Below are 144179 nucleotides of genomic sequence, written 5' to 3'. Positions count from 1 at the left end.
GTGAGCCTCATCATCCTGAATAGACATGTTATCCAATTCTACTCTCTCTTTCTCTGTTATTCTCTGTTATTTTCTTATCTTGACATCAGAGTCAAATTTATCATGGCAACTGAGTATATGTTTGGCATCGATGCTGCAAATACAATACCGTTTTATCATTTGTGGGTTGGAAGCACTGCTTTCTGAGAAAATGGTTTATTTTTTATTTTTTTTGGTTTAGAATATTGCTGCCAGGTAGGACATTTTCTGGAGCAACAGCAATACCTTTTGTTTGGTACCAGTGCTCCATATATATTTGTTTTCAGCACTGGTACCCATTATAGGAAGTCTATGTCACTGCCACATCATGTCTATGTTAGCAGCAACAAGCTCCAACCTGAGAAAATGTCGAATTTGACATCGCTTCAAACCACGTCTTCTTGATTTTCAAGGCATGACTTAGAGCATTGTTTTTTTATGAAAAAACAGTTGCAAACATATTGATGTTTCCTAGAGCACCATTTTTTCCAACATGACACTGATGTGTCACCGTTTTGTGGAGCAACGACATCGATAATAAACAGATGCGGATTCGACCTCAACTTCTCAGGCCTCCAACACTTCAGGAACTTCAAATTCAATCACCTCTTCGAGTGTTCCTCCTCACTTATCAAACATGTCCTATTTTCTTTCCATTAAACTAACAAGTGAGAATTACTTCTCTAGAGAGCACAACTCTTACCTGTTCTGTACACAAATCGCCTGATGGGTATTGTAGATGGTTCAGTTTGCTGCACCTTCCAATTAAATTCCAGACTCTGTTAATCCTAGCCAAAAGATTGCCAATCCTACATATAGTGAGGATCAATTGGCCTTGAGTTGGCTTTTCGCATCACAGACAGAAGGTGTGGAATGCTCTCTCTAAATATTTTGCTAATTATTACAAAGCCTGAAGAAAGGAAGCTTAAATAGTTCTAAATATGTTAGGAAAGCTAGGAGCATAGTTGACAATCTTTCTGCATCTCCTGAAACAATTTCAAACAGTGATTTAGTCCTTTACATCCTATCTGATCTAGGACCAGCACATCCTATCTGATCTAGGACCAGCGTATGACTCGACTGTAACAACCATTACAAACCAGTCTGACATAGAAGACCTTGATATTGATGATGTTGGTCTGATGCTAAACCATGAATCGTGGTTGGAACAAAATACTATTACCACCGATATCTCTTCACCCGCATTAAATATGGTGAACTTTAAAAATAAGCCCTCCAACTCACAACAACAGTCTAAAAATTTCTTTCCTAATAACAGTCTAAAATTTTTTTCGTAGATTAATTTTCCTAATTTTTTAATTATTACTAGTGGAATGGCATGTGTGATGCACGGGGTATTTGATATTGACGATGATATATGATTATACTTTTATATCTCAGGCATAGATGAAAATTTACATACTGTTCAAGTCCTAAGACAATTGTATAATACATAAAAAAGACTATCCTCACAAAATGCCAAAGGTTTAAATTTTATAATATGCATAAAATGTTAGTTGCAAATGCATCAAATTGAAACATTAATGAACCAAATCAATGATAAAACCACACTCAACAACATTATATATAAATACAGTTCATCCCAATGAAACACAAAATTTATGGAGAATAGGAGATGCCGCTCTTAACCGATCTCCTGTTTTGTAATAACCTAAAAACCTATGAAAATAATTACTATTAATGGTTAGAAGTAAACAAAGCTATTATGTTAATTTACACAAGTAACCATTGAATAGCAGAACTCATTATCTAAGATGACTATTAAATAACTTACATTTAAGCATAAAAAAACATTTTCTTCTTACTTTTTAACTAAGAGAAGATAAAGAAATTAATTGGAAGCAAAATTTATCAGCCAACCACTAAAGTAACATGTATGCAAACACCTTCTAGGCATTTGAGCACCTCCACACATTTTTCCAAGAATAAAACAATCGAACAATTCACAATGTGTCATAGTGTTGCATACGACTAAGGAGTGAGGACATGAGTTGTAGGCCTTACCTAACAACTGCACACATGATAACATACAGTCCTAGTGGCCAAATGCCCTTATAAGACCTAGGACTAATTGACAAACATGTCTAGGGCCCATGGAATGAATTTTCTATATTTTTATTTTTTTTTGTAAATTTTTGTTATTTTTCATCAATTTTATGATTTTCTACATTTTTTTTGTATTTTTTTTGCATATTTTTTGCTTTTTTTTAATTTATATTATTTTTTTTCATTTTTTGTGTTTTTATAATTATTTTGTAATTTTTATTTTTTCTTTAATTTATGTTATTTTCTACATTTTATATCTTTATTTATATATTATGTATTTTTATAGTTATATTTTTCTAGAATTTATATATTATGTGAAAAATTAATGATTTGGGTTGAACCCAAAATGGGTCATTAGTGGATTGATGGGTCAGGTGGGTTGGGTTGAAGCTTAACCCAAACCTAAGTACCTAACCCACCCAATTTCTTTTTAGAAAAGACAATTTGTTTTTTGCCAACAACTATCATGCACCCTTATATAAAATTGGAATGTCAAAACAACAAAAAAACTAAGGGGTAGAATTAGTATGAAAAATCAGGATCTTTTGACCACATTAATTGGATCATTCTCATTTTTATATATGGTAGTAGATATAAATTTTTATTTTATTCTACAATTTTTGTTCATTTTTCTATAATTTATGGTTTTTCTTTCTTTTCTGTAATTTATTTTTTCTTCAATTTTTATGATTTTTTATATTTTTTTTGTAAATTTTCTCTCCGTTTCTCTGTTTTTTGTAATTTTATTATTTTCTTCATTTTATGTGTTTTTTAATAATGATTTTGCAGTGACATATATACAATGGAAAAAAATATAAAGTTGAGGGATAAACTTAGAAAGTAAAATCAGGGTGTTTTGACCAAACCAATTGCAACATTCTATATTTTTTGTAAATTTTCTATGTATTCCTTTGTTTTTTTGTAATTTATATTGTTTTCTTCATTTTATGTTCTTCATAATTATTTTGCAATGACAATATATACAGGGGAAAATAGAAAGTTGAGGGTAAAGTTGGAAAGTAAAATTATGGTGTTTTGACCAAACCAATTGCAACATTCTCATTTTTTAGTATGGTATAGAAATTTTTATGATTTTCTATTTTTGTGTATTTCTTTATTTTTTTTATAATCATATTGTTTTCTTCATTTTGAGGAGAAAGGTGCGTAGGATAAGAGAGACGCCATTTCCACTTCCTCCTTCCTACTGTAAAATAGGGAATGGATAAGATATACACTATGCAAAGAGGAGTTTAAATGAGAGAATTGGGGTTTTAGAATTTATGTCTTCGCTTCATGTGTGAATGATGACATTTGGCCTTTTGCCTCTTGCCGTTCTACTCATCAATGGTGGGGCTGTTATTTGGATATCTAATGGCTAGCATCAGGATATAAGTTGATCCTGATTCATTTATAATCGGATTTGAATCGAACATTCATATGATTTATATAGAAGAGTCTGAATCTCCTACCAACAAAATGCATTCCAAACCCCTATGACACTACCAAGTACAACCCCTACGGTATTACGTTGGTAGGTGTCAAGTTACCATATTTGGCCCGATGATCACTGAGAAAAGAACACCCTAAAACAAATCAATATAATGATAAGAGCATTTCCTGATCCAATACAACTTATTACGTCAACAGAGATAATTGAAAAAAAAGGGTAAAAAAAAACTTCATTTAATCATCTAATTGATTGTTTCATGATGAAAAGAGAGAGGTTCAAGAAACCCATTCCTCCCTTCAAATCAAATTCATGGTTTGGGAAAAGCATCCGATACTTGACACGTGTTGGCTCTAATCAATAAAGAGGTTCGTCGGGTAGGTGCTTTGGGAAAAGATTAGATAAGGCGAGGAGTAGGTTCCACAATAGTCTTATTATTATTCTATTTGCTTTATCCAATTACAAGTGTTTACTCTTAATTAAATAAAATTGAAAAAAAAGAAACATAACAAAGGGTAAAAATGGAAAGTGAAAATCAAGCTTTAAAATAAAAAATATGGTAAAGGGTAAAAATGGAAAGTGAAAATTAGGTTTTTTGACGAAACATTGTCACCATCCTCACTTTTATAAATGGTACAGAGATTATCCAATTACAAGTGTTAACCATTAATTAAATAAAATTGAAAAAATAAAAAAACATAATAATATAAAAGGTAAAAACAAAAAGTGAAAATCAAGTTTTAAAATAAAAAACATGATAAAGGGTAAAAATGAAAAGTAAAAGTCTGGCTTTTTGACGAAACATTATCACCATCCTCATTTTTATAAATGGTCCAGATTTATTTAAAAAATAATTATGGATTATTAGTTAAAGAGTTTCCCTAAATTATTCAATGATTGTTATAGAAAATAGTAAGTTACACTACTTAGTAATATCTTCTATCAATAAATAATTATTGTAAAAATTTAATGAAAATTTATTAAATTACAATGATTAATGTAAATTACGCTAAACATTGAAAATTTAAACATTTATTAATTACTAAAAATTATTAAATAATGGATTGTTTATTAATTTTTGGTTAATTGATTTATTTAATAATAGATTATTATTTAAGAGAGTAAATTATTACTTGCTAAATAATTATTGAATTACTATTAGTAAATTAGTTATCACTGAAATACTAAACATGTGCCGAACTTACTTTCATTTGAAGTTAGTGAAGTGAAGTTAATTAAAAACTAATTATTGATTCCAGCTCGTGCATTGCATGAGCCCCTCTTTTTTGCAAATATTGGATCGGATCTTGGATGGAAGCGTCCATTTGACAAGTCTTTTTGGGAAGATCTTCTCATAGCTCTGACAGTCAATAGATGCATTGAGATTTTTGACATAAGATCTTGGCAGCCCGAAGACCGTTTGGCAGATGCGCATCTTTTCGTGCGTTATTTCGGGTCTTTTCGTGCAAGGTTAAAACGCGGAAGACGTGGGAAGCTTCATTTGGAGCTTCCCGAAATCAGCCCAAAATGGGCTTCCCGTATCTTTTCGGTGCCCCGTCTTTTGGAGGCGACATCTTCCAAGTACTAAACGAGAATAGACCGATTTTTGGTCTTCCTAGCTTGTAAGCCGAAAGACTCTGCGGAAAGACATGCTAAACGGGGCCTAAATCACCTTCTTGACCCGGTTTAACTGTTAGAATGTGTAAAACCCGACCTAAAAACCCTTTCTTCTTCACCCGCATATTGCTACAATGGTCGCTTGATGCAACGACCATAGTAGCGCAAACAAGGGCCAATTTGTATTGGTTTTCCACATCGTCAGCCTGTTTTCATGCCGGAATAATGCCGGCAGATATTATTCACGCCGGAATACAATGGTTTTTCACTCGGTAGATGGTAAGATGCTCCCCTGTTTCGGTTGGATTTTCGAGCCGGGATGACGCTAGAAGCCTAGAAGAATACAAACAACATACTGTGAATGTCCAGCCGAGCTCCGGGTCTCTAAAACTCTACAATGTGCTTCGACTCACTGAGGTACTGGCTATTTTGGTAGGGGAAGAAGAAACCTTTTGGCATAAAGTGTTCTGAGAGCTTCACCCTTGTTCTGGGAATGTCCAGCTAAAATTCTTCGGTTTCTGAGTCCTCATGAATCGGGTCTCTGAATCTCTACACTAACTGGAGGACGAAGAAAATTTTGATGTAAAGATGGTTGGGGAGTTACAGAGAAAAGTTTGAAGGGGAAAGAGATGTATGAGTTGAATTGGGAATACTAAAGAGACGTCAGATTCTTTTGGAAGGGAAAGAGTCGAGAAGTTTGAAGTTCTTAGTTGGCCCGGTTTTCCTAACATGCAACTAGGGGTGCTCACGGTTCGGTCGTGGGGCTTTTTCTTGGACCGAACTGGTACAATCGATTAACCAGTTGATCGGTTCGGTTAACCATTGGTTTGGTTTATTGGTTTTTTAATTTTTATAATATATATAAATATATAATAATAAATTATAAATATGTAAAATATTATATTTTAATTAATAAATAATATATCATATATCATAAATATTTATTTATATATAATGCATATTTATTAATTTATAATATATAATATACATAAATATATATATAAAATATATAGAAATATATTTATACCAGTCGATTCGGTTAACCGCCAGTTTTCTATATTGGTTAACCAAAACCGAACCGGTACCTTCGGTTTTTTAAAAACACCGAATCGATCAGTTCAATTAACCGAATTTTCAGTTCAGTTATGGTCGGTTTTTTCAATTGATTTGGTTTTTCGGTTTTTTTTTCTCACCCCTACCTACAACAACTCCGAAATGGGAAGTGGGTGGGTGTGATGAGGTGGCTTAATGAAGGAGCAAGGAAAGCTAAAATAAAGAGAGGCGGAGAGTTGTGGGTTGGGGTAAGGGAGAAAGCTCATGCCATGGCATGTTTCTACCTTAGTACCCTGTACTTTGTGTTTAGTGATACTTTAGTTCCCGAACTTTAAAATGCGACTATTCAATACCGAACTTTCAAAGCGTGTCAATCCAATATCTACCGCTAACCAGTTGTTAACCAGTCATTAAATGCCTTTGAAAAAAACACAAATGCCCTTCAAGTGTCATCTAATTTTCATTATCAAAATCCTTACCTCTTTTATTCAAGAAAGTTGGGGTCCATAATGCCCATTGAGACATGCCCTCAACTTTCTTAAATAAAAAAAACAAGGATTTGGGATTGTTAATTTTTTTGTTAATATTTAAATGATTGACAAAGAAAATTAGATGACACTCGAAGGGCATTTGTATCTTTCTTAAATGCCACTAAATAATTGGTTAATAACAAATTAATGATAAATACTAAATTGACACGTTTTAAAATTTGAGTACTTAATGACACTAGCCCCAAATTAGAGTATTAATCGGGAGTTTTCTATATATATATATATATATAGTGTAAATTTCTTAAACTACCCTTATGATTTAGCTAATTGACTAAGTGTACCATTATCCTTCATTAAGACTATTTTATCCTTCATTCCCTTACCGTTAGTATCTGATGAAAAAGACTATTTTATCTTTCATTCTTTTTCAAAATTTTAAGAAAAAAGACACTAATTCATCAAAACCCTAACCTTTCAAACCTAGAAGCTCCATTAAATTAGCTATCTTCCACCGTCATAAACAGCTTGAGAGACGAGACCCATTAAACCAATGCTGCCTCCCCCATAAACCAAGTCGGTGCTCCTTTTCAAAAAGAAATAAAAATGGGAAAGAGGAACCCATCAATTTGAGTATATTTCTTAAGGCCAACACAACAATAATTCTGTAGAAAACAGAGTAAATAATTCTAGTTGTTTCTCCCCAATATCTTTTCCTCTTTCTAATTTTCTGATGTAGTTACTGAATTTATCAACCGGGATTCCTTATCTGACAACAATTGTTTCACTTTATAGAAAGAGTGAGAGAGTTTTGATGAACAGTGCGGGATCCCCTGTACACAGAAATCTGTGTATACAGATCTCACCAATTGTTTCGCCAATTTCTTGTTGAACTTTATACAGAAATCTGTGTAGCGGGATCCACAATTCATCTCTCATTGTTGACACCACAGTGCAATGGATGAACAGGTTATTGCAAATAAAAAACAAGGAAAAAGAATAACAAAGTTCAACGAGAAAAATAGAAAATAGAAAAACAGAAATGTAAAATTCATACACCAAAAGAAATCTGTGTAGTGGGATCCACAGTTCATCTCTCACTGTTGGTACCATTGTTGACACCTTGTGGCCCTGTATATGTTGACGAAACCCATCTTCCAGCGATCATCTTCGACATCTTCTGTAGGTTCCCAGTCGTCAATTCGGGGCTTGTGCTAGCTTTCCTAGTTCTAGCAAGCTCTCTTTGACTCTCTCTCTCTCTCTTTCTCTGGGATTTTTCTTGAGCTCCTAGAGAGCTTTAATTCTTGAAAGATGAACAGAGCCACAAGGTGATAGAACAGCTACTGTAAAAACTCGAGTTGGAAGGGAAATTTTTTCTTTCTGTATGTCTCTCTATCAGCCGATTACAAGATTTATATATAGAGGTAGAGTTAAGTTAGCTCCCTCTTGCGATTAGGATACAAATTCCTAAACGAATAAGGAAAATCAAACAAAGAACAACAAGAACAACTATACAGCAGATAGGACTCATACAACAAGAGATAAGACTACGCTACTAAGAAGGCGCGGACTTAATACCCCCCCTCAAGTTGGAGCATGTAAACGGGAAATGCCCAACTTGGCAAGAAGATGTTCGAATTGTTGCCTGCCCAGGGCCTTCGTAAACATATCAACAAGTTGCTCGGAAGTCCTGACATAGGAAGGTTGTATATTCCCAGTCTGAATTTCATTGCGGACAAAGTGACAGTCTACTTCAATGTGTTTAGTCCTCTCATGGAAGACTAGATTCGCAGCGATATGCAAGGCTACTTGACTATCACAGTGTAATCACATAGGATCAGGATAACCAACTCCTAACGAATGCAGCAACCTTTTTAACCATTTCAATTTGCATGCAGTTGTTGCCATAGACCTGTATTCCGCCTCAGCCGATGATCTGGACACTGTAAGCTGCTTCTTTATCTTCCACGAGATAGGTGTTTGTCCCAAAAATACAAAGTATCCAGTGAGAGAGCGTCGTGTCAGCGGACACCCGACCCAGTCAGAATCACAGTAAGCATACAATTGAAGATCACTGTCGGCCGGAAGGAAAATTCCCTGTCCCGGGTTACCTTTCAAATATCGCACCACACGTAAAGCCACCTCCTAGTGTTCTTCACGGGGGTTCTGCATAAATTGAGCAAGCACATGTACACAGTAGGACAATTCAGGACGGGTAATGGTTAAGTAAATTAAACGACCCACAAGCCTCCTGTAGCTCTCTGGTTTTACCATCAAAGGACCATCTGCCAGAGCTAGTTTATGATTTTGTTCCAGGGGAAGTCCAACTGGCTTAGATCCTAGCAATCAAGTTTCTGATATGATATCCAAAGCATACTTTTGCTGACAAAGGACAATACCTTTCTGGCTTCTGGCGACCTCCACTCCTAAAAAATATTTCAAAGCTCCCAAGTCTTTTATGTGGAAGCATTGGCTCAGATACTTCTTGAATCTCCATATAGCATTGCCATTATTTCCAGAGATGACAAGATCGTCCATGTACACCAAGATATTCAATTGTTCCTGCTTCCGTCGTAGTGTAAACAAGGAGTAATCAGATTGTGACTGGGTAAAGCCATACTGTTTCAAGGTCGTTGTTAGTTTAGCAAACCAGCAACGAGGGGCCTGCTTCAAACCATAAAGCGACTTGCGCAGCTTGCACACCTTCCCAGGTAATCTCGAAGCAAATCCAGGGGCATCTTCATATACACTTCTTCTTGCAGATCTCCGTGAAGGAATGTGTTCTGCACATCCATCTGATGTAGTTCCTAGTTTTTAGCCGCAGCCATTGCAAGGAATGTACGGACTGTAACCATCTTTGCCACAGGCGCAAATGTTTCATTGTAGTCTATCCCTTCAACCTGTTTGTTTCCGAATATCACCAAACGCGCCTTGTACCGCTCTATTGTGCCATCTAAGTGGTACTTTATCTTGTAGACCCATTTACTTCCGAGCGCCTTTTTCCCTGGCGACAAGTCCACCACTATCCAGGTTCTGTTGTTTTCTAAGGCTTCAATTTCCTTTTTCATTGCCTCTCTCCAATGAGAGTCCTTGATAGTTTCTGAATAGCTCTAGGGCTCATGATTAGTTGTGATAGCTGCTAAGAAAGAGCGGTGTCGCAAAGAGAATTTATCACAATTCACATAATGTGTTATAGGATAGGGAGTACCTGAGGAGTGAGATTGGCGAGATGAACTGGCAAAAGGGCTCAAACTGTGGTCGGAACACCATGTGGTGTGTATGACGTAATCCTTGAGACGGGTGGAAGGATGCTTCACTCTATGACCTCGTCAAAGTTGCTCATTCTCTGCATTCGTTTCTTCCATAGAACCCCCCCTTACTCCATGCTCCCCTTCATTATTTTCACACCTGTCGCCTTGTCCTGTCTCTCTTATGACCTCACAAGTACCATTACCCCTTCCTCTTTCATTATCTTCTTCGCCACACTCTTTAGTTTCCTCCTAGTTATAAGCAAGAGTACTGTCATCGGGTTTGTGTTCGACTTGTTTTTCTTCAATAGCATAAGGAAACTCAGTTTCTGAAAACACCACATCCCTAGAAACAAAGTATTCATTATTTTCTAAGTCATAAACTCTCCACCCCTTCTTGCCAAAGGGGTATCCCACAAAGACACAACGTCTGGCTCTACTGGCAAACTTGTCCCTGGTACGATTCAGGCTTCGTGCATAACACAAACACCCAAATGTGCGTATATGTCTGTAGCTTGGTTTCTACCCATATAGCATCTCATACGGTGATTTACCCAAAAGGAGAGTGGAGGGGGTCCTGTTGATCAGATAACCAGCTGTCATAACACATTCTCCCCAAAACTCAATAGGGAGGTTGGCCTGAAATCTAAGAGCTCTGGCAACATTTAGTATATGTCTATGCTTTCTCTCGACACGTCCATTCTGCTGTGATGTTTCAACACATGAGGTCTGATGTATTATACCTTGCTCAGAGAAATATTCCTTCAAGTAAGTAAACTCAGTACCATTGTCGCTTCTAACTATCTTCACCAATTTTCCATATTGCCGTTTAATTATAGTAAGGAAGTTTCGCAGTGTTTTGCCCACTTCACTTTTGTCATTAAGTAAGAATATCCAAACGTCTCTTGAGAAGTCATCAACAACGATCAAAAAATACGTGGCACCACAAGACGCCCGTACCGAGTACGGACCCCATAAATCACAATGAATCAAATCGAAAGTTCCTTTAGCATTGTTTTCACTAGAATCAAACGTACCTCTTGTCTGTTTGGCTTTTGAACAAACTCCACATATCCTATTTTTACTATCACATCTAAAGTTCAAATCAGGAAGAAGTTTAATTACTTTCTCAGAGGGATGACCCATTCTCTTGTGCCATAACTCGTATGAAGCTTCAACCTTTGCTTTGTGAACCTTACTTAAGCACGCACCTTTGAAGCAGTAAAGCCCTCTGCGTAGTTCACCCGCACCAATCACCATCCTCGAAGTGCGTTCCTGTATAACACAAAACTTATTAGTGAATTGGATATTACAATTTGACTCTTTTAATAATTACGACATATATCAGGTTACAATTCAAACGAGGAACATAAAGCACATTAGTAAGCTTCATGTGATCATTCAAAATGACGATCCCTTTCTTTATTGCCATGACATGCTTTCCATCGGGCAATCCAACCTGACAACCGGTCACGGTCTCGGTATCACGCAGGTGGTTCAGGTTTCCTATCATATGGTGCGAAGCTCCTGTATCAATTATCCAATTCATACCTGTCAACTTCTCGTTTGTGCTGGGTTTGCAAGAATTCAACAGATTAAGAAAAGTGGACCACTATTCATTAGTCAATCCACCGAAAGCAGTGCGATCTCCCTCTGTCGCGTGGGTCAGTTCAGAAGTTTGCCCTACCGCTTGTGCTGCATTTGCTCTCTGTCCGCCTCCACGTCCACGACCAGATTTACCTTGTGTTCCTCGGCCTCGAGCTTTCCCACTCCTAGTGGATCTTGGTCGGTCTCCCCACCAGTCCGGGTAGCCGATAAGTTGAAAGCAACTCTCAGCCTCATGTCCTGTGCGTCCGCAGTTTGTGCACGCTCCAGATTTTTCTTTTGTATTGTGTCCCGTTCTTTTTGTGCCACCTTGAGCTTGCACAGCAAAGCTCATCGCCTCTTTTCTTTCTTCTTTGTCGCGGGTCATGGTTCTCAGCCGCTCCTCTTGTATCACCATGGCATAGGCTTTGTTCAAGTTTGGCAGCGGATCGGTGCCCAGAATATTAGAACGCACTGTTCCATATACTAAGTCATCCAAGCCCATCAGAAACTGATGGACTCTTTCTTCTTCTCGTCTCTTCTCCAGTTTTGCAGCGATGTTGCAGTTGCAGCCCGCACAGACGCATGTCGGGATTTGCTCATAGTTAGCAAGTTCTTTGCAAATTTGCTTCAGTTTGCCATAATATGTCACGATTGGGAGACCTGCCTATTTGCTTGTCGCAAGATATGCCTTGAGTTGCTGTATCCTTGGCCCATTGCCCACTGAGAACCGTTCTTTGATGTCATCCCACAGGTCCTTCACAGTCTCCATGTACGTGATTGTAGAGCGTAGGCTTGGTTCTATCGTGTTGAGGATCCATGAAACCAGCATCGAGTTTACAGTCCACCAGTCTTCTAGCTCCGGTGAATCATCCGCGGGCTGAGATATAGTTCCATCAAGAAATCCGATTTTCTTCTTGGCTCGGAGCGCCATTCGCATTGCTCGAGCCCATTCCTCGTAGTTATCTCCTTTCAATTGGACTTGGGTAATTATATTACCCGGATTGTCGTTGGCTGCCAGGTAGTACGGTGAGACCACCTTTTTGCTTCCGCCCTCACCTTCATTCTGCTTCTCTCTTCCTTCTGCCATGATTGATCGGCCAAAGCAAGATGTCTCTGTTTCTTTCTTGATTTCAGCGAAGATCAGATACTGGCTTTGACTGGCTGTTGCAAACAGAGCTCTACAGAATCCTCAGAGATCCGCTTCACGAGCAATGATCCGAAGTAATCAACTGTCGCAACCACCAGCTTTGATAATCGGAAGCCAATAGAGTTCTGCAAACTCTTCAGTGATTTGTTCTACGAACAGAGGTCAGAGAGGGTCGAATGAGCAATGATCGGAAAAATATTGCAGCCACCAGCTTTGACGATCGAGAATATAGTTCTGCAAACTCTTCGGCGATCTGTTCCACGAACAGAGGTCAGAGAAGATCGAGCATTGCAGTCTCAGAAGGCGGTGCGAAAGTCGGACATTCTTCGCTCTGATACCATGTAAAAACTCGAGTTGGAAGGGAAATCTTTTCTTTCTGTATGTCTCTCCATCAGCCGATTACAAGATTTATATATAGAGGTAGAGTTAAGTTAGCTCCCTCTTGCGATTAGGATACAAACTCCTAAATGAATAAGGAAAATCAAACCAAGAACAACAAGAACAACTATACAGCAGATAGGACTCATACAACAAGAGATAAGACTACGCTACTAAGAAGGTGCAGGCTTAATAGCTACGTTGGTGGTGGCCATTGATAGAATGCTGTTGATGCTATTTATTCTCCTCCATTCCTGTTTCAATCTCGGAGGCAGAGCCTCAGGGCATTTTGATTTTGAGAGAAAACTAGAGCTGAGAGTAGAGAAATTATGCTTATAGATCAGCAAGTAGTTGCCTAAACATCCATATCTAGCTTTTGATGCCGGGTCTCGGAGATGTTAGGGGACAATGAGATATTCCGTCAGAGCCGGTGCAAGTATTGGAAGTTATAATAAGGGTAAGCTGAATATTTTTGAAAGTTATAACAGTCACATGATACACATTTGAATGGTTTATCACGAAACATTAACAGTAAAGAAAGTATTAGTCAATTATCAAAAATAGTAAAGATAACATTTGTCAATTTTTAACAAGTAAGGGTACACTTAGTCAATTAACTAAACCATAAGAGTAGTTTAAAAAATTTACCCTATATTATATAATATAGATTAATATTCTATATTATATAATGTATACATACATGACATATAATACAAAATATTATATATTTTTAATAATTTTGCCCTCAACAAGGCTTCACCGGCCTGGACAATGAGTCAATGACCATTTGCGCTTCTTTGTTAAATAAGCTTACTTCTTACCTACAGCCCAACCACCCAATAGATGCCACACTCAAAGTAGAGAAACCTAAAAGGAGCTGTGGAAACTAAAAATAGACCTTAAAATTAAACATTTCATTTGGAGATGTTTATGGAATGCAATAGCTATCAAAGTAAACCTAGCAAATAGAAATTTGATCCAATCCACTTCTTGCCCTATTTGTGCAAAAGAACCAGAATCAATTATGCATGCCTTGTTCAAATGTGACCATGCCAAGATCCTTTGGTTCAGCCCTCTCCTCAGGGCGGATGCCTTCACCGAGGAGAAGCCTCCCAACTTCAGAACCCCTCCAAGAGCCAGGCCTCATCCCCAGGCAGGAGGGAAAGACTGACCACCCCCGCCTCGCAGCTCGCCGGCGGATCGGGAACCTCCTTGCCAGTCAAGTCAGCACCTCGGCACTCCAAGTTTGAGCTCCCGCTCACAGAGAACCGATTCGGTGTCCTAGCAACAAACTACCAACCGTCCGGGCCCGTCGAGCTTGGCAACACCGAGGCCAACAACGCCAATACTAGGCCCTCTAAGCAGCAACGAAGACGCCGACGAAGTCGCCGAAATACCACCCGCATCCTGCCCGAGCTCCGAGGTAAAGAAGAGACAAGCTCGGACGAGGTAAAAGCCGCCCCTATTCTCTCAGTCCCTTCCCTCCTCTCATCAGAACTCCTTTCAGTCCCCATGCCCAGAGATTTCAAACTCCCCTCTCTAGACAAGTATGATGGGTCCTTCGACCCCAACGACCACGTCGATGCCTTCCAGTCCCAAATGTACCTGGCAAGGGCTAGTGAATCCTGCATGTGCGTGGCCTTCACTACCACCTTCAGGGGGGTGGCCCGCACCTGGTACAAGAACCTGACCCCCGGGTCAATAAGAAGCTAGACCCAGTTCGTGCAGGTCTTCACCGCGCACTTTGTTACCAGCAAACGGTGCCCCCGAACCGAGGAGAGCATCTTCGGAGTAGTCCAGAGAGAAGGAGAGTCCATCCGGGGCTACATCAAGCGGTTCAATGACGCATGCTTGCAGATACTACGCTTGGACCCCGCGGTGCAGCTCGCGACAGCCAAGAGTGTTGTGACACATAAGAAGTTCAAGTGGCACATGGTAGTTAACCAGCCCGCGACCGTGGCTGAATTCCTCAAGCTCGCGGATAAATTCATGAGAACAGAGGAGGAGATCAACCAAAGGACTGAAAGCGAGATCGAGAAAAAGAAGAGGGAAGGCGAGCCCTCTAACCCAGATGACAGAAGGAAAGACCCTGCTCGGGAGACGAAGCCAAATCAGTCGTTCCGAGCTCCCTTAGCAGCTCGGGCGGACTACACACCCTTGAACACGAAGCGGGCTGAGATCTTAATGACGATCAAAGACGCCCCGTATGTGAAGTGGCCACCTCGTCTGAAGGGGGCACCTCAGGCTCCCCAGGAGGCTCCGTCCTCAGTACCTCGGGCTCTGCCACCCGGGAAGGATCGGCACGAACTCGCTTAGCAGCTCGCTTCTTCCGCTTCATGCCAACAAACAAGTTTGCACTTCGCGTCTTGTCTGCCTCCATAACACCTACAAAAAGGAGTTTGGCGTTAGAAGACGGGAATAAAAGCAGAAACAAAAGTATCTTTATCTGAGCAAGAAACCAACCCAAACTCAGATCGGTCTGAATGAGTTTATCCTTCGTTAGATAGGCTTCACATTTGAGCCCTTGCCGGGCCCAGTCTTGGAGGCCCTTCACCGTGTCTTCATCCAATACGACACCGGGGTCAGGAGCGGCCAAACCCCACTCAATAGGAAACGGCCACCCCGCAGCACTTCGAACCACGAAGTAGTCCCGCTTCCATGCCGGGACCTTGTTTGGAAGGTCGTGTAAAAGCTTGAAGCTCGGGCGAGGTGACAAGTAGTACGCCCTCCTACGCCTGGGCAGGGGACCCGCCTGTTTTTTGAGCATGAGGATAGCTGAAAAGACTTCCAGGTCTAAAGGAAGGCAGTGCTCGCAGCACAGGGAGATAGTCCCAACAAGGTTACGAACAGAGTTCGGGTGGAGCTGACCTATAGTAACGCCGAAGTGGTTCATGACTTCGACGATAAGAGGATGAAAGGGAAGGCGCAGCCCGGCAACAAGCTGCTCCTGGAATATAACGATCTCATCTGGACCGTGTTCCCAAGGAAAGTCGCCCGGAGGTACGAAGTAAGTATACTCCCCAGGTAGGTTGTACTGGACAATAAGGGACCAAAGCCTTTCAGGCGTCACAGTGGAAGGTCCGAACTTATCTGGCACCCGACCTCGGCGGGAGGTGGATGCCAAACTACCCGATGTGACTCAGTATACAGGCTCGAACTCGAGCTCTACCTCGGGCCCAGCCTCAGACTCACTAAGGCTGTCGGGGACAGCAGCTCGGTTCGTAGAACCAGCATCGGACCCCCCCAGGAGACTACATAAACTACCCGAACTAGACATCGAAACAAAGGGCTGAGGACTCACCAGGAAAAGCTATCGGACTGCGAACGAGTGACGCAAGCTGACAGGCTTGGACGCGAGCTCAAGGAACAAACACTGAAGGATAACAGAGAAAAGTGACTGGGGTCCCCCCACTATTTAAAGCTATTGGACCCGCGCATCAATGGCCAAGATCGAAACCATCCAACGGCTCCCCGCAAAGTCAGCTGCGCACTCCCCGAAGAAAAGACACTCTGGCGCGCACGTTCAAAAATTTGAAATTGTTTGGCACACACATTTAAAAGTTCGAAAATTTGAAATCATTTGCACGCGTGAGCTACACGCAGACCGAGACTAACCCCTGGTCAAACCAAGCCAACCCCGGTTGAGCTAGGAACACAAGCGGGTCAGACCAGAGAAGTCCCAGACCGAGGCCAGAGTGTCCCGAGGCAAATCCACCTATCATCCCGTGAACTCCCCACGCCGGGTCAAGACCCCGAGCCTAGGGAGTGGGGCGCAATTGATGGAGGAAGATTTGACCCGACCCCTTGGCCATACGACACGTGGAAGCGACCAAGAGTGACCTGGCAGAAACGCTAGCTCGACACGACAGTGGGCCCCACAACCCGAGCTCCGAGGAAAAGTCAGCTCCCCCAAAGGGGAACTTACAACTCGAACTCCGAGCTGAAGAGCCCCGAGCTCCCCAAGGAGGAACCCGAGCTCCCCTTTCAAGGTCCTGAGCCTTACAAGCACAAAAGGCAAAGACCCAAACTGCCCACCCAAGGGCAGTTCGGGCCATACTCTGTCCGAACTCAAGACCACCTCACACACCACTTCGGCACCAAGTCGCCTGACTAAACCGTACTTGACGCCCAAAAAGCCTGTACACGGAGGCGGCGCACCTGACTGATTAGGGGTCCGACACATGACAGCCGCCCCCCAACGGCCACCTGCCACCGCCATCTCAGACGTGGCAGGGACGGTCTCGACAAGGAACAATGGAGGTTATGACACCGAACTAGCAACTGCCAACTGGCGGTGGAGGTTATGACACCCGAACTGGCAACTGGCAGTGGAGGTTATGACACTCGAAATGACCCCCGATCTGGTAGAAGAAGTGACCCGATCTAGTAGAGGTAATGATACACGAACTGACAGGGGTTCGGAAGTAAGCATACAAGGTGACTATAAAGGCTCCCATCTCAGGGGAAAGGAGGTATGTGATTTTTTGTGCTTTCTAGTCTTGGAATCCATTATTTCCTCTTGCCTCCTCGATAACACTAACTTGAGCTTCGGAGTATTCCAACCGAGTTCCTCCCCATAAGTCTCCAATTCCTTTTTGTTTCAGGCAACTCCAGCTCTATATAGGAGGCGAGATAACCGGCGACCAGGAGATGAGAGGAGAGAGAGTATGTGTGTGTCGCCAAATACGATGGAAGTCGTTTTCATGGAGGCAGCGATGAAGTTTCAGGAGAGAGAGTACGAACGTAAATAAATCTATGTATATAAAATCTCTTCACCGTCAGATATGCTTAAAATTGGACGCAGTATTAAGTGGGCCCTATTGGTTGGGTTGGTTTCTACATGTGGAAAGCTTTCCAGCGTCTTTATCGTTGCCACTATTGAAATTTCCCGTTTCATCCATAGTCCACCGCACAGAGCTTGTGCAAAGTACTCTCTAGTCTCTGCAACAGATAACGAGATCAGTTCTAGCTCGCCACCTTTCGAGTTTCGACAGCCATATTAACGAGGAAAAAAATGTAGATTTTTCTTCTCTAGTTTTCTTCTCACACAAACAGAACTTTGGATCGAAAGAGATCAGAAAATATTCTGAACTTTCTTCTGAACAAGCACTCTCTAATTCTTCTTCTTATTCTCTGGAAGAAGGGTTCATGAAGCCATGAAAGGCTTCAACATCCCGGAATTCCTGAGAGCTTCGTTTTTCACGAAGGTCTCAGCTCTCGTTCTCATTTCCTTTGCTCTGTTTTACCTCGGAAGGCACTACTCAGATGGGTACCAACAGCTCATCTTCTTCATCTCCCGCCAGCAAAACCCAGTTATTGCTCAAACCCCATCTGTGGCTCTTTCTCCCCACGCCAACAAAACGTTCAGTCTTGCTTCTATCACACCCAATCAAACTTTAGAGACGACGAATCCCCCTCTGCCACCACCACTGCTACTGACATTGACATTGCCGCCGCCACCACCGCCGGCTGTGGTGGATAAAACGGGGATTTTGGATGAGATTGGAAGATGTCGGAGGAATTTGAGGTAGGTGAATTTGATTCGAAGTTGATTAAGAGTTTGGGCAATTTGAGTCGACAGGATGGGAGGGGGGATGACGGAAATGGTGGCGGCAGCGGAGGAGGTAAGGCTAAGCTTAGGATTGAGAGATTTGAGCTGTGTCTGGAGAGTATGACGGAGTATATCCTTGTTTAGATAACGTAGAGGAGATTCAGAAGTTGAATTTGACAGAGAAAGGGGAGAAGTATGAACGACATTGTCTGCGCGGGACGAAGTGATTTGCTCCTGGAAACATGTCAAGGAAAAAACCGGATCTGATGCTGAGGAAAAATACAGAGACGCAGTGAACAAAGCGAGGGAAAAATATTGCAGAGGCAGAGAACATCAACGGTGGTAATCCTCGATCTCCCTTTCTCTCCCCTTATCTCCGCTACTGTTTGTGTATCGTGAGGTCGAGGAAAATGAATAGTATTTTTCTCATTACAAGGGTAATATGAGGATTAAAAAATATTGTAACGGCGGATTTTAACTGAGGTCTTTATAATTTACCTAAAAAAAGACCAATGATTTTTAAAATCGGATCGGATTAGATGATCGGACCAGAAAAATCGAAAATCAGTCATCCGTTTTTCTCTAAAATCGGATTTTCTCCTATAACCGTTGATTTTTATCAGCGAACCGTTGAACCGGACGATTAATCGTTCGAACAGTCGGACCGTTCGACTTGATAACCAATCCTGACCGATTCGGTTTTAAAAACCATGAAATGACCATTTGCGCACTGGACCCGGAGAGTGCCGAATTGTGGCCGCTGACGGCTCTGTGGTCGTTGAACGCGACGACACCGTAGGTAATAATAATGCCAAAAAGTGAAAAATCGGGTAGGTGGTAATAAATCGGCAAGCCCCCAGCCCACGCCTCACCATCGTTCCATTCCAAAAAGGTAACGTTGCATATTCCAAATCGCTTTCTACACTCTCTCACTCTATTGTATTTGCTTTACTTCACTTACAATGGATTTCCATTTACTTCTTCCTCTTCCTTTTCTCGTATTTTAGTTTTGCTCCGACCCAAGAAAAAGAAAAAAAAACCGAACTTTCTTGATTCTTTGTACTGTAAACCAAACTATAAGAAATTGGATTCCAAAATGGTCATTTAATATAGATTGAACTGTTTACCAGCAATTGAAAATCAAAATTGAACTGGGTCCTTACAATTGTGTTTAGTTCTGGCATTTACATTTTGTTGCACCAATGTGCTTTGTTTTTCTGGCGAGTTTGTAGGGTCCATTCATCTTCTTGTTTCTGGGTTATGCCTAGATTTGATATTTTGGTTGTTTAAATTCTGGGTTTTCCTTTTTTTCTGGCCAGATTAACCGATTAATGGCGGTTTCGGCCTTCAAATCAATGTCTAAGAGAGGAAGCTTGGGAACTCCTTCCACCAACTTAGCTTCTGCGGCAGAAAGTAATTCAGAGAACTTGGGTAAGAAAGTTCTGCATCGAAGGTCCAGAAGTGTGAGCGCGTTCTCGAGAAACTCTCTCGAAACACCCTCTTCGTCACAGTTGCCATCCACGGACAAAGAGGAGTTTTTGAATAAAAGAGATAATCCCCTATTCTGGAGCAGCACATCACCACCTAGAGGTTCAACTGAAACGGAAAATGTTATTGGGATCGCCAAATTCGATTCAAGTGCATCCAGATTGGGTAGACCGGCTTCGAATGTTTCAGATACTAGAAGAGGGAGATCGGTTTCGAGGAACTCCGGTTATGTGAATACGTCGTCCGGTAACCGAAAGGAAGTAGGTCGAAGTTTGTCGAGGGTAGACACGGGAAGACGCCGACGGTCAGCGTCAAGGGGTCGTTATGGGAACTCTGAGGTTTGACCTTCCTTGTTCCATTGAAATTCCTGATCTACAAATAGTTGTTTCTATATATCTTTCGTTATTAGTTTTCATCTTGGCTTAGTTCTGGTCTCGGAGTTCTGGTTCATGACTATATTAAATTGTTGTTAGTTGTATTTACAGAGTGAAGTGGAACAAGATTATAATTTATCATCAAGTATAAAAACAAGAAACAACGGGAATTTGGGTCGTAGCATCGAGAAGAAAGATAATTTAATCACAAATGCTTCTGAATTGTCTGATCAAACAAAGAATATGCAAACATGGTCTAGCCAGCATCCACTTTTGGAGCCTTCTGATGGTTTGATTGTAAGTTTGTTGGAGATCTTGATTCCTTCTTGCTTAGGAAATTATAGAAGAACTTGTGCTATTCAGTGATCCTCATTTTTTTATTCTTACTGATAAAAAAAAACGACTCTCGTTTTTTGTTTTGTTTTTGCTTGTTTCTGTCTTTTACACAGATTCCAAATTGGGAAGATGGAATTTCTACACGTTCATATTCAGAAGCTGAGGAGAAAACAATCAAGGCTGTTTTTGAACAGATGAAGGTAGATACTTTGTTTCTTTGCCCTTGGTTCAGATATAATCACTCAAATAGCAATACATGGCTTAGTGAAACTCCAATCCTGAATTGTAAGATAGTTTTGTCTACTAATTTTTCTTTTCATGGTTTTTGTTTTCACAGAATAATCATATATCCTGATAATTCTCTTATTTTTTATTTGGTTATATTTTAACTTTGTTTTAGTTTCTCAGTCTCTCCAGAGCCCTGCCAGTGATGCTGGTACAAGCGGTATATATGAGACTGTTCGATCAGAAGTGAGACGTGCTATTTCTGAGGTTCAAAATGACCTAGAAAATGTAAGTTTGCATGCTTGAAAGATGTATTACTTTCCTTGACATTTTTATCTTAGTTTGAGAGATGTTTATTTGTTTATGAAAAACTCCAAGCTGCCAAGTTTGTGGGTTGTGTAGCTGTTGAAAACGTACTACATAACAGAGATACACTTTCTGACAAAAAGTAAGAACTGTTGAATTTGTAAATGCCATTTTTATTAGTAAACAAGCAGTTAGAAAAGGAACTTCCCTGTTTCTGAAAGAAACTAAAATTTTAACCTTCAAGCTACAAGGTGTACCATGAAAGTTGCTGGAAAATTCTGACAAAAAAATCATGGAAAATGGATAGAACACCAACAGAATTCATATCATGTCAGCATCAGAAGGTTTTAGTAAATCCATTTTTGTTTGATGAAGGAAAAACTTTACAACATTGATAAATATTGCCTGACTTCTTTTTTTTTTTGATAATTGAAGTATGATTTTATTAGCAAGATATGAGAACTATTACAAGCATCCCAAGGAGAGGCATGAGGTGCGGCCTCTCCTTACAAGAGAAGATTACATTTTAAACACTAGAAAGCAGATTATAAAGCAGCCCAGTACAGATTTTCCCTGTTAACCCTTGTTTGACAAGACAATCAGCCAAAGCATTCGCTGACTGAATTGGGATCTGCTCCTCACATAGCGCGCCTTACACCGACTTCACAGCCACATCCCACCCTGTAATTGGAACATCTCCCCATGAATAATAAATTCAAGGATGGGAGATGTTCCCGATGTGCGGCCAGGACATACTGTGAGGTCGGTGTGAGGTGTGCAGTGTGAGGAGCAGGTCCGGACTCTCGCTGACTTACCCACCCAATGACAGCTAATATTCATGTTTCTTGTTAACCACTTGGCTTTCTTTCTTTCTTTTTTTTTTTTTCCTTTTTTTGATAATTGAAAAGACCACTTAGCTTTCTTTAAGAGATCCCTATAGCACCAAACCACTGAGTCCGAATCTGCCAGCTACCCCACAACAACTTTAGAGTCTCCTTCAATTATTAGATTTTCCAGACCCAACTGATTTGCAATTTGAATACCTACTAATAGTTCATCCTAATAGTCTCCTAAACCCACTGGATCAGAGAATAAGGCTAAAATGTTGCAATCTTATCTCTCACTACTCCTATTCTAGAAGGTCTTGTGTTACCCTGACTACTTCCATTAAAATTCAACTTTACACTTCCGTCAGGAGGAGGAACCCACTCTGCATAGACCCTATCCATTCTGGAAGTGCCAACTGCCATAGCTGATCAACTCCTCCAGAGCTTATCAAAGGAAAAGGATTGGAAGGAATCCATAGCTCTCAACCAATATATTGTTCTTGTCAAGATGCAATCCTTGACAATTAATAGACTTATTTCTTTTTCTTGAAAAATTCTTGCATTCCTTTCTTCCCAAATTGTCCAGAGGGCAGCTGCTCTAATACATTTCCATATGCTCCTCCCTCTTTTAGTGGGCCACACAAAAAAGGATGGATTGAACAGTTGATTTACATTTGTAGGTGAGTTCCACCTACACCCAAACAAAGCAAAAATCCAATTCCAAATAGTTGCAACAAAGGAGCAGAATATTAGTAAGCGCAAACAATCTTCACCATTAGCTTTGCAAAGAAAACTCCAGTTAGGAGACAAACACATAAAAAACCTTTTCTTCTACAAACGGTCTAAGGTATTAATTTTTCCAAAAAAAAAAAAAAACTAGCAAAACACCACAATTTTAGAGGGAACATGCCTAGTCCAAACCTCCTTAACCGAAAAAAACCCTTTGACCAGAAAAAGAACAAAAGGTCTTAAAGAAAGAAGCATAGGAGAAGGAACCTTTTGGATGGGGGATCCAAATCCGACTATCCAGTTGAGGGGTCCAAACAGACATTACCAAGAAGAAGTAAAAGGTCCGAGACATACTCAAGTTCATTGTCCCTTAAACCTCTTCAAAACCCAAAATTCCAATTTAAAGACAGAGGGAGGACAGGAGAGTGGAGCAAGTTAGAAACAACCTTCTTCTTAAACAAGGAATGGAGTAAAGAGAGGGAAAGAGGTCCTTGAGAGGTGAATTACCCATCCAAATATCTTCCCAAAAGAAAACAGAATTACTAGAGCGAACATCATACTTGACAAAATTCAGAAAAAGAGGAAGAATGCCACGAATTGCTTTCCAAGGTGTAGACAAAGTAGCCCGGTGTGATACTCTAGCATCCCAACCATTTTCCAAAGACCCATGCATACTAGCTATCACCTCATGCGCAAGTCTCTCTCTCTCCAACGGCCATTTCTGTAGCCACTTCCCGAATAGAGATACATTCTTAAGGACTAAATTGTCTATTCCCAGTCCACCTTCTTTCTTGCTCCTGCACACTAATTCCCACCTTATTAAATGGTCCTTTTTCTCTTCCCCTAGTTCCCAAAGAAAGTCCCCCATCAGTCTCTCTGGCTTCTTGGCCTCCCTAGCAGGAATTCTAAACTCTGAGAGGTAATAAATCAAAAAATTAACAAAGTTACTCTACCCCCCTAGAGAGATAATTCTTTTTTCAAGTCACCAGCCGCTTTTCAAACTTTTCCAAATTTTTTTTTGATAGATCAAACTTTTCCATTTTTTCTTTTGATAGAAAAAACTTTTCAAAAATTGGAGTCAAAAAACAGATCTCCTAGGCCTATGTAGGACATAGGCCCGGAAGTAGGACAATCTAAACACTTTGCACAGATTCAATATTAATACCCATAACACAACTTTTATCCAAGTTTTATCTTCAAATTGGATAACTCTCAGTGTTTTATCAAGCCTTTTAGGTTGCTCACCTTACTCAAATCACCCCTTCATAGAAAATTATAATGTCATTAGCAAACTGGAGATGGGTTATCAGAACTATATTCCTGCCTATCCTCAAATCCTTCATCACATCTTCCCTATCAGCTTTTGTGATTGATCTACTAAAAATATCAGCTACAAGGGTGAACATAAAGGGCGATAAAGGGTCTCCTTGCCTTAGACCTCTATAAACTAGAAAGAAATCCTTGACCACACTATTGACCAACACTGAAAAATGATAGGAACTAACACAACCCTTCACCCAATTACACTACCTTTCTCCAAAACCACAACTCCTTAGTACCTCTACTAGGAAGTTCTAATCCACCAAGTCATAAGCCTTTTCTAGGTCCAACTTACAGAAAAAACCCTGTTGGCCAGACCTCCTATTTCCTCCACTCATTCATTGGCTAATAAAAACTGATCAGTTATTTGTCTCCCTTGCACAAAGGCTCCTTGGGCTTGACTAATAAAAGAGGGCATAACTTCTCTTTTCCTCAAAGAAACACCTTAGCTGAAATTTTGTAGATACTAGTCACTAAAAAAAAAAAAAAAAACTAATAGGCCTGAAATCTTTAGGGTGTTTCACATTTACCTTCTTAGGGATTAATGCTATGAAGGTGTCATTGACTCTAGGGCTGACTATGTGCTAACCTTCAATCTCCTTAAATACCTTAAATAAATCTTCTTTCACCACATCCCAATAATCCTGATAAAACTGCTTGTCTAATCTCTTCTTGGTTTACTGTTCTCTTTCCTGCTGGTTGACACATGAAATATGGGGTTTTAACTTCCTTCTTCTTAGACTTTGGCCCCACATTCTGAACTCTGTTGACAATCATACTCCCAATACCTATTGAATGCAACCATGTAAGACCATGGGGAACAACATTGAAATTGCCTACATTGGATATGAACTGCCACCCTAATGGAAATAGAGTGAATATCCTTCTTCTCATAATGAGTTTGGTGTCAGAAGATTCTGTACTTTCTTCCTCCACAGATACTTCATAGAATGATAGTAAAGAAGAATCTCAATTAAATGTCACAAAGCATGGGAAGCAGGGCTGACAAGAAGAGATGCTTCATCATCTCTTTGAAAATATACCAGTGCTACATACCATGTCTTTCTTCTTTGTCATATGGGATTCAAGGAAAGGATATAATTAAGTCCTAGGATGATCTTTTGTTCATGAGGATTTGTCTCTAAAGGATAGAGAGAATAGTCAACCTGAGTACATTGTTATGGAACTTGATAGTTACTCCTTGAGTGGATGGTCAATTGATTCTTAAAGAAACAAGTTTCATACTTTAGCGAGATATTGTAGGACCTTATATACAGATTTAGATTCCCTTTAATTGTGACTCCTCTAGATATGAGCTTCTCAAAAACCTGCAAAATTTACAAACAGGAATGATGAAAATGCTGATAGAATCTTTCAAGAGAACAAGAAATAAGAATGGAAAAAGAAGCTTCTGAGGCTCATACATGATTCCGGTTTCATGAAAGATTCTTTTGATGAGTAATTGAAAATGCTTTTTGAAGATACCAAGTGAAAGTGACTGAAATCTTCTGGCACTAAAATTGTATCCACCAAGTTGAGTAAAAAAAATATTATTTAAAATCTACTAATACTGATATGAATCAAGAATATATGCAAATTACAAGGCAAGTTATTTCTAATTTTAATTTTTTATTATTAGTAACTAAAACTTATTTTTCCTTTCTCCAGTTTCAAATATGTTGGCATTTCCAAGGAAATTTGTTGTTATAGGGTAATATGAAACAAATTATACACTTTTGCATATGATATTATTTAAGGAGATGCATAATGCATTATATCAATCCAGTTATAAACTTCAATTTATTTTCTGGTAACACATATATACTTTTTTATTACTTATTTTCTGTTTTTCTTCCATGCTTCTTATAAACCAGGCTATCAGGAGGAAGAATCCTTCCATTATTGGAACAACCAATATTGCTGATATACCTCCAGAGTTGGTCAATCCTGATGCAGTTGAATTAGTTTCAGACATCAGAAGGGAATATGCTAGAAAGCTTGAGGAGGTAACTTTGCATTACCTCCAACTTTTAGCAGCAGACTGAAATAGAATGGTATAAGGATTTGTGTAGTGATGACTGTAGTCCAACTCTAGTGTTAAGAAATACTTGAATGATAATTGAGCTTATTATTAGGCAAAATTTCAGAGCATTGTTTACACTTTACATATTGTCTTGTGTAAAGAGGATCAAACTCCAAGTGATGTTACATGAATTCAGGTACAGATATGGGAAATATGCCTGTTTCAGGAGTCATTATCTCTCTGACCCCAAATTCTGTGATACAGGGCCACAACTGACCTGTGAACTTTGGCCAAAATCATCATATTATATGGAAAAAATTTCCAATCATGTAAGTGTTGAGAGAACTGTTTTTATGTTAAGTCTTGGGAGGCAGGGTAATCTAGTAATTACCAAAAGATAATAAGGGCACTCCAGTCCCAAAATTATCATAAACAGGGGCATTATTCAACTTCCACTTACTTTATATATATATATATATAGAGAGAGAGAGAGAGAGAGAGAGATTAGACTCTAATCATCTCTTCTAAGAGAGGTTTGGCTGTTTTCTCTTAGCCCTAATCTCTCTTTCTCTTCTCTCCCTCGTCTCTCTCTTCTTTTTTTTTTTATCAATCTCTTCTCTCTCTTCTTCCTGGTCTATACTAATACAGCTCTGTTACATGGTATCAGAGCAGGGAGATTGGGGTATCTCGTTCTTTCTACTCCATCTTATTCCCTTTGAACTGCTCTAGAAGTTACTTTTGTGGCCAACTAAACCCTAGTTCTCCTGATCGACCTAGGGTTTTCTCACTTTCTGTTTACTAAGTGATCTGTGATGGGTCTAACCATCACAGTTGGTGGTGCAAGTGATGTGTGAGATGAAAACCCTCTAGTGGGATCATTTCAAGAGGGAGCTGTGATGAATCTGTGTGAAGACATCGATTCAGCAGTGATTAAATGAGCAAAACAGGTGAGGTACTGAAGTGACTTGTGATAGTAGATATTGCGAATGAAGGAGTGAAGTGATCAACCCAGCAAAGTGATAGATACAGGTGTAAGGGTGTGCGTAAACTTCTTAATATTCAGTTTGTGAATCTGTGATTTTCTAGAATTATTTCAGAATTGAATTGTTATTGATTTCATAATTTTCGAGTTGAGTGAAGGCCCTCATTAGGTTTTTCACATCTGTTATTGTGAAAGATACGGATTCAAAACAATCTATAGTTGTTACACCAGACTTTATTTCTGTTCAAATGACCAATATTAAGCTGAATCCTGAATGGGAGTGGTAATAACTATGCAATTTGGGCTAAATCTGTAGAAGTACGCCTTACGGCTAGAAAGAAGCTGAAGTTTATAGCTGAAAAGAAACCTGCGGCTAACAGTGACAACTATTCTGATTGGATTCAAGAAAATGCCCAAATAGAAAACTTGGTTATGGAATTCAATGGAACCTAAAATTAGTAGTCCACTGATATTTTATATACAACTAAACAGATATGGGATCAAGCAAAAAGAATGTATTCAGGTAGCAATAATGTGACCTGGATTTATCAGTTATTTTAGTCATTCTTTAATCTTCAACAAGGTGACAAGTCTCTTGAATAGTACTATTCAGATATGGTGGGCCTTTGTGAGGAGTTGAATATGTACCAACCACTCTCTAGTGACATTGCTGTTCTAGAAAAGCAAAGGACGGAACTTTGTGTCACTAAGTTTTTATCTGGGATTAAAGCTGAATATGAATCAGTTGATCTCATAACTTGAGTAGTCCAGAGTTACCAGATTTGGAGGATGTGTTTTCTTGTCTTCAAAGAGCCAAACTGTCTGAGAGCACATCTATGATTGATTGTGCAGCATTTACTGTTACTGGAAGTGGAGGTAGAGGAAGAAGAGGTACTTTTATGGGTGACGAAGTGGTAGCCAAGGACAGCATAGACAGCATGGGGGTAGAGGTGATCTTGGTTCTAGAGGTGGTTGTGGACATGGTAGAACCACATCAACCAGATTCTATACACATTGTGGGTTAGAGGGCCATACTATTGGATATTGTAGAGATTTATATTGTAGGCTGTTGAAGAACAAAGGGAGTTATGCTAATCAAGTGTCCTACCATGGTGAAGAGTCCATTACTGCTCAAGTGTCGGCTCCAAACAATCGACCGGAAAGTGAAACTATAGCCATTTCCAAGGAAGATTACAATCCTTTGATAGCTTCTACTGTACCATCTCATGCTTCCACTGCTACTCTTGCTCAGACATCAGGTATTGGTTCCACCTGCTTCCTCTCCCCCTCATCTCCATGGGTCATTAACTCTGGAGCAACTGATCACATGACAGGTACTTCAACTAACTTCCCCCAATTTAACCCTTTACCTTCATCCTCTCGGTTTGTTACTCTTACTAAAGGTGCTACATCCCAGGTATCTGGGGTTGGCACAGTTAACCCAACACCACAACTTCTCATTTCTTCTGTTTTACATGTTCCTCAATTTTTGTTTAACCTTATGTTTGTGAGTAAACTTACTAAATCACTAAGAGGTAGATTGGTGGAGGAGTTGAGTCTAGTGGATTATACTATCTTCAAGGTAATTTGGGAAGTGCAACATTTCAGTCCTCATCTACTGGTGATTCTTTATTTTAGCTACATTGCCAACTGAGTCATCCTTCAGTGCAAAGTTTACGTGTCTTGTTTTTGTCTCTTTTGTCTGATGCCACCATTGATTGTGATGCATGTCAGCTCAACAAACATCATCGCGTTCCGTTTCCTCCTCGGAGCATTGGTCGTGTGTCCAAACCATTCCAGTTAGTTCATTCTGATATTTGGGATTCGTGTCCAATAGTGACATATTTGAGGTTCGAGTATTTTGTCACTTTAGTAGATGACTTTTCGAGAGTAGCTTGGTTGTATTTGTTGAAAGGCAAACCAAAGTTATTTTCTGTATTCAAGTCATTTTTTATGGAAATAAAAATCCAATTTGGCTTCAATGTTTGTGTTTTGCAATATGATAATGCAAAATAATGTCTTCTCCTTTTTCCAGTTTTCTTGATGAACATGGTATCTGACATCAAACTACATGTGTTTCCGCACCTCAATAGTATGGTGTGGCTGAACATAAAAATCATCATTTATTGGAAATCGCATGAGCATTACTAATTCAGATGAATGTTCCTAAAATCTATTGGAGTGATTCTATTCTCACAGTTTGTTATCTTATCAATCGGATGTCATCCTCTGTATTGTAGAATCAGATTCCTTACTCTTTTTTCTTTCCTAACCTCTATTTCCTCTTCCTCTTCGTGTCTTGGATGTGTTTGCTTTGCTCATCTTGTTGGTCATTAGATGGACAGACTTGAACCTTGGGCTGTTAAATGTGTTTTCTTGGGTTACTCTAGAACACAAAAGGGATACAAATGCTACAGTCCTTTGCTTCGTCGTCATATCATAAGTGCAAATGTCACATTCCATGAGTATATTCCCTACTTTTCTTCTCCTAATGATTCATTCATGTATTCACTCATGATGATCCTCCTCTTCCTGTTCATATTCCTTCATATATTCAAGCTCCTATTCTTGTCCCTCTTCCTCCCAAACCACCTCTTTAGCAGGTTTATCTTAAAAGGAGAGCAACAACTCAGCCTTTACCACCATTTGCCTTGCCGTCTACTGATCCTGATGCTGTAATGCCAACACCTTTGCCTTCAGATATTGATTTACCTATTTCTCTCTAGAAGGGTAAGGTCTCTTGTACTGCACATCCTATTACTACCTTTGTTTCCTATCGATCTCTATCACCTATAACTCGTACATTTGTCACATCTCTTTCCATAATATCTATTCCTAAGTTTGTACAAGAGGCCTTATCTGATCTTGGGTGGAGGACAACTATGGAAGAAGAGATGTTAGCTTTACGTTAGAATGGTACTTGGGAATTGGTTCCAATTCCAGATGGTAAGAAAACTATTGGTTGTAGGTGGTCTATACTGTGAAGTTTTAGCCTGATGGGATAGTTGAGAGGCTTAAGGCTCGTCGCCAAGGTTTTCACTCAAACCTATGGCATTGATTTTGATTAGGGGTGGATCCGTGGAAACAAATTGAGCTTTTCACGAGCTATTCGAGCTCAACTCATGAAAAGATCGACCTGGCTCAGTTTAAATTGAGCTTCGAGCCGAGCTTGAGCCTGATATATAGGCTCATTTACTAATTGAGTCGAGCTTGAGCCTAGTAAAGCTTGGCTCATATATATATATATATATATGAGCTAATATTTTTATTTTTTATATGTATGATAACAAATAATTTTTCTATATTTATTTTTTATTTTTCATAAGAATCTTGGCTCATAGTCAAGCCGAATTTGAACTCAAGTTTCTAGCTTGAATCGAGCTCGAGCCTAACATTGTTTTGGCTGGCAAAATAGCTTGGTATTCGGCTTGGCTCGGCTCGAATCCATCCCTAATTTTGATGAAACCTTTCCAAGATTACATCTGTGCAAACAATTATATCCTTGGCTGCTATTCATCATTGGCCATTATATCAACTTGATGTTAAAAATGCTTTCCTTCCTGGTGAACTTGTTGAAGAAGTGTATATGGAGCAACCACTTGGGTTTGTTGTTCAAGGGGAGTGTTAGGAATGGTTTGTAAGCTAAAGAAGGCACTATATGGGTTGAAATAATCTCCTTGAGCTTGGTTTGGTAAGTTTAGTGATGCAGTTATTGAATTTGATTTGCATAGATGTCAGACTGGTTATTTGGTGTTTAGTAACACTTCAGATGCATATTGTACTATTCTTGTGGTCTATGTGGATGATATTGTAATAACAGGGAGTGACTCACAAGGGATTAGCAAGTTGAAGATGTTCCTGCAAGAGAGGTTTCACACTAAGGATCTGGGCAAACTTCGGTATTTCCTTGGGATAGAGGTTATGAGAACAACCATACAGATTTTATTGTCACGATGTAAGTATACTCTAGATTTGCTTGAGGAGACAGGTATGTTGGGATGCAAACCAGCTACTACAATGGATCCCAACTCTAAAGTATTCTCAGATCAAGGGGAATTTGTTGATGATCCTAGTCAATATAGAAGGCTAGTTGGGAAACTGAACTATTTGACCATCACATGCATCACACGCCAGATATCTCTTTTGCTGTTGGAGCTGTCAGTCAGTTTATGAGTTCTCCTCATATCCTTCATCTTGAGGCAGTTTTCAGAATTCTACGGTACCTTATGGCATCACTGGACATGGGAGTAATCTACAGAAATCATAGACATTTGAGTATATCAGGTTTTACAGATGCAGATTGGGCTGGATCACCTATGGACAGGAGATATACCACAGGATATTGTACCTTCTTAGGTGGAAATTTAATTTCTTGGAAAAGTAAGAAACAAAGTGTGGTAGCAAAGTCTAATGCTGACGCTAAATATCAAGTTGAGTCGGGCAACAGAGGAGTTAGTGTGGCTCAAGAATCTTCTTCAAGAAGTAGTAGGGATTCCTGTAAAACTTCCCATGCACTTGCATTGTGATAATCAGACAACCATTCATATTGCCTCTAATCCGGTATTTCATGAGAGGACAAAGCACATTGAAGTAGATTATCATTTTGTAAGGGAAAAGGTTCAAAATGGTGATATTGATACCATTTGTGAAGACAGGAGATGAACTAGCAATTTTGTGAACTAAAGCTTTACACTCTAATCTTCTCTTCTAAGAGAGGTTCAGCTCTTTTCTCTTAGGCCTAATCTCTCTTTATCTTCTCTCCCTCGTCTCTCTCTTCTTCCTGGTCTGAATACAGTTCTGTTACAGTAAGCAAACTATATCTGATGTTTTAGATGCAATTCCATTTACAGGTGCAAGTTGGGCTTGGTTAAGTTCAACACCAACCCAATCCAAGTTGTTGAACCCCCAACATGGCCTTTTCAGATTGGGTAGGGATTGGGTTGGGTTTGGAATGATCTGATTTCTTTACTTATTTTGCTAAAATGTTCTTTTTCTTTGAGTTAAGATTAGTGGATTAAGGTTTACAATTTTAGCATTATTTTATGTACAAAGATAAAGTTATGTTGTTTTAGGAGTATTATACTTGTATCAGACCAGAAAAGTTTTACCTTCAAATTAAAAAAATTGTTGATGAATGCTTTTCTTTTTTTTTGATGAATGAGAATGATGCTTTTTATTGAATATCCAAACTTGACATGAGATACATATTTTATAAATGAGTATTTTAGTCTATGGTCCTTTTTTTAATTCTTAATTAGTATTATCCATGAGTGGATATTGTTTTCCAACTTGCAGTCACAGGAACGGGCTAGGAAACTTCGTGAAGACCTGGCTGTTGAGGAACATCGTGGGCAAGAACTCAGTAGAATTCTTAAAGAAATACTTCCAGATCCTAAGGTGCCAAACATTCATAAATCACGACCAAGGAGAAGAGTAAGCTCTGATATTCTTGTATACTGAACCAGTTATCTTTTCCAGACAAGCCTTGTAAGATACTTCCCAGTAGGCTTTGGGAAAGCATATGATCCATCTGACCATCCAACCAACCCTTTTTCCCAATGTTTCAAATATCATGTTGATTAAATGTGAGTATCATCTGCTAAGTAGCATTATTTTGGGTGGTGAAAACATTTGGCCAAAGTGAAGTATATTTATCTGATAGCTTCACATTTGGTCATCACATTCTTGAATAAATTGAAAGCTATTGGGTTTATCTTATATTATATGTGCATCTTCAGAGACCAGGAATATCTGACTTGGCTATCATGATTTCTCTTGGCTCCCAGTATGAGTTTGACATGCTTCCCTTCAATCATGAATTACTCACAGAATAGCATCGAGCGTCGAAAGATTTCAAAGCGTCTCACTGAAGAAGCCATGAATTATTTTGATGAGTGTGTATCAATATCAACATTTGATAGTTCTGATTTCTCGTCACCAGAAGACCCACCGCCTGTTGTCACTTCTTCAGTTAGTGATGGTAGATTTTTTGCATGTGGAAGTCCAAGTGCCTCAACCACCTATTGTTCCAATGTTCATCTCAATCACAAGAAGGTACCTATCGCTTAAGTAACTGGTGTTTATTATTCTGTCCTAAACAATCTCAGAAAATGGTGAACTATTTGATTATTTATATGATCCTCTGTTTTTCGTTCTATTCAAGTTTGAGTTATTTAAATTAGAACTATTATAAATATGCATTTGTTTGTAACAGCAAACAGGTAAAAGAAAAATGGGGATGTGTCCCTTGAGGGTCTTCCTGTAAACAATTCTTCTGTTATTTGTAGAAACATGATGTCAAAGCATTTATCTTCCACCAAAATCGTTCAACAACTTTTTCCCCAATATCTGTTTAGTTTTAAGGTCTCATTGTCAGCAATTCTCCTGTTAATTTTTGAATCATAATGCCAGAGAACTTATCTACCACCCATAATAGATATACTCCCCCCCCCCCCCCCCCATTAAAGAAATTCAATTTGTAAACATGAGAGTTATGGGAAATAGAATAAGTTATTAGCTTTCAATCTATATGATATACAGTCTGTATAGATACAGGTAAGTTGGCAGAAATTTTCATACAGTTTGAAACTTCAGGCAAGCTTGTTGGATATTTCATTCCATATTTCAAAACCATGACCCCAAATTAAAGAGGACAACTCTATTGTTCTTCTATTAATCTTGAAATATATGCTTGCAGGAATCAGCAAATCAAGTTGAATGTACCCCCAGTCATGAGGTATCTGTTTTAACAGCTGGCAGCAGTTCTGAGGAGCCAAAAAATGATCAAGGGAGTTTAGCAGGTATCAGAGAACAAATGGGAACTTTTCGGTTCTCATTTGCTCATGAACCAACAGAAACTCTTGGTCTTCACCATGACATAAGAAATTATGTTAAGAGGTTTGAGAAAGAAATCCACAAAGATACTGGGGAATGTCAAATTGCAAGATCAAGCAGCTATGATGCAGATGACTATAAGTTGCAGGTTTCAGCTGAGAGCTTGTTGTTTGATAAAGTGATTTTTAAGAACAGAATAGAGTCTGGAAGTCTGCTTCTCTGCTTTGGTGGTATAGCAATTTAAATCTACGTGTTTACTTCTACTCATGTAAATCTAAAGGTTGTGGGAAATTTGCTACATGCATGTGAACTTGTTGAGTTGTAAGATTGGGTGGCTTGCGTGTATGTCTGTTATTCCCTTCTATTAAGTAAAAGGAATTAAATTTAAGAGGGGTTTTGTATGCTAATTGGTATACCATACAGCTATCTAAATTTAATTCAAGCTGAAGATAAACTACAAAAATATTAGACTGATTTGAAATGTCTTTTATTCATTTGAAATTTTGTATTCTTGAATTTGAGGGGTGTTCGACATGTATGATTTTGTTTTTGCAGCATCAGCAAAAATACATTAATTTTGCTGATGAAGCGGATTTTTATGTTCGAAAAAATGAAACCAATCATGTTGCTGAATATCCCTTAGGATTGGGGTGTAAATGTGAATTGACATAAACTTCCACTGTCGGTTTGCATTTACACACATTTGTTTCTCATGTAAAAGTGGACTAGTGTAAAATTTCACGCCCAGTTCACTTTTTCAGCTGTTTGTTTGGGATGTAAAGTTTACATTGAAAATCAATGTAAACAACTTTTTTGTTTGACCTTTTCATCTTAAATTGATATAAATGATACATCGATTTTATCGACGTACATATATATTGATTCTCACTTCAAAAATGTCTAATACCCCAGAAAACTTTTAACTGATGAGCTTTTACACAATGGATTTTCCTTAGACTGACTTTTACATGGTGGATTTTTCCACCGCATTCCAAATACAGCCTAGGCCAAATCTACCAAAAAAAGCCATATCTATAGGTGTTAGAGAAACCTAGGTAAAACATGGCAAATCCTATAGTTATAGCAGTTAATACCAAGCTAGATGATTTGATTCATGTTGGAGGGAGATTCGGTTTTAAGGAGAGTGACCAAATAGCATGATTCATCCCTCATTTTCTATGCAATTCTCAGTTCCCAACAACTTTTCTGCAACATTGCTACGAATTGGTTTCGGAAAGCGAACACCGATAAATTCCATTTTACCTTTTTTATTACTATTTTCCAACAATTCATAGCTATAAAGAAGAGAATGATGGATCCCATAACCAAATTTACTATCTAACATCTAGAGTCACTTCTATAAGGCAAAAATTTGCTACAATGGATTAAAAATTTTGCATTCTAAATGCAAGGCCTATGTCACCAGCTATGTAACAACATTTCAGGTTGAAACTACCCTAAATATTCCCACTCATAAGGGTCTAGTTGAAGTGTCTATGACCAAAAAATAAAGATTGAAGAGAAAAACAAGATAACAAGATGAGGAGTTATACTGTGTAAAGCAGTGAAAATCTCATTCAAGCCTTTGAAGGAATTGCCTGAAGATGTGTTATGATTGCTCAAGGAACAATTTTGACCAGAATATAATGATGCCACTTAGGAAGTTCAAAGTATTGGAATTGCAAAGAGCATCTGAGAGGTAATTTTAAGAGTTGTATTATGATACACTTTGGATGGTCATAGATACAGTGGAAAAATTAAGATTTGCATGGATATTCTAGGAAAACCTCAAATAAATCCTAATAAAATATTAATAACACCAAATATGAAATTTAAATGACTAAGCTATATACACATAAGAAATCTATACTTTAATAGTTTTGAAGTGTGAACTATGGGGATACACTTGGTAAATGTTGAAAAATGATGGAAAGTATATCTCAATTCTAAATAAATCAAAATATAATTTTTTGATGGATAAAAAATAAAAATAAATTCTGTCAATATTTATAGTACATAAATTTAGATGATTAACTTTTTAATATTTATTGACATATATCCACTAAGAAGAGAAATTGTAGAAGTTATGGATCAAAATACAAGTAACTAGAGTATGAGGTAGTGGTAGATTTGTTGTGTACCAATCTATAGCCTAGGGTTCAAATCTTCTTATAGTTTTATACCCAAAACAACATAGGTTAGAATAATTAGGATAATTTAATGGCATATGAAAGTTTGAATTCGAAAAATTTCCTAGTTAATGAGAAAGCAATTTTAGGAGTTAAATATGGAAATTAATGAGAGAAAATGTGAGTATAGAGAATGCATTAAAGATTGTAATTCAGCTTGATAGATTGTCTGCACAGCTGATATTCTTTAGGCTCAGTATAGAGAATGCATTGAATTTGAAAAGTTTCCTTAAGCATAGGAGTTAATGAAAGAATAATTTTAGGAGTTAAATATAGAAATTAATGAGAAAAATGTGAAGATAGAGAATGCACTAAAAAAATTGTAATTCAGCTTGATACACTATTTACTCAGCTGATGCATTGCTCTTTGACTCTGTTTCCGAATGAGTGCAAATACAAATATGTTCAATGCAAATGCAAATATAAAGATTAGAAATACAAATTTGGACCATAAACATGGTTTTGCACTGAACATATTTGTATTTGCACTTTTCCTAAACAGAGCCTTATAGCAGAAAAAATAAAAGAATAAAAAAATAAAAAAGAAGCTGATACATTGTTTATATAGGTGAATGGAGTTTTGGCCATTCCACCTGTATCGTGTGCCAGTAACCTGAAAAATAGATACATTTTAGCTGATATATATCGATACTTTGATACTAGTTGGTATCTCTAAGACCTAGTTTATTCGTTTTTCAAGAACCTACTTTCTTGGATAAGTGTATTTACCCATGTTGTTTTTTGTTTAATTTATCCGGGTAAATGTATTTTGCGGGGGCATTCTTTACCATTTTATTTTATTTTTTCATTTACCCTTTATTTGGGAAGCTCAACTTACCGGTATGAGAAGGGTATCACTTATCCCGGAAAAATTAATATTGTCATGGACCCACATGTTTATGAAATAAGAGCATGGATTTATCTTGAAAAACAAGAAAAGTAATTGGTAAACGTTTTTTTTTTTTATGTTGTTTGACAGCTAGGTGCTATTAAATACCATTAGGCACCAAATAAGTTGAACAGTAAATAAACACATTGGTGTTGGGGAAAACATTAAAATGAAACTTTTTTCAACAATTGGTTCTCACACAAATTGAGATAAATATTTATTTAATAAACATTTTACAATGAACTAGTGCCGTTTTTCAAATAAACGGCAACAAAACCAAACACCATCTTAATTAGCCCAACTAAATAAGAATATGGTTTGATAAAGCCAAAATGCTTATGTGGCACTCGTAGTGGTGAAATGGCTCCATAGCACCATGATATTTAATACCCCCTAGTGCTTTTGAGATGATCATTTTACATCCTTTACAAAACAATATTGTAGGATTGACCTTCCAAAATTGCATCTTCTAGTGGTTTGGTTAATTTGTCCCTACCTTGAAGTCTTACCAGGAAAAAGCCATGGACACATACACACAAATCCTTTAACTTTTGGCATTTTTTTATATGAGAACAATTTTTTTTCCCTTTTTTTTTCCATAGGGTTTTACACAACGGGGTAGCCTTCCCCCTAGAGGTGTAAATTGGGTCGTGTCGCCTGTGACCCGACACGACCCGACATGAACTTGGACCGGCCCGATATGACGGTCTGTGGGCCATGTCAGGCCCGATATGATCATGCGGGTTGTGCTGGGCCTGAGGTTTTAGGTCCATGGGCCGACATGGCACGACTAAGCGAGTCGTGCCCTAGCACAACCCATATATATTATTTATATATATTTTATATATATTTATATTATATATATTTTTTATATATTTATATAATATTATATAGTATATAGTATATAGTATATTAATAAAATACATAATTTTTTAAATTTTATTATACTAATTTATTTAATTATTGTATATATAAGCAATTGTATACACAAAATTCATATAAAATTAAAATTTTAAGTTTTTTGTCAATTTTTTTTAAATAAATAGCTTTGGCCCAATGCACGGTCTGACCTGGCCCAAGGCTTGGCCCACGAACCAAGGCCGTGGGCCATGCCGGCCCCCAAATTTTTCATTAGGGAGGGTGGCACGACCCGTAACGGCCCATGGGCTAGCACAATACGGCCTGCACTTTGCACAAGCCGCCTGCAGGCCATGCCATGCTGACCCGACACGACCCACTTTACACCTCTACTTCCCTCAGCCAATGCCCCCAACCTTGGTGTAAGCGGGATTTGATCCCAAGCCTCTACTACAACCAGTAGGAGTAATGGCGTAATTAGGAATTTATTTTCTAGTGGGATCATATATAACTTAGAAAATGCCACCACTTAGAAAGGGAAAACACAATTCACGGCGTTGTCTTTAATTGCTATGTAATTACCAAAATACCCTTTATTCTTTCATTCCTTTCGCATTTCAAAAGGTTGAAAAATACTATTTATTTGTTTTTTTTTTAGCATTTTTAACCACCCAATTCATAATTCAATCAGTCTAAAAGTCAATTAATCTATTAGTCCAAATTGACCCGTCTTATATTTTTTAAACTTACTAGGGTTAATATGGAAAAAATAGGCTGAAATAATACATATTTAATGCTTTTTATGAACTTATGGACCCCACTGAAATACATGTAGCTCTGCCATAAACAAAAGACTAACCAACCAATCAATTTGGCACCTTGCGAGAACTTATGGGCTCCAACCTAATTGGATGAATGTGTTAGGCAAAATGTTCTCATTGCCCATTATTCCACTTAGGCCCGGGTTATTTTTGGGTAAGTTATTTATACGGCTAAGTGTATTTATTCATATTCTTTTATTTTTTAGGTAAATAAAATAATAACCATTTTAGTCAAAAAAAATTATTATCAAAAGGGGCATTTTTGTCCCATCCAAATGTTGGCAATTTTTCCTAAGATGGAAAAGTTAATTTATCCACTTAGGAGATGGGGGTAAATGATACCTAGGAAAATAAACTTTCCTTATCCCCACATAAATCTAATAAAAGAACATAGGTTTCTTGGTCAATAGGATTCACAATTCCATTGACCAACTTTCCCCCCTCTCAAAATCCCAAAAACTAACGCCCCCTTAAGAGTATTGTGGGACAAACACTGTACATTCATGTGAACGTTAACAAACGTGGTGTTACTCATGTATTTGTTTTACCTTTCATCTCATGAGGCTCTCCTTACCCTGCATCTTTATATGTATCAGAGACTAGGGGTGAGCAAAAAAAACCAAAAAATTGAACCAACCAAAACCGAATTGAAAAATCGGTTAATTGAACCGGTTGGTTCGGTGTTTTTAAAAAACTGAAGGTACCGGTTTGGTTTTGGTTAACCAATATAAATAACTGGCGGTTAACCGAATCGACCGGTATACATATATTTTTCTATATTTTATATATATTTATGTTTATTATATATATTTATATATATTATAAATTAATAAATATGCATTATATATAAATATATATTTATAATTTTTATTATATTATATATATATTTATAATATATATTGTAAAAATTAAAAAACCAAAAAATCAACAAACTGAACTGACGGTTAATCGAACCGGTCAACTGGTTAACCGACTGACTTCGATTCCATTTCGATTACTAGTTTTCCAAAAACTGATAGTACTGATTCTATTCAAAAAAACACCCCATGGTTCGGTTAACTGAACCGTGAGCACCCCTATCAGAGATCGAGGTTAAATCAGTCCGACTTGGTTCAAATGCTAGAGATGAGAAAACTGATCACTGCTCACCAACTATAAGAGAACAATTCCCCAATCACCAGAACAAGAGAACTCATCCCTGGTCACTGGAAAACGCCGACCACATGAGAACAATTCCTCGGCCACTAGAGAGCGTTGGCAACGGGATTTTAAAGCAGTGATAATTTCTTTGTTCTTTTTAAATCCATACGTGATAATTGGGGTGCTCATAAGAAAATGAAAAATTGAATTGAACCAAAAAACTGAACCGATTGATTCGATATTTTTGAAAAATCGAAGGACCAATTTAGTTTTAGGTTAGCTTAGAAAAAATCAGTGATTAATTGAACCGACTGGTATATATATTTATATGTATATATTATACATATTTAATATATGTGGCATATTATCTATATATTATATATAAATATATGTATTATATATAAAAATATATACATATATTATATTTATATTATTTATTTATAAATATATTATATATTTATTTATAATATATGTTATAAATATAAAAAACCGAAAAGTTGAAGAAACAAACCAATCAACCGGTTAATTGATGGTATCAGTCGGTTTCTGTCAGACAGATAAAAACCAGTAGAACCGGTTGGATTTCCTGAAGCTGAACCATGAACACCCCTACGTGATAACGATTACAAGAGATCTAATATTTATTTACCAGAGAGCGTTGGAGATGTTTTGGGGGTCGAACAGAAAATCCTGGATCCCCTAATAACAACACTTGAATACTAGTTGTAAAAGAGAAGAAAGAAGTAGTGTTTGGTTTTCAGATTGTTCTAGAAATCAACCCAATTAAGTAACAATGCTCATATAGTTTTCAATTAGAAACATGTTAATTTTTTACATACATCCAAAGTTTTATTAAAATGAAAGCTCTAATTCAATCACTAAGCTACCATATTTTAGAAAATAAGAGAGAAATTGGGGCTGGGTGAAGCATTTCATCGAGCACGTAGGTGAGAAATAACCATGCCATGCTTAATTGGGTCCATTTGGTATAGATTAAACTCCTTATCATCATTCATCTATAGACTATAATTAACATAATATATTCACACATGACACAAATTTATTTAAAAAATAAAAAATAAATAAAAACACACACAAAAAAAAAAGACTTTGCCTTTTGATAAAGTCATGTTTCTAAAAAATATATGGGTGTTTGTCAATATATGATTTTGTTTTCCAAAATCAAACACAACTAGTTGATTCGGCTGGTTGAACCATTTGAACTGTCACCAGTTAGGATTCTGGGTTCAGTTCTGTTTAAATCCGTCAGTTAGTCAAAAACCGTTGATTTGGTCAAAATCATTTGCCCCAGTTGGTTCAACCGTCCACCCAGTCACTGGGTCGCAGGTTGCACACTCAGTGCATGCAAGCTTTCGTAGGTCATAACTGTGCATTCTGATATTTGATTGGGGTGATTTTTTTTTTATTATTTTGGGTAACTTTTCGAAATCTATATATTCCTAGGCGCCTAACGAAAAAAATCCCTTTTTTTGGCATCAAATCACAATTTTTAATATTTTTTTATAAATAAAAAAATTGAAAAACATAAATTAAATATAAAATAATACATATAATATACATAAAACATAATTATATATTACTTATTGATAATATACATATGGTAATTCTTTTTGTTTTAAAAAAATCAAATTATATAAACAACTGTGAATAGCAATCCAAAACGGTTGATAGAACATTTTTGCATCAAGCCAACCAACATTAAAGAACAGCATTAATACACAAGGAAAATGTGTAATACAAATCAGACTATCTGCAGAGGTGGACAAGGAGTGTAGATAGTAGCCATTCATAGGAGGATTGCAATGCAAAGCTTTTGTCACTATACAAATTAAGATCTGTTTGTCAGTTGACAACTTGTCACTTGTATCAATCAAGCAAGACTAGTTCTTAAACAACAGAAAAAAGAAAACCGGATTTGTATTGGTCCATTTATGCCAAACTAGGCACCTAGGCTCTAGCAATCCAGATTCCAGACCCGTGATGGGTATTTTAACTGTTAGTGAATGCTCCACCATGTAATGTTATGTCAACCAAACTCTTTATCATTTGATGGCTGGGTCCCATCAAACGTCTCTCTCCATTTAAACCCTGTAATACAAGAAAGCTGAAGGAACATCAGATGCCTTGGATGGGTCAAGACACCTGGCGCCAATCCGATGGCTAATTTCATCCCTTTTTGACGGTTATGATTACTTGGTCAGGTTGAATTCCATGGTAAAACTTGCATGCTTGCCACGTGGCTAAACCATTAACTGTTTCTCTCTTTTTTCAATTTATTCTCTCCATCTGCACTGCATTCCCTACCTCAGTTTAATTGTGGATTACAAAGAACTAACTATACATGTTAATTAACTTATCTGTAATTATTACATTTTATAAGTTAAATATTGGTATTATATACTATAGAAAGATATAGAAATTGAGAATTTATCAAAAGAATTATAGAAATTAGAAATTGATGGAGAGAGAAAGAGAGATGGGTAGAGAGAGAAAAGTTTAAGATTTCCAAACAAGGGAGGCCAGTAGAGAAGAGGGACTGAGAACCCCATCGCAAGCATGTCCAAAGCCTCTAAACCATAAGCGACCAAGTGTTGCTCTGTTAATGAACTCAGGGTTAATAATTAACTCTTTCAAGCCTCAACCCAGGGTTAAGCACTCCTTAATCGTCAATATAAAGTTTAACTCTCTTCTCTCTCTCTTTCCTCTCTTTTTTTCTGGTTTTTGGTAAACCACAAGTTAGGCTACCAAAAAGAGCAAAGATACCAAAAACAGATAACCTCCCCCTCTTTATTTAACACCCCACACAGAGAGAACCTTATTTCAGTTAAAAAGCAACAGAACCCAAATGAAGAGGTCACCTTCTTCTTCGTGCTCATCCTCAGCTTCATCAACCCAGCCTCCTCCTGCTCCTCCTATCGAGCGAGCTAAAAGCAAGACCAGACACCTTCGGAAGAATGCACAGAAACCTCAGTATTCTAACTGCTCAGGCAGGAGAAGCTCCATTTACAGAGGAGTCACCAGGTACACTAATAATTCCCACAAAAATGGCTTCTTTTTCATTATCTCCGATTGATTTCTGGCTTCTTTTCATCTGGGTTTCCGCTAAATGTCTCTGCATGTTATTTGTTTCTCAATGTTCATCAGACACAGATGGACTGGGAGGTATGAAGCTCATCTCTGGGACAAGAACTCCTGGAATCCGATTCAAAACAAGAAAGGAAGACAAGGTGAGAGAGAAAGCAGACCGCGATCTTCTTTAATAATTGTTTTCTCTTTCTGTCTTCTTTTTTCTTTTTAATCTTTGATCTCTGATGACATTATTTTTATTTCTGTGATCTCTGCAATTCCAACGCTCTGCTTCCGTTTTTGTCGCTGCGTAGTTTATTTGGGTAAGTTTATTCCTACAGCCTGAGCTCTCTCTTCCTTTTCCTCAGTCCTCAGTCCTCAGTCCTCACTGAGAGGGCTTTCTTTTCTAACATGTACCCCATTGGCGCATGTTAGCATGCTCCTCCATTTCTCCCTCTCTGTTTTGAAATGCATGGTGGTTGAACCAATGCAGGAGCTTACGATGATGAAGAAGCTGCTGCTCATACCTACGATCTCGCTGCGCTTAAGTATTGGGGACCTGATACAATCTTGAATTTTCCGGTATTTCTCCATTCTTTTATAGAATCATCTCTTTAAATTATCTAATTTTCCAATTTTTATGTCTGTTTTACCTTAATTTTTTCTGGGTTTAATGCAGTTGAAGACATACGCAGAAGAGCTTGAAGCAATGCAGAGTGTCTCAAAGGAAGAATATTTAGCTAGCCTGAGGCGAAGAAGTAGTGGCTTTGCCAGAGGAGTTTCTAAATATAGAGGTGTTGCTAGGTAAAATCTTCGAATAGTAGTTTAAAATAATAAGATTTCTGGATTTTCCGGCTACCGGTTTCTGACACATCGCCGTGTTCACAGGCACCATCATAACGGACGGTGGGAAGCAAGGATCGGCCGCGTTTTCGGGAACAAATATCTCTACTTGGGAACTTACAGTAATCTCTCTCTCTCTCTCTCGGGGAGTTGGGGGTGATGTCTGCGTTGAGTGTGCCAGAACGGGCCGGGATATGCGTTACTTTTCCGGCGGAGATCATGTTTGTCGTGTAGTGGGATCTGGGATGGTTCACGGCTTCACGTGAGGCATGTGACTGGGGCACTGTGGGGTGCACGTGCACATGCAAACGTGCTCCGAACCATGGTTACCAATTACATGCAACCGTGGCGGAGAACGTTCTGGATCCAGTGGAGGCACATGCTCGTATGAGTTGGATATAAGGATAACCAAAAATTGATCGGACGGCCGAGATTGTTGTAGGGTGAGGGTCCGTCAATCTGTGGGCCTACATTTCGACGCTGGGTCCCTGACTCCCTGTTCTAGTGGTCAACAAAATTAAGAAACTACAAACTAGTATTACGATTTCTCAGTGTCAGAACCTCTACGGGGAACTGGATACTCAGCCAATAGCTGTGGTGTATTGCGATAGGCCTAGTACTACGAGTACAACTGTAGACGATTCAAACTTGAGTTACTAGGGCTGCCATGGCCCCACGCTCGCTTGCTCGGGCCTGGGGAATGGGGAATTTCCGACCATTATTATGTTTCTGTCAGACGGGGCACATCACATAGGCAGTACAAGGTGTGGGCCCCTACGAGGAAGATTCCAATCTACCAGCATTCCTTGCCTCACTCATCCTACTAACCAAAATCAGATTTGAAGGGGAAATTTTTTCTCTCGTGTCGTTTTTCTCTCTGTTTCAGACTCTCAGGATGATCTTGACTGTACAATCAGTGAGCCCCACCGAGGGTCCCACTACCTGACAAAGTACAAGCTTGGATTAGATAATTTCAACATTTCCATTTGTATAATACTTTCTCTTCCCTGAAAGCCTGAACCAGCCCAGATGGAGATGGGTGGCTTTTCAACGCTGGCCATACAAAAAACAATGGTTATCCAACTGTGTTGGCTCTGGACTTCTGGTGGATCTTCTTAGTGGGCCCCACGGATCTGAACACTGTGGGCTGTAATCTTCACCAGGTTGGCCCAATTTAAAACGGACCAGCCCCCGAGCTGTCCATACTTGGACTATTTACTTCACGGACGCACAACACACCACTCTCATCAACTTCCAGCTGGAAATTCATTCAGTGTAGCTCGTAATCTCTTTGACCTTTGACCATAGAAACTATGGCTGTGTTTGGTTTGAAAAAAAAGGGAAATTTGGGCCAAAGTCTAGTCATGTGCGCGACTGTGCGTCTGTGTGCTTGGAGGCCCATAAAATTGGGCCAAATAAGATGGGTCAATTGCGTCCGGTTCATCCTACCCATCCGGTTCGGTTTCAAAGAATGTGGACGCAAAGCTCCGTTTGTGTAAAAGCAGAAGAGTGCAAATGGGCTGAATTGAATCCTAGAAGGAAAGTGCTGTAAACTTTGTATCAGTTTTTTAGGTGTAAAGTTTGCACTGTCAATTGAAGCAACTTAATGAACTGCAAAATTCGTATCCGGTTCAGATTGGCATAGCAAACAAACGGTGCCTAACGGTATGCTTTGTTGTAAAATAGGTACGGAAGAGGAAGCAGCGGCAGCATACGACATTGCAGCCATAGAGTACAGAGGGTTGAACGCGGTGACCAACTTTGATCTCAGCCACTACATAAGATACCCGCAACAAATGCAGCAACAGCAGCAGCAGCAAGAAGTGATCACGTACTTTACTGAGCCACAAGAGGGAGCCTCACCTCAGATCCCCAAGCCGGAGTGGACCATCTCGGCCGGTCATCAACATCATCAGCCCACGACGGTGGACCCCGTGGAAGAAAACGAGTGGAGCCTATGCATAGATTCGGGTCTGAACCCATTGCCAGTTCCCGAAATTGCCCTCGAAAAGCCGAGCGAATTACCGGATTTGTTCACAGGCTGTGGGTTTGAGGACAACATAGACCTTCTATTTGAGGGTGGTTCGAAGGAGAACGGGATGACTTTGGATGGCATTTTGGAGAATAGGGAAGGAATGGAGGGCGAATGGACGTCGGGAGTGGAAGAGGAAGGAGAGGGAGAGGGGTGTGGATTGTCTTGCTCAGCAACCTCGGTTGCTTACTCATATCCTATTAAAATTTATTCATGATATGGGGAGTCTGTGGAGTGTGGGTGGTGGTTGGGGAGAGGGATTGGGATCTGTGCTTGTGATTGTGTCTGTTAATGTGAGGATTGTGATTTGTTAATGAGCATGAAAATGCTCAATGGGATCTTAGGGTTTTCTTCTGATTGTGTTCAATTTTTAAAGGAGATGATGGTGGAATTCTAGGTCAATTTACATTAAAATATACAGAGTCGGGTTTAATTTTTTATGCTGACAGTCAGATTTAATTTGTATTGCTTTGTGTTTGAATCTGTGTGTAAGAGAGAGAGAGAGAGAGTTTGGGCCCTGTTTTGACAACACTGGTTTCTGTTTGTTTGGAATGCATATCTAAACCAAATACAAAGTTTGCAGCCAGTCCAGTTTTGCATACATTTGATTGTAATTGTCATTTGCTTGTATTCTTATACAAAATGTATACTTTTTGTCTGATTTGCACTCATTGATAGCATCTCAAAAACTAATGCAAAATTTGTACTACTTTCTTCCTGGCTTCTATCTCAATTTTCTCTCATATAAAATGGGAATTACATCATCGTGCTTCTTCCTGGCTTCTCTCAATTTTCATAGGTGCAGATCACATGATTTTACTTCTTACAAACAAAAAAAAAAAAGACAAAGTAATTAAATCCTATAATTTACACTCAGCCTATGCATTCTCATGAATTTAAGCTAATGCAAATGTCATTTACACTACAAATAAACAGAGCCTAATGGAAAAGTTGTATTAAGATTGGTCCATTTAGAGTTGGGTCTATGGGTGCTTAAAAAATTAAAAAAAAAAGGAGGATCAATGTACAATTAAGGGGTGTTTAACAATGTGAATGTTGCTTATTTTCACTTGTTTTCAAAATTTTCACATAGCAAAAGCAAAAACAAAAACATGTTCTCTAACCTTGTTTTTTGTTTTGAGAAGGGAAAACAAAGAGGTTGATCAAGTTTCATGTATTTGGTTCGAATTCAACTACTTGCAAGCTACTTGAGCAGCTTGACTCGAGCCGATTATAAATAAATTATTATTAAAATTTATAAATAAATTAATATTAAGTATAATAAAAATACTAAGCATAATATATTAAAAATCATAGATAAATTAATAATATATATGCATGTGTGTATTAACATCAAAAAACCAATGTTTATTTATATTACAAGTACAAATATATTAAAAAATAGTATTTTATTATAAGCTTGTTTAGGCTTATGAGCCACTTGAATCGGGTATTGCAAAGCTTGAACTCAACTTGACCAACTACTCGACTCAACTCAAACTCAGCTACTTCAACCCGAATAGCTCGTGAATGGCTCGGCTCACTTACACCCCTTACTCAAACCAATGAAGTTACACATAGGTTATTTAGACTATATTGCATGCATGGATCTGATAAGTGGAATTCTTCTTTTCACCAACACCACCCTCAAGTTAAGCATGGGAAGACCATGTTCACCTTGAACTAGAGATCTTTAGAGTGGCTAGCAGAGAATCCTTTTGCATGATATTTTCAAGTTGATCATGTATGAAGTGAACATCAAATTCAATATAATATGCTTGCATGCAGTAGTGGAAGATGGGGTTCATAAACAAGTGAATGGCCTCTATATTATGGTTCCAGATGAAGTTCTTTCAACAAGGAGTGTAGCCATAAGAGATCAGAAGCAGCAATATCAAATTGCAATACTTCACTTTCCAAATTCAATTCTTGATCTAGACACCATATAAGACCACAAGGCTATGTTTGGTTTGAAGGAAAAAGGTAGGGAAAGAAAGGAAAAGGTAGGAAAAATTCTACAAACCTTGTATAGACTTTACTACCTTTCCCTACTTTTTCTTTCAAACCAAACATGGCTTAAGAGATTGTATGTTTGAGATAGCCGAGGATCTACTTATGCTGTGTTTGGTTTGAAGGAAAAAAATACCTTTCCCTTTCCCTTTTTCTTTCCCTTCCTTTTCCTTCAAACCAAACATAGCCTTAATGAACGAACAATATGAGGATATCAGTCGTTACATGAATTGATAGGCTTTATTAAGAGAGAATGCAATCCTGGGCATAGTGATGTCCATCTTCATTTTTAAAAGGATGAATGCTGGTAGCAATGGAACTGCATAGTAGCTTTGCATCCTCTAATTTGGCACGTTTAAGCAGATCACCAATATATTTTTGTTGAAGTAGATGAAGCCCGAGGGAAGATATTGATGCTTCAATGCCAGGAAAATATGATAATGGACTTAGGTATATGCATTGCAAAGTGATGGCCCAATAAAGCAATGAGTGTTTCACATTTATCATTTGTTTTTGGGCCCCTAATAATAATAAGATTATCAACATAGACATAACTAAGAAAATAAGTGGGCGGAGTGTCTAATAAATAAGGATGAATCAACTACATAGTTGGTAAACCCTCGTTGTAGTAATAATGGTCCTAATTTATAGAACCAAGCTCATGGAAATGAAAGGTTGATTTGGCTCGGTCTAAACTGAGCTTCGAGTCAAGTTCAAGCCTAATAAAACTCAGTTTGTGAGGTTTGCAAGTTGAAAGCGATAGAGCTTATATATATATATAATTCTTAAATATTTTTGTTTAAATAAAAGTAATTTCTTATATGTATGATTTTTATTTTTTATAGGAAGCTTGGGTCGCATTCGAACACAAGCTGAACTGAGCTCGAAAATATAAACTTTAGAACTGAGTTGAATTTGAGCTCAAATCTCTAATTCGAACTTGAGTTCGAGCTTAATAAAATTTTGGCGAACCGAACTCAAATAGCTAGATATTCAGTTTGACTTGAGCTCGAATCCACCCCTTATTTAAGCCCATAGAAGGACTTCTTTTAAATGGAAAATATGAGGGGGGTTATTTTTGTCTATTAACCCGAGTGGATGGGTCATAAAAATTGCTTAAACAAGTTCCCTAAGTAAGAAGGCATTTTGAATATTGCCAAAGTAGCCAATTTGTAGAAATAGCTATACTAATAAAGATAAACCGTATAGTGCTTGGTTTGACTACTAGACTAAGTCTCAAAGTAGTCCCTCTCATTGATTGACCTTTTGCAACCAATTAATCTATCGACCCATCCAGGCTACGTTTAAAGATAGACCCACTTGCAATCAATGATATTAGATCTAGGTTTGGGAAGAGTAAAACCCATGTATTGTTGCGAGCATTGTTATAATTCATCTTTTTTTTAACCTCAAAATTTACTCCCGATAGGGTGGTCATAATAAAATTTATTAATTTAGAAATAAAAATTTATTGCAAGCTTTTGTCTGCAAATCATCAATGACTATTTGGTTCATTAGTAGACAATCTCACCCTTTTTGATTTAATGACTCGCAAGCATGTTTGGTATCATCAAAACACATTTGGATCTCAACCAACAACTTTGATCAGTGGGGTGCATCAAATATTGATGATAGTGACAAAATTTGTATGGAAAGAGTCCTTGTAGTAGTGGGTTTGGCATTGTTGTGATAGTGGTTTTAGAAGAGAGGCGAGTTGTCTTCTTCTTTGGCTCTTAGGGCAAACAAAAGAGAAGGATTCTAGAACTTGGGGGGCAATTTAATTGCTAGGGGTGCTACCCCTTAGCGGGCGATCAGCTAACCAACCTCATAAGTTAAAGATTCACCGTTTGTCAGAGCTCCTCAAATTCTCGACAGAGTTAAGTGTTGATCGCAAGTATGTCCATCTTACCTGAAAATGATGCGGAAAAGTATGGACAGATCTAATGTAGGTTTCTGAATTCCCCTGTAAATCTATAAACATTCAAAAGGTCAAAAGCCCATACTCTATGTAGTATGCACCCATATCCATCTATAAATTGACATCAATTACGAACTGACACCTACCCCAACTGTACTTTGGGTTTATGAATTCTGACCCATGACATGCCCCGAATCAAGTTGAGAAAAGACATGAAAGCAAATTTTCACAGTGATGTATGGTGGACAAGGGCTTAGGCCGCTAGGTTGTTTCTCATATATCTCATTGTATCTTCTGAAAGAAGTTATCATCTTGTATCTTGAGCAGCAATAAAAGAGAGAGTATGAGAGTATGTGAGCAACAAGTGAAAGAGGGAGCTTTTAGGTGTATTGGGAGCTAGGGTTCTTTAATGTGCTTTGTTTTGTGTTTTTTCTTGTTTGCTTTCTTACTTGCGATCGTTTATAGTTCCTAACTTTGTTCATTCAATGACATTGGTGATCATTGGATTGTCTTCCATTTTTCTTTATTCTTGCATCTAAATGATTTGGTGAGGCAATTTAAGTGGCTAGTTAGTAGCAAGTAGATCTGTTCATGGGCCGGGTATCCCGGCAGGCTGGCCTGGCCTGGCCTGTTATAAGTCAGACTTGTACATAATTTTAGGCCCTGGACTCGGGTCGGGCCTAAAGCACTGGGCCCAACTTTTTTCCTGTTGGGCTCCGGCTTTTTAAAAAAAGCCCAGCCCAAGCCCAAGCCCACCATGATACTATATATATTAAATAATAAAAATATATTTTATTTAATAAAAAATATATACACAATGTTTTTCTTTGTTGTTCTTCTATTTTTTTCCAAGTAATAGTAAGATGCTTATTATTTTTGAGTTTTGAAGGTTTTTAATATAAACAAAACACTTTTTTATTTAATAAAAGAAAAAATCTGTTTTCAAATTTCTGATCAGGCTCAAATTTGGACTCAAGACCTAGGTCCGATGATGGGACCAAACTTGAACTCAGGCCTGAGTATATTCTATAGATACATATACAAAGCCTGGCCCATAAACATGTTTAATAGCAAGTGGTCAGTTGGCGTTAGATTGCTTTTATTGCGAGGTTAAAGGAATATTAGTCTTGGCTGCCCCACACAATTAGGATTGGTTTGTGGTGACAAGTGTTAGTCGATAGGAAGGTTTGGGGAAGTAATATTTAAGGGCAACTGATTGGAAAAAGGAACCCAATTTTCCTACTCACTTTCTCTACCCACATCCGACCTACGCTACACTGCAACCCCACATCTCACAATACAGGATGGCGATGTGTGGCTGCAATTCACGGTGGGTAGAGAATAGTGGGCAGAAAATCCCGTTGGAAAAAGAGGCAAGCTTTTTACCATCAAACTAGTCACGTTGATGATGTACTATATGAGACAACTGTTCACATTCCAGCTGGTCTATGCTAATGATGTTTCTAATCACAAGCTTCAACTTAGTTGCAAAAACTCAGCCCATTATATTTCATCTTGGCTTTACCTTCCCCTTGTATGATTTGAGTCCATTACATTATTTGTTGGGCATTGAAGCCCAGTGTTGTGCATCTTGGGCCCATCTCTCCCAAGTCCCAACCCACGTATCTTCAAAACCTAATGATCAACAATGATTCAACATCAAGATGCTCGAGGCTAAGAATTGTGCCACAGTAAGGGCTGCCTCGTCTTGTTTCTCTACCACAACTGGTCTCATACTCTCACTCGCTCAGTTGCCACTGAGGGTCCATTTGTTTTTTGGATTTTGAGAGGGGGAAATTCTATTGACCAAGATACTTATATTCTTTCTTTAGATTTATGTAGGGTTTATGGAAAAATTATTTTCTCTAAGTATTACTTATGCAGGTATGTGATATCCATCTCTCGGATGGGTAAATAACTTTCCCACCTAGGAGAGGGGAGGGAAGTTTCCAACACTTGATGGAGCAAAATTGTCCCTTTTAATAATGGATTTTTATGACTAAATGGTCATTGTCTTATTTACCATGGAAATATTAAAAAAAAAAAAACATGATAAATGTTTCCTAAGGAATATTTACCCAGATAAGTACATTTACCTGGATAAATAACTTCCCAAAAAGCCAAAGGGGCCTGAATATTAGTGGTACAAGTAATTATCTATCTCTATTAACAAGTTTCCCAATATATGATACCCCTCTTTGATCATTGTACCCGTTTTTGTAAAACAAATTTTTCACTATCTGAAGTCCACTAGCACTCATGGCATTCAACTTCAAAACATGCAGCTCATTCGAACTTTCGCTGCCTTCTCAGATGAATAGACACTATTCTGCCTATTTTATGTTATAAATATTCTCATTTCCTGGAGCTCATCTAAACAATACTGTGTCAAACTCTGGCATGGAGTTCAAATATAGAAGCCTCACCACAACAACTTTACACTGTTTCGAGCTCGGGCTTACAGTTGGGTCATTTAAATTTTGACAAAACCTGAACCCGAACCCGTCCCATGAACGGGTCTAGGAATCATGCCACCTAGCCCTCCTATGTTCTACTACTATGACAATCTCAAGGCCACCTTCCTTATAACTAATCTCGATGCTCATATTAAACACATTGAGCTAGATTACCCATTTTGTTAGATACTATTCTGCTAACATATTTCTTCAAGTTCTATTACCATGATCACAAGATCAAACTGATCATCAACATATACAATACCTCTTCTAGATCCGCACTTTACTTCGGGACTAGACAAACTTATGGTATCTTCAACCCTTTGTTGGTTGAAAATGGGGTTAAGTTGGTGTTAGAGATAAACACAAACATGACCAACCCACATTACCATAAATAATTTATACCACCTTATATTCAAATTTCAAATCCCTATAACAATATCATTATCATGTACAGTTCAAAATTATATATACAATACACAAAAACAACGAGAGAGAGATTAATTACTGCACAAACGACTCTCTGAGTTGTTTTATCAATGTTTCTGAAAGCTGCAAGCTTATATTGTCTATAAAACAGGTTGCATGATTCGATGGCTCAAGTTTCCGTTTGATGGGTTTTCATCAAAACAATAGTTTTTACCTTTCTAGACCAATACTAGCAACTTATCGTAGACCTGAATGGTTGGACCATTTGACCCATAATCCAGAGGCAATGGTGGGTTAATTTTCACCAAAACCTAATAGATTGTAAAAATCTGTTAACTTGGTAAAAAACCATGCATCAACCCAACCCAAACAACAAAAGTAATGAACCATTCGAACCATTCATGGGTCACACTCACCAATTACTCTCTTAGTTGGGTTAAGATGCATCAAAGTGCTTTGTTATAATTGAGCAAATAATGATGAATAAAAAATGGTGATCAATTGGAATTTATAACATGTTTGGATGCAAAAAATGACACGTTTCAAATGCAACGTGGCAAGATAAGAATCACACAATCAGTTGTCACATTATGAATCAGAAATAATTCATGTGTAAGCACAATTGGTAAAGCAATGTGTCAGCTTATGCAGGGATTGTTACAAGTTGGGGTAAGGCTTGGATGATGAACAACTGGTTTTTCTCTGAGTCATGCATGGATTTTAATGAATTCAATGCCTATAATAAAAGCCAAACTCTTCATTTAGGTACAGTTTTGCAGATGAGATGCAGGATTGGAAGATTAATTATCTATAATAAACTCCAACTTCTATGGTGATTTTGATGAACTATACTATAAACAAATAAGAACAGTGGGTGTATATATCTTCCTACCCCAAAACAGCTATATAGTCTACCCATTCAAAGAAATACAGAAGTGAGACCTCACTAGTTATGAAAGCCATACATAAATAAACAAAGCCCACTACTTTCTGTTAACTAAAACCCTTCTATATAGGTTTTGGGGTTTAGACTGGTAGGAGTCATATAACAAGGCTCCAAGTCCAAGTTGCAGAAATCCATGTTCCATTGCCCATCTTTGAAAGTTTGAATATTGGAAAAACAAGCAGCTGTTGAAGAGGATGATTTTGTTTTTCTTGTTTTGGGAGTTGGGTATTACAGAGCTGAAGTAGTATTCAGCATTTCAACTGTATTCAAATTCAAAGATTCTTATTTTTTAAGTTGAAAGTTCAACTGTGGCAAGCAGAGATGAATGGTGGATATAACCATTAAGCTTGAATCAATTAGATCTTCTTCATGGAAACATATTTTATGGTGTAATGAATACACACAAGGTTACAAGTGATGAATTTAGTAGGGATATATTTTGCAGTTGTTTTTGTTTTCACAAACAAAAATTTGACGAACACTGCCTTGGTAATCACCTTGAATTTGAATCTAATTAGTGTGTATTAATTTAGAGTGTCATGGACCATCTCCCTTTCCTCCGTTCTCCATCCCTGACATCTCGAAGGATGGGCACATGAAACTGTCAATACTGTAGCTGGTCAAATGGTATCCTTAATTAGGCCAATTGGACGGTTGAAGTATTGAATCTGGGGTTTCCGAGGACTAGTCTTCTTGAAAAAAGTAAATCGAGATAGACCCAAGATTCTTCCACGAGGAAAAGCTCATGTGGCAGCCCAAACGAGATCCATTTGATCGTACATCCTTTCTTTCCATGCTAACTAAGGTCCATTTGGATAAGCTTAGTATTTGTGCTTTTAAGTCCCAAAAGCACAAAGTCATAATTTTGTGCTTTGTGTTTTTGGGCTAAGGGTGTTTTAGCTATAGATGATTATGTTCTCAAAAAGCAACTCTTACTAAACACTAAAGTCATTTTTTGGTTTAATTTGTTTTCCACGGTCCACACTAATAGTCGGTTAATGGCTACTCTTTGTAGATCCAACTGGGTTTAAACATTAGTCCATTATCATGGTTTTAAATTTAGCAAACAAATTCACACTAGAATAGAACAAATAGAAACATAGTTAGGATCCGTTTGGTTTGTGGTTGGAATCGGAATTGGAATGGTCTATTCCTTTCACCTGTTTGGTCTAGAAAGGAACCGAAATAGATTAGAACGGGTTATCATTCCCAAGAAAGGGGGAGGGAATGGCCATTCTCTCAAATGGGGGATGCTATTCCACCAGGCATAGGGAACGGATTCTGCTTTCACCCAACCAATGGTTGGAATGGGAATGAATCGTTCTAATTCCGATTTCAGACCCCTATTTTCGCAAACCAAATGGATTCTTAGTTGTGTTTGGAACAAAAAGAAGCTTTCTCTTTGCCCATTACAGAAAATTTGGTACCTTGATCACTCTTACAGAAAAAAAGAAATGCAATTGTCCATAGCTGATGAGTGATTGATGCAGTGGAAAGTTAGCTTACCCAGCTAATTTCAGCTGGATTAGCTATACTTAGGCCAAGTTTAGAGGTACCAATTAAGAAAGCAAGGAGGGACAAATAAATAGACAAACACTGCCTTACTAATCACCTTGAATTTGAAATTCAGTGTATTAATTTGGAATATAATAGACCATCTCCCTTTCGCCCTTCTCCACCCCTAAAATCTCGAAGGATGGTCAAATGGTATCCATCCTTAGGCCAATTGGACAGTTGAACTAAGGGGTTTCCAAGGACTGGTTTTCTTGAAAATGTAAATCTAGATGACCCAAGATTCTTCCACGATGAAGCTCATGTGGCAGCCCAAACAGGATCCAGTTTGAGATCATACATCCTCTCTCTTTTCATGCTAATTAAGGTTGCATTTGGATAAATTTCAGCATTTCCGTTTTTAAATCCTTTCTAAGTATAAAGTCCCAATTTTAGGCTTTGTGTTTTAGGGTTTAAAGGTGTTTTGGCCTTTAAGTATTATGTTTTCGAAAGCAATTCTTACCAAAATCATTTTTTCGCTTAATTTTGTTTTCCACAGTCTAAAGCTAAAAAGCAAAAGCTTATTCAAACAGAGCATAACTGCATAAATTTCTTTCTCTCTCTCTCTCTTTTTAAATACATGATAAGCTTCAGACAATAAAACACTCCAAGTAGCAAAAGAAAGCTCTTTTCTTAAAATAAATTTAAGTTTTCAAGAAATGGGGTTTCATTCAAGGTCAAAATTAAGTCAGGCCATGACTTTTCTTTCTAGATGCATTAATATTTTCTCCTGATTTTTTTCTCAACATTTTTGTCATAGTGAACCAGTGGAGAGGGCAGAAGCCAACCGGGTTCAAACATTGACTATATGTTATTATTATGGTTTTAAATTTAGAAAATAATTTCACATTATAGATATTTACATGAGAAAAAAAAAGGGAAAAATAGAAGGAAAAAATGGAAATTAAACATATATACTTAGCTGTTTTTAGAACAAAGAGAAATCATTGCCGTTTTCCAAAAGACAAAATTCAGTACCTTAATCACTACTACAGAAAAAAGAAATGTATTTCCCCATAAGCTGATGAGTGATTGGTGCAGTGGAAAGCTAGCTTACACAGCTAAATTCAGCTGGATTAGCTATACTTAGAGGTACTAATAGCAGATTTAAGAAAGCAAAGGAAGGACAAATCAATAAGCTTGGGGTTCAGTGTCACGTGCCCAGTCACATGAGAATTAAATTTTTAATATTTTCAGAGTCAGATGGAAATGTATTAGTCAAATCAGCATCACATGATCAGCGGCTTCCAAGCTCCAACCCCCATTAAACAAAACCAAATATGAATCCCTATTATTCTTCCTATTTCCTCCATTAATAAATTAAACCCCCGACTGATGAAGGCTGTTCATACAACAACAAGATACATGATCACGCATGTGACTTACTTGCAATGGAGTCAGAGACCACCTTCCGATGAGCCCATCTCATGAATTCTTTATCTGGTCCATTGATCGTAATGAATCGGTCAATGGTTTTTTTTTTTTTATTCATTCTAATACAGAGGTTTTGACTGACAGTCAAGTCTGCTTACGTAGTAAACAATTCGGTTAATCCAACGGTTCAAACAAAGCTCTAGAGTCTAGGATACCTTAAAAAATTAAATAGGGCAACTAAGCAGTAACTACGTATAACGACAGACTTCACATTCCCTTAAAAGGAGGTCTGTTAGAGACCAACTTTCAATCTACTCCACCTTTTAACTGCTTCGATTTCATTTTCTTTTCTTCTGGCCGCCATGAAGATCAGTTCCAGAGCTTTGGCTGCTCTCTTAACTTTGGTTCTCTTCCACCTTCTCATGTGCTCTGTGTTATCTCTCCACCATGAAAGCAAGAGTCCAAGAGAAAGAATCCAATCGAGGAGATTGCTGTTGTCTGCAGCTTCAGTCTCTGTAAATCTAAAAAAGCTGAATGGAAAGAACAAAGAGCCCAAGAAAGCTGTGGAAACAAGCTTAAGAAGAGCACCACCCAGCGTTTCGAATCCAATCCAGAACAAGTAAGATCGTGGCAATCTTTGTTTATCTTAAACAATTATCTTCTCTTGCTTTTGATCTCAAACAAGGAGCTGAAACAAGGGAAAGAGATCTTACCAAGAAAGAGCAGTACATTCTCTTTCTTTATTTTTGTAGCTTCTATCTTTTTCCTTTCTCCCTCTGATATAGTTGGATCAGGTTAGATCTTGGAGTTATAGGTTTTTCTTTCTCACTTCCTATCCCCACTCTCTCCTTTTAATCCTTTTCTTTTACAAGCTCTAGTTTTCGTAGCATATCAGTAGAGGAAATCCGAAAGAGGTGTGTACTTACAGAGTTCTGTACAAATTACTTTCTTCTGAAAAATGGGGCAATTCTCATTCTTTTAATAACTTTTTTGGTAGTGAAATTCTTGTTAATTAATCAAAAATAGCATTCCTATATTGCATCACAAAAAACTTTGAAAAGCTTTCTTCTCCTATTTCTTTCGACTTTATTATTATTATTATTATTAAAGACAAGGATGATAATGAGAAAAGGCTCCCCACAAGTCTACAACCAAATCAAATAGTGGCGAGCTTTCCCTACACAACCCAACTACCATGTATTCTCCCACTATGATGGATGATGTGGACAATCTCTGCGGGTCCACATCAGCCTTGTGCCCCACCCCTCTTAGGCTATATTTGGTTTGATCAACAGAAATTAAAATAGAGGGGAAGCTCTAAAGAAATTTGGGCATTTGTTTCTGAAGAAAGAAATGGACTGTCGAAAATTTAATTTCAACCTAAAGCACATCTGGGGTCAAACTAACCCTATGAGCACAAACCATTTTGCCCATGCATGATTGATTCTTTGATTGTTAATTCATTCCCTGTTATCTCTCTAGATCCAATTGCTACATGCCAACACTTCAGCCATGAAGAATGGCATCAGTAAAGTAATTACAGTCTATACTTGTCTCTCATTTATGTCCTGGCTTGCAGTGGCTTTACACTTGACATGTTTCAGGGAAGATTCATGCTACAAACCTTGTAATAAGTTATTTTACCCAAAGAAAAAAGAAAGAAAATAACAGAGAAAAGTTGTGAATTTGAATTTTTTTTACAGAATAGGACCCTTTTTCGGTAGAACAGAATAGGACCCTTTGGTCAAATGGTTATTATGGTCCTAAAGATTGATTATACGGCTTGGTTTGATATGTGGCATTGATCCAGTACTAAGGGTAATACAGTCAGGTTTGATGCCTTCCTACTGTCTTAAGCTTTTGATGTGTTGGTCAAATACTTAACTTGGTTCCTAGTTAAAAGCTACCATTTTGATTAGAAGTACTGAGGGTATGTAGTACTCCATGAATGTAAGGATAATAAGAAGATGGTACGTCAAAGATTCCTGACCTTCTCCATATGCTGCATAACATAAATATAGCCAAAAAAATCTTCCAGGTGGCAAATTAGTTTTGAATTTGAAAGGAGTTTCTAATATCTCTCCACTTCACAAAATCCTCTTTAGGGGGTGTTTTGTAGTGTGGCTGAAAATTTGGGTGGTATATTCTCAGCCACACCACAGGGATGGTTAGTTGATAACACACCACGCCATAGCAGATTATGAGGGTGTTTGGTTCTATTTACGTTTATTCAGTAAATATTTATTGGTGGTGTCACATAGTCACTATCTCAGCATGTTTTCTCTTTTGCTCTTCTACATGCATCGAAAATGTAAAAAGTGAATTTTGGTTTTTGTGCATGCCAGCCGTTTTTTAAAACTTCCACAAACGGCCAGGCGTATATTCACTGTTACGAAGATGTGGCGCGTAGTTGTCATAAGCGATTGCAATTATTGCATTTCTCAGTTTTACCAGCTAATAAACTACAAACCTTTATTCAATAAACATAAACGGAATCAAACACATACTATACCTTCTCTACTATGATCAAAATTTGGTAGCCTGAATCACACCACACCCACATAGGCATTCTGTAGGGTGTGGTGCAGTTCAGTGCACACCCTGTATTTTGATTCTATTTATCCCATATATGCAATGTGAGGTAATTCATGTCGTCAATCAAAAGTAATATTTTATTTTTGGCATTTTTAAGAAAAATGCAAGTTAATAATACGAATTCATTTAACAAGTGATCAATTATTAACCATGACTACTACGAAATAATAAAAACATAGAATATGAATTAAAATTTATATTATTAAAAAATAAAAATAATATAAAAATATAAAACACATATATAAGAGAACTATTGCTAATGATAAATAATTACTAAAAAAATAATCTAGAAATATGTAAATACGTAAAAAGTGAATTTTAAAAAGATAAATATTATTAATTACATACAACGGCATTGGAGATCATCCGTTACAATGGTAAAAAAAAACTTAGGGCTTCTCATATGTGTGTGATGTATCAGAAAGGAGGACGGGACTATAATCTCTATAGTGTGATCTGAACCATGAGTTATAAGCATGGGTGATATTAAGGAGTCTGCATCTCTTGTTCACACAAACTCTGCCTATGTTTATCGCAGCCACACATAAGAATATCCCATCCTCTGTATAGTATTATACAAGGAGAGATGTTTCCAATTCACAGGGGGGTCGTGTATTGTAGGTAGACGTGGACAAAATTCTCATAGGCAGGAGACCCAGAGTCGATATTAAGACCATGGTGTGGTCAAAACCACGAGATATTGGGTTCTAAACCACATCAGGCCACAACCAAATGCATCAAAGGTGGTGTGGTGTGGTGTGGTGTGGTTTGGAACCCAATATCTCTCATGGGTCGACAACACTACCGAATGCCACCTTAATCTATATAGCACTTTGGATTTACTACAAACTAGACAATGTAACCCCAGAGAATGAACACGCTATTGAAGGATACTGCTGGATCTTGTGTATATAAAAAAAGGATGACTAATGTATTCACTATTGATTCAGTGATGTAGCTCAGTGTATATGTCGTTGTTTGTAACAGATCTCACCAATTCAGATATACTCCCTACACAGTACACCCACACGCATATCTCAGCGTGCATTGGGTGTCACGGGGAGATCTTCCCAATGTACGTGTGTGTTGTGGGGTGCACTCTATGGGAAACTCATGAAAGGGTCATTTTTGACAAATCCGTTAGACAATGAACAAAATAATAAAAACATTCTTATATTACACTACTCTAGTTTGAAAGGCCACTTTTGGCCTGAAAGTTTGAAAAAGGTGACTTTAATAAAGTTAATTAAATAAATTGTTTCAAGATCTATGATGGTATAAAGTTAATTAAGTAAATTAAATAAATTACTTATTATGATAATTAAGTAAATTAACCTATTATGTAAATTAGGCAATTGAGTATGCAAATTAAATTAATTAAAGAAACTAAGTTAATTAAGTAAAACCTAAACAACTAAATTAAGCCAATTAAGCAAGATTTTAAAACCGACCTAAAAATGAATCCACTTTGGCCATTGGTTTTTGGGTCAATGGTTAGATCTTCTTATCTAAATAGATGGGCCTATAGCAATTTAAAATTAAAAGATGAAAAAACTGCCAAAAAACTGTTGTTCAAGTAAAACGGGTTAACGACTTGACACCCCGGTTAGTGAGTCACTGACCAATTCAACAGTTTTTTGCCAAAGAATAGTTTGGGGTAGAAAATAGAACTTGTCTACTAACAGATTTTCAGGCCAGACAGTCTGACCATCCAGGCCAATGATAGATTTGAAAACCAAAAAGTGGTTTGAGTCATTTAACTATTCACATCAAGAATTTACTAACCAATTCAATGCTTTTTTTTTTTTTTTGAAAATTCCAGGGCAAGTATAAAATAGAACTGGACAGCTGACTAGTTCTTGGATCGAATGGTTAAACCACCTGGATCAAAGATGATTTTAAAACCATGCAATTAGTTGAATTGATTAAGTAAATTAATCAAAGTAAATAGTGCAATTAGAAAAATTAAGCTAATTTGGCCATGTTTGGGAATGCTTAAACATAAGTGCTTATTTGGGCCATTAAACACTTATTGGTATTTAGGAAATAATCCCGAAATAAGTGCTTGTTTTAAAAATAAGGGCTTATTTTTAAGCCCAAATTTCCAGCTTTTTTAAGTACTTATATAGTAAGCACTTATTCAACTTTTTCTTCCAAAATTATCCCTAGTTGAATTTTAAAATACCACTTATAAAATTATCCCTAGTTGAATTTTGTAAAAAGTACTTTTATGAAAACACTTTTATGAAAGCCATTTATAAAAGCAATTTTATAAAAGTAGTTTTATGAAAGTGCTTTTAAGAAAGAACATTTATTAAAGAATTTTTATGAAAGTACTTTTATAAAAGCACTTTTACAAAAGTACTTTTATGAAAGCATTTTTACAAAAGTACTTTTACAAAAGCCCTTTTACAAAAGCACTTTTATGAAAGAACTTTATAAAAGTTTTATAAAAGTACTTTTGTAAAAGTGCTTTCGTAAAAGTAATTTTGTTTCATAAAAGTACTTTTACAAAAGTGCTTTTGTAAAAATATTTTCATAGAAGTACTTTCTTAAAAGTGCTTTCGTAAAAGTGTTTTCATAAAAGTACTTTTATAAAAATACTTTCATGAAAGTACTTTCTTAAAAGTGCTCTCAAAGGGTATATTTTGAAAATTTGAAAGAAAATGAATGACAAAATAGTCACAAATGCTTATTAAGTGCTTATTAAAGAAAAAGACTACCAAACACCTAATATGAAATAAAAAAAGTTGGGTGCCAAACGCAAATAAGTGCTTATTTGAATAAACACTTGCTTTTAAACACTCCCTTAAACTAATAAGTAAAAGTCAACTAAGTGAACTAACTAATTGATTAAGTAATTAAAGTAATTAAGTGAATTAGTTTAATTAAGCAAATTGAGTTACTAAGTTAATTGCGTTAATTTAGTAAATTAACTTATTGTTATCTTACTATTAGTTGAGCTAATTAAGTTAGTGTTTAAATAACAATTTACTCTTAATTGTTGTTAAGATTACTGTTAAATTAATTATTGACAATTTAATAACTCTAATTTTATAAATTTCTTTACTTCAAGATTAATAAAATTTATTTTTTAAATAATAGATTTTTTTTACTCCAAAGTGGTTTTTTCAAACTTTAGGGTCAAAAGTGTCATATTCAAACTTGAGAGTCCTTATAAGCATGTTTTTATTTATTCATTGTCTAATGGATTCATCAACAGCATTTCTAATGTCGCCTGTTTTTTTCCTTAAAGTGGCCTTTCCATTATAGATTGAGGGCAAAAATGGTCATTTTAATTCTTTAAGGTCGAAAGTGGATTTTTTTGCAAAGCCCAAGGCTTGTTCGAGCCAAAAATCCTATTAAAAACTAATGCATAAAAGCTAATATTAATTGTGAGAACGACAAGTATAAGATAGGACCTATGTCTGACATGGATGGTAAGATTGATACAATTAATAAACCTCTTCTTCTTCTTCTTTTATTATTATTATTATTATTATTATTATTATTATTATTATTATTATTATTATTATTATTATTATTATTATTATTGATGTAGTGCAATCCGGTCACTCCTAGCTGGCACTCACGTGGCTCCTGGAAGATACCTGAAATGAAGAAGAAGAAGAATCCCCGGGGGCTTGCCCGGCGGGAACACTCCGATGCTTAAGTTGGTACTATGTAGGAGAAGCAAGGAGAAGACGAAGGCTAAGAGTGTAAATAGCGCGCTATCACTATACTCGAGAGATTAGAAGTCTCAAGAAGAAGCTTTTCTTCTGCCCTAAGGGCTTTTTAATGGGGCGTTCATGCCAGGTCGGGCATAACTGCCACTGGGCTCCTGCCACAGCCGTTACCTACTCCTCGCCTGGGTGAGTGACACGTCTCCAAGGTGGCAGGCACGCCTCCGCTTGCTGAGAGACGTGGACGCAGATTGTCGAAAGGACAGGGACTGCACCGAAAATAAGGGACATGGCGCAGTCTGATTGGCACGACCTGTCAGATAGAAGCTTCTTGAGGAGTGCTCATGCGGCTCATTCGCGAGCTACTTTGTAGCGAGCTCAAAACACTTCAGGATCCTTGGGATGACTTGTCTGCTTGGGAGCTTGGGCAAGCTAGTTCCCCTAGCTCGCGAGCTAAAGTTGCCTCGGAGTATCCCTTCAAAGGTTGCTCGGGGAACCCGAAACTCACGTTGTGGCGAGCTCCTCCTTCTGTGAGCTACAATGTAGAGAGCTGCTTTATGGGCCCGTCACTTGGTTGCACTAGGCTGCAATGCTGAGCTGTCGCTCGTGCTGAGTCAGTGTCCATGTGTCACCATCTCATAGGTCAGGTCAAACTGTCCTCCATCAATTATTATTATTATTATTATTATTATTATTATTATTATTATTATTATTATTATTATTATTATTATTATAAATCTACTTCGATTATATTGGAATGTAAATTCCACATCAACCATGTTTGTTTGATCAATGGTGATAATCCAAACTTCCAAGGTTGTGCTAGGGGTGGTAGAGGAAAGCCATGGCCCCTCCTATGCCTTAAAAATCCCCACAATACTCATTTAAATCTCACCTATATTTTAGCCTCTCTCATCCATGTTTTCTAGTTTTTGGCACCCCTCAAGAAAAAAATCCTAGCTCTGCCCCTAAGGCTATATTTGGTTTGAAGGATAATGTAGGGAAAGGAAGGGGGAAGGTAGGGAAACCTTTACAACCCTTGTATTAGTTTCCCTGTCTTTCCCTTCCTTTTCCTTCAAACCAAACATGGCATAAAAGTTGTCATGTGGAAAATTCACACGATCTTTATAATCGGAGAGAAGTAGAAACGACCTTGGAATTTTTCATGTGGCAACTTATTTTGGGTCACCAAACGATGGGTAATTTTTAGATCTGAAAATCATTATTCCATGCGTTCAAGATAAACTGTTTCTATGCACATATTTTAAATCAAAGTCTGTTCAATTTGATAGAAAATAAGAAACAAGAAACAGAAAATTGAGGAAAAATTATTAACAAAATTTGCAAAATATCTTAACAACTTTGTGTTTGTTTCTTATTTTCTGTCAAACCAAACACTACCTAAAATTTTGATGCAGCCCAAACATTACTCATGCAAGACTCCTCCAATACTGAATGAGGTACAGAACATATTTTTACTAACGTCTGTTTCATTTCTTGCCAAAAGCAGAATTTAGTACCGATTAAAGCAAAAAGGAAAGAACAGTATGAAAGAAATGAAGTATGTCGTTTGGTTCAATCTAACAAAAATAAAAGAAAAGAAAATAGTATTCTCAAAATTCTTCTTCCCACACTCCATTTATAGAAAATATTTGAGACCAAAACACCTTGCCACATGTACAAATTAAACTTACTTCTATAAGTTTTATATAAAAAAAAAATCAAAATTCCAATAAACTAATATATTTTTTGAAATCAATTACCAGATGGTCCATCTGAGTTTGAACGTGTGCCTAACCCAGTGGATCTCCTCTGTTTTTTTTTTTTTTTTTTTTCAACAACAGATTAAAAACTTTTTTTTCCTTAATGCTGTGTTTGGTTTTCATTCGAACCAGAATTCTTGCCCTATTTTTTTGTATTAAGTAAAGTTTAAAAATAAAAAAGAAAACAGAAGCATGTGCTACCAGGAAGCAAAGTTGTACACAATATATGTTTTAAATAATTACAAGATTGACGGGTGCCTTAATTTTTAAGCTGGAGGCAGTACTTCAATGAACCTTGATGACAATGAGACCATGTGGGTGGGCCACAGGCACTTAACAAGAAGTACAGACATGCTTTCACATTGGTCTCTCCTGGAGATTTCAAAGTTAAAAATCAATCCTGATTTAAACAACTTATATGCTTCTTATCTTAAAAATTACTATATATATATATATAACATATGATCCCATGAGCCAAAAGCTTGCTTTACAGGCATCTGCTTCCTGCAACTCACTGTTACCCCCTTTATTTCCATATTTTTACTTTAAATTGTTAAAGATGATATAAATTAAATATAAATAATAGAATTATATACTATTTATTTATAAAATAAATATATAGTGTGTTAACGCGAAACGGTCTAACCCATTCGGCCAAGATAATCGTACCAGTAACTTGTGACACAGAGGGAAAAGTGGGTCGGCCTCCGGGTTGATTTTTAAAACATTGCTATTAGGTGCATAATTTAGATGGGTTGGGTTGAGTCTAAGTTGAAATTTGGGCAAGGATTACTGTTCAGTTATCTGAATCTGATTAGACTTGAACCTTGGGCAATTTGACACAATGCCATTGTATGTATGCATGCATGTATATAATAAGAGAATTCTTTATTCTGTATATAATCTGAAATCATGAAAACCCAGCTACATATTAGGAACTTCTTCTCCATAAATTTAATATACAAGTATGGGACATATTCTCTGAATGCTATGTGAGCAGGGTTTTTATTTGCAGGAAATCCGGGTTCATGTATGAAAGCATCCAGGATAAATGCATGTATTCTATATATATATATATATATATATATATATATATATATATATATATAATAATTAAAAGGCAAAACTTCTCTAGTTAAATGCTGAAACTTGCCTTGGCTTCACATCTTGGCCATAATAGTTAAATTAGAATCAATATTTTAATAACAACATGTAATGTCAAAGCCTGCACATGATAACTATTAAAATATTAATTCCAATCAATTTGAATGCATAGTAAAAGAATCTTTCAAAATCCAAATGCCTCTTAGTCCTTTTAGTCCTTTTAGTTTTACCTATACACGTTTATGGCACCTTTTTGCTCGTATAGAACAAGGTTCAAAAAACCACAGCATTGTACTCGATATATATTTGGATACAATAAATATTAGGATCTGTTTGGTTCGTAGTTGGAATCAAAATTTTTAAGAATTAGAGTCTATCCTCATAATCTATTTGGTTCAGAAAGGAATGAAAATAAGAATTAAAATCAGTAGGAATGGGATTTCATTCTCAAGAGAGAGGTAGAAAATGGTCATTCTCTCAAACGGGGGAATGCCATTCCAGCAGGAATGAAAATGGGATTCTGATTCTGCCCAACAAAACAGTTAGAACTGGAATAGCTCATTCCAATTCCGATCCCAGACACCTATTCCTGCAAACCAAATAGGGCCTTAGTATTTCAGGTTTTGGTTCTTTTTCATGGATAGGTCAAGATAAGACTGAACCCCTATAAAAAAATATACAAGAAAAATCTGGAGCATGTGTTCCAAACACCTAATGCGTATGTGTCTCGATATTTAAACCTTGATATATAATAATATTAAAAATTTAAAATCAATTAACTTTAATATGCTAAGAAATATGAACATTTTACTAAAAAAGGTTAAAAAATGATTATATCTAAATTCAATTTGAAGTCAACAAGTTGGGTTAGGGTTAATATTTGAGATTCAACACTTCAAGGTAGATTATTATTATTAATATGCACCATCATTTAAAAATATATCTGTGATCAATTGTATTGAACAAAAGCAGATACTACGTGTAGGACATAGGTATGTAGCGTTGGGGTGTCCACTTGAGTGTTCTCTGTGAGGTTGAGAACAGAGAGCAAGGGAGTGGGAGTGGGGAAGGCTAGGGTTTCAAGGTGAAAGCAAGGATTAAAAAATTGTTATGTATTGGTTTGTATTGGTCGATATATATTGTTCTGGGACCTATCTAATACGTTCCCCCCCTCCCCCCTAATTAATTTTGAAAAAAAATAAAAATAAAAAAATCATCGATATCGCCCAATACACCTCTACCGGCTTATCAGGTGATTAGATATTTTGAAGCTTGAGTGAAAGAATTTACAGAGGGCTTCAAGGATGATTGATGAACATGTATGAGGCTCTTGGACCGTCCCCTGTTTATAAAGTTTTTTCTCGGGAAAAGAAGAGGAAAACATTACCTGCGACCAAGGTCGTTGAGCCCAGTGAAATTCAACTGATGTGATATATTGAATTTATTGCAAACACTTTTAGTGGATTGTCTCTAAAATCAAGAGAATTATACGCTCCTTCCAAACCGTTCAACACTTCCACTGTTGTTACTCCGGTTCAGTTTTGCGTGCACGAGGATTTCGCTTTTCTTGTTTTGGAGGTTATTCAACATTTCAACTGTTTATTCAAATTCAAAGATTCTTATTTTAAGTTGAAAGTTCAACTGTGGCAAGCAGAGATGAATGATGGATATAACCATTAAGTTTGAATCAATTCTTCTTCATGGAAGCATATTTTATGGTACAATGAATACACACAAGGCTACAAAGATTGAACTTGGGGCTCTATAATGTTGCACCTTGAATTTGCAAACAATAATGCTATAATATAGCACCTCGTCTATTGGGGTTGCAACATTTATAGCCTAATTAAGGTGTTAAGGCACCAGTACTAGAAAACATTGGATATTAAAAATGTCTTTCAACTAGGGGTGTCAATTGGACTGGAATTGTTGGTCCAATCTGGTCCAGTCCAATGAATATTTTGGATTGGTCCAGAGACTGTCCAATCTGTTCAAATTCCTGTTAATTTAGACTGGTTTCAACTCAAATCTGGTCCATTGACACTTGTGTTCGTATCTTTTATCAATGGACTAGATATTGGCTCAATCCAATATAAATTCATTATGGACGGATCAGGTCCAATCCAATATGTCATATTGGTCCATCCAAATTTAATATATCTTATTGGACCGTCCAATTCATTCAAATGGATTTTGATTTGGACGGAGTCCAACCCAAAACTGGTCCATTGACACCCCTACTTTTAACTCATCAAATTTTTGGCCAAACAAGTGATGAATTTTCTAGGGATTGTGCTGTTTGGACGGGAGTTTTCCAACATGTGATCTTGTTTAAAAAAATACGATTTTACTGATGTAACAGTTTGTTTTTGTTTTCAAAAACAAAATTTGACAAATACTGCCTTAGTTATCGCCTTCAATTTGAGTTTAATTAAAGTGTATTAATTTGGAATATCATGGACCATCTCCCTTTCTTCCCTTCCTCATCCCCAGCATCTTGAAGGATGCATGGCACATGAAACTGTCAATATAGCTGCTGGTCAAATGGTATCCTTGCGCCAATTGCATGAATTGGGATCTGCTCTCCACAGAGCGTGCCTCACAACGACCTCACAGCAGGCACATCCCAGCGTGCATTGCAAATATCTCCCATAAACAATGACATATAAGTATGGGAAATGTTTTCAAAGCACGGCAAAATGTGCCTGTAAGGTCAGTGTGAGGAGCAGATCCGGTCTCCAATTAGACAATTGAACTATTGAATCTAGGGTTTTCCACAGGACTGATTTTCTTGAAAAAGTAAATCTAGATGACTCAAGATTCTTTCCACGAGGAAGCTCATGTGGCAGTCCAAACAGGATCCATTTAAGCTTTCAAGAAATGGGGTTCCAAGTAAGGGTGCTCACGAATCAGTTAGTTTACTTTTGAAATCGAGCCAAAGACGATCAATTAACCGATTGATTGGTTTAGTTAATTGTAGGTTTTGTTCATTGGTTTTTTGGTTTTATATTTATATAAAATATATAAAAATATATGTATGCCGGTTGGTTCGGTTAACCGCTGGTTTTCTATATTGGTTAATTGAAGCCGAACCAATACCTTTGGTTTTTTAGAAATACCGAATCAACTGGTTCGATTTCGGTTGAATTTTCAGTTCGATTTGGTTTTGCTTGCTTACCCCTAATTAAGGTTTCATTTGGATAAGCGCCAGCATTTGTTCTTTTAAATCCCATAAGTACAAAGCCTCAATTTTAGACTTTGTGTTTTGGGGTTTAAAGGTGTTTGGCTTTAAATTATTATGTTTTCGAAAGCAATTCTTACAAAAATCATTTTTTTGCTTAATTTTGTTTTCTACAGTATAAATCTTAAAAGCAAAAGCTTATTCAAACAGAGCATAACTGCATAAGTTAAATTATTTCTTTTTCTTTTTTGTCCCTCTCTCTCTCTCTCTCTTTCTTTAAATACATGATAAGTTTCAGTCAATAAAGCACTCCAAGTAGCAAAAGAAAGCCTTTTTTCAAAGGTTTTTGTTTAAAAAATTTTTAAGTTTTGAACAAATGGGGTTTCAAGGTCAAAAGTCAGGTGAACCAGTGGAGAGAATAAGCCAACCGGGTTCAAACATTGGCCATGTGATATTATTATGGTTTTAAATTTAGTAAGTAATTTCACAATTTCAATGATTATGTAGAAAAAAAAAAAGAGAAAACAGGACGAAATGGAAAACATACTTAGCTGTTTTTGGAACAAATAGAAGCTTTATCTTTATCTATTAATTTAAGAAGCAACCAAATTGTTAAAAAAGAAAAATATTTCATTTCAAAGGAGGTGGAAACGTATCAAAAGACAAAATTTAGTACTCTGATTACTATTACAGAAAAACAAAAAAAAAAAATGCATTTCTCCAAGCTCAATTCAGTGATTGATGTAGTGGAAAGCTAGCTTACCGAGCTCAATTCAGCAGGATTAGCTTATACTTTTGTTTATTATTTTTTTTTTTTATAAAACTAGGAGGTGCTACATAAGAATGGGATAACACGAAACCAAAAATCACAAAAGCTTACAAAACAAAACAATGAGAGCAAGAGCCCACAGCCTTAAACAATCCAGTCCAACTCTTCTTGATTAGCCTCTCTACAACACATGCCTATGCATATATTGAACACCACCCTCCAATCTAGCCTTTAGATCTTAGAGCTATTTAAAATTGTGTAATTCCGTGCTCCTTGCTCGTTGACAGTTGAGACGTCGAACTGTGTAGATCATCTAGCTGAGCTGCAAAAGAAGAGATTAAAGTGTCTGGATTCCTTTATCTAAGGTGGGCACTTCGATGTTTAAGTTAGTGATGAGCTGTGAGAATTATAAAACTTGCGAGTAAGAGAGCTATTAGTGTTGAATCTTGTGTACATTTTCCGTGAATGGGGATGCCTTTATATAGGCTAGCTGTCGCAAGGCTCATGAAGCGTGTCTGAGATATCTGGCTTGTCTGCTTCGAAGGAAGTTTCACACCCAAAGATGGACTCCGTGTAAGCAAGTAGTTTCTATCCAGTCGTGTTCAAAGCGGGTGGGATGATAACTGACTCTTCTAATATGGCGTTGTGATCCTGGGGAAGTCAGAGATGATAACCCACTGAACGAGGAGGTCGTGTGGCATGTCAAGCAGGTCATTAGATGATAACTGACTCTCTCTCTCTCTCTCTCTCTCTCTCTCTTGCAGGGAGAGTCACCCTCCTCAATTCCATGATTACCTCTATGCCCCAATGATCTTTCAAGGTCCCTCTAGAAAATGTGAAAGAGATCAATAGACTCCAAAATAATTTCTTATGGGCAAACAGTAATGGAATGAAGCCTATACACCTCATGAGCTAGAAAAAAATATGTTCACCTAAGATATAGGGTGGTCTTGGGCTAAAAAACCTAAGATGGATGAATGGCACAAACCTTGCTAAGCTTGGGTGGAAGTTATCACTGAAAAGAATAACCTATGATTTAAGTTGTGAAAAACAAATGCCTAAGTAAAATAGACTTTTGGAATGCCAAGGATAAAAAAGGGATCTCTTGGGCATGGAGGGGAATACTCAAATCTAGAAATTTACTCAGAAGAGGCCTTGGCTGATCAATTGGAAATGGGAGATCTACTAATTTTTGGAATGACAAATGGGTGGGGGATGACATCCTTAAAAATATTAGGATAGAGGACAATCTTGTTAATGAAGATCTCAAAGTTAGTAACTATATTGATCATGAAAGAATGATTTGGAAGGAAGATCAAATCTGCAAAATGGTCCCAAAGCCGATTTGGAGCAAGATTAAAGCGATCTTTATCCCTTCAAATTCAAAAGAAGATGAAGTCGTTTAGAGACTCGACCCTAAGTGGAATTTCACTATAAGATCAATGTACAAAGAAGGTTGTGTTAGGGATAATATGCAAGTGCAGCAAAGAGGCTTCCTAAACACTATTTGGGGCCTCAATCTCCCCCCCCCCCCAAGATATAACTCTTTATGTTCCTGCCCCTTAATTGTAAACTGCCGTCCAACCTCCTTAGAAGAGGGGTATGAACATAAGTGAGGCATGTAACTTTTGTGGAGATGACGAGAACATTGATCACATTTTCAAAAATTGCATGACTATAAAACAAGTTTGGAGACTAGTGGGCCAAGACATTGTGAACCAAATGGACAATGAAATCTTTATTAATAGTTGGTGGTCTAACATGACCATTAATAACAGCCATGTAACTCAGTTAAGCAGAGAAAAAGCAAGTACTATTCTATGGTTCTTGTGGAAGAATAGAAATGAAAAAATTTTTAATAACAAAAACATCAATCCGGTCAGGATCATTGATAAAGCTCAATCTTTCTACAACCAACTAGAAATTTGTAAACAACTCAGCTACGGATAAAATCAATAAAAAAGTTAGGAACTCAGTTTATTGGAGGAACCCAAAACGGGGGGTTATCAAAATCAATTTTGATTCTTCCCAAAATAGTAAGGGGTGTTGTGTTTTTTAAAGCTTGTCATATTGGGGAGGCATCGCTAAATCTTGTTGAGGCGTGGGCTGCTTGGGAAGCCCTCAATATGGCTTTTAACTTCAAAGATCAATCCATTTACATTGAGGGTGACTTGTTCATCGTCATTTCCTGCCTCATGAAGACGTTTAACCCGCCTTGGAGACTTCAGACTATCAACGATGAATGCTTCAAAGTGGTGGAGTTGCAGGATTGTAGTGCGATTTTCTCTCATGCCTTTCATGAAGCTAACCAGGCATCTGATTGGTTGGCGAAACAAGCTCTCGACTCAGATTCTCCTATTAGCAATTTTGTCCTAGTGCTTCTTAGGCCTCTTGAGTTCATTTGTTGGTGCAATTTTTGGGGAAGAGCTACCCCCAGGCTTATGTAGCTCACCTTTACTCTACCAAAAAAAAAAGAGGATTTTATTCAATACGTATGGTATCTTCCAATATCTTCCACTCATAGCACCGATTTGTGAACACTCGAAAGACATCAAGAAAGGGGCAAATTTTGAAGCCAGAACCAAATAAGTGTTAATCTGCAAGTTCAAACTGATAGGGTGATATGGTTTACATTAGATATTGTTTCATTCTTAGCAATCGATTGTTTTATCTTTCTATTTGAACATTTTCCCAAGTGATAAATGCTTGTGCGAATGACTATGTCCTCTTTCCCATGTCTCTCTATTTTATAATGCTCTATAATCTGGCCCTGTTCTTTTAGTAATATTATTATTCATCTCTCTACCAAAACAAGAACCCAACTCAATGTCTCTACAATATCAATTATATCTTTTCATCTTTATATTTATCATACTTTTTTCTTATTATGATTGAATGGTCAACATATTGCTTTGTTTATCCTCACCTCCCATCTTTCAAATTGGGGCAGATTTTACATTCTTTACATGTTAATAATAATAATAATAATAATAGCAATAAAATGGTGCCAAATGATACCAGGAGTAGTATGTTTTTTCATTATATGATATTAGATATGTCCAGTTTGCTCTATAGTCAAAGGGATTTTGAGGTATTGAAACCATCCCTTTCTTTTTCTTGTTTATTGGTGTGGGGAAACTTTGTTTGGTGGCAAAACAATAGGGCTTGTGTGGAACATGTTTTGCTCTTTGTTTCAATGGTTCCATTGGCTTATGTGGGCTATTTTGAAAAATATGCGGTTGTTGGTAATTAAGACCATGTTCCGTGACTACCATCGAAGATTAACTAAGGGTGTTTGATTTGCTAGATTATGTTTTGTTAAATTTATATTCTGTTCAGAATCATCATGATAAGTTGGTTGCTATGACTTGGCTAGCAAGTAAGTATGGGCCATCTACTGTAAGTACTGCTATTTCCTTGTTGCTAGTTTACCATAATCCATATTTCCTGTTTGCTATTGTCAAATTTTGACACTTTGGGAATTTTGTCTGTTATAAAAAAGTAATGACACAAAATGCCTAGATTTTTTAATAGGCTTAGACAGTCTTGGAATGAAATTGATTCCATACCCACTTTACAAGTTGCATTACCTCGAGATGGAAATTTCAGAAAGCACCTCGACATGACTTAAACATGATAGCGTTATGCCTAAAATTACAGGGTAGCCCTTTTAGATAAATTTTGTCTTCCCTGCCCTCGTAACCAAACTTTAGTTGTATAGTGTTTGTGTGAATGAGAAAAGCAAGCATCCAAGGGATGTCGGCGAAGGGGTTCAAAGCATGGATGTTTTGAAATTTAGGACAATGAGGTACGTCCAAAAAACTATCACTTCATAGGAAAATACTAACTGGCAGAACCATGCTTCGCAGTGGCTAATGACAGGATAATGATCTCCTGAAGATGGTTTATATTCAAAACAAGTACTTGTAACTAGTTTTGCAGAAACTAAATGCTTTAAATTCAAATAAGACGAGAGATATAATTGATGTTTAAATTCAAATAAAACGAGAGATATAATTGATGTTTAAACTCAAATAAGACTTGAGATATAATAGACGATTATCCTATAACAATTGAACAAAGGAATCCTATATTCCCTTCAATTACAAACAAAAAATGTTTGTATAATTGAACACGTTTTTTTTGCTGTTTCTGAGATGAAATACCAAGTCTATTTAGTTTGCAATCGCAATTAAAATCAAAATCCTCCGAAAAACAGCAGAAATGGTTCAGACAGGAATAAGAATAAGAACTTAAAAACAGCAGAAATGGGATTTGATTCTCAAGGGAAAGGCAGGGAATGGCCATTAAGGGGGTGAATGTTTTTTCAGTTGGAATCAGAATAGCCAATTATGAATCTGATTTCAGACCCCTATTCCTAAAAATTAAACAGGGCACAAGATTCCGGGTTGGAATGATTTTCTTTCTATTTCAATTTTCAATTTCTTTTCTTGACTATTAAATAATCAATCAGGCATCAGCCAATCAGGTATCGCTCCCATGATTACAAAAATTGAAAACAAGTGATCTCAGAGCTACCCATCAATGCAATTGTAAAATGATGAACATATGATCATTCTATTATCCAATTGCTCCAGTTAATTGAGTTTCTTGAACAAAAATGCCAAAAGAAACAGATCTTAAACTGTGGAAAAGCAGAAATCTTTTATATGGCTATATCAGCTTGTGAAGAGAGAAAAATGAGAATAAAATACAGTGGGAGAGTGAGAAAGGAGAGGGCCGTCGATTTACTTGTCCGAGTTGTCTGTGTTAAGTCCATTATTTAATCCTGCACTATGTGCCTGACAGATGAGATATGAAGCACCCTTGTCGCTTCGAATACAAATGATTCTCCTCATCAACTCGTCTCTCTCTCTTTTTCTCACTTTCTCTAAACCACTCACTTTCATTGACACCGAAATACCTGCACACTTTCTCACTCCACTTTCTCACGCACGCATACATATCTGAAAAACGATGCAACAAGAATGGCATCATATGGCAAAGACATGGGTTCAATTCTACTACACACGGGACAAAACTCTGCATTGGGAATATCTCCATTTTCATTCTTATGCAGACGACGTTTGCCTGGTAGATGTGGAAAGATGTCGTGGGTAGCATATCTGAAGTAACGGAAACTACAAAATGAAACAACGACAATATGCCAACAAATCTCATATCAACCATGAGACGAAATGGATTTTAGACTCTTGTCAGAAATTATTAGTCAATCTCTGTTCAGAAAATGAATTCTCTTCTCATGGATTTTAGGGAAAAAATCTCTGAAGTCTGACATGCGAAGAATTTTCATATTTCATCACCACAGAGGAAAACAATAAGAACATCTAAACAAAAAGAGAAGCTTAACATAACCACATTGAAGAAACTTTCCATTGCCAATCTCTGATCTGAAACTAAATTTTCTTCGAATGGATTTTTTGACAAAAAAATCTCTAAAGTCTGACATGCCAGCCAAGTGTTTCATGTTTCATCACAGCAGAGGAAAATAATAAAAAGTTGAACATAACTAATCAAAAAAGGGACATTAAACATCACACAAGCAGCTCTCATTATAATTAATTCTCAGCCAATTGTAATACTCAGAATAGCGTATACTGCCAAATTAAGGCTAGCAATCATTGAGCCACAAATTTGTTCTCTTAAGCCCTCAATACTAAAAACGCAAGAAATTTTTCAGAAATAGGACAAGTTCTTCTTAGATCAGCAGGAGATCAGAAGTTGGAAAGGTTTCTCAGTCACAGTTGATTCAGAAACACGGACCAATAAGACTTCATCATTTCCTCCCGCAAATTTATTTGTTTAAAAATCAAATCAAAAGATAAATAAAATCTCCTATTGTCAAAAATTTTCTTATCAGATCAACCGTAACAAAATAAAGGAAAGATAAACGTAGCACCTTCGAAGAAACCTTTCATTAATAATATATAACATAGAACCAGGCTAACATAATATTTAGTTCTCGGCCAATTGAGTTAGTCAGAATAAAATAGAATGTATCGCCAAATTCAGTTTTGCAAGCCTCACAGCTACATTTATGTTCTCTTAAATCTTCAATACTAAAAAGGGAAATTTTCAGATATAAGAAACCTATTTCTTATAGATCTGGCAGGAGATCAGAAGTAGGAATGGTTTCTCAGTCACAGTAAATTCAGAAACACGGACCAATAAGAACTCATCATCTCCCCCCACAAATCTATTAGTTTAGAAATCAAATCATAGAATAAATAGGTAAAAGTAAATCAAACACAAAGATCATCAGAGATTTAAATACAATGAATCATGAGACGTCATATTGTTGCAGTTTTCTCATCAGTTGATCCTTGTAGCAAAATAAAAGGAAGATTACCATGGCAACTTTGAAGAAACCATCCATTAATAATATCACATAAAAGCAACTCTAATAATAGTTAGTTCTAAGTCGATTGAAATACTCAGAATAGTGTAGAGCCACATTTATGTTCTCTTAGATCTGCTGGAGATCAGAAGTTGGAATGGTTTCTCGGTCACGGTTTATTCAGAAACACGGACCAATAACATTTCTTCATCTCCGCCCGCATACTGATTCGTTTAAAATGAAATATAACAGTGAATCAAACAGAGATCATCAGAGACTTAAATACAACAAATCATGAGATGTCATTTTGTTTAAGTTTTCTCATCAGAAGATCCGTGTAGCAAAATAAAAACACATTAAGAGAAAAATAAAAACGATTATTTATAGACAAGTAACATGTGAACAATTTTAGCGTGCAAGAAACATAATAGCAACCAAGGTTCACAATTCAGTGATAGAAAGCACAAGATCATCAGAGACCTTGTGCTAAGAGGAAAGAGGGCACAAGGCTCCCAACACGAAGTGAGGAAGGAATACAAGGTATAAGATTAGGGAGAAGATCCAATGCCTTGTAGTAAGGGGATCTGTTGTGGTTATTCACTCCACAAAGAGTAAATCTATCAAGATCATCAGAGACTAAATACAATGAATCATTAGATGTCATATTGTTGCAGTTTTCTGTTTTCTCATCAGATGATCCTTGTAGCAAAATTAACAGAACATAAGGGAAAAATAATGGGACAAAAAAATGAGAAACAAGTACCAGGTAAACAATTTTAGATGAGAGAGAGATGATGGCCACCGTGGTTCACGAAATGGTAAAAGAGAATAATAATTTATTGATCAACAATGCAGAAACCTTAAAGAGCAGCACGAATTAGGGACTACCATTTGAAAAACAATTAACTTGACAGTTACCTGCTCACTATCAAAGTGCTATGAGTTGGGCAATACTTTGAGCACAACACAGAAGTAAACTTACTGCCCACAATAGCAAAGAACAATCTAAAAAAAATTATATTGATTAGAAAGATGGAGTCAGGACAGAATATAGTTGGAATGCTTTAAAACAAATATAGCACTGAAGTGAAGAACGATCAGCTAGAGCTAATACTGGTTTTGCCATCATACCGGCAATCAAACCAATAGGGAAACAATCTCATCGTCATCTCATTCTCCCCAACCCCACTCCAATAAAAGAAAATGTCAAAAATCAACTAAAAAGTTTAAACAACTCTAGCAGTGACAAATAGCCTGATGAGTTAATTATTCAAAAAGGCATCAGATCTCGACGATGGTAACATCACTGGAATAATTCAGACGCAAATTACCCATTAGAAAGAGATTCCTCACTTGCCAAACTCTTCTAAATGAACTTGGGTAAATAAAAGTAGTTTGATCAAAACTAGTAACAAAAGAGACTGAAATAAAAGGAAAAAAGCAAAATAATTATAACTTTTTGTTAAGCTCTTCACAAAAGGCAATTAACAAAAAATCAATAAAAACTAAGAAAGAGATCTCTTGTCAAGATAAAGATATCTCATATATAAGATACAGAAAAAGAGAAACTTAAGGAAATATTTTCATAGACAGAGACGGAAATCATAAAACATATGTGGCTGCGAAAATGGACACAGAAAAATATATCAAATCATGGAAAAAAAACCCCACATTAACCGAAAAGATTGAATGATAGGAAGGGAATGATCAGCTAGAGCTAATACTGGTGTTGCCATCATATCGGCAATCAAACCAATAGGGAAACAATCTCATCATCAATTCATTCCCTCAAACTACAATACAATAATTTACCAGAAACCAACAAAGGAGGTTGTTTCAGCAAACCCTGTAAAATAAAATCTTCGAACTATTAAAAGCGCCATTAGATCTCAAAAGTGGTAACGACGTCATTTAAAACATTCAGATGCAAATTATACGTTATAATCAGATTCCACATCCCCAATGTTGGGCAAACCATTATTAACTCGAAGAAAAAATATTCATGGTTTTCTTCCCATCAAGAGAGGAACATAAATCATTATTAAAAATTATTAACTCCTGGACTTTCTACTGGATAAAACATAAATCATTTCAGAGAGGAACATAATTGGAAAAACAAAATAAATATAAAACTGTGTTATGATTCTTTACATTAAATTTGTGAATCAAAATACAGAGATGTGAACTCTTCTCTTCAAAAACGAGGATGAGTAAAAGAACCATTTCCAAATCAAAACCAATGAGATGAAGATCGTAGAACAAGTATGGCCATGAATAACAGAGAGAAAAGCTAACCCACTGGAAATACACCCAATTAAATGAAAATATTGAAAGATGGAAGTGATGAATGATCAGCCAGAGCATGCCAGTATTGCCATCATATTGGCAATCAAACCAATAGGGAAGCGATAACATCATCATCTCATTCGCTAGGATTCCATCCAAAAAGCTAATTTAACCAAACCAAAGTAATGACAAGAAAACTTTCAAAGATGGTAGAACCAAAGAAAACTTTTAGACGCCAATTAAACATTAAGAAGAGATTCTTCAATTGCCCAAATCTTGATTCTCTCTAAAATAGAAGTTAAAGTGAGAAGCCATCAAACACATAAAGAAACAATCACATTTTTTTTAAAATATAAAGAAACAAACACATCATTCATTCACCCCAACTCCTATACAAAAAAATTAGAAAGAAATCAACGAACATAAAAAAATGATAGTAATCTAAAAAGGAAAAGTAAAATTGAAATAAAGAGGCATCAGATCTCCAAGGTGATAGCATCAATGAATATACTCAGGTGCAAATTACCCATTAAATGGGATTCCTCGTATGCCCAACACTTCATTATATCTATAACAGAAATCATATAGAGATAGACAAGAGAAAAATGGAGGATAGTTCAGTACACGTGGATTCAAGGAATCAATCAGCCTTCAGATCACCATGGCGGTGGCATCAATGAAAACATTCAGACACAAATATCCCATCAAGAAGAGACTCCACATTTGTCAAATTCTCCATTTTATGCGAAACAGAGATTTCATCAATAGGAAGAATAAGCTAAATCAAGGAAAAATCCCCTATGAATAAAAAGATTGAAAGATAAAAATGAAGAATGATGAGCTAGAGCTAATACTGGCTTTGCCATCATATAGGCAATCAAACCAATAGGGAAAAAATCAAAACATCATTTCATTCTTTGTGTATTACTATCACTGATATAAGAATTTGTCAAAAATCCAAAATACGTCCTTTTAAATAAATACCAGCAATAACAAATATTAAAAGTAAAGAGTCGAGAAACATTAAAAATTTCATTGAAATAACGATGCATCAGATCTCCAAGGTGATAGCATCAACGAATATATTCAGACGCAAATTACCCATAAAAATGAGATTCCTCATTTGCCGAACCGCTGATTCTATCAAAATCAGAAACTAAGAAGACAATAGGGAAGAATAGTTGAAAGAAAAATGAAGAATGTAAATTCTCGATTGATGTAAAGATTGTATATACCTACAATTTAGCGGCTCATACATCTTCCCATAAGACAACTTTTTTTTTTGATAATGCATGTTACTGTTAGTTTTCACACCTCTCTGACTGGACCTTTATCTTTTGTAATCTTTTAGATTTACTACCTATAAAAAATATGTGCTTATCCAGACCAATATAAAAAAAAATTACTATTCTCTTCAAAAAAATTTACAGACACAACAAACGTAACATGAAACCTCTTGATGAATTCAATATAGTGAATATAGAAGATATGAGAAAGAAAAAACATAGAAGAAAATCCGAGGACAAGTGTTCTGTATATGCCGGAAATATGAGCTAAACCATTAAAAAACATCTTTGAACGAATAGAATGATCATCTAGAGCTAAAACTAGTATTGCCATCATGGTGGCCATAAAACCAATAGGGAAACAATGACATAATCATCTCATTCCCCCCAACTTGGATGCAACAATTTACCAGAAAAAAAGACAAAAAACTTATTTTACAAAACCATAGCAATGACAAATATAAAATGTTTACAGTCTAGTGAAATTAAACATTATTGAAATAAAAAAGCATCAGATCTCCAAGGTGATAGCATCAATGAAAATATTCAGATGCAAATTACCCATTAAAATGAGATTCCTCATTTGCCCAATATTTGTATCAATCTAAAACAGAAATTATTCCCAGAGAGAAGGTAGATGATAGGAAATCAAAGAACTGGATTCAAAAAACCAATCATGCTTTAGATCTCCAAGGTGGTGCCATCAATGAAAACATTCGACGGAAATTACACATCAAGATGAGATTTCTCTGTCGCCAATTTCTTTGTTCTAACCAAAGCAGAGATTACATTGAGGTGAAGAGGAAGATGCCTCATCTCCCACAACTCATCATTCTACCTAGTGCAGTTATTAAATGAAGAAGCGAGGAAAACCAATATTTGAAAAAAGGTTCCATGGACACCACTAATCTAACAATCGCAATTTATAGACGGCAAGTTAGTGAGAGGCTCTGCTTAGCAGCCTCCAATAGTACCGATCTATTTGGGATTCAAAATAGGCTCTGTCTAGCAGACCTGTCCCAATAAGGAATAATAGAATGATATTTGAGTAAATACAACATGGAAAATTTAATAGAAAGAAGGAACAAAAATTCAACATCAAAAACAGAAAGTCAAATCAAATAAACCAGTCCCCGGACGAATGAAATAAATGATATTTGAGTAAGAGGAACAATGTATATGAGATTAGAACAAGATGAAAACAAAGAACAATAGAATGGAAGAGAGGGGAGCGTTCTCTGTACAGACAGAAGAAACAAGAGATGGAAAAGTAGGTGCCCCAAACATCAACTGATCTCTCTTCCAATTCAGAAATGCTACCAAGTGAGAATTAAAAGGGAAATTAATAATGGTAAACACAAACACGGATTTGATTTGAATGGGGATTAGGTAGGTTCTGGGTTAGAGCTTGCGTACGCCTTTCTTTGTAACTTGGAAAGTACAAAGGGAAAAAAAAAGAGATAAGAAGAGAGGAAGCAGAGAACCTTTCAGGAGCACACATACAACATGGGCATCTGAGGAGGAGCACAGAACAATGTTGCCATTGGCCGGCGGCGAACAATGCCACCGTCTCCTCTAAGATGACGAAGTGTTGTTAGGGTTGTAACGTATATATACTAGTTGAGATTTTACAACCCTAGTTTAACTTGTACTAGCGCCAGCGGGGACCCGCCTTGCCCAGTTGTATTTCTGTTAAACCCGGCCCGGACCAACCCGCATCAAGCTAGCACGAAATGCGGGTCGGGCCCAGGCCAAGCATGTGAGCATGTCTTGTGCCTGACCCGATCAGAATTTTTTTTGGAAAAATTCTCGATTATTATCCTATATTTTGGGCCTAACGCCACTTTGATCTCTGAATTTTAAAATACAGTAATTCGGTATCCGAATTTTCAAAAGGTGAAATTCAATACATGTCATTAATTAGATGTTAAGATAAAAATAAGTCTCAAATCCTTGCCAATTCCACTCAAGAATCGTCAATATTTGAATGGTTGATAAAAAATATTAGATGATATTCGAAGGTTATTTGTGTTTTTTCAAATGTCACTTAACGGCTGATTAACAGTTAGTTAATGATAAATACTAGATTATAACATTTTGAAAATTCAAGTAATGAATTATCACATTTTAAAGTTTAAAGACCAAAATGACACTAGACCCAAAATACAGAGTACTAATTGAGAATTTTCCCTTTTTCTACGACAAAAAAACAATTCATTCCCATGACAATATGAGATTTAAAGAGATCTTGGCACTAAACCACTTGATAGTCCACCAACGCTGGCACATCACCCTCCACAATGACACAATGAAACTAAGGCTCTAGGGTGCTCATAAAAGAAACCAAGCTGAATCCCGTTTGGTGTTTTAGAAAACTAAAAGATAATTTCCTATTTCGGTATTTCCCTCTCCCATTTATCTTTTCCTCTTCTTTTTAAAAGAAACCCTAGCTCGATTCTTCAAGTTCATTGTTTATTTTGCCTTTCAACCTCTTATTTTTTCAGTCGTTTCTCCCCTAATCTCTCCTATGTCCCATCTCTCTATTAAGAATTGTAAAAAGCTCAAAATGAAGACAGATGTTAAAAAATCAGTTGACATATTGACTTCTAAAGAGCAAAAATAAATAAATTAAATTTGTTTGAAGGATCTTCGACTTTTACCCCGTGAAACAAGAGAAAGATAGGGAAATAACGGAAAAGATGGGGAAACCAATACAAGATTTGTAAAAATCTTCCTATCTTTCTCTTTCTTCTCTTACATTTTCCTTCAAACCAAACATAACCTTAGATTTAATGGTAAACAAAAGTAAATCCGTCGAACTACAAGACACCCACAAAAAAGATGGTCAATTGATTCTTGTTATGAGGGCATAAATTGCATTCAACCTCTATTGTAGTTGCAGGTGTTCAAATTTTTTATTATCAAACCAAAAATCGAATGGAACCAAATTGAATAACCAAAATTAATGCAAGTCAATTTGGTTTGAGAAAAAAATTCAACAAACCAAATCGAAAATTGAATTTACCAAAATGAATATATATTAAGTATAACCATTAATATCAACATGCCTATTAGGTTCTATTTCCAAACCCAAATGAGCTCCCCTAATTCTAGAGCTTCGTCAAATTAATTCCTTCTTAATTACCCAAAGAGCATTAGCGATACACTTCCGCATAAAGAGGTGTATCCTTGGTTGCAAGTTAAACTCTGCAATTCGGGCCCTGTGGGACCAGTTAAACTCTCATGCCCCCATTTTTTATTTTTTTATGGTTGCATTTGAAAATGATGCAAATGAAGTGTGCTGGTTTAGGGTTAATTTGATCTCTGGTAACAATATTATATTTATACATTGACAAATAACAAAAAATATATATTTCCGGTGCATATTTACATGATAATAAGATATAAAAGTACATCAATAGAAAAAAAAATACATTTATTTAATAAAAATATAAATTTATCGATAAAACTAACCCAAATTTATAATTTTTTATGAATCATTTTACACTATTCTGGTGATCAGAAAACGCGTTTCTTTCTTCAGAAGTAGAGATAGAAGATATTACCATATCCTTTGTTAAATATTTATTTTCATCAGAAGCAATTGATTATTAACAGCAATTTATTTCTTCTTGACTCCCCCCTGTCGACAGAAAGAAATTAAGGAAGATGCTTTCCAAATTGGGCCCACTAACATGATGATCTCGGATAACATTATGAGCGCGCTCATGAGGCGCTCCACTTCCTCAAAAGTCAAAACAAAACAAAGCAAAACGTAAAAATTTATGGGTAAATTTTTTTAACTATCTTTATGGTTTGTTAATTGACTAGTTATATTTTATTGTTTCAAAATTGAATGAGGCTACCTTTACTGTTTCTCATAATTAATTTACTCTATTCTTACCGTTAGCTTCCATCAAAACTCATCCAAAATGTCTAAACTACCCCTTTTATGGTCTAAAATATTCAGTTTTGCAATGGCGTCCAGAGTCCTATGGCTTAAAAAATGCAGAGCTCAAACACGACCATACAACAAGACCGTGAAGATAGTCTTAAGACTGGCGGAATCCCTCAAGTCTTTTTCCTATCTCAAGCCCCTAACAATCGAACATAAGTGGCCTCCTCTGTCGACTGGTCAACAATGAAATCAATAGCTGTTGTTGCAACTTGGATGGTCAGTTTCAATTGGAAAGGGGAGACGGAACATAGGAGAATAGAGAGAGGAACAGGAAAGAAAAGGGGAGAATGGTTAGGTGATTCTGTCGCTGGGTGGAGTTACAGGGCAGTGCCACCGTCGTCGCCTAGAGGAAGAAGAGAGGGAGAGAGAGAGAGATCAGAGTTCATAGGGGGTTGCCACTGCTGTCGCCCAAAGGAAGAAGAGAGAGAGAAAGAGAGATCGGAGTTCAAAGGGGGTTGTCACTGCCGTCACCAAGAGGAAAAAGAGAGATCGGAATTCATAGGGGTTGCCATTGTCGTCGCTCAAAGGAAGAAGAGAGAGAGAAAGATAGATCGGAGTTCGGAGGGGGTTGTCACTGTCGTCGCCCCTATTCAATTCGCTCATACCACTTAGGTTGCTGTCGTTGACGCCCCCTATTTGGTTCACTTGTTCTCTGCTTCTTCAACAGAGCACCCCCACTATTGAAGAATAAAGAGGATGAAACTGGAAAGTTCATTATGAGGAGCTCCAATGGAGAGCACTTCAAGGTCGATGAGGCTGTCGCCCTTCAATTTGAGATGATCAAGCAAATGGCCAAAGATGGTTGGTCGAAGAAGAAACCCCATTGAAAGAGAAGGATTAATAGATACTCCTGTGAATAAAAAAATTTGAAAGATATCAGTACAGTAGAGATTGGCTTTAATTCTTTTTTTCTTTGTTTCTTTTTCTTGGTTCTTGACTGTGAAAAGATTGAAAAATGCTTTAATTTTTTTTCTTTTATACAGTACGGATGCGGTGCAATTGCTCCCCGGTAGTTTGGTGTTGATGGAGAATGTGGGAGGAAGATAAAAGGGAAGAGAAAAATAGAGGTCAGAGGAGGGTGTGCTAGGCCAAGAGGACGGGGACAAGGGTAGCATTGGGTTTAAAAAAAATAAGCGTCATGTGGTATCATGTGTTTATGGGTTTTGACAAAATATTAACGAATGTTAACGGTAAGGGTAGAGTTAGTCAATTGTCAGAAACAATAGGGGTAGTGTTAGTCATTTTTCAAACGGTAAGGGTACATTTAATCAATTAGCTAAACCATGAGTAGGGGTGGCAATTTTCCCCATCCCCAACAGGTACCTAGGCTCCCCGACCCGATGGTTGGGGATGGGGGGTACCTTGGCGGGGTCGGGCTCGGGGATGGGGCTACCTCTGAAGCCCCGATCGGGGACGGGGAATGCAATCTCCACCCCGACCTGTCCCTGATTAATATTATATATATTATATTATATTATATATATAATATTATATAAGTATAATAATTATAATTCATTTTTTAAAAGATTAAAACTTAAAAAATAGTAAAATACTAAAACCCTCGATAGTAAAACACAAAACACTTCGACAGAGAGAAGAGAGAACTCTGTCTCTGAACCTTCACCGACGACTCTAGTGACCGACTGTCGTCTCATCACTGTTGCCACTTGCCTGTCGGACATCGGACAAAGGATATACTCGAGTGACAGAGAAGAGCTACTCAAAGAAGAGTCGTTGTCACCACTTTACCGTCGCCGATCGCTGTCGGACTCTCTCTCTCATTGACGACCCCAACTCTCGCAATGTTTCTCTCTCTCTCTCCCTCTTAGTCTCAATCTCTCTGTCTCAGACTCCCAATGTGCATATATATCGTCGGGGATTTAGGTCTCCGACGAGGAATTCATCCCCGTTGGGGACAAGGATGGAGGGGGGACTTCTTTCCCCGTCAGGGTCAGGGACAGGGATGGGGTGAATTTGGGGGTCGGGGTCAGGAATGGAGAATGTAATCCCCGCCCCGTTGCTATTTCTAACCATAAGGATAGTTTAAGAAATATATCCAAAATTTATTTATGCTATTAAAATTGGATATGCAAAAAGCTTACGACCGCCTAATGTATTTTTCTTTTGGTAATTCTATCCAAATTGAGCCTTAGAGTCACCGTGGAGTCCTGACCCTTTAAATAAATATAATTATTCTTTTTCGATGTAACCCCACCAAAAATCCTTTGTAATGAAAGAAATGGCTAAGAAATAATTATGAATGGTTTCTAGTAGACTTTTAATTATCACACGAACAAAAGTTTGTATTTCCAACTCTGCAGCTTGTTATTGAATTTCTATACAATGATCTCCAATTAGCATGTGAGTATCAGGAATATATGATCTATTCCATCTTCTATGAACATTTGAACCGAAAAGAATGGCACATTCAAGTGGACTGATTAACTTCCCTGACCAAGAACTAAATAAATCCGAGCATCGCTTCACCGCTGGAAGTTCACTAACATTAACATTAGCATTAGCACATTAACATTCACTAATAATAATAATAATAATTCTATTGATAAAAAAAAGACATGTTTTATTAGAATTCGTGTTTGCATCCATTACAGCTAAAAATTTATTTGGTAAGAAGATAAATTTGTTAATGCAAAACTAAACTAACTCTGCAATTTATATGAACCATTTTACACTACATAATTGCATTTACACTTATTTGCATCGTTTCAAAATGCAGCCTAGGTGCATACATGCTTGTAAAAACATTACATTTCTTTAATTCAAATGAGTAATATCATGCCTTACACATTTCATAGATATACATAGTGTTGAGTTCTTTACTCGATGCTATACCTAAGTTTCCCTAGTATTGACGTGGCCTATTTTGGCTCACAAACCTAGGGTATGTATGCTAGGGATTGAAACTTAACTAAGTTAAGTAGGAGTATAATACTAATTCTGCTTAGTTTTCCCTACTTGTAAGGTATCCTATTTTATTCACAGTTCTAAGATTGTGAATTCATCAATGAAACATGACTATATATTAATGGAGGCAAGAATTTTCCTATACCAAGATTATTATCACTAGCTAGGTTTTTATTTAAGGCACAAATACCTCCTATGGGGTTAGAAAAGGCTACCTAGCTTCCGAGCCTCCTAGATGAACATTTTGGAATCAATAACCATTATGTTTTAGAGACTAAGGCTGAGGTTTAACCTTTTGTCAAATGGGACTAGATTTGGGTGCTTAAAGTTTGAGCTCAACAATTTTCATTTCAGTCCAAATGTCCCAAAAGGTGGTTAGATTTGCATGAAGACATATTGATAACTCATTCATGCGTTTTTTCATGATAGCTCCTTTGTAGGTTTTAACAATACAAGTCAGTCATTGCTTTATCATGGATAGCTTAGGAAGGATAGAACTTCTCATGCAACCATTTCAAGTAGGAATAGTAACTCTTGTATGGTTTTTGAAGTTTCAAACTTCTTTGTGATACACACCAACCTTTTGATCCAAGTTGAACTCTCTATTTCAAGTGGGAACAACTCCTATAAGGTATTGTCCTACTAGAGTCTACCCTAGTTTTATAACTTCTAGTATTTTCACATATCAATGAGCCATATATGGTTGAAGTTTTCATTACAAGGGACTAACTTTGTTGTTCATAGCCACAGTTGTCAAGGCGACAAGGCACCTTTGGAGTCTCGCCTCGTTAATTGTCAATCAATTTTCTATAGCATTTTATAACAAACTTTTACATTCTTAATTTTTTGAAATTATAATTATAAAATAGACATTTTTAAATTAAAATATTCATTTTGTGTGTTTATATACTAATTTCTTTTTGTTATTTTCTTATTTGTTAGGGTTTAATCAACACAAATATTGTTAAATATTGTTAAATATTGTATTGAACCCTCAAAGACTTCAAAACCTAAACCAATAAGTAAGAAATAACATAAAATGTTGTCCAATCAACACGTTTTCTTCTTTTTATTTACTAATTTTGTGTTTTTATATACTATTTTTTTCTTCTTCTTCCACCTTTTTCTTTTATTCTTTTCCTATAACAGAAATAAGGGTTCAACCCCTATATTTTTCAGATTTTCTTTCCTGTCTTCTTTTTCTTCTCATGAATATGTTGGAACATGTTGATTTTCTATATTTTAGCATAAAGTTTATACTCTTCTTATGAAAATTATAGATATTTATCAAGGAAATATGATTATGGAACCTAGGGAACTACCCTAGGATACATGTTTTTACTTAAAAAAAATCTATCACCTAGGCGACTAGGAGCCCCTCCTATCACCTAGTCTCGCCTTGACACCTTGAAAACTATGCTCATAGCATGAGCTTAACAATTTCATTTTTTTTGGTTTATGCATTTGTCACGAGTATAAAGCAAATGATCAATTTGCAAGAACATTCTTAGCCATAAGTTTATAATGATTTAGTTGAATGTTTATTCAAATATCAATATTAATAGAGTTCATGTGAAACAAACATTTATAAATTCGTGTGATCCTAGACATTGATGGGGATATGTTCTCATTCTTACAAGGGAAGCTCTAAGATTTTTGGGAACTTTCCTACTTTGACATTTCAAAGACCAAGAAGCAAGTGGATCTTTAGATCTTGGCTCTTGCTTCACTCAATGACTTTAAACAATACAAGCATTTCCAATGTTTGAAATCAATACACTATCTAGATTTTATACAAAAGAGATCAAATATAGCAATAACAATGTAATCTAATTACCAAAGCATAAACTTTAGGGTAAATTGTTGAAACCTCCTCCGAAGTTTCTAACTGTTGCTAAAACTTCTCTTGGAGTTTGGTAATTGCAATCACCTCTCTTGATCTTTTTGACATAGTTGCAAGTAGACCCCTTTTGTTAGAATCCTCTAATAAGAGGCACAAAAATATCCAAAATACACCAACTTGGGCCCATGTAGGGCCAGGTTTGGGCTTGCAATCTAGGGCCGGTGTATGGGCTGGGCCCGGGCCTAACTTAAAGCCCTTTTCATTGCCACTATGCCCGACTAGGGCCCTGCTTGGCCCAACCCATGACCACCCCTACTCTAGAGGGTTCAACCTTTGTTTGAGTTTCTCACGAACTATTTTGAGATGTAATTAGGCCTCTTAGGATTTTCACTAACCATTATTGACAAGAGCCCTGGATGTCCTCACAAGACCTGCTGGCATGGTGCTCACAACCAATTGTAGCTATGCATTGAAAATATCTCAACGTGAATAAAAACATATAATTAAGGAGACATTCTTAATACACATTGAAGTGGTTGTGAGTAGACCAGCTCATGGGCTGGGTTGGGCCGGGCTTTGGCTCTTTATCAATAAATGTCTTATTTCAATGTACTTTTATAAACTAATATTATATTAATTTAGTAATAATTGAATAAACTAATAAACTAATTTATTTTTCATAATAATAAATTAATATTTATTAATAATTTAAGAAATAAATATATATTATATATAATATAAATGCTTTTTTATTATATGTAATAGTATTGGATCAGGCTCGGAATTGGGCCGAACTTATTTGATAAGGCTCGAATCGGCCCAAAAAATGATCAGACTTGGTATTTAAAGCCCGAACCCAAACCCACAAGCATGAAATTTTGTCCAAATCCAAAAAATAACGGGCCAAGCCAGGTCTACTTAGAAGCCGCTCTATACCAATCGTTTTCTTTTTTTATCAAAGAAAAATAGGGCATATCATTATATCATATTGAAAAACTTACATGGTTCGGGGCCGAGTTGCTATAAGATACTTTTAATTGGCCCTTACAAGATATATAAGCAAATAAGCAAAAATATGAGTTGCTTGATTGTAACATCTAGGTATATGGTTTGTGTTGGCAAATTCAACTAACTCTGTACTGTCTGTATAGACCAAAAGATGCAATTGTAGCAAAGTCAGAAGGCCTCCTATTTCAGCATCGTAGCTACTGATGGCCCAACAGGGTCTGCCTTCTGCATAAATGAATTGTTCATTGGCAATGTTAGAAGATGCACCCGCGTCCTGCGTGACCTGTAACTGGGTCAAAAGAACTTAGAAGCCGCTCTACTAATGGAATAAATTTTATGGAGAAGATGCAGAATTCTGAATTCCAGCCCCCCCTACTATTAGCCCTCTCTCCCCTATAAACCATATCTTGTCTGTGAATTTCGAATCACGATCAGGATACATTCTCTAGAGGCTATAAAATTTGGTCATTCTCCCTAAATTTTATGATTTTTACTTTCCAGGAATTCGGATATAACGATAACAATACATCGGTGGTCACTTTCATCCAGCTGCTCCTCATTGAGAACATCTTTTATACTATATTTCGTAAATATTCCTTATTTGCGGCTAAGATAAATGTAGCCAGCATGTATTGTACTCAGCTTTTAGGTTATAAGCCTTTCAAAGCGCATACACACAAAAAAAACAGAAAAAAGGAAAAAAAAGAAAATTATTTATTTTTTGGTCTCTTCAGCAGTTATCAAACTGTCCATAAAGCATAGGTGGGTCCTACCCGCTCTTAATTTGGTGGGGCACGATCCAGTTCCACTGCCCCTGGCAGGGTGATAGATAGAACATACAAATTACAAACCATAAACAAATGAAACGTGCAATCAAAATCCATCTTAAATATCTAAAAACTAGAGATTCCAATCTAACATCAGAGTCAAAGATCTACGGAATAATGTTGTACATGATTGAAGCAGTACATCATAGCTCAACCCTAGTTCCCTCTGATGAGCAACGCTTGGAATCTATAAAGCAAAATGCTTTTTAGTGCAGAGAACTGGTGGAAAAACTCTCTCACTGTAGTCTGAACTCAAAACATGGCGACGGTGGCTCAACTTCGATACTCTCCTCTCTCTAACCATTACAATTTCCCCGGAAACCGTCATGTTGTATCTCCAAATCCCCGTTTTCCGGCGGCGTCTTTTCCTGTTCATTTCTCTTCCCCCTCTACCTCCTCTTCAAATCTATCTTCCTCGTTTCCGAAAACCAGAGCTTCTGACACGAGCTCCCTCGGAAAGTTCGACCTTTCCGATGCCGGAGGCAATGGAGGCAGTGGATCCGGCCGCGGAACAGGTGGCGGTGGCAATGACGGGTGGAATTCTGGTCATAGTGGTAGCGGGGATTCTGAGGATCGATCGTCATCGTCATCTTCAGGTTTAGGAATTCTAGGGCTTTTCTTGAACGGATGGAGGTCAAGGGTAGGCGCAGACCCTCAGTTCCCCTTCAAGGTTTTGATGGAGGAAATAGTCGGGGTTAGCGCGTGCGTTCTCGGGGACATGGCGTCTCGCCCTAATTTCGGACTTAACGAGCTCGATTTTGTGTTCTCGACTCTCGTCGTCGGATCGATTCTGAACTTCGTCCTTATGTATCTTTTAGCTCCAACGGTGGCTTCGTCTTCGCCCAGCCTCCCTGCGATTTTCGCAAGCTGCCCGACAAGCCACATGTTTGAATCAGGAGCGTACAGCGTGCTCGATCGGTTTGGGACGTTTGTGTACAAAGGGGTTCTGTTTGCTGCAGTTGGGTTCGCGGCGGGGCTCGTGGGGACTGCGATTTCGAATGGGTTGATTAAGATGAGGAAGAAGATGGATCCCAACTTTGAGACGCCGAATAAGCCCCCTCCGACCGTGCTGAATGCTATTACTTGGGCGATTCATATGGGTGTTAGCAGTAATTTCAGGTATCAGACCTTGAACGGGATTGAGTTCCTGCTGGCGAAGGGTCTGCCGCCGTCGGGATTTAAGGCGTCGGTGCTGGTTTTGAGGTGTTTGAACAATGTCCTTGGAGGGTTTTCGTTTGTGTTGTTGGCGAGGCTGACGGGGTCACAGAAGGTCGAAGAAGGGAAGAGTGTGGAGACAACCAAGGAAGCTGGTTTGGCTGAGGAGAAAGTAAGGTTAATCGAGAAGAGTGAGGATTTGCAGAGCAGCAGTCAGTCTGGTTGTAAGTGATCTGGTTAGTCTTCTTTGCTACCCAGCTCTAGAGTAGAAAAGTAAAATGTGTGTGCTTTTTATTTTTTATTTTTTCCTTCTTTTGAAAACTAAATTGGGAATGAGACACTGGGTTTGAGTGGGTTTTCACTGAAGGATGGATTTTGGGTGTCTCTGAGTTTATGTAATTTACAGGTGAATATATGAAAAGGGAAATAATCTTTTTATGTTGGATCAATGCTGAGTTGCAGAGTAATGATTTAAGAGATCAATTAAATATCTGTTGATTTTGAAGAAAATTTTTAGGATTAAGATATTGCTGAGGAACTGAAGATGATCAAAATTTAGCAATTTCGGTTCGGTACAAATGTACAATGATAAGTGTGAGGGAGGATTCAGGCAGCTTTTCCAGTAATTTAGAATGAAAATTTTCTGGATGAGTGACAACATTCTTTTTATAACTTTAATGTTTGTAGCAAGTGGGTGGCTTGGGCAGTGCACATGGAGAATTCGATTATTTTGGGTAAATTTTTTATTAAGAACAATTCTAGTGTGCTGAAGCATGTTTTCTATTAATTTAGCAATATGCCTATAATTATAAATTTGAAATGTCTCAATCTAATTTAGCAATATGAATATCCTAGCCTAAGTTGGAACATTCTTATGATTGAGCTTGTTTAAGGACGAGTCTTTAATGGAGATGGATGATTGCTAATTATCAAAAAAATAAAAAAAGGAGATGGATTGATGACTGTGAGGAAAGGGGAAAAATATATAAAAAGGGCATATTTTAATAAATTAATAATGATATTAGAAATTTTATAATAGAAGAAAGGGAAAAGTACTTTTTAGGTCAAGTTTTTTTAGCTATGATCCCACTTTAGCACACTCTTTTAACTTTGCAAGAGAACGTGTCTTTTAAAATCTAACTCCACTTTGGGACAGAATAATATGAGTATTTAGTAAAATAATTTAAAAATCATGTTAAAGTATAAAGTTGCTTTATTTTCAAACTAGTGGGCCCCCCTGGAATCCAATATGATGACAGAAGAGATTAAATGGAAATAAAAAGCGAAAAAGAAAGATTAAATGGAAATGTAAATGATATGACGCACCGGAAAAATTACAAACATTACTAATGTAACAATAATTAATATGCAAACTTACCAAAATGTCCAAAATTAATTTATCAAAGTTCTGTTACTTTAATTTTTGCTAAATTAATAATTTCTGTTAAATTAAATTACCAAAAAAATCAGTAAATTAATTACAAAATTACCACACAAATTAATTTCCCAAAATTATCTAAATTATTTTTGATATGTCATGCAAATTATTAATTTATATCAAATTAATATTTTTCCAAAATACTAAAGTTATTGTTTCATAAATTACAAAAATTAATAATTTATTGATAAATTACTGGTTTGTGATAATCTAATTATTGTTAATTCTTAATTCTATAGTTAATAATTTTCAACAAAATTACCACTACATTATTGTTAATTAATTTCTATGAAATTACCAAAGTTACCAAAATTATAAATTTATTAGTTCAATTTTTGGTAAATAAATAAATTAATTAATTTTTGGTAAATTAATTACAAAAATTACTTTACAAGAATAACAAAAATAAATAATTTACCTAAATTACAAAAAACTATTGTTTGATAAATTACGAAAATTAATAATTTACTGATTTACTAATAATTAAATTGTTGTTTGATATATTGTTAGTTTCTATTAATTTATTGTTTGACGAATTGTTGTTAATTAAATTATTGATTTACTGTTAATTATAATTTATAATAGCCTAACATTAAATCAATAGTAATTTGATTTAAGTACCTTAATTAACAATAAAAAGAGACTAGGCGAAGTATATACCCAATCTATTGACTCGGATAAAGACCATTTTGCTATAGTGATGGTTCGACAACAATGCACCAGGGTCATCCTAGCATTTCAATCTTGTTTCAATCTACCTTTTCCAACTGATGATCAACCTTAGCGTCTCAATTTCACTATTAATCTATATTTTTCAAGTGATGATCGTTGGCTACCTTTTTCAACTGATGACCAACCTTAGCATCTCAATCTTAATGTTAATCTACATTTTACAAGTGATGATCAATGGCTACCGTCATGGCTCCTCTCGATGGTTGAAATGTTGCATGTGGGTGGCCATGAATTGGTCTCCAACTTGTTTCATCTAAGAACACAACAATGCAATTCCTTTTCACGTAAAAAAGCTCCTCTCTAAAATGCTTAGAATTCCTTTGGAGGCTAACCCAAAAAGCTATTTGGGTGCACCCATAATTGCAAGTTTGCAACAAGAGTCGCTAAGGTTACATTTGTCAATATAATTGAACCGTGGGGCATTTTCTTGAACCAAATTGATAGTACCGGTTTTTAGAAAACCGGTAATAGGAACCGAACCGAAACCAGTCGGTTAACCAGTTGACCGATTCGGTTTGTCGGTTTTTGGTTTTTTAGTTTTTACAATATATATTATAAAAATAATTAATATATATAAAATATTATATTTTAAATAATATATAATATACTATAAATATATATATATATATATATTTATATATAATGCATATTTATTAATTTACAATATATAAAATATACATAAATATACATAAATATTTATTAAACATATATAAATATATGTATATTTGTCGGTTTGGTTAACCGTCATTTTTTATATTGGTTAAACGAAACCAAACTAGTACCTTCGGTTTTTTAAAAACACCAAACTGAAATCGAACTGACTGGTTCGGTTAACCAATTTTTCGGTTTGGTTTCGGTCGGTTAGGTTTTTCAGTTTTTTTTCTCACCCTTAGCTCCCAAGATGTGCAAATCGGAAAAAGAATACTTTATCCTTAGTGGAAAGGCTAACTTTGACTGATTCTACTTCAAATATGGTGCCTAATTATACCATGAGATTATTTAGAATTCCAAAAAATGCCATAGAAGATCTTAACGAACTTCAAAGGGAACTTTTATGGCCAAACTTAAGTGAGAAAAAGCCTATCCATCTCCTGAAATTGGATAAGGCTTGTAGCCCAAAAGATAGAGAGGTTCTGTGGGTAAATGAGGCAAATCTAACAAAACTTGGATGGAAAATCTTAAGTGAGGAAGAAAACCTATGGTTAAGGTTATGAAGGATAAATACTTGAAGAGATAGTTTTTGGGATGTCAAGATTAGAGTATCTCGTGGGCATAGAGAGGCATTCTCTTTGCCCAATATCTTACTAAAAAAGGAACTCGTTGGTTAGTAGGGAATGGAAGAATAATCAAATTTTGGCAAGATAATTGAATGTTTGGGAAACCTCTTATTGAAGAAATAAGCAATGACAATAATCTATACTATATAGAAAAGTGTGAACGTAATGCGAAAGTTTTTTTTCTGGACTAAAATTACCCTTTATTTCTTTGTTTGAGAAAGGGTATAAAATTCATTTTATTATATCTTTAATGTCAGCTTTAATGACTACTAAAATGTCCATATTTGTGAATTTAATCCATCTTTAATTGTAAGAATTCAAAATGTAATTTCAATTATTACTTCCCACCTCATTTCATAGTTGTCAAGGCGACGCCTAGGTGACAAGATGCCCTTGGAGGTTTGCGTCACCTAATTGCCAAGTAGTTTTCTATAGCGTGTTATAAAAACTTTTATATTCTTATTTTTTTTAGGTTATAATTATAAAATAGACATTTTTAAATTAAAATATTCATTGTTTGTTTATATACTAATTTCTTTTTATTATTTTCTTATTTGTTAGGGTTTAATCAACCCAAACATTGCTAAAAGTTGTATTGAACCTTCAAAGACTTCAAAACCTAAACCAATAAGTAAGGAAGAACATAAAATGTTGTCCAATCAACACATTTTCTTCTTTTTCATTACTAAGTTTGTGTTCTTATACACTAATTTATTCTTTTTCTTCTTCCACCTTTTCTTTTCTTTTTTTCCTACAACAGAAATAGGGGTTCAACCCCTATATTTTTTGAATTTTATTTTCTTTCTTCTGTTTCTTCTCATGAATATGTTGGAATATATTGATTTCTATACTTTAATATTAAATTTATACTTTTTTTTATGAAGATCATGGATATTTATGAAGGAAATATGATTATGGAACCTAAGGAACTACCCTAGGATACATGTTTTTACTCAAAAGAAATCCATTGCCTAGGCGCCCACCTAAGTGACTAGGTGACGAGGTGCCCCTGTGTTGCCTAGCCTTTCCTTGGCGCCTTGAAAACTATGCCTCATTTAATCTAGTTATTTGATCGATTGCTTGTTAAAGATTTATGCCATTAGAACCCTAATTTATGATGTCCATAATGAATTTCGAGGTATCAAATTTTCTAGGGGAACTGGGTTTGGGCTACAATTTGCGAAGCTGAATAGTGATAAAGTAGGATTTAAGCGTCCAAGAAGGCGTAAGATTACAACATTGTATTTATATCCTTGAAGAGCTTGATGTCCTCACTCTCAAACTTACTTGTGTTCTCGTTAAGTTTGATAGTTGGTTCTCACATAAAACCTGATGAGGATGAATGAATAAACCAGAATTTAGATTTAAAACGATTTGCTGCCTAATACACGATTTTTTTTTTTTTTTTTCTGGAGAGTCCTAAAAAAAAATATAACAACAAAGTATAAGGCTTGGATTTCGATGTCATATTTTTTGTTGAAAAAGAAGCATCTTAACTATTCAAGACAACTTGATGGGCAAAATAGGCATAGATCAATAGTAAATAATAGGAAAATAACTAACCACGTCTCTCTCTCTTGGCTGTCCTGTCCCCCTTCTCTCGCTTTTGCTCCATCGACATTCTCTTCCTCTCTCCTCTTACCTCCAATCTCCTCTACTTAGACAAAACCATCGCCATTTCCTTGGACTTTCGGAGATTGACCAACTTCACCATGTTTCCATGGATCTTACAACCATGGTTTTCAAAATCGGACAGTTGGACCGGAAAAAATAGACACCGATTAGGTGATCGGTTCCATTTCTCCCCAAAAACCGGATTTTCTCAAAAAACATTGATTTTGGTCAATAAACTATTGAATCGGGCGATTAACCATTTGAACCATTTTAACCGTTTTTTTATTTTTTAATTTTTTGTCAGAATGGGCTGACTGTTCGACCCGATAACCGGATCCTTGACTGGTTCGGTCTCCAAGTCGGTTTTAAAGAAAAGAATTATCTTATTAATTGGTATCAGGTCACTATATGCAAAACAATGGAAGATTGGGGATTAGATTTACTTTTAATCTAAATATTGGTTTATCACTATACTAGCATGGAAATTTTGGACAAACCCTAATGCCCTCTATGCTAAATCCTTTTTACAGAAAGAAGTTAAAGAATATTGATTCTTAGGGGGCATTTATTTTCCTAGGTATCCCATTTCCTAGGTGGGTAAATTACTAGGAGAAAGTTGCCAACACTTCGATGAGACAAAAATGCCCCTCTTGATAATGAAATTTTTATGGCTAAAATGGTCATTCTTTTATTTAATTGAGAAATAAAAGAACATGGGTAAATGCACTTAACAGGATAAATGTTTCTCATGAAACACTAACCTGGGTAAGTGCATTTACTCGGGTAAGTAACTTATTGCAAAGTAAACAGGGCCTTAGGGGTAGAAAGGGATTGGGTATTATCTTGTACCAAGGCTGTGCTTGTTTGCAATGCAAATCTTGACCAAGTTTCATGCACCCAATAGGCTCATCATTTTTTTAGTTTTTTTTTGCCAAAATTTGGGAAAAGGGTGGGAATAACATTGTTTAACATGTAAAATATGAATTTCTTAAAAAAAAAAACTTAGAAGCAACATGTATCAACTATGATACATATTGGACAATACAGTCTGGTATGTTGCAAAATTTTGATCATTGATATTGACCAGGTGCAAGATTTGCATCGAATTCAAATTTGCTTTCATTTGTACCCAAGGAAATTTTGACCCCAATTAGGTATAAAGTTTGTAACGAAGGCTCAGTTTGAAAAGAATACAAATACAAATATGTATAATACAAATACATACAAAATATAAGGTTTTGCACTCTACACCTTTATATTTGTACTCCTCCCAAATTGAAATGAAGGAAAATGTGCAACATATTTTGTTAGTTGTCTTAGCCGGCCCTCTAGTGGGTGGAGTAATTTTGGGGTATTTAAAAAAAAGTTTCATGTAGCCGACCCCACATTAGGCTTGAATGGTGGTGATGATGAAGATGAAATGAATCTAGAAAAATAAGAAATGGCATTGCGATAAAAGAAAATCAATGTGAAATTGGATTTATTATCTTCAATCAAAATAACTTAAGAAAAAGTCTCTAAATGTTCATAAGATATTTATAAGATTAAGCTTTGACATATGGAATAAAGCACTAAGCAATATTCATATTCAAAAAATGAGTGGAGTCAAAAAAAAGGGGGGATGTTGAGAAGAATGGGTTTTTATATAGTGACAAGACGAAAGAATGTCAACTAAGATGGTTCACGACCAATAACTGCACTACTAGTAGGAGTGAATCGGTGCAACTAAAAGACTCTAAGCCTGTGTTTGGTTTGAAGGAAAAGGTAGAGAAAGGATGGAAAAGACGGGGAAACTAATATAAGGTTTGTACTATTTCCCTTCTTTTTCTTTATTTTCTTACCTTTTCCTTCAAACCAAACATAACCTAAAAATGCACGGAAGACCAAAGAAAATATGGTCTCACGTGGTACAAAGTAATTCAAGTATTTATAATTTAACAAAACATATGGATCTTTATAGAGCACAATGGTAAGATAGGATTGGTCCAAAATAATCATGATGAAGGTCAAAGTTGAATGGATACGTCCCAAGTTGATGTTTCTTATTTCCCTTCTCAAAGTTCAACAAATTTAGGTAATAGCATTATATTATGAATTTAAGTATGTTGTGGTTTTGATTGGAAGGAATTTTCTATTTGACACGTTGGGTTCAGCCAACAATCCGAATCGGCCAAAGAATCTTCCATGTGGTTAAATTAATTAGAAAAGATTCGTTGTTAGAGTTTTCTCATCGTCGCGCTCGTGATAGAGATGAGTTTAAAAGTTGACATGCAAGCTTCATTCATAGCACGAAGTAGGGATGCAAGTGGATTAGATAGGATTTGAATCAAGGTATATTTGAATTCGATTTGATATTGTTTATATCAGATGTGTTCGGATTTGATAGGATTCGACTTGAATTCAAATCTTATCAATAAGTTGGATATTTGGATCTGATTCGATTTAACTTATTTTCTTTAAAATTAATAAATTATTAAAAGAAAAATAAAATATACTAATTTAAATAAAATACAAAAAATATAAGTATTTATTAATTATTTTTCATCATATATATACATGTTTTTTATAAAAAATAAATAATATATTAAATTTATAAAAATATAAATAAATAAATAACATATATATTATTATATATTTATATTTATAAATATATAATATATATCACATCAGATAGGGGGCGACTTCAATCCAATCCGATTTCTAATCGGATCCTATTATCTGATATAAAGATCCGAGCAAGGGTGGTCCAAATTTGACCAAATAGGATCGGATCGGATCATGATCCAATCCATTTGCACCCCTACTGTGCACCCTTAAATGAGCCCATATCTCCTACAAGCAAAAGCTCTATGCATTCAGAATTCAGTTGTACATTAAGAATATCTCTTATGTACGTATGTTAAATTTAGGCCCCATTCACTTTAGGAAGTTAGTTATCCATATAAATGCATTTACCTAATCCGAGTAAGTGCATTATCCATGTTCTTTTATTTCTTAAGTAAATAGAATAATGACAATTTTAGTCATAAAAAGCCATTATTAAAAGGGGTAATTTGTCCCATCAAAGTATTGGCAACTTACACCCTAAGTGGGAAAGTTAGTTATTCACATGCTTAGAGACGGGTAAGTGATACCCTAGAAAAATAAATTTTCTGTGAATCCCACATAAATCTTACAAAAAAAGAACATAGTTATTTTGGTCAGTAGGAACTTCCCCCCTCTCAAAATCCAAAAAATGAAGAGGCCTTGATAGAAAAATGTTTCCAATGTATGGTTGAATGCCCATACTTGCAGAATGAGTGTTCGCAGGTGCCTTAAATACCTTATTTTTTAAGAACTCATTAGTAACATCTTCTCATGAGTAACGAGTTCTAACACAAGTATGGGGGATATTCTTGATGTGCAACAACAATGGTGGAGTCAGAAATTTTCCTTTTTTTTTGGGGGGGGGGAACAAGAAAATGATCCTTTGAAGGAAAAAGTAGGGAAAGGAAAGGAAAGGAAGGGAAACATTTACAAATCTTGTATAAATTTCCCTGCATTTCCCTTCCTTTCCCTACTCTAACCTTCAAATCAAACATAGCGTAAATGTATAGACCCTGTATGGATTTCCTTGACTTTCCCTATTTTTTCCTTCAAACAACCTAAATGTACCTTGAAAGCATGGGCATTCACTCACACATTGGGAATGAACTTAACAAACATGTATAAGAGATATTCCCAATATGTGGGTGGATGCAAGCGTTTAAGGATGCGTGCTGATGTAGATTTACATGGCCTTGCCCAATAGTGGGCCTACGCATGTTAGACGGCAGCGCTCAGGGCAGGCTCAATCAGGGCGTGTGCAGAACAAAGCTTGGCGTTCATTCTGGAATCAATGGCACGATCACACTTGGTAACCTCTAATAACTGTGCCTCCCGCGTACGAACTGTATTCGGACTTTCTGAGCTCACCTACCTCCAAGTGGCCTCAAGTATAAATAGGAGGCAACCCTCTCAAGGTAAAGGGACTGGAACTTAGTATCAAGAACAAGAACTTGAGAACTCTTAATCTCCTTTGTGGCCTTGTCTGAGTATTTACACCTTAGGTCTCGTCCACCTTGCACTGTACCTAAACTAATTTGACCGTTAGAGTCTCCGCCTCGGCTACCAATCCAAGGCCTCTAACGTCTCTCTTTGATCCTCGTAGGGCGAGCCTAGCAGCCCTCGTCCTCTAGAGGCCTTAGACTATTCAACCACACCTCGGCTTGGGAGCGAATTGACAAGTGTTGCCCTCAGTCGATTTTGACCGACAACGCATGAAGAGTTTTATAGGGAGGGAATCCAGTTGGCATAACATGTGATGTTATAAATAAAATAATAAAAAAACAAAAAGATAAATCTACATAAAAATGATAAAACAAGTAGAAAAAACCGAATATATTTTTTATATTAAATATAGGAAAGGTAATAGAGCATGTTTGGGCCTTTGGATTAGGGCCGTACTCCACATCCCCGATCCCAACTTTGAAAGAAGTCTCCATCATTGACCCTGATCTTCTCCGATCCTCAAAAGTGATGAATTGTCCATCTTCTCCGATCCTCAGGTGATGGTTCAACCAGCCAGGTCACTGGGTCGACAACAACGGGTCTGGGCTTCTCTCATGCTCAAATTCTCCGGAACGGCCAAAAAGAGTAGTATTGGATGGCGGGTCCTGGTTTTCGTGGGTCGGTGGCCGAATAAATCCAAACAAGCCCTCAACAATGAACAAACCACCCACCTCTTTCCTGTCAACCAAACAAATTTGAGACCGGATCTGCTCCTTACACCTGGCGCCTCACAGGCGCCCAACACGCACATTCTACCATGCATTTAGAACATCTCCCGTATTTATCAATTATTATTCACGGGAGATGTTCTCAATGCTCGGTGGATGTGCATGTGAGGCGCCCATTTGTGAGGAGCAGATTTCGTCTAAAACAAATTTACGTTTTTCAACTTCAGTCATGGGATGGCTTGGGTCTGGGATACAGTACCGTCCGCATCTATCAGACACTCTCACAAATTGCCACGTGGAGAGTATAAAATGATCAGAACCCAATAAACAGTCCCCCTTCACTGTGGGCTCAACGGATGGTGGTTCCGCATCCTGATCCTCCTCAAGAGAGATGCTCAATCTAGACCGTCCAAACAATTGTAAATGTGCCTCAACTCAAATCCGTGCAGCATGGTGACCAAATGAAGATTCCAATTTAACGATATATTTTCGATGCTAGGGATTCGACTTTATATTTTTATTATATATCCTCTAACGTTATATCATAACTTCATCTGATTTCATCTCGTTGTCGAAAAGTACAGATACCAACAACGACACAATACTCGTGAGATAAAAGATTAAGTAAAGTCAAAGTTTTCTACGTAAGATTTGAAAGTCATCGAATCTGATGGTGGATATTTCTTGTCTAACTGACTTGGTAGGTTGGTTCAAGAGCTTCTTTATGCAATAAAATTGAACGTGGATGACTGACTGAAATTTCAGTTGAATCTCGTTCTCTCGCCGGAAAACATGGCGACAGTGGCCCAACTCCGATACTTTCCTCTACATAACCAATATGATCTCGCCGGAAGCCGACATCTTACCATCCAAAACACCCGTTCTTCGGCGCTCTCTCTCCCTGCACATTTCTCTGTCTCCTCTCCCTCCCCTTTGAATATCTCTCTCTCTCTTCTCCAAACCAGAGCTTCTAGCCCCAGCTCCGCCGGAAAATTCGAACTTTCCAATGATGGAGGCAATGGAGCCGGCGGAAAAGGCCGTGGAACCGGCGGTGGCGGCAATGACGGGTGGAGTTCCGGCCATAGTGGTGGTGGAGATTCCGAGGATCGATCTTCATCGTCATCGTCAGGTATAGGAATTCTAGGGTTGTTCTTGAACGGATGGAGATCACGGGTTGCGGCTGATCCACAGTTTCCGTTCAAGGTTCTGATGGAGGAATTGATCGGCGTTAGTGCAAACGTTCTTGGAGACATGGCGACTCGTCCTAACTTCGGACTCAACGAGCTCGACTTTGTCTTCTCGACTCTTGTCGTCGGATCGATAGTAAACTTCATTCTTATGTATCTTTTAGCCCCAACGGCGACTGCGTCATCGGTGAATCTCCCTGCGATCTTCGCGAGCTGTCCGAAGAGCCACATGTTTGAATCAGGAGCATTCAGTGTTCTCGATCGGTTTGGGACGTTTGTATATAAAGGAACTCTGTTTGCTGCAGTTGGGTTTGCTGCGGGGCTCGTGGGCACTGCGATTTCAACTGGGCTGATTAAGATGAGGAAGAAGATGGATCCCAATTTCGAGACGCCGAATAAGCCTCCGCCCACGGTGTTGAATGCTATTACTTGGGCAATTCATATGGGTCTGAGCAGTAACCTCAGGTATCAAACTTTGAACGGGGTTGAGTTTCTGCTGGAGAAGGGGCTGCCGTCTTTGGGATTTAAGGCTTCGGTGGTGGTTTTGAGGTGTTTAAATAATCTTCTCGGAGGTGCTTCATTTGTGATCTTGGCGAGGTTGACGGGATCACAGAAAGTTCAGGAGGGGAAGGCTGTGGTTTCAACGCAGGAGGGGGAGTTGGCGGAAGAGAAGGTGAAGTTGATACAGGGGAGTGAGGATTTACAGAGCAGTCAGTCTGCGTCTAAGTAATTTGGTTTGTCTTCTCTTTCTTTTGTTTACTTTCAGGGCAAGGAGAGCTAAATGTAGAGTTGGTTTTCATTGAAGTATGCGTAATAAGTTTGCCTGATTTCCTTTAAGTTTATGAAAAGTGATGCTTTTTTGTGCAAAACTATCTGTGGATCTTTTCTGGTTCGCTTTTTCTTTCCCCTTCTTAATTTTCCTTCTCTCCTTTTCTCTTCTGTTCTTTATGTTGGGATATGTTTGGCATATTCCTTTACAGATGATACTCCTTTTAGGAAAGAATGAGTCATTTGTGTGGGTTTTGTTCAGAAAGGTATTTTAGAGGCGTTATTGCGTATTTGTAGGAGTTAAAATAATCTATACTTAAAGAACGTGATGAAAGAAAGCAGGGTTTTTCCATCTATTTTCTTCCCCTGCTATTGCTTATGCTGGATAGGAAAGTAGAAGCAATATATTTATGAGCTGCTTGATGTTAGTGTTGAGTTAAACACAAAAATTGACATCAGTTCTTGTTGTGGTTCTTCATTGTGGATAACCTTTGTGTTTTGGCCTTTGAACTGTTTCATTAGACTTATGAGGAGTTAAATTTTGTGGATAACCCTTGTGTTTTTGGTTAGGTATATTCAGCTCATGAAACCTGATTTTATTTTAGCTACAAAGTTGATATCCTCAACTACGTAGTCTGTCAACTTGATTTGTCAGATAAATTTCTAGGTATTATTGGAATGGAGCAAGTCAAGTTTCAATCAGGGTATGCTGCATACTTGGAATTTTGAAAGTCAGGGTCAAGGTAAAGCAATTCTTGCCAGTTTTCTGCAGTAAGAAAGGTCTGGAAATGTAGATATAGAACACTATGACTGAAATTATGGCGGGGGTGGTTGTTTTATGTGCCGTGATCCTAATAGCATTGAAGATTCTTAAGTATGAATTTCTATGTTCTAGAAAGACTGGGCTTATGGATCTAGGGAGATTTCTGGTTTATGCTTTTTTCTCTCAATATCTCAATCATTTATGTTCTTAAATTTTTTTTAGCTTTGTTGGACTGGTGGCAGCAGGAATTGATCCCTAGTATCTGCTACAGCCAGCCAAAGACCTCACCAACTGGGCCACCATCAGTTGATATTGATGTTCTTAAATTTATTCTCCACTCTTCATTTTAGTGGGTATTAATTGGTTAAACGCAATATTAGGTATGGTTGTCAAAAGAGTCATTACCCCGTGATCTAGGGCCTTGGGATGTTGGATGGACTGGATGTGAACCTAAACTATGGCTCTCTCTCTCTCTCTCTCTCTCACACACACACACACACAAAGTGACCGCTCTCAGACTTGAACCTCTGTTCTCATGTTTGTAATCCTGATATTCAACAATTTTTATGTGTGATTGCCTTTTTAATTGGTGTTATGTATGATTGTTCTAGGTGCAATTCTCTTTGCATTTTAGTTTATAGTTGGAAAGTCTATTCTCTCATTCTCTCCTTGCCCTAAAATGAAAATGCAGCATAGGTACTTTAGATGATTTGCTCTTAAACAAGAGAAGTTCTAATTAAGTCTTTCCTTTTCTTAAAATTGAAATATGGGATCTTCCTTTTTGGCGACCTGTAGTTTGGAAGCTCTTAGTTCAACTTTAATATGATGAACATCAATCCTGTTAATATATTCAGACTAATCAATTTTAGTTATTCTGTTACATCTTTCAATTAAATCGCTGTTAATATATTCAGACTAATCAACAAAGGTAGATGGTTCTGATGGGTGTTCATCTCCAGACATGTTTAATGTTTTCCCTTATCTCAATTTAGTGATTCGTATTTTCTCTAGTTTCTACCATTTCTTATTGCACTTTGTTGGCTTGAAATTATTTTGTTCATATATGTTTAATCATCAGAACATGGAGGAACCTGTTTGGTTTGTAATGGATTTAAGACTTATATATTACTGGTCTAGATAAGTAGGTATGATATTCATAGCTTATTGAGTTCAAAGGCACTTCTCGATCTAAAAAGTTGATTAAGATGGAGTATTGTTTTCTCATAGTATTTCACCTTTTTTTTTTTATTGAAAACATATCTTGATATCTTGATCCAGTCAAGTCAAAAGAAATCGGATTAAAGATGATATCTGAAAACCTCCTGTAGATTTAACTAAAAGGAGGAAGAATACAAAAATGTAGGGGAGTTCTCATTATCTTTGTTCTGCTTTTGCTTTTATCATTATTATGTTTAGCATTCTGCTTTAGAGTTTCTATTGGGTTTAAACGATCAGAATTTTTCTATATTGTTCTCTTTAATCCACTTGTTAGAGAATTTGTTTGTATTATCCAAGAAAGTTTATATCTCTTGATGCAAATGCCTCTAATTGTTGATAAAGAGACTATTGTACCCCAGTATTCTCATTGATAGTGGAAGACATTTAGACTTTGGTCTTGTGATTTTTACTCCCATATTGAAGTTTTTTTTTTTTTTTACATAAATCTTGACTCTATTATTGCTCTCTTTGTGATTGATTATTTGTCTTGTTGAACATACTCTATTATCTTTACTTGTATTTTTTTTAACTTATTTGCATGCCATTCATAGTGGTACCAACCCTAATGATTATGTTTGTTCAAGTAGTCAATGCAATATTAAACATTTTACATTTTTAATCTTAGGAATAGTGCAAGTTAGAATAGTTAATACCAAGGATTCCCATCCTATTAATTTAATTGGAAGTGTGTAAAATCACCTCCAAAGGTTCTAACTAGAAGAATGAAATAGATTGAGGTTGGTGATTTCTAAGTCTCAACTCTCAAGGGGTGTTTGTGAAATGATTCTTGATGGTATTTTAATTGCTAAACATGAGATTTAGAAGCAGGAGAATAGGGATGTTATGTAAAGTTGATATAGAGAAGGCCTATGACCATATCAATTTGGAAATTTTTGGTTTATATATTAACAAGATTGAATTTTGGTGCAAAGTGGAGCTAGATAAAGGTACCTTTTACCTCTCCATCTTTCTTCATCTCTTTTAATGGCTCTCTTCACGGAATTTAAGAGTTTGAAAGGAATTAAGCAAGGTGACTCTTTATCACCATTTCATCTTATATTCATTACTAAGGTAACATTTGACTAAGCTTACATAGATCAACCCAAAATTGGTGTTTCTACCTGAAACATCAATATAACATTTCAACTATAAACGCCAATAATCAGTCCTATGCATGCATTTTTCTAGCTTAAGTGACTCATATATGATGTGACAATACTTATTTTTCACCAGTTTGTATTGATCAACCTAAAACGTTTAATGTAAAAACAGCAATGGTATCACACAACCTTAGAGACCATTTGGGAGGGCTTAAGCTTTGATTGAGCTACATTGATTAAACCTTATTGAAGAAGCTATAACTAGCTTCACCTAAACCTCAATTTATTACTCAAATGAAAGTGTATTCCAGCTTTCTGGTTTTTTGTCCAAACATAGATTTTAGGCTTTCCATGTGGGCCCACCTTGCAAAGCCAGAAGCCACTGCGTGAAAACCCTCTCAGACAGGCACCTAATAGACACTCTTGAGTGTAGTGTGAGAAATCTTCCATCCAAGTATTGGGGCGCAGATGTGAATTCTGATTTTATCTCCAGCCACTCCGGACTCTATAGAAGCGCCTAACTATTGACAAGCCGTTGAAAAGGGGAATATAGCCTTAGAGAATGTTAGTTGTAACCTACACTCAACTATGGTGGAAATGGCAAATCATCTAGATCGATCACATTGTTATTGGAGAGAGAGAGAAGTTTGTTGCAACTCAAAACACATCTAACCACTAGTTTATACTCTTATTATACAATTTAAAATACAACAAACTTCAAATACAATACACTGAACTCATAAACTATTCAAGTGAGCAGATTCCCTCAAACTCCACTTACTTTCTATTATCTAATACCTTTGGCCATTTGTTGGTGTGTGTGATTTCAAAGAAATGCCTATATATTGAGGCTGTGTTTGGTTGTAATGTAAACGCAAATATGTACATTGCATATTTACCATTTTTTTGGTTCATGAATGCAAATATGGTTCACATTTTAAATCGTTTTTGCACTCATCTTGTTTGTTTGAAATCAGTGCAAAGTGTGGGCTCATCATTAAATGTTCAAACTATCTTATGCTCCAATGTCTTAACTTTGGTCAAAAAGTTAATTATCAAAATAACACAAATTTGTATCTAAAAAATAGGTATGCTCTCTTTTTACATATCAAACAAGCACTCACAAACACAAACCAGGGTATGTAAATACCCTGATTCAACGTTTGTATCCCAAACAAACGGACCCTTAAAAACACTTTTAACAAAGTTTATTGTGCTCTTGGCTCATTTCTCATAAAGACTTTACAGGACTATCGTTTAATAGAATTTTTGACAAGTATATTTTGTTGAAATGTTAATACATAGTTAAAAAAGTTAAATAGATCGTTTTCAGTGTACAAAAAGGTAGTCTACAAGTTGATGATAACTGTTTTTTTTTTTGATAATCTAGAAGTTGATAAACCGTTACAAATTTGTAAAACACATAGCAGACCGCAAAAAATAACAAAAGGATATATTTAAAAAAGTATGCACCTTTTAAAATATGCTACGGCTGAGTTTAGGTAGGGTACATACTTCAAAATATGCCTTTGCACTCTAAAATTTCTTTGGGTGGATACTATATCATCTAGATTCTACAAGGAGGCAGAAACAATCCAAGTATCATATATCATATATATGGTTAGTACTTATGTGGATATGTGCATATGTGTGTGCTTACAGTAATACCACTCATGTTAGAAGCATTGATTTGATTAACACCTCCTTACTTATAGGGTGGATACGAGCATAATATTAGATTATTGGAACTCAACTTGGTAAAAAAAAACATAAACCTTGAGTTTGTGCTCAAGCTCGATTTAAACAAGAAATATTACTTCGCATTTGGCTTGGCTCAAAAGTTCATATGTTTGAGTTAAGTTCAGCTCAAGCTTGATAGTGAGCCAAGCTTATTCAGTTCACGAGCTTTTTTATATATAAAAATTAAAAAAAATATAAAATATATATACATACATATATATATATATATACACTTTACATTTTGCCACGAATGTTCGAGTTGAAAGATAATTCTGGCTTTTAAAAGTTGATTTTACTTTTTTTTATTTGTTTTGAGGCTTTTTCATAATGCCCAAGAACTTGTACAAGTGTATCACTTTCCTTTGGACTGCCTTTCAAGAAAATATACATATCGTCTACAAACAAAAGATGGACATAAGAGAAAATCTATGTTTTAACTTAACTTTTTTTTTTTTTTTTGAGATTCTCTTATCCTCTTGCTTAGCATTGTTTGCAGTGAAGAAGGCATCAGATACAAGTAGAATAGAAAGAACGATGACTGCCTTTGTTAGACTTGCCCTAGGCATATTCACCGTTCTAATTAAACTAACATAGGCTGGATCTTCCCTGAGTATTCAGGCCCAGGCCCAGCCTAAAGCCCAAAAATCCAAGTCCAACCTGCAAAAGCTTGGGATGGATTGAGCCCTGTTGGGCTCAACGGTTAAGTTGCAATCCTATATTTATCGTTCTACCTTCTCTCTCATCACAAATTTTCCTCTCTTACGAATTACACCAATAGGGTGCAGCTCCCAAAACAAAGTTTTATTCAGTCAAGTAAAACTTGCAGAATTGTGAGGAGTTAATATCAACAATTGTTCCAATGAACTTTACGGATTCAACTACTATAATAAATATTTTAGGGTCAGTTTGGTTCATTAGGGATGCAATCGGGTCAAATCAGATTCGAATCAGGGTGGTACAATCAGATCTCACAAATGGTTATTTGACTTTGAATCCATTAAGGATGTTAGATATCTGAATCTGATCGATCCGATTCAAATTTTGGAAAATTTAATAAATTATTAAAAGAAATAAACAGTTTAAAAACACAAAAAAATATAAGTATTTTTTTCAATTATTTCCATCATATATATTAATATATACATGTTTTTTATAAAAATACAAAAAAATATAATATAAACATATTTATAAATAAATATATTAATAAACATATATATAGGTCTGATTGGACCGGATCCTTTTGGATTGGATATGAGTGATTTGAATTCGACCCGATTTTCAATTGGATCATCTGATAAAAAAACCAACAAAGGATTATCCAAATCCGATAAAAATAGGATCAGGTCATAATCTGATCCATTTGCACCCCTATGTTCATGGGAATAGGGGTCTAGAATTTGAATTCCGATTCCAGTCATTTGGTTGGACGGAATGGGATTCTGAGTCCCATTCCTAAAAGAATGGCTTTCTCTCATTTGAGGGAATGGGGAATGGCTATTCCATCTTTCACACTTGGAAATAAGAATCTAATTTCATTCGGCCAAAAAAACACAAGACATAAACCCTTCAATGAATTGGCTAATAAAAAAAAAAAATCCCATCCGACCCAGTTATATGAAAAAAGCTTTGAATTGAACCTGGTCCAAGATGCATCTGATTAAATGCTTTTCGTAGTTAATTTTAGAGTTTAGCGTTTAGGATTTTATCCCTTTCTGGAAGTGCTTATTGGATAAATAAATACTTATAGGATGAGTGCTTATTAATAAGTGTTTATCCTGACTTATGAGTGTTTCATGGAAAATTACTTCTTTCAAATGGGCTTGTATAGGTATTTTGAAAATTAAATGGTAGGCCAAGATGGGTTAGAAGTGCAATAAGCAATTGCTCTTTTTCAAAAAGTGTTTGGAAAAAAGGGAATTTTATTGTTCAGTCCATCTCATAAACTTCTATTGGCTTGTACAGTTGAGCATTGACCAGTGGAGGAATGAATTCAAGAGGGGGGTAGTGAACCATAGGTAGAGCCGTGGAGGTGGTAAATAAAACGAAAAAAAATCATAAAAATTTCTGTGGACTGAATCATAAATTTCTCTTGCAAAAGCAAAATAGGCTTATTTTCTAAAATGTGCTTATTCAGACTTATTTCCCAAACACATATAAGTGCATATTGGTGTAACCCAGACCTAAAATAAGCATTTTTTTTTTTTTTACCATGAGTGTTTAAAATTAAGTATTTACAAACAGGGTCTTTGAATTTGAGCTTTAGGGCCAACTGAGGGGTGGCTCAGTTGGTATGTTAGCTGGTTCGCTCTAACATAAATGCGGATTTAATTCTTACAACCATCGACTTTAGAGAGGAATTTATTAATGGTGTGTATCACCAAATAACAAAAAAAAGAAGAAGAAGAATTTAGGATTTAAGGGATTAAAATTTAAAGTTTAAATGTGAAAATAAATAATATTTTTTATTTTTAAATCAAGTGTTGCTAAGAGGCATTCGTCTGACCAAGTCAAAGCCAAATAAAGCTCCAATTATATAAGGTCTCAGTCTACATTATATATCCTAATTTATAATTGGGTCAGGATCGGTTTTGATTGTTACAAACCGGTTAAGGCCCAAACAAGTTATCCATATAATTATGTTTACAAAGATACCCTTAATCTGATCCATATTTTTCTCATGACATATTTATAATATTATCTTATTATAATGTTCAAATGTATCCATTTAACAAACAGATACGGTCGAAACTCAAAACTGATTCTAGACATTTACATATCGAGTCGGAATTAAGGGTGTCAATGGGCGGTTTTGGATTGGACCCCATCCACTCCAAAATCAATTTGGATGAACCAATAAGATATATTGGATTGGATCAATTCAGTCCAAAATATTTATTAGATTAGATTGGACCTGGTCCGTTAGTAACAAATTTATATTGGATTAGGTTGGATTAAGCCAATATATAGTCCATTGATATAAGATAAGAACATATGTGTCATTGGATCGGGTTTGGATTGAAAACAATCTAAATCAAAATGAATTTGAACGGATTGGATGGTCAAGACATTTAATTGGACTGATCTAAATTGGTCCAAAACATTCATTGGATTGGATTGGACCTGGTCCATTTATAATGAATTCACATTGGACTGGATCGGATTGAACCAAATCCAGTCCACACCCCTAGTCGGAATGGACCAGGTCCGAATCTTTTCTGACATAGACCTAACCCGGCCCATTGATAGCCCTAAATAATCAATTCCTCTCTAGAGAGAATTTTCTTAGGTGCTTGTGGACAGTGAATTGGATCTGTTCCTCACAACAGGGTGCCTCATAATGACCTCACAGGCACATCCCATCGTGCATGGGGAACATTGACAAATAGTCGTTAAGTGGCATTTGAAAAAGACACAAATACCCTTTTAGTGTCATCTAATTTTCTTTATCAACCATCCAAACATTGACAAAAATCAGATCCTTGCCTCTTCTATTCAAGAAAGTTGGGATCACTAAAATGCCCACTCAAACATGACCCAACTTTCTTGAATGGAAAATGCAAGGATTTGAGACTGTTAAGTTTTTGTCAATGTTTAGATGGTTGATAAAGAAAATTAAGTAACACTTGAAGGGCATTTATGTCTATTTTAAATGCAACTTAATGGTTGGTCAATAGCTAGTTAACGACAGGTACTGGATTGTCACGTTTTAAAAGTTTGGGTACTCGTGAATTGTCACATTTTAAAGTTTGAGGACCAAAGTGGCATTAGGCCCAAAGTATAGGGTACTAATCGGGAATTTTCCCTAAAATATATATAATGTTGAAATTCGGTTTTAACTGAAATAACCGAAAACCGAACCAAAAATTTCAGTTTCAGTTCAGTTTTTTATTTAAAATTTCGATTTATTCGATTCGATTTTTAACCGAATAAATACCTTTTGCTCACCTCCACCTTCCACATAATTCAAGCCACTTGCTACCATTGAGAGATTGCTTTTATTAGTTTCCATTTTTAGGTGTATGAGATGTGATGCATTAATGATTCCTCTCCACATCATGAAATTAACAAGAATTGTTCTAAATGCATGACGTTTTGTGGGTAGGTATAAGTAAGAGATCCGAGACCGAGGTCGTTATTGCATTGCAATTCCTCTAAACTGCAAAATTAAAGACAAAAATATCTGTTTCTATTTTTCTGTTGATTTCTATCTATTGCGATATCTGAGAGTCCCAACTCAGGGTCATAACAACCAGTCCCAACAGCCATTGCAGCAGTACATGAATATCATCTCACCATGATGGAAAACGGAGATCGATGTTGCCAATGCACGATTGCAATGGCTATTGGGAGCCTATGTTAACTCAAAATCTGAAGGCTCTCAAAAACCATAACCACCTGAACCACGGTGCAGATGGGATTTGATCTGGTCTTCATTGCAACCATCTGGAGACCTTACCAACTAGCCAGTTGATACCTTGTAAAACCAATACCAAGTTAGTTATTAATGCCATGGTTTTAAAAGGCTTCAGGGAGAGGCATTAGACTCAGGCTTTGGCCTCTGAGGTGAAATAAGTTAAAATATCTTCTTGTAAATGTAAATGGAGTTTTTTCTTTTCTTTTTCATCAAATGATCACTTTTAATTATAAAATTAGGAATCATCTCATGCTGAGCATGGGGCCATTAATCTGAATTATTTCAAAATTTTAAATTATTTATATTAGACATTTAGGTTAGGCTTTTTATTTGATTCAGGAGACTTACTATGTTTTTTCTAGAGAATGACTCCATACTAAGGGGCAACTAAAATATCATTTAATTTGAAAAATTAACATGGGTCTTACATCTTTGTAATAGACAATTTATTCTGACCTACGTTGTTTGAAAATCACTATTAATTTATGTTGTTTTTAATATGATTTAAGAGATTAAATGAGGTCTTATTTGTAAGTAGCAACCCACTTTAATTGGTATTTACTATTTATTTGATAATTTTTTAAACTAAATTAGGTCACGCTTCCAAAAAAAAGTTAAATCTAGTTTGCAATTAATAAACTATTTCATCTAAAATAATGAAACTCACACCATTTGTATTAATTAATAATTGCTTAATCATTTTTATGAATTTTATTTATTTTTTTCTATCCATTTAATATTTTGAATATCTTTAAGTTAAATTATTTGTTCAATCGATAGTCTTGAAATGGTTGTGCTTGAATAAAATTTAGTTACTACCATAATATCTGAAGTAGCCACTTTTTAGGGATTATGATGCTAAGCGTGTGAATTTTAAGAGAGTGGAGTTATCACTTTTTTGTAAGTAGATAGACTTTTTTAAAAGTGAGAGTTTAACCTCTTCTAAGATTCTATTTATTGAAATTTTACAATGCCGGCGTCTAAAGGATGGGGGTTGTTGCCTCAAGACCTTCCTTTAATATATATAATAGAAGCGCATTTAGAGGAATTCAGATATCCTACCCATGTCTAATTACAACTGTACATTGAGAACATTTCCTGTGTTTGCATGTTACCATTCATGGGGAGATGTTCCCAATATACTGTTGTAGTGTCATGTGATTAGGTGTGGATAGGATTCTCGTGGGCAGGAGATCTGAATTGCATTCTCTTTCACTAAACAAGTTTAAAATTGACTTTTGATTTTTGTGACAAGAACACAAAACCTATTGAAGGAACACTCCCAAACGTGGCCCTAGTCTCAAGCGCCTTACTAACATATAAAGAGGCTATTGCCTCTCTAGTATGGTGAGGTGTATACCTCACACCTCAAATTATTAAGGCGTCGGTCTCATATAAGTGGCATAGAAGTTGAAATAATTTTTTGATACAATAAAGTTGAAACAAAAAATTTAAAGCATATTATTTTTTTTTGGTAGAATTAAAGTATATTAGTTATCCCCTTAGATTCAAGAAGAATTGGTTATTTAACTGGTTATGAATAAAATGAAACAATTTAAACAAAAAAAAAAATCCCTTATAATTTCTCTTTTAACCCAAACATATCTTTACTTTCTCTTACTAAATATAATAACCCTGATGTACTAACTAGGGGTGAGCAAGAAAAACTGAAAAAATCGAACCAAACCAATGAAATCAAACTGAAAATTCTGGTTAAGCAAACCAATTGGTTTGGTTTGGAAAAATCAAAGGAATGGTTTGATTTCGATTAACCAATATAAAAAACCGATGGTTAACCGAACCAACCAGTATACTATATTTATATACATTATATATATTATTTATTTTTCATGTATATTTTATATTATCTATATATTATATATGTATTTATTATATATTATAAATATATATTATTTATTATTAGTAATATAATATTTTATATATATTTCTAACTGATCGGCTTCGATTCGATTTCGGTTACCGATTTTCAAAAACCAATGCCACTGGTTCCGTTTGAAAAAAAAACCCACAGTTCGGTTAACCAAACGTAACTAACTCTCTCTTAATCTCTTAATCTACCACATTTGAGATGTAATAGAATCTCTAATCATATGTTCACCCATGATGTAGATGATAGTTGGACCCACCAATTTACAAATTACTATTAATAGTTATGATTTTCTTTAGATAAAAAAATAAATAAATTGAAAACTATCAATACAATAAAAAAATTGAAATCTTTATCCACTCTCATTTATAAACCATTTAGTTCCAATCAAGAATTTGTTTATGAAAAAAAAGTCTAAATTTATAAATTAGTACATATTAAAAGTTATATTAATATGTATGTAAATTTGTTAAAAATATTACTTTATTTAGATAAAAAATGTCATACATGTAAAATAAAATACAAAATAAATTTATCTTTTCATGTGATTCATATTAAAAATATTGTACATATAATAATAAAATCTTGATCATTCACTCACACACACACACAAAAAAAAAAAAAAACTATTAATCATTTGGAAATAGTAAATACTAATTTTCTTCATCTCTACATTATCAGTTTGATGGATCCATTTAAAACAAAGGCAACAGGAACCAAACTCCAACAACAAGAAAATTACAACAGAAAGGATTACATAGGAAAGGGAAAAAGGATTGATCTACTATCCATCATCCTTTTAATGTCTTAATAAACATTATAAGTAGTAATCCTCATTTTCAAACACTATCCACATGCTTAATTATGTAACAAATATGGAACTCTCTGCTGGAGTGTTCCTTTACTCGGCTTCAATGGCTTTTAGTGAAGTTGAGCCCTTCGGATAGGCTGGTGGAGCAGCCACAGCGTTCTGCTGCTGGTTTAATGAACTCCGATGTAATCTGCAGCGGAACGAACCCACGTGCTTCGTCGGAGAGCACACACAGGACTTCGCCGCCGGATTGCACGATAAAGAGTCCGTCGACCATGACCTTTTCATCGAGTTTGCTTGTGAATCATGTTCAGCAGTGTAGACATGGCCATGGCTTTCTGCTATTGAACCTGAAGAACTCATTATCGTTTTCTGAGTGGACTCTGTAAAAGATATATGGTGACAGTTAAGAAATCTGATGAGCACAACAACAAATATCTAGTCTCTGAAAAACGCCCAAGAATAGAAGAAAGTCAGAAACAGCCAGGGTAGTTACCTCTCTGGGGTAAACTGAAATTGAAAGAGAATTCCAGCGGAAATTAGAGACAGCCGTCCGGCGAGCCAAAAAGAAAAAGTTTTTGGGTGACAAACCGGCAAACTGCTCAGAGAGAGAAGTGGTTCTCTATTTATAGAGTGGAATAAGGACGGCTTCCGACAACCAACTCATTTACACCACCATCAGTTGCAGAAGTCTCCGTCAACTAACGCCATCTTATGCAATGTTTCTGGTCCATGAATCTTGAGAGTCAAAGACAGGTGGTCTGGTCCCACCTAGACTTGGTTTACTTTGAATGTTTGAACACTCAGGCTGAGAATTTGACAATTCTTTGCTTCAATTGTGATAATTTGACATTTATAAAGCAAATAGGAGGAGTTTGGAAACGTTTAAGGGGAGAATTAACGTCGGGTTGCCAGATTTGATGAATTGCAGCTGCATGGGGATCGGAGTCAAGTCCAAGTTCGGGTTCGGTCCATTGACAATTTAACAAACCCCTGGACCAAACCGACCCATATTGCACCCTTGCCTCATGACATGCAAAGTAGCGGTCTCAATTGGACCGGATTTGGTCCAACCCAATATGAATCCATTGCAAATGGATCAAGTTCAATCCAATCCAATGAATACTATGGATCATTTTGGAATTTGGACCGGTCCAATTCAATGATTGGATCATCCAATCTGTTCAAGTTGATTTCAAATTAGATTGTTTCCAACCTATTGACACCATATTTTTATCTTTTATCAATAGACCCGATATTGGTTCAATCCAATATAAAATCCATTACAGAATACAGATGGAATAGGCCGGGCCAATCCATTCCAATAAATATTTAGGACCATAAAGTCTGGACTGGTCTATTTGAATATATCTTATTGGCCCATCAAATCTGTCCAAATTGATATTGATTTGGATGGGTCCAATTCAAAACCGGTACATTGACACCCCTATCTGCAATGGCAATCCTAACACTGTGCTTGGATCTGCTACTCATAAGATGTTATAGCCATGCAAGGGGATCATCTCATTTAGGGATGCAAATGGATCGGATTGAATTTGAATCGGGGTATATTCAAATCTGATCTAACATTGTTAATTGCAGATCCAAAAAACCGATTGAATCTGATAGACACGAATTTGGGAAGTTGGAAATTTGGATCTGATCTGATCCGATTAGTTTTCTTTAAAAATCAATAAACTATTAAAAAATATACCAATTTAAATAAAGAAAAACAAAAATATAAGTATTTTTTAATTATTTTCGTCATATATATGCATATTTTTTATAAAAAATAAAAACCGGTCAGCCCCTGGGTCCGGTTTTACTAAAAACTGTTGAAAAAGTCAGAAAACCGCTGACCCGGGCGGCGGACCACTAAACCTTTCAACCCGAGCAGCGGTTTGCGGGTTAGTGTTTTTATTTTCAATGTGTTAAATAAAAAAGAAAACAAAAAAAAATACCTTCTATATCCCCACTCAGTTGGAATATTTAATCCCTTACTCCCTTTAGCTTTAGGGTTAGAAGTTCTAACCCTTCCCGAGTTCCCTCCTCTCAACCTTCACACCCTACCGACCAACCACCTACGGCGGCCAGCACCTCCGGCATCTGATGGCGACACACACCGACCAATGGCAACCGGCGATCTTGCAACGACGAAAAGACTCACCAGCACTTGTAGCGGCTGTCCGGCAAGTTTGCAGCAGCACTCAGCATTGGGCATTAGCGACCAAGCCCACTATCTGCGAGTTGGAGCAGGACTTGTAGGTTTGCAGCGGCAATTTGCCTGCAACCAAGCATGACTGCCCGAGCCCACCGGCGGTTCTGATGGGGAGAAGGACTGCCCGAGCAGTCGATAGTTGGTTCTTATGGTTTACCAGACCAAATGCTGGAGTCTTTCAATGACAACTCTGAGAAATACAGTAATTTTAAATCTCAAGGTGCATTTTCCATTAAATCTGAGCCATGACTAACAATGAACCATTCAATTCCCATTTGGCCATTGAGCCTGAAATCGGGTTTACCCTTTTTCTCCAGAGCTATTGGAGAAGTTTTATCTGATCGGCTGGCTGGTAATGTTCAGAAATTCTAAAAGTTGAAGATCTTGTTGCTGAACTTGCAGAAGAGATGGATGAAGTGCATACTGAGGGTATTGGAAAGACACTTCCAATTACGCTGGATTCTGTGCATTTCACTGGGGGAACATTGACGCTATTTGCATACGGTCAGGTGCGGGTCATCTCAGTTGTATTCAAAACTTCATTCTTCAGAAAATATGATCAATGTTCTTCATGGTTATGTTTTTGTAATATTATTTAATTGGATTTCGGTGTTTGATTATTATCTAAATTTATTTTCTTAATTTCATTGTTTTTGGTAGTTTAAAGTGTTAATTATCAAAACATATGGGTAGAGTATACACAACTGAAATCCAGCAATGTAATACCCCTAACATCAAACCGACCAAGCCCGACTGCTCGAACAGTCCTTCTCCCCAGATGGTGGGCTCGACCAAGCCCACTGTATTTTTCTGTTATTTTTTTTAATTATTTATAAATATATTTTCTATTTTTTATTTATTTATGACATCACGAGTCGAACCACTCGACCTGGACGGTTGAACCACTTGACCAGTTCTATTTTCGGTTTGTGTATATATATATATATATATATCAAACCGAATTTTCTCGAATCAAACCATAATTCAATCCATTTGCATCCCTAATCTCATTTGTCATTCATGGAAAGATGTTCCCAATAAGCGACAATGGTGTCTTGTGGATACGTTCAGCTAGCAGTTTTGTTGCTAGCAAATTCAAGCTCAAAACATCTCTTATCATTCGTAGAGAAATATGGTGTCTTCTGGATTATGTATTTCTCACGGTTTATTATCATTTTATAGAGAATATGCAATAAAATCTGAGAAAAGAGAAATGATTAGTAAGTTTTTGTTAAATTATCAGAGTTAAAGCCTGTTTGAGCCGATTAATAATGTCGGCTTTGGGTCTATTTCTTTATAGACTGTATAGGATCTGGATCAGAACCAGATCTACGTATTTTCGTATGGGTCTTTGACCATGTACAGATCCGACCCATTGGCAGGCAAGGATCAAATCAAGATAGGTTTTATATGATTATACAAACTATAATTAGGGCTGTGATAGGATTCGGATTGGATCCAGTTACATCCACATTTAATCCTATTATTAAATCTTTGGATCTGAATCAAATATGTCGAACCTGGATCAAACTGGAATTTAACACCATCTAACTTATTATCGTTAAAATGACAGAAAACGTTTAAAAAGTTTTAAAAATAACTAATTAATGTATAATAAATGTATATAAATATAAAATATTAAATTTATTAATTATAAATTTTATATAATTATATATAAATGTAGTTTGTACATGTATATATAGGAATTGCAACGGGCTTAGTTTGGGGCACGGATTATATTCTCCGCCCCTAGTCCCAATTTTGGAATAAATCCATGTCTTCGATCCCGATCCCCAATGGGGATAAAAGTTGTCATCTATCTTTGATCCCCGATAGAGATGGGTTTTCCACGGGGACTTGGATCCCCAAAATTTTTTTGTTAACAGTATTTAAAAAAAACAAATTTACTTAAAATAAATAAAAATTTTAAAATATAAATAATATTTTAAATATATTTTGATATATATAAATAATATAAACAATATCATATATAATAATATGTATTTAGTATGAAGAATATATATAATGAGGGTCAGGGCAGGGTGGTCCCCATCTCTGACCCCAACCCCGGCCGAGAATCTCTATTAATCCTTATCCCCATCCCCACCCATCATGCCAAAGCAATCTCCATCTCCTCGGGCCGAAAAATTCGGGTACCCATTTGAGACAGGGAAAATTATCATCCCAATGTATATAATTTTTAATTGAATTTGGATTTTAATTTTATGAAATGGGATTAAATCTACATCCAATCACAGATTCTAACATCTAAATACAGGAAAATTGAATGCAATGCTGAATTAGGTATTAGACTTTGGGTGTACATCTCAAGTTGTTCCTCTCTAATAACTCAGCTAATTAAATGGAACATAGTTATATAATCTTTCCTCTCAACCATGAGTTTCTTTTTCAACAAGGGTCCTAGAATACACTTCCCACTGCTGAATTGGTGTAGGATGGACACATGGCAGTATTAGGTGGGGTATATATGTATATCTATTACAAGTGGAAATCACAAAAGTGTGGTCCATTATTGAATCAAAATTCATAATTTTAAGTAAGTTATCATGAAAAAGAAATCACTAATTTTAAGTTGTGAGACCTCTATAACAAAATGTTCCTAAATTTCTTGCATAGGACCCACTAAATGTTTTATCTTGCATGTTCTTCTTGTTTTAGGCATGTCCCTACTTCCCATCATCTAGGTGATGGGACCTACTGCAAAAAGTATGTTAGCACACTAACAGCACACATCCAACCGTACATCAGGAATATAATATCTCCACAAGTATGGGAGATGTTTCTCATGGTCATGCATACATGTTTGTTGCTGATAATAGGGTTTGTGCTCTAGGCCCTTATATCCAAATCTTGTATTTACAATAAAACTGTTTGATTTGATAGGAATAAGAGAGAAATAGAAAATTAATGGAAAGTTGTTAAGCAAACAAGCATGTAAACCTAAAGTTCTTCTTAAGTCACCATGGAAAAATGAATCCTTGAGTCCAAAATACCAATAGTAGTATCTATATTTAGTGACAAATCACCATATTTTGAGTCCAAAGTGCCTACGACAGTATCCATAGTGGTGCAAAATACCAGTTCAACCACTTTGATCCTTCATAATATAATGATTATTGTATATCTAAGCTTAGATGTGTAAATTGGGTCGTGCTCGTGGTTCGATACGGCCTGGCATGATAGCATGTGGGCTGTGCTATGCCCGACACCATTGTATGGGTCGTGTTAGGCCTGGGGTTTTAGGTTTGTGGGCCGTGCCGCCCGCATGTTAGCACGGCCTATGTATATTATTTATTATATATATATATTTATATAAATTACAATTATATAATAATATATAGTATATGATATATTAATAAAATAAATAATTGTTTTTAATTTATTATACTAATTTATTTAGTTATTGTATATATAAAAAATTGTATATATCAAAATTCATATAAAATTAAAATTTAAGTTTTTTTCAAATTTTTAAATAAATGGCTTTGCCCTGTTCCATGACTCGGTCTAGCCCAAGGCTTGGCCCATGAACCAGCCCAGCCCTCGGCATGGCATGTCCTGGACTCACACGGGCTTGGGCCATGGGCTGTGCCAGGCCAACCCCCCAAGTTATCCTAGGGGAGGGTGGCACGGCACGGCCTGGGACAGCCCGTTTTACACCTCTATCTAAGCTTAGAAGTATCAATACTTATCAGTTTTTGAATTCATCAATATACTGGATATTGGGAATTCAATGCCCAAATCTAAATTTAGGGGTGTTCATTTTACTGTTCAAACTGAACCAAACCAAACAAAAAAATTTGTGATTTTGTTCAGTTTGTAATAAAAAATGGTTTAATTCAATTTCAGAGTTTTGAAAAAAAAAAATAGTTTACAGTTTCAGTTTGGTTTATTAAAATTTATAAGCCAAACCAAACTGTAAACTGTATTAATATAATATAATATTATATTATATACTATATTAAATTATATATATAACACAAAATGTTGAACGTTTTAGGCTTTAAGTTGTAAATATATAAATATATAATAAAAGTATTTATTTTATAAAATGATAATAAATATTAAAGATCAAATTAATCTCTCTCTCTCTTCTCTTCGATGCCCTAGCCCCTTTCAGTTAATTAATTTTTTATTCTATATCAATCCAAGTAAATCATAAAAGGGTCCAAAGTCCCCAAACCGTATTAAAAACCACATCAAACTGCAATAAAACAGTTTGGTTTGGTTTAGCTTGAGAATTTCCTAAATCATAATTTATTGGTTTAGTCTAAGATATTCTCCAAACCACACCAAACTAAACCACGGATAAGCTAATTGCTATATATATAATTGATCAAATCGATTTACACAAAATCATCACTACTTCTCAAGTCATCCTATTTTAAGAACTGAGACCAACCAACATTGCTTGAAAATCGGCCAATTCGAATCAAGTTGGGTCAGTTAGGTGGGTCTTATCAACTCAGATTTTTACAAGGGCTGGCTTCTTTATCCTTTTATCGATGAAGGTAAGGTCTTCAATTTGATTCCTAATCAATGTGAAACTTGTTTATTGATTAATTCTTTAAGTCTTTTAAACTTGCCTAAGTGTGAGTGTTGAGAGTAACCCCATTTAACAAGAGCCAAAGAGTGCCCCAAGAGTAAAGTTGAATTGACACTAAATGCCCAAATCCTATAACTCCCCACTTGCCCATAAGTGAAGTCAACCCCAAAGTTACCCAAAAGATCATTTGCTATGGTGAGCTCAAGTGTAAGGAAATTGACTAAGGACCTAGATACTTGGGTTGAAAAGATACTTATATTTTTTTATCTCTCTTTCTCACACACAACATTGTTTTTGGTTTCATCACTTATGTTTTTTGGTTTTAGACTCTATTTCTCTTGGATTGCAACAGAGTAATAGAGACCGAAGAGATGTCTTAGGTGGTTTCTTTCTCTTATTTTTTTCTTTGTTTTTCTTACTTAAGTATTTTTGGTTTATTTTCTCTCTATTGATTCCTAATTCTAGGTTTTTCTTCTTGGTTGGATGCAGGTTTGGAGGAAGCTTCTATCCCCCAACATTCCCATTGTAAACCCCCATCAAAGGAGGCTTTCCCATTGATGGTAGTTTCTGCCCCTATGTTCCTAAGGTTTTTGTTGTGTTTGATCTGGTTCTTGGTGGTGAGGATTTGTGGTTCCAGTTGTTGAGTCAATGGATTTGGGTATGATCATGTTATCAAATCATAGGTTATCATATTTGTAGTAATGTGTGTTGGTAAATGTTGCATTGGCAAATGTTTTAGTTGATATTTTCTTATTTTTAAATTCATTATTACTATATATTCAATTACAATCTCACAAATAAAGATACTTCTATTTTTCTTGTATTTCAAAATACAATTTATTTTTATCTTTTAATGAAAGCTATTACGAATACACAATTTATTTTTCTTTTTTCTATAGCCTCTTAATTAAATAAACTCTTTTATTTGAAAACTTCTTTATCTTCTCATTAGCCCTTGCAATGCAAGGGCACCCCGCTAGTTAAAATTAAAATGAAGGCTTTGCTTTCATCTATACATGTTTTAGTTTGTCTATCTTTATAGATAAAGACAAGGCCTACATATGGGATTTTAAATAATATTTATCGTTGTCATTACAACCAACTTAGACTAATCACTTTTTATTGTAAAAATAGTAAAGAGAGCATATGGAGCTTATCATTAATTGTTTTTCAACCGAAGTTGCAGTGATGTGAAGTTGTTGTAGGAACTTGAAATTGAGAATTGCAAGAAGATGGAGGGCTGAGTCGTGCCATTTGATCACTCTCCTTAAAACCGTATTTGCCCCCTATGGTACAGCCGGGTGATCGCAAACCGGTCGCCAAGATAAAACAACCCATAGGCCACTGGTTGGCGTGCACTCACTTGCCAGACCTCCGCGAACCACTGAAGATTGATACTCAGATTTTTCAAAGAAATGAATATCGAAAAATGGTGTGTGTTTGTATAGATTGGGTCGGCCAACACTCTTCTTATAGAGTGCTCTCAGACCTGAATGGACATAGATGTGTTCTTTCAGACAGGAACCTCTTCAGAACAATGCACATGTTCGAAGACGCACAAGGAGGAAGAAGAGACACAAAAAAAAAATAATTTATTTAAAAATTAAATTTGAATTTGTAGAGACACGTTTTAAAATTGAAAATGTGTAATTCGGATAAAAACAAAATGATTCAATGCATCGCACATACATGCACCCACACCCCCCCTCACATGCATGGAATATCTATAGTCCTCTCCTCATATGGGTCCCTACCCATAGAAAAGCACAACTACAAATATACTTCACTCCCATTCCTTTCCCAAGCAATGTGGGACAAGAAGTCATTCAAGGGAGGAAATGACAAAAACAAGAAATAAATGAGAAAGATTCTTATAAATTTGAATCTCCCTCCAACACTTTTTTTAGTCGCAGAACTAACTTGGAATGGTCATTTATGTAACTGATGTTTCTTTTTTAGTTCTTAAAACTTACTCGAGGTGGAGTGTGGCCATTGATAAAATCGGTTTATGTAGACATTTTGATTCTTTTGGGGATGAAGTACAACAGGGATGTGCTATATTCCTCATTGTCTTTTGCAATAAATTTTGAACCTAATAATAGGTGGTGGGCCCTTAGGTCGTCACTTGTTTAATTTAATAAAATAAATAAATGAATTAATAAAATTTATTCGGACAGGATTGGTACAAGCTATCCCAAACCAGATTTGACTCATTGACAATCCTAAATATTAGGCTCGAGGGGGAGAGAGAGAATTCAAAGGAAAAAAATAAGGGGAGAGAGAAGAAAGAGATGGCTTTCATTGTTTTTATTTTATATGGTGGCATGACCTTAAATAGTAATTATTTATAAATAAATAAATAATTTAGTAAATGAAATAAATAATAATTTATTTAACTTAACAAAATGAATAAATACAAGTTTATTAGGATAGAACTGGTAGAAGCTAATCAAACCAAACCCGACCCAATGATTAAGGTTGTCAATGGGTTGGGTTGGACTGGATGGACCTAGTGAACCCGAACCAGTGGGTCAATTCTGGTTCCAAGAACTAGAAACGATGGGTTGGTTCTGGTTCTTGATATAATTACTATTACAATTAATAGTAATTATAAATTTAAGTATGCATTAAATCTAAACCTTGCAATTCAAATTCAAAACACCACCATTGTTTTATTTATAATTACTATTAATTTATTATTCCAAACAATTCCATATAAATAAAACAATGATATAATGGTGTCATTTTCAAAAACGATAATGTTCTTTGTTTGATTTCTTTATTAGCACCTAAATTATTTTCTTGGACTACACTTTTCTAATTTCTTAGGCATAATCATGTTTTTAAAGTTTTTGGGAAAATATTTAATTAAATAAAAATAAGGCTTGTGTTGTTTATTATTTTCTAAACGAAAATAAGGCATTTATTTTGATTCCTAATCAATGCAAACCTTAATTTTGATTCTTAAATAATATTCAATAGATGAGTATTACACTTATTATTGAATTTTCTTTTAAGATAATGTTCTTTATTTTTTTTTCATTTTCCCTATTTGGTTCCACTACACATCACTTTCCTCTCAAATAATAGTTGAAGACCACTTCTTTCTCTGTGTCGCCTTTTCTTCGATGAACATTATAAGTGTTAACAAGTTGGTGGCTATCTATTTCATAAGGTGTTTAAGTTGTTTAACAACAGCAACCAACAAACTAGTAACTAACCTATTCATTCTAGCTTCTTGCAAACAAAAAAAAAAAAAATTAAAAAGAAGGGGCTTGACAGTAGAATGTCTAAAACCAAAAATGGCCTTATAGTACATAAAACAAAATATAGCAAGCTTAAGAATCTTTTTTTTTTGTCTATATTTTTGTGGAATTTAGAGTAATTGGACAATAATTGCTTTACAGGTTTTCTCATATTGAAATCCAATTAATTTTCAATTTCCCCTTCTTAAACAAGAATTCTAAATAACTGGTTGGTGCGCTAGATGAATTATCCCAACGGTTTTGCAATTTCGAATCCTGCTATTATCATCTCTATTAGAAAAACGAATTGTGTTATTACTTAAGGTTGTTGATGTGATGTTGTACTGTTCACTTAAAAGAGTGATTAATACCAAAAAAACAAGAATTCTAAATTATTACTATATTTCTATTCTATATAATCTTATTATATTGAGTGTTATTGTTAATACATTTTTTTGGTTGAAATTGTAATAAGAAGGGCTTGGTTCTTTGGGTATTATAAAAATGGGGAAATTTGGCAAAGTTATTGATTATCAAAAATCAGAGGATCACCCCAACACAAGCACTCAATAGATTTTCAAAGACTTTTGAAAAACATAAAAATATTCTACAACTTTTCAGATTTAGACTTTAGATTTTAGAATTATAAAACACCACCTAAGTCTCACATTTCTAATTAGGATGAAAGTTTACTCTTAATTTATACAAGATTTTGCTTATATATTTTTTATATATAAAGGCAAGGCCTTCATTTTTATTTCTAAGTAATGTGAAACTTAGGCAACATTAAATTGTAAGTGATATAATATTGAATGTTACATTTACTATTGGGGTAAAGGAGAAAGGAAAGGACATCTTACTAATAGATATATAACATATAAAATATATAATATAGATATATTATATATAATATCAAGTGTATATAATTTTTTATATACTACATAATATAATATTTTGTAATATATCAATTTATATTTTATATATAATAATTAAATATAAAATATAGATTATGGACTAGGCCTACATACAAAAACTTGGGCTTGGGCCAGGAAATTTGTAGGTTAGGCTTGGCCAAGAATGGTCACCCTTAGTCCCTTACTTTCTTGGGTTAATCTAAATATTTAATTTTTTTAATGCATTGATATTTTAAATAATAATAAATAAATTTAACACATGAAAAAGACTGCCTTTATATATATATATATATAAATTTAACACAGGAAAAGAAGATGTTCTTTGATTTCTTTGCTTATAGCTTTTGCTTCAACGCCAAGAAAATATTCAGATATACGGAACCAGTGTCTAGGGACCCAGCCCAGTCCATTTCCATCCAGGAGATTTCTGAGTCCAGGAGTAAGCTTTGATCAAATAATTATTGATCATGGATCAGTGGACTTTCTAGATGAAGCCTCAACAGAGGAGACGGGATTGCTCCTCACACATGGGCGCCTCACATGCACATCCACCGTGCATTGGGAGCATCTCCCTTGAATAATAATTTATAAGTACGGGAGATGTTTCCAATGCATGGTAGGACGTGCATGTGAGGCAGGTGTGAGGCGCCCTGCGTGAGGAGCAGATTTGGTCTCTCAACAGAGAGGTCAGTCACCATATTCCATGACCAAAAGAAATAACGCTTAAAGTTGACCAACTCTCAGCCATGAAACTGGAATCTTTTATGATTTTTCATTAGAATGTTCGTCTTGGGTTAGAAAACTTTTTAGGCAAGCAAGCTGCGTGCAGCATGAGATTACTTTGGCTGTTTGGAAAAAACAGTCCGCTGTTTTTGGTGCCTGACATCTTAATTAATTCAGGTCCTTATTTGTCTTTTCAACTAAAAAGTGGAGTGTAAATACTATTTTACCCACACTCATTATGAGATGTCATTCATAGCGGGGTCCAAAACAGTCTAGACCGTTTTCCGTGTAGCACATGCTCGACACGTATACCGGCCGATACATATCGTATCGGGGGCACTCCGATACGCCCCTACAGAGAGTGTATCATGATTCTGACTGGTTCAGGGGGTAGAGGAACCTTAAACCGGCCCCCCTGAACCAGTTTAAAAACAAAATTAAAAAAGTAAAAGAAAATACCGATACTGTTCAATACGCCCCTACGAATGTATCATGCGTATCAATATTTAAAACCTTGCATACAAGTATGAAAATATTCCCAATACACGATTGCTATTGGCTGAGGATTGAATCCTATTTCCAAGAGATGGGAACATAATTGGTTGGGACCGATTCTTGCTTAAATAGCAAGAATGAAATGGGCATAATCGTTTCTTGGTATATAATTTGGCAACAAATGAGCAATGTAGAGCAACATACATGCAATGCGAACCATGCAAATAAACAGCTTGTTTCTAGAATGAAGCGACCGACCAACAAGACATTGAATTGAATCAATCCAAACACTTAATGGTTCAAAATATTTATTGGATTGTACCTGATCCATCCACAATGAATTTGTACTGGATTAAATCAATATCTGGTCCATTGATATAAGATGACTATAGGTGTCAATGGACCAGGTTTGGGTTGAAACCAATCTACATTAAAACGAATTTGAGCAGATTGGACGGTCCAAAGATTGCATTGGATCAGTCCAAATTGATCAATAATATTCATTAGATTATTGGATTAGACCTGGTTCATTTACAGTAGACTCACATTGAACAGGATCGGATTTTAATTGACACCCCTATTTGGAAGCATTAAACTTAACTAATTGAATTGAAAAAAGCAGACCCCAAGCCTACAAGTCAGACTGAAAATTTTGTTGCCCAAGCACCCAACACTAAAATACCTAATACTTTTCAGATCAGGTTTTCCATTACACAAGTCATATTTGACCTAAAACAGTCGCATTGGAAAATTTGATGCACCTGCAACTGCAACTGCAACCGCAACCAAGATTCGAAGTACTGAAACACATTATGCGCAAAAATTGTGTATCGCACGATTCAAAGGGGCGATAATCTTAGATTAAAAAATCTTTTAAGTATCAAAACTGAGACGGCACATCTAGGAAGGGCTCAGAAACTCCTAGTATTTAACCGTGGGTTCAGAAGCTTATACAAATTGTACAATACCTTGAACCTCGCAACTTCAAATCAGGATTTTCATGGCAACAAGGTATCGACAGTCTCCCCAAATAAAGCCCACTACTGCCAAAATATATACCTACTAAAATTACAAGCAAATTACTACTTTAAACCTTTTCTTTTCCAGCAGCATATCTATTCACTTAATGCATTGCCATCGAGTTAACACATCCACTGACAACAGTATTAGGAGTTCCGACTGTTTATTTCCTATGAAACATTCTGCATTTGCTCCAAGTAAAATAGAACCAAACAAGAGCAACCGCATGCTACCTTAGTAACACCCATACCAATACAGGCAGAGGGTAGACATTGTTCTTTGGAAGATGAAAGAGAAAATACAGTCACCTTGCAGGATAGATGGTAGACAAGCAACATTCTTACCCATAGGAAATCTTATCATCCACCATCTAATTTTGATTAGCTAAAACTCACATTAGCCAGGGGGCCAGTTCATTTGTCGTCCCCCAATAAGATGAATGTGAAGGTGATAAACAGATTGACCTGCAAAAACCAACAATTTCATTAGAATAAAAAAAGACCTCATCTCCCCAAAATAATGAATAGATAAAGAAAAAAAATAAAAGCAAAATACATTTGCTTGGATTCCTAGGAAATGTGTAATAGAGTGGCTGCGAATACATACATCCTTTGGGACCATCGTTAATGACAACCCTGAATCCATCTTCAAGTCCTTCCTGCTTAGCTACAAGTTTGGCAGCGTACAGAAGTTTCCCAAGTATCTCACAGTGCCTCTCCTCTGCCTGAGGGAAATATGTGTGATGGTAAACAATAAGTCAGTTGAAAAATCACACCGACAATGCAATGCTGTTAAAATCATGCAATTCACAATTTGAATCGTATGATCCATATCAAATCGGTCCTAAAACAATACTAATAGTTTTTCATATTAATCGTATAATTTATGAGCAAATCGAGACTTTAAACCGCAAATCACGATTCATAAGCAATTTGAACAATTAGAGATGGAAATATAATTTAAGGGAAAAAGACCATTTTGTCTTCCTCTTCTTAAAGCCTCACATTTATATTAAGGGGTAGTTTCATCATTACATAAATGGTAAGGGTTTTTATTTTTATTTTTCAATTTCTACGACATTTCATCTTCTCCTTTGACACAAAAACAGGGACTCCACCCATTTTTTGGCTTCTGTTTTTCACATGAAAACAAGGGCTTCCCCCCTCTTCCTTCTTCTTCCCCTCCTCTTTTGATACAAAAACAGGGGCTTCACCCCATTTTTTGGCTTCTGTTTTTCGCATGAAAATACCTTTTTCCCCTCTTAATTTACATGAAAAACAGGGGCTCCGCCCTATTCTATGTTTCCCTTTTCTCATGCAAAAAACTCCCATTTTTCCATCTTTTTTTGACACAAAACAGGGGCTCAGCCCTAATATCATAGTTGTCAAAGCGACGCCTAGGCAACAAGGCGCCCTTGGAGGCTCGCCTCGCCCAGTCGCCTAGCAGTTTTGTGCACTGGATTATAAAATACTTTTATATTTTTTAATTTTTTTGACATTATAATTATAAAATAGACATTATTAAACTAGAATATTCATTTTATGTGTTTATATACTATTTTTTTTTATTATTTTCTTATTTTGTTAGGGTTTAATCAATGCAACATTGCTAACCCATGGTTCATAGTATCGATACACCTGTGTATTGGCAGAGGTGTATCGGTACTTATAACGATACTTCCCCTATTTTTTTATTTCTTTGGTTTTCAATTTCATTTTTAAATATATATATATATATATATATATATATTATTTAAAAAAATTGGTCCCCGAAAACACCTGTAAACAGGTATTGGGTCCCCAAAGATACAATACAATACACGCAATGTGGGGCGTATTGTATCGAAATTTTGATCCTTGATTGAACCCTCAAAAATTTCAAAACCTGAACCTATAAGCAAAGGAAGAATTTAAAATTCTGTCTAATCAACACATTTTCTTCTTCTTCTTCCACCTTTTCTTTTCTTTTCTTCTTGCCTATAACAAAAGTAGGGGTTCAGCCCCTATATTTTTTGAATTTTCTTTACTTTGTTCTTTTTCTTCTCATAAAATGTTGATTTTCTAGACTTAAACATGAAATTTATACTTTTCTTATGAAAATTATGAATAATTATTAAGGAAAGATGATTATAGAACCTAGGGAACTACCCTAGGATATATGGTTTTACTTACAAAAAATTGATCGCCTAGGTGATGCCTAGGCGCCCCGCCTAGGTGACTAGGCGCCCCCTTGTCACCTAGCCTCGCCTTGGCGCCTTGAAAACTATGCCTAATATTTTATCACTTCCTTTAATAATGCAAAACTAAACAAGAGCGATAATGTTTTCAGGCTTTTTTTACTTGAAAACAGGGGCTACACCTCATGTTCTTTTCATATGCCATGCCAAGGTGCTTCTCATATTATCCATGTGTCCTCTTTTAAGTTGGAAAATTTGTGCAAAACCATTTTCATAATTTTTTGAGAGATTTAGATATTTTTTATAGTTTTTTGACAATTTTTTGAAAAATAAAAAGAAATCTTACAGTTTACAATATGATTCAATTAAACCTCTTTACGATTATTACGATTATGATTTTCAGAATATTCACAATGCATCAATAGAATTAAATGTTTCTCTCTACTGATAGTGGTTTTTTCTTTATCTCATACCATTATTTGTTCATACTAAAAGTGACCTGTACAATGCATGAATTGGTGTCAATATATGGGAGTAATTAGATACATTTTCCTAATAATAAGGAAGCTGAATTCAAATAGCCCCATGTTTCATGTTTTTTAATTCAAAGAAAAAAACACAGAATTTAAAAGTCATAGAGATCATACAGGAGTTGTGACATCCAGCAAAATCCAAGTTCAATCTAGAAAACTCTAGATGTTAGCACCTTACCAAATCTGGATTCAGATCTAAATGGATCCATATCTGGTCCATTTCATCCCAAACCAGATTCGACTCCTTTATTCGGCAAATGCCTTTTTTTTGTGTGTGTGTGAGAAGCCTTTATTTGTGTTTGATTAAAATAAACTTACCCACTTTTGCTCATTTGATAACAATGTGAATACGGGCCTAGGTTTTGGTGAAGGTCATAAAAACCAAATCAGAATATTGTATTATATAAGGTTAGCATGTGCCCTTACACTAGCATGAGTAAATATGTAAATATGATATATAAAATATTATCTTCTATAGAGGTATTAAGAAACGGGTCAAACACCCAAACTACTTCATGGATCCAGATAAGATGCATGGAAACAAATCCATATCAAACCCGTTTTATATTTGATCCTTTTTTTGATAAATAACTGATTATATTATATACCTCAAAAAGAGACCCCATACATGTCCAGGCTCGACAGTAGGGTAAGTACAAAGAAACAGCATAAACTGACCATACAAAGACAAGAAAATAAACGAGTTTAGATTACAATTGTACCCCAGGCCCCAGCATTCCCCAAATACAACATTGTGCCATTACTCCAGCCCTAGCTAAGCTGTCAACTAGAGAGTCAGCCAATCTAGGAATCCACCTGAATGAGCAGTTCAGGTTATTACATCCCAATGATTTGGCTTCCCTAACCAGAGCTCTAAATCTCCAGGGTGGTTCCTCTTCTGTGCTTTTTTTTTTTTTGATGAATATGGTTCCTCTTCAGTGTTGAGCAAAGTTATATTACATCAATCATTCTATCAGCACAAGCCAACCAAATATGCATACAGTATAGGTCAGATCTTGAATCGACCCACTCCACTCAATACCCCAGTTAAAATGTCCTATATGTGGTAATTAATTGAGTAGTTCATCAAGAGAATATTGAGTAGAAATTTAAGGAGGTAGTGGAACTGGGCACACCATGTTTCATTTTACAAAGCAAATGGGACATTTAACGCTAATGCAATTGTATTTGTGTCATAGCAAGGTGCCAATCAGCTGATTGGTAAGGTCTCCTGCTGGTCATAGCAGAGACTTGGGATCGAATCCCACCTGCACCTGGGTTGGGGGATGGGCTACCCCCGTTGTGTAGCCCTTCAAGAGATATAAAAAAAAAATTGTATTTATGTCATAGGTTTTCTATAATTTTGAAAAGGTCATGAAGCACAACAATGAGAAAATGGAAATTTCTGGTGTGGACCCAATCCGTTTCTATGAATAATATTGATTAAAAGGAAACTCTTGTCTTACCATTCAAACCTCTAGCAACAGTACATGATACTTCAAAACAAAGAACGAAAATTAGATGAAGTCCATCTAGTTGGAGATAAAACCATGACATTAACTGAGAACTTACATGACTAGTCTTATATGAAGAGACAATGCCAAGACATGATGGATGTAGTTGCCATCTCTTATGGCTGGCCTTTTTTGCGCCCCCAACCCAAAAAAAAAAAAAAAGAAAAATGTTTCTCCTATACAAGATCAACAATTCAACACCCAGAATCTGGTTCATCATGGTATGTAAAATGAAACAAAGTCAGAAAAATACCGTAGAGAGACCGGTTAAGCCATCCTTGACTTTAGGGATGATCAAGATATGTGTGGGAGCTTGGGGAGAAATGTCCCTGAATGCAAGAACCTGTTGATACAGAACATCATGGAAGGTGAAGAGAAAATTCAGCTACTAAGGAATAAGAGCATCAAACTTGTTAATAAATAATAATTTTAGAAAAAGTGAAGATCAGAGAACCATAACAATCAATAGAAAAATGTTGGAGAAAGTAAATGGAAAGCATCTGAACATTGACACCTTTCTTGGTTTTTACTCTTTCATCACATGGCTGTATGGATGAGATACATAACTTTATAAGCACAAGTCAATCCGTTGACATGGCTACGTTAAAATAGTCAATTAATCTTATCCCACCATTCAATTCTTCTTTTTTTTTAGTTTGAGATGCCTAACTTTATACGCAGTGTTTCATGGACACACACAGGGATCAGAACCCAAAGCATTTCTGAGGATCTGACTTGGCAAGATGAAAAAACAAAGACTTGCAAACATATCAATAAAAAAGTACAAATTACTAAGATAGTCCATAACTTTTTTATTTCTAACACTATATACCCATAAGAAATGTCTAGAGGTTTATTTTCATTCTGTACAAGTGTACATTAGATGTTCATCCAAGTCAAACAAGCAAGTAGATTAAGAAAAATTTCACAGAAGTCTCTCAAGAATCCATGGAGTGCCAAAATGTAATGCATGTCTGACACAGATATTCCATCCACTTGGGAGAGTCAATCCAACACTCTTTATAAGCATCATGTTACAGGAGCTTGGCTATATCAAACAGAACCTGTTACTTACACTTAATTGCCTTTGAAAACACAAAGTACCTCAACCAAAAGTAAACTATTACCTTATCATCCTCATAAACAACAGTAGAAGGGATTTCTTTGTTTATAATTTTGTCGAATCTGCACAACAGAAAGAAACAATAAATATTGTTTTGACCATTATAAGAAATGATAATTATCATGTGAATATATCACCATAACATTCAAACTAGCAGCTCAATCTTTTAAAATTGGGCAAATTTCTTTAAGTACCCCTATGGTTTATCTGAATTGACTAACTCTACCCTTACTGTTTACATATTGTCTTCGAGTACCCCCTAAGTTTTCTGACAATTGTCTAAAACCTCCTTGCCATTAACACCGTTAATAGAAGGACAAAAAGGACTATTTTACCCATTATTTTCTTTCACATTTTCACAATACTTCATCAGTCTTTGGTTGCTATGTCTAATCCGAGACGACTTATTGACCATTCACTTTCAACGAGTAGGAAGTGCCTCGTTGCCCGAAGTTTTTCCCTAAAAAATTGAATACAAGCCGGATGTAGTTCTCTTGATGCTGGCGGCTATCATATCACCGCTAGCTGTTGGCCATGGTTGAGCATCCGTGATTGACTGCCCGCTTCATGCCCCATCCTCTTGAGCTATACTAGAGTGGGCCCCGTACAGATAATGTTTCGAAGAAAGCCTTCCACCGCTTCAGGCGTAGGGATTATTGCCTTTTATCCTAGTGTTGACAACTCAAACTGTGGCCTACCATATCACATTAGGATAGGATCTAAGGAAGGCGGAGCCCTACCTCTCCACACTCCATAAGCATCAGTTGTAGTTTAGTCTTCTAAAAGAAGCCTAGACAGACTAGTGCATATCGTATAGAGCAATATACTTTTAGATTGATTCTTGACTCATTCCATGCTTGTGTTGAATGTCGGTTTCCATGAAATGTCCATTTCACGGTCTCTATTCTATCAAGTCGAAGGGTGGGTCGGCAATGGCGAGGACCAGAGCTTTCAGCAAAGGCCCAAGGAAACCAGGTGTTTACAACCATAATTGCTCTGGCTACACCGAACTAAAGCCTTTCAAACCTGTTATGGAACAAGGACATGACATTCGTCGACCTCATCGTCCTCGAACTGTTGGAAGAAGACCACGAGGTCCAGGTTGTAGAAGACCACGAGGCAGGGACACCCCGAACCTGCTCTTCAGTTGCCGACAACCTTCCCCCACCTACGGCGACGACAAAATTGCTCCAGTCCACCTCGATCGGAAACAGCATTGACCCAGCTAACATCAAAGCCCTAGCTGACACCGGAATTGACATCACCATTGGCACAGCAAACGGCGACATACCCCTGTTGGCCTCCAACCCCAAGTTCACAAAGTAGTGAATCTACTGTTGGAATCTCATCACCAGCTACTTCTTGGTCACTAAGCCAAAGGATGCTAAGAGGCAGAGTTTCTCCCATTTAACCTCAGCCCTATTCCTAGATGGTGGAAAGGTGTATGTGAGGCAGAAGTTCAGTTAATCGGAAGTAGTTCATTTTCGTAACCTTCTAAGGTATGAAGAAAAGGGCAATATTGGGTTTTGAAAAACTTTTATAGGTCATGTGGGGTTACATGTGCACAGATTTTGATGGCACATTAGTAGATGCCAACAGTAGGGGTAGAGCTAGTCAATTGTCAAAAAACTTAGTGGTACTCTTAAGACAATATATAAACAATAAGGGTACAGTTTGTCAATTAGCTAAACAGTAGGGGTAGTTTAAGAAATTTGCCCTTTAAAATTCATGTTCTCTGATCAAGGAAGAAAGACCAAGAGACTTGGCAACAAATTATAGATTTATTCTACCAGTGTGGGCTAAAGAGAAAGACAAGATAAAATATCCTAAAAATTAAAACTGTGGACTAAAGAGCAGAGATTAAGGGTTGCTTTGTAGATACAGGGGTTAAGATCTGATGCGAAAAATTAGATAAGATGCATACATTCATAGATGCAAGAGGAAGAAGAGATATTGTACTTTAACAAAACATAAATAAAGGGCCTTAGAACTTAATCATAAAATTAAAATCTAAAATATTCCTAAATAACTAATTATTTGGCATTAGGGATGGCTATAGGGTGGATTTAATGGGTGACTTACCCTGCCCCCCCTATTGGAACAGATTTCACATTGCCATTAATGGGGTCTAGTCATGTTGAGTTTTAAATGATTTGACCCATCTTGATTTCAATTCTAGGTCTTTTTTTTTAAAGTAAATAAAAATTTATTAAAATAAAAAAAAATACAAGAAAACTAGTAGTCACCTGAGAAAAGAAGAAATCAACCCTCCACCGCACACAACCCAACCCCAAAACCAAACCAAACCAACAACTAAATTCTAAACGCCCCTGAATACAGAAACTCCTTATTCAAACCATGCTAAGCTACCATAACTCCAATTAAAATTACAACTCCACTCCGGTTCTGGGTCACATTTTACGCAACCCATCCATCAGATCCTTAGCTTCATGAAATGGTAAAAGGAATAGCTCTAATTTAAGGGTTATCTCAATTGTATGAATGTAGACCTAACCCTATTTGTTACTTGTTAGTGCAAAAGTCAAAGAGGAAGTTAGGGACTAGACTATCTCCCTTCCACCTCACTTACCCCATCATTCATTCCACTCGAGATGACAAGTGGCCCTCTAATTGGAGGTGACACTACAATTGGATATCTCAAGTACCACCCACCAATCCCCCTATCTCTAATTTCCATCCTCTCTCCCCTTGTAGATTTCTCTAACTTCTGCACTGAAGCTTTCATCCCAAATCTCTCTCTACAATGATAACTTTCCTCTCCAACTCCCTAGATCTAGACCTCCCTCTTCCCAATATGGCAATATCTTACTTGCTATTAATGTCTTACTTTTGTGATCTCTCCATCTCTTGTATTTCTTCCTTGTCTATCTCTCACAAACAAAGACCCTTCTATTATTATGGTTAGTAGACAATACAGAATCTAGCATGGTATCAGTTTCATGATTTTCACACAGAATAGATTTGGTATTTCAAACCTTCAAAATTTATCGGGATGGGACAGGTTAGGGTTGATGGTAGTAACCTAAGTAAGTGGGTCAGAGCAACCCCGTCCATACCATACCCAACTTAGAACTTACCGGGGTGGCAAACCAAAGGTGGTATGTTGCATACCACACCTATGTTTCCACCAATAGCAGAGCAACAATGACCATGTCATGGCCAGGTATGAAAAAATTCTACTCTGTCCCCACACCCAAAGAAAATGGAAATTGATGTGTTTCCACCATACATGTTGCAACAGACCAGCACAAATGGATATCTCTTTTAATCAATGACTAGTTAATGATCCCATAATCAGTAAGGGGAAACTTATATGTAGGTATCTTATTTGAGACCCACCATCCAAAAGGTAAGTTTTGAAACATTTAGGTTCAGTTTTTTTTTTTTATTTAAGACACTACATTAGGTAAATGTTCTGAAATTCTAAATGTATAATAAACAATAGAGAAAGTTGAATTGGATCAAATAAAAAATCGTATGGTAAATTATAAGATTATTGTTGTTTTTTACAAACTTGTGAAAAAAAACTAAAAATTGAAACACTAAAATCAATATATATATATATAGAAAAATGAATTTACTCTATTTTTAATCCATATCTACTATATATGTACCTAAATCAATAAAGTTTACTACTTATACACTAAAATCCTAAGATGATATAGTTTGACTTGCAGATGATGGAAAATAAAATCAGTATGGTTTTCATAAGGTCTTAAATAAAATCAAGGTGGAAAGGGCATTGTATGCAAGCTACATTAAGCTTATGATAGGTAGATTGGGGATTTTTTATTGAAGTCTTGAGGAGATGTGGGTTCAGTGAAAGATGGTGTAACTGTGTAAGTGGGTGAAGGGGTGTTTACAGACTTGTCATTTCTCAGTGTTAGTGAATGGAGTGGTCAAAGGTTTTTTTGGAGCCTTAAGAGGAGTTAGACAAGGTGACTCGTTATCTCCTTTTTTCTTTACTATAATAGCGGAGGTGTTTGGTAGATTGATTTTGAAAGCAGATGAAATGGGTCTAGTAAAAGGATGGAGAGTAGGAAGGATAGGGTAGTGGTAACACACCTACATTTTTCAAATGATATAATAATCTTTTGTGAGAATAAGGGAGATGAAGGAACTAGTAACTTAAGGATGTTAGTTAATTTGTTTGAGCGAGTGGCAAATTTGAAGATCAATCTCAACAAAAGTGTAGTGGCTGGAGTTAACTAGAGCAAGAAGTGATTGAGATGTGGGCAAGGGAACCAGGATGTTTAACAAGTAATTAGCATTTGAAATATTTAGGACTTCCACTAGGTAAAAACCCTAGATCCCATGACTTTTGGGCCCCATTAGTGGAGAGATTTGAAAGGAAGCTATCAGGATAGAAAAGGAGTTACATCTCTTTGGAAGGGAGGATCACACTAATCAAGTCTACTTTAGCAAACCTCCCTATTTATTACCACTCGGTTTTTAGCATGCATGTGGTTATTGCTAAAAAATTAGAAAAGATAATGAGGAATATTCTATGGGAATTGGGAGAGGGTCTCTTTCCCTTCTTTGTATACTCTCTCTTCTTTCAAGGGTAAACCAATCTCTGAATTTTTAATCCCTTCTCCTTTACTCTATGGGTACGGTTGGAATTTGGGATTCCACAAAAATGTTAGGGATTCTCAGTTGAATATGGTGTGAAACCTTTTGCAAATGTTGGATGGGATCCTTTTAGATGTGAGTAAACAAGTTAGTACAGTCTAGACCTCTCACCCTTCAGGTGTATTCAGCTGTGCTTCCTTCTTTAAATCTTTGTCATCCTCTAATTTTACTGGCTCTCCATTACCGTTTAAAGAAGTGTGGTGCCGCCCTATTCCTCCTAAAGTGAGTGCTTTCAACTGGGAAGTCTTTCACAGTGCAATTAACACGTGTGATTTGTTACAGAGAAAGAGACCCAGATGGTGTCTCTCCCCGAACCGGTGTTATCTATGTGAGTCAAATGGTGAGACTGCATATCATTTGCTTATTTATTGTCCTTATGCTAAACATAATATATATATATATATATTATATATAATATATATTTATATATAATATATTATATAAATTATAATTATATAATAATATATAGTATATGATATATTAATAAAATAAACAATTGTTTTCAATTTTATTATACTATTTTATTTAATTATTGTATATATAAACAATTGTATACATCAAAATTCATATAAAATAAAAATTTTAAGATTTTTTTTCATTTTTTTAAATAAATAGCTTTGGCCCGGTCCACTACCTGGCCTGGCCTAAGGCTCGGCCCATGAGACAGCCCAGCTTGTGGCCCGCGCGGGCTCAGGCCGTGGACCGTGCCAGGCCGACCCCCCAAAATATCCCATGGGAGGGAAGCACGGCCCGGCCAGCACTTTGCGCTAGCCACACGCGAGTCGTGCCATGCCGGCCCAGCACGGCCCGTTTTACACCTCTAGGCAGGATACTGTGGAGATGCACAAGTGCAGCCATGCTTTGGTCTCTATGGAAGGAAAGAAATGTAAGGATATTTGAAGGAAGAAAAATGAGCGGAGGAACATTGATAGATGGAGTTACAGCCAATGTGGTCCTTCGAGTTAAATCTTTGAAACTATTATTTGATTTTACATATGATGATCTGATAAGGATATAGAGAACAATTGCAGCACTACCTTCTTCCAAGAAGAAAACTATAAGGGATTGGCTTCCCCGGGAATATGGGTTATTAAAATGAATTTTGATGGAAGTAGTCTTGGTAACCGGGGCCTTCTAGTATAGGAGGGGTGTACAAAAAGAACAAGCTCCGTGGTTCTTCAAAGAAGAGATCAAGGAAGTTAAAAGGTTTGCAGATGGTATGCAAGTGGATTTTCAATGGATCCCAAGATCAGCTAACAAGCAGATCAAATAGCAAAACAAAGGGTGCACAGGGAAACCTGTTTCTAGGCTTAGTTGTAATTGCAAAAGTAAAATGGGTGGTTTTTTATATTTAATTTCCAGGGGTAACCGAGGCTACCCTTGGTGTAACTCTTTTTTAATTCTTAATAAAATTTATGTTATTCATAAAAAAAAATTGAAATTGAAACCCTTGGGATTCATTATTCAAACTGTGAACCATATCGCAAATCATATGATTTTTTTTTATGTTTTTTATCGGCACCAAATCACAAGATTCTGACAATTACACTTAAATAACCCACTTTATCTAGAAGAATGGGACCTCATTGTTTGGTCATAGGTCATTGCATCAACCACACAACTTGCTTATCCATGGACCCAGTGAAAGGTTGCTTTAAATGCCCTTGCTAATGCTATTCCTTCATTGCATTTGGTACATGTGTTTTTAATTATATCATGGGTTAAATCTTATCATTCCATCTAATTTTTTCTTCAGGGTCCTTACACAATGTCATCCATCAAATATACAAGCTTTTGAAGGCTTTTCCAAAAGTTAATTTTAGGCCTTGTGAACATGCCCAATGGAATACAGTAATATTTGCTCTAGGGAGTTAGGAAGGAGAAAGGAAATGGGAAAATTTTAGCCAAATCAGTTCAAAGGATTTGTGAAGATATTAATTCACATCTTATGAGTAAGAATGTTATGCTAAAGGATTTTAATAGGCCCAAACGAGTGGCAGGAGGGGGCATTACTGGGTATAAAGGTAAAATCTGAGGCTGGCAAGCATGAAGATGGGGGTTCAAATCTGAGTGACCACTTTGTGCCAATAAAATGCAAAAGGTTAGGTATGTAACTATGTATACAGAACGTCCCTCCCAAGACCCCAGAGAGCCGGAACCAACACAAAGGAAATACATTAGAGATAATAGAACAAACTAAAGAGACACTACCCAATATCAACACCCAATTTTTTGTTATGTAATCTAAACCTTATCGTCTCTACATCTTCACCATTTCTCCAAATGAAATTCACACAATAAACTTACATCCTAAACCTACGCTTTTAGATACTTCAAAAGTCAAAACTGCATTTTGCAAACCAGTTCTGAGACCCCAAATTTATCTTGCACCATCCAATCACTTCAAAAAAAAACGAAAGAAAAAAAAAATAACACACTTCTCAAGGATCATTCAGTATCTCCTTGACAAAATTCAATCAAACACAACCACTTCTCTCTTGGGCCTTAAAGGCCATTTCCAAAGCAAAAGGTTATGAGATCTACAAACATGACCGGACCACAGTCACCACACTTTCAACCTACTAACCCATTAGCAGATAGTTCCATTAAGTCGAGACTAGAAATAACGAGAGCTGTGTAGTGTTTCTGCATGTAAGGAGTGAGAAGAATTACCATGCACATCAACTTGCAAAATATGCGATGAGGTGAGTTAAATCCAGAGAAAAAGTGGGAAGGAAGACCTTTTCAACGAAAAGAAAAAATGGGGGGAGGAACCAAGTCTGATAAATTCTGCTAAATTAAATCACAAGAGAAATGTATCACATTATAAAGCAAAATGGGCTCTGCAAAGAAAAGCTTATACTGTGAGATTGGCAGTAATCCAAGTTATAGATAATATAATAATCAAGAGAAGGAAATATCAATTACAGATTGCAGTAAAAGGAAGTGACGAGTCACTGGCACATCAAGATAAAAGAGAACAATAAAGAAACAGAACAAACAGAAAGAGTAACATCTAATATGACGATCGCTTACATGGTTGGAGAATCAGAAGGAACAGCCGCAAGGGCAGCTTCTTTCTCAGAAGCCATGGATGAAAGGGCGGACAAGTGAGACCCTAAAATGCCAAGTCTGGTAATGGGGCGCGTTTTATCTTCTCTGCAACCACGCCCCGACATGTTTTCATTTTTTCTTCCCCGTGTGAGATGCTATTTCCAATCCCCCACTTGTGCACGGACACGTCACATCGAGGAACGAGATCCATGGTGTCTAAGGCAACCGTGTTAACTACGGTTAGATCAATCCGTAAAGCTAGCAATGTTTTCAGACTAATCTCGGAATCTCGATATTGACCAACCCGTATTTTGTATATGCTATATAGACCAGCGGGCCTGCGGGGGCCCGTGACGTTTTAAATAATTAAATCTTTATTTTAATAAATTTATTATAAAAATATTTTACTAAGTTAATAATTTAGTAATTTGAATTAATTATATTAATATTTTTTGATAAAAATAATAAATTATTGTTAATTACTTAATAAAATAATTATTTTTTCCATATTATTTGTTTGTGTTCTATTTTATTTATTTTACTTTTTCAATGATTAAATGTTTCATTTTTTTTGTAAATGTCACTTAAATATTTAAAATACTTAAATATCATTAAATATATAAAATTAGGTTATAGTCATATAATTAAAATAATCTATAGTTAACTTTTTTATTCATAATTAAATTGATCTAAGCCCAAACTTAAGGTTTAGTGCATTTTTTAATTGTTAATAAGTTTCGTTAATATTTATTGGTTTTAAGTGAAGTTTAGTGCATTTTTAATTAATGATTTTTAAATAATATTTTTATTTTTGTTATTTTATGTTTAATTGTTTAACCTCAACCTATTTATATTATTTGATTTATTAATATTTTATTTTATTATGCTGTATTGCTATTCCCATTCTCTCTCTCTCTAATAGTGTATAGGTTATTAAACTAAGCAAAATAGACAATGATTACTTTTTTCTACAGGGTCACTTTTGTCATGTAATTAATTCTCTATTAGTAATTAGTTGATTTAAGAAACCATGTCAGGATATATTTGTACACTAGCAAGGTAGTGTGATGCAGAAATATTTATGTTTATTAACAATTGATCTAAATTAATATATAAATTACCTTAACCACATATAAGTAGGGGTGTAAACAAATTGAGCTTTTCATGAGCTATTCAATCTTGACTCATGAAAAGCTCAATTCGACTTGATTTAAATCGAGCTTCGAGCCAAGCTCGAGTCCACTAAAGCTCGACTCATGAGGCTCACGAACCTAGCTAATTGAGTTTAATATATATCTATATATATAATATTTTTTATTATATACATACATACATACATATTTATATATATAATATTTTAATTTTTCGTATGTATGATAATAAATAATCTTTATATGTTTAATTTTTATTTTTTATTGGAAGTTGTCTCATAATCAAGTTCGAGTTGAGCAGAGCTCAAACTTGCAAGTTTTTGAGTCAAGCCAAATTCGACCTTAAGTCTCTAGCTTGAATATAACATTGCTTTGGTGAGATTAGCTCAAAATCAAATAGCCATGTAATCGGCTCAAGTGAGCTCGAATCCACCACTACATATAAGTACAATTAATCTAAGTGTTTTTTTTTTCTTCAATATAAATTACATTAGCATAACTAATTAAGCTACATTAACTAAACTAACCTAATGGAGACCCCATGCAATTGCATGGGCTTTCTTAACCAAAATCCAAGTTGAAGGACCCTTGTGACATTTTCAATTGGGCTAAACCAAAGTGATTACAACCCAAGTTGAAGGACCCTTGTATTAGTTTTTTATTAATGTTTAATCATTTTTATTATAATTAAATAAATTGTTGGTAATTTTTATTATTCAAAGTTGAATTTAAATGGGTTTAAATATTTATTAATTATTGTTAGATAAATTTGTTTCAATTTTACTAATTTCTATTATATTTTGTTCTTTTTCATTTATTTTAAGTGGATTTAAATATATGTACAATCCCCATCCTCGCCCCCAATTTCAAAGTAAATCTCCATCCCCATATGTGATCCCTGTCGAGGAGAAAAATGAACATCCATCCCCAATGGAGATAGGTTCCCCATTAAGGACCCGAATTCATAAATTCTTTTTCTTTTTGAATTTAAAAGCTTGCTTTCGGAAAAAAAAAGTATTTACTTAAAATAAAGAAAACTCCAGTAACTTAATTGTTTAGCATTTATCATCATTAATCACCAAGATGAAATAGAAATTTGTGCAATACATAGTGGCATTATTGTAATTAAACAAACTGATTCACTTCCCATCCTGGTCTCTGTCCTCCATCCGGTATTACAGTTATTCCTTGTCCTCATCATAGTCTCTGCAAGAACAGTCCCCATCCATGATCCCAATCAAGTCGAGGAGGATAGATACCCAATGGGCATCATAATTAACTAAAATAAGTTGTGTTATATTTATTAAGTTAGTTTGGTTTTGTTAGTTAATTTAATTTGACTAAGTTAATATTGATTAAATTAGATTTATCATGTTAGGTCAATTAAACTAAATTTAATAAATTGACTAATTTACCTAATTGAATTATGTTGAACCAATTTACTTAATTGAATTATGATAAGTAAACTATGCCAACCTAATATGATAATTAGTTTTGGATACATTACATTTATTTAAAAATAATTAATATAAGAGAAAGGGGAAGGGAGAGAAAGAATGGATTGATGTGGAGAGAGAGAGAGAGAGAGGTTATATAATTTATTAGGAATGTGAAGTGTATTTAGGAGATGTTAGAGGGAAAAGGATTAGGTAGGAAAAAAAGTTTATGAAAGATTTTAGGAAGTGAAGATGTTTTAAGAGGGGTGATTCAATGATATCACATCATTGACAAGCCAATTAAAATATAAGATAAGAAAT

The 144179-nt window shown here is 36.2% G+C and overlaps 4 protein-coding genes, 1 long non-coding RNA gene, 17 other non-coding genes and 1 pseudogene across 28 annotated transcripts; 5 read left to right on the top strand and 18 right to left on the bottom strand.

Annotated features, from left to right (window-relative positions):
• Positions 1-18802: 18802 nt before the first annotated feature.
• LOC104593480 (uncharacterized) lies at positions 18803-34508 on the top strand. Of its 4 annotated transcripts, none has more exons than XM_010253348.3 (9): positions 18803-18943; positions 19921-20427; positions 20563-20760; positions 20913-20999; positions 21208-21312; positions 26081-26212; positions 32507-32644; positions 33041-33265; positions 33909-34508. In XM_010253348.3, exons 2-9 carry the CDS (start codon positions 19933-19935, stop codon positions 34287-34289), a joined length of 1761 nt encoding a protein of 586 aa, XP_010251650.1. In that variant the 5' UTR covers positions 18803-18943; positions 19921-19932; the 3' UTR covers positions 34290-34508. The 4 variants fall into 4 exon arrangements, with proteins under 4 accessions (XP_010251650.1, XP_010251651.1, XP_010251649.1 ...); XM_010253349.3 differs by lacking the exon at positions 18803-18943 and adding an exon at positions 19334-19493 and having other exon boundaries at positions 20575-20760; XM_010253347.3 differs by lacking the exon at positions 18803-18943 and adding an exon at positions 19354-19493.
• Positions 34509-42657: 8149 nt separating this feature from the next.
• LOC104593481 (AP2-like ethylene-responsive transcription factor At1g16060) lies at positions 42658-46637 on the top strand. The gene is made up of 7 exons (XM_010253350.3): positions 42658-42984; positions 43108-43190; positions 43344-43352; positions 43523-43611; positions 43709-43833; positions 43918-43994; positions 45559-46637. Exons 1-7 carry the CDS (start codon positions 42809-42811, stop codon positions 46119-46121), a joined length of 1122 nt encoding a protein of 373 aa, XP_010251652.1. The 5' UTR covers positions 42658-42808; the 3' UTR covers positions 46122-46637.
• Positions 46638-74917: 28280 nt separating this feature from the next.
• LOC148790298 (small nucleolar RNA R64/Z200 family) lies at positions 74918-75015 on the bottom strand. Its single transcript, XR_016079047.1, has one exon. It is a non-coding gene; the product is annotated as a small nucleolar RNA R64/Z200 family (small nucleolar RNA).
• A 71-nt stretch (positions 75016-75086) lies between these two features.
• LOC148790297 (small nucleolar RNA R64/Z200 family) lies at positions 75087-75189 on the bottom strand. Its single transcript, XR_016079048.1, has one exon. It is a non-coding gene; the product is annotated as a small nucleolar RNA R64/Z200 family (small nucleolar RNA).
• Positions 75190-75248: 59 nt separating this feature from the next.
• Positions 75249-75332, bottom strand: LOC148790296 (small nucleolar RNA U54). Its single transcript, XR_016079015.1, has one exon. It is a non-coding gene; the product is annotated as a small nucleolar RNA U54 (small nucleolar RNA).
• An 82-nt stretch (positions 75333-75414) lies between these two features.
• LOC148790295 (small nucleolar RNA SNORD18) lies at positions 75415-75489 on the bottom strand. Its single transcript, XR_016079066.1, has one exon. It is a non-coding gene; the product is annotated as a small nucleolar RNA SNORD18 (small nucleolar RNA).
• Positions 75490-75816: 327 nt separating this feature from the next.
• Positions 75817-75891, bottom strand: LOC148790294 (small nucleolar RNA SNORD18). The gene has a single exon (XR_016079067.1). It is a non-coding gene; the product is annotated as a small nucleolar RNA SNORD18 (small nucleolar RNA).
• Positions 75892-75957: 66 nt separating this feature from the next.
• On the bottom strand, positions 75958-76027 carry LOC148790293 (small nucleolar RNA Z199). Its single transcript, XR_016079016.1, has one exon. It is a non-coding gene; the product is annotated as a small nucleolar RNA Z199 (small nucleolar RNA).
• Positions 76028-76306: 279 nt separating this feature from the next.
• Positions 76307-76376, bottom strand: LOC148790292 (small nucleolar RNA Z199). Its single transcript, XR_016079018.1, has one exon. It is a non-coding gene; the product is annotated as a small nucleolar RNA Z199 (small nucleolar RNA).
• A 289-nt stretch (positions 76377-76665) lies between these two features.
• On the bottom strand, positions 76666-76741 carry LOC148790291 (small nucleolar RNA Z199). The gene has a single exon (XR_016079017.1). It is a non-coding gene; the product is annotated as a small nucleolar RNA Z199 (small nucleolar RNA).
• A 391-nt stretch (positions 76742-77132) lies between these two features.
• On the bottom strand, positions 77133-77217 carry LOC148790290 (small nucleolar RNA Z102/R77). The gene has a single exon (XR_016079038.1). It is a non-coding gene; the product is annotated as a small nucleolar RNA Z102/R77 (small nucleolar RNA).
• A 97-nt stretch (positions 77218-77314) lies between these two features.
• Positions 77315-77403, bottom strand: LOC148790289 (small nucleolar RNA Z101). Its single transcript, XR_016079034.1, has one exon. It is a non-coding gene; the product is annotated as a small nucleolar RNA Z101 (small nucleolar RNA).
• A 339-nt stretch (positions 77404-77742) lies between these two features.
• Positions 77743-77827, bottom strand: LOC148790288 (small nucleolar RNA Z102/R77). The gene has a single exon (XR_016079037.1). It is a non-coding gene; the product is annotated as a small nucleolar RNA Z102/R77 (small nucleolar RNA).
• A 559-nt stretch (positions 77828-78386) lies between these two features.
• On the bottom strand, positions 78387-78469 carry LOC148790287 (small nucleolar RNA Z102/R77). The gene has a single exon (XR_016079042.1). It is a non-coding gene; the product is annotated as a small nucleolar RNA Z102/R77 (small nucleolar RNA).
• A 326-nt stretch (positions 78470-78795) lies between these two features.
• LOC148790286 (small nucleolar RNA Z101) lies at positions 78796-78883 on the bottom strand. Its single transcript, XR_016079035.1, has one exon. It is a non-coding gene; the product is annotated as a small nucleolar RNA Z101 (small nucleolar RNA).
• A 275-nt stretch (positions 78884-79158) lies between these two features.
• On the bottom strand, positions 79159-79243 carry LOC148790285 (small nucleolar RNA Z102/R77). The gene has a single exon (XR_016079039.1). It is a non-coding gene; the product is annotated as a small nucleolar RNA Z102/R77 (small nucleolar RNA).
• A 126-nt stretch (positions 79244-79369) lies between these two features.
• On the bottom strand, positions 79370-79458 carry LOC148790284 (small nucleolar RNA Z101). Its single transcript, XR_016079036.1, has one exon. It is a non-coding gene; the product is annotated as a small nucleolar RNA Z101 (small nucleolar RNA).
• A 454-nt stretch (positions 79459-79912) lies between these two features.
• Positions 79913-79997, bottom strand: LOC148790283 (small nucleolar RNA Z102/R77). Its single transcript, XR_016079040.1, has one exon. It is a non-coding gene; the product is annotated as a small nucleolar RNA Z102/R77 (small nucleolar RNA).
• Positions 79998-80116: 119 nt separating this feature from the next.
• LOC148790282 (small nucleolar RNA Z101) lies at positions 80117-80205 on the bottom strand. Its single transcript, XR_016079033.1, has one exon. It is a non-coding gene; the product is annotated as a small nucleolar RNA Z101 (small nucleolar RNA).
• A 10170-nt stretch (positions 80206-90375) lies between these two features.
• Positions 90376-91778, top strand: LOC104593482 (protein RETICULATA-RELATED 3, chloroplastic-like). Its single transcript, XM_010253351.3, has one exon. It carries the CDS (start codon positions 90434-90436, stop codon positions 91559-91561), a length of 1128 nt encoding a protein of 375 aa, XP_010251653.1. The 5' UTR covers positions 90376-90433; the 3' UTR covers positions 91562-91778.
• Positions 91779-101845: 10067 nt separating this feature from the next.
• Positions 101846-103203, top strand: LOC104593483 (protein RETICULATA-RELATED 3, chloroplastic pseudogene; annotated as a pseudogene). The gene has a single exon (XR_016078912.1). The product of XR_016078912.1 is annotated as a protein RETICULATA-RELATED 3, chloroplastic pseudogene (transcript).
• A 13843-nt stretch (positions 103204-117046) lies between these two features.
• LOC148790281 (uncharacterized) lies at positions 117047-123470 on the top strand. Of its 3 annotated transcripts, none has more exons than XR_016078440.1 (3): positions 117047-117474; positions 117657-117763; positions 122311-123470. It is a non-coding gene; the product is annotated as an uncharacterized LOC148790281 (long non-coding RNA). The 3 variants fall into 3 exon arrangements; XR_016078439.1 differs by having other exon boundaries at positions 117618-117763; positions 122311-123469; XR_016078441.1 differs by having other exon boundaries at positions 117572-117763; positions 122311-123465.
• Positions 123471-128277: 4807 nt separating this feature from the next.
• HIT3 (HIS triad family protein 3) lies at positions 128278-141411 on the bottom strand. The gene is made up of 5 exons (XM_010253353.3): positions 141254-141411; positions 133569-133626; positions 132695-132784; positions 128825-128942; positions 128278-128682 (listed from the first exon to the last, which is right to left on the bottom strand). Exons 1-5 carry the CDS (start codon positions 141394-141396, stop codon positions 128615-128617), a joined length of 477 nt encoding a protein of 158 aa, XP_010251655.2. The 5' UTR covers positions 141397-141411; the 3' UTR covers positions 128278-128614.
• Positions 141412-144179: the final 2768 nt, after the last annotated feature.

Source organism: Nelumbo nucifera, chromosome 7 (genome assembly GCF_055504915.1).
Source record: "Nelumbo nucifera cultivar China Antique chromosome 7, China Antique-T2T, whole genome shotgun sequence".
Taxonomy (NCBI): Eukaryota; Viridiplantae; Streptophyta; class Magnoliopsida; order Proteales; family Nelumbonaceae; genus Nelumbo; species Nelumbo nucifera.
Note: the sequence above shows the minus strand (reverse complement) of the source record. Positions and strands in the feature narration are given on the sequence as shown.

Excerpts from the sequence above, each read along its gene's own strand:
- LOC104593481 (XM_010253350.3), top strand. The coding sequence starts at position 42,809 with ATGAAGAGGTCACCTTCTTCTTCGTGCTCATCCTCAGCTTCATCAACC. Across the intron at positions 42,985-43,107 it reads ATTTACAGAGGAGTCACCAG|ACACAGATGGACTGGGAGGT; the intron begins GTACACTAATAA and ends AATGTTCATCAG. Across the intron at positions 43,995-45,558 it reads TCTCTACTTGGGAACTTACA|GTACGGAAGAGGAAGCAGCG; the intron begins GTAATCTCTCTC and ends GTTGTAAAATAG.
- HIT3 (XM_010253353.3), bottom strand. The coding sequence starts at position 141,396 with ATGTCGGGGCGTGGTTGCAGAGAAGATAAAACGCGCCCCATTACCAGA. Across the intron at positions 133,627-141,253 it reads CCTTCTGATTCTCCAACCAT|ATTCGACAAAATTATAAACA; the intron begins GTAAGCGATCGT and ends TCTGTTGTGCAG. Across the intron at positions 128,683-128,824 it reads TAACGATGGTCCCAAAGGAT|GTCAATCTGTTTATCACCTT; the intron begins GTATGTATTCGC and ends TGGTTTTTGCAG.
- LOC104593482 (XM_010253351.3), top strand. The coding sequence starts at position 90,434 with ATGGCGACGGTGGCTCAACTTCGATACTCTCCTCTCTCTAACCATTAC.
- LOC104593480 (XM_010253348.3), top strand. The coding sequence starts at position 19,933 with ATGGCGGTTTCGGCCTTCAAATCAATGTCTAAGAGAGGAAGCTTGGGA. Across the intron at positions 20,428-20,562 it reads GTCGTTATGGGAACTCTGAG|TTGTATTTACAGAGTGAAGT; the intron begins GTTTGACCTTCC and ends AATTGTTGTTAG. Across the intron at positions 21,313-26,080 it reads TTCAAAATGACCTAGAAAAT|GCTATCAGGAGGAAGAATCC; the intron begins GTAAGTTTGCAT and ends CTTATAAACCAG.